The sequence below is a fragment of the Cyprinus carpio genome, chromosome B19 (assembly GCF_018340385.1).
Source record: "Cyprinus carpio isolate SPL01 chromosome B19, ASM1834038v1, whole genome shotgun sequence".
Lineage (NCBI taxonomy): Eukaryota > Metazoa > Chordata > Actinopteri > Cypriniformes > Cyprinidae > Cyprinus > Cyprinus carpio.
Genome location: NC_056615.1, coordinates 9490288 through 9634466, shown reverse-complemented (window position 1 = coordinate 9634466; position 144179 = coordinate 9490288). Strand labels below are relative to the sequence as shown.

At 36.1% G+C, this 144179-nt stretch overlaps 6 protein-coding genes across 8 annotated transcripts; 2 read left to right on the top strand and 4 right to left on the bottom strand.

Moving 5' to 3' along the window:
- Positions 1 to 49431: 49431 nt before the first annotated feature.
- LOC109065687 (homeobox protein MOX-2-like) lies at positions 49432 to 58507 on the bottom strand. The gene is made up of 3 exons (XM_042745643.1): positions 57445 to 58507; positions 53937 to 54109; positions 49432 to 50452 (listed from the first exon to the last, which is right to left on the bottom strand). The coding sequence occupies exons 1-3, from the start codon at positions 57932 to 57934 to the stop codon at positions 50231 to 50233; spliced, it is 885 nt and encodes a 294-aa protein (XP_042601577.1). The 5' UTR covers positions 57935 to 58507; the 3' UTR covers positions 49432 to 50230.
- Positions 58508 to 85686: 27179 nt separating this feature from the next.
- LOC109065712 (sclerostin domain-containing protein 1-like) lies at positions 85687 to 87051 on the bottom strand. The gene is made up of 2 exons (XM_019082719.2): positions 86764 to 87051; positions 85687 to 86533 (listed from the first exon to the last, which is right to left on the bottom strand). The coding sequence occupies exons 1-2, from the start codon at positions 87047 to 87049 to the stop codon at positions 86121 to 86123; spliced, it is 699 nt and encodes a 232-aa protein (XP_018938264.2). The 5' UTR covers positions 87050 to 87051; the 3' UTR covers positions 85687 to 86120.
- A 3013-nt stretch (positions 87052 to 90064) lies between these two features.
- LOC109066028 (ankyrin repeat and MYND domain-containing protein 2-like) lies at positions 90065 to 97366 on the bottom strand. The gene is made up of 10 exons (XM_042745756.1): positions 97148 to 97366; positions 96144 to 96208; positions 95301 to 95439; positions 94279 to 94377; positions 94042 to 94202; positions 92380 to 92592; positions 92161 to 92298; positions 91593 to 91721; positions 91073 to 91193; positions 90065 to 90598 (listed from the first exon to the last, which is right to left on the bottom strand). The coding sequence occupies exons 1-10, from the start codon at positions 97221 to 97223 to the stop codon at positions 90459 to 90461; spliced, it is 1281 nt and encodes a 426-aa protein (XP_042601690.1). The 5' UTR covers positions 97224 to 97366; the 3' UTR covers positions 90065 to 90458.
- A 207-nt stretch (positions 97367 to 97573) lies between these two features.
- On the top strand, positions 97574 to 113320 carry LOC109066060 (basic leucine zipper and W2 domain-containing protein 2-like). Of its 3 annotated transcripts, none has more exons than XM_019083044.2 (12): positions 97574 to 97659; positions 100808 to 100878; positions 103019 to 103195; positions 106695 to 106798; positions 109294 to 109359; positions 109490 to 109625; positions 109800 to 109909; positions 110405 to 110575; positions 111202 to 111348; positions 112519 to 112657; positions 112739 to 112861; positions 112948 to 113320. In XM_019083044.2, exons 2-12 carry the CDS (start codon positions 100815 to 100817, stop codon positions 112974 to 112976), a joined length of 1266 nt encoding a protein of 421 aa, XP_018938589.1. In that variant the 5' UTR covers positions 97574 to 97659; positions 100808 to 100814; the 3' UTR covers positions 112977 to 113320. The 3 variants fall into 3 exon arrangements, with proteins under 3 accessions (XP_018938589.1, XP_018938590.1, XP_042601074.1); XM_019083045.2 differs by lacking the exon at positions 97574 to 97659 and adding an exon at positions 100472 to 100622; XM_042745140.1 differs by lacking the exon at positions 97574 to 97659 and adding an exon at positions 100497 to 100668.
- Positions 113321 to 115009: 1689 nt separating this feature from the next.
- rbbp4 (retinoblastoma binding protein 4) lies at positions 115010 to 119732 on the top strand. The gene is made up of 12 exons (XM_042744861.1): positions 115010 to 115218; positions 115840 to 115987; positions 116707 to 116852; positions 116952 to 117125; positions 117447 to 117562; positions 117704 to 117864; positions 118006 to 118132; positions 118234 to 118311; positions 118397 to 118473; positions 118582 to 118639; positions 118741 to 118851; positions 119053 to 119732. The coding sequence occupies exons 1-12, from the start codon at positions 115203 to 115205 to the stop codon at positions 119113 to 119115; spliced, it is 1275 nt and encodes a 424-aa protein (XP_042600795.1). The 5' UTR covers positions 115010 to 115202; the 3' UTR covers positions 119116 to 119732.
- A 1096-nt stretch (positions 119733 to 120828) lies between these two features.
- On the bottom strand, positions 120829 to 126156 carry LOC109066062 (syncoilin-like). The gene is made up of 5 exons (XM_019083049.2): positions 125991 to 126156; positions 124236 to 124998; positions 122899 to 123318; positions 122705 to 122829; positions 120829 to 121216 (listed from the first exon to the last, which is right to left on the bottom strand). The coding sequence occupies exons 2-5, from the start codon at positions 124983 to 124985 to the stop codon at positions 121159 to 121161; spliced, it is 1353 nt and encodes a 450-aa protein (XP_018938594.1). The 5' UTR covers positions 124986 to 124998; positions 125991 to 126156; the 3' UTR covers positions 120829 to 121158.
- Between the last annotated feature and the right edge of the window lie 18023 nt (positions 126157 to 144179).

Genomic DNA, 144179 nt, shown 5'->3' with positions numbered 1-144179 from the left:
GCTTATTGCTTTAATCAACTTCTTTTCTTTTAATTAGACAACTTGTTCCATATTTCTTTTTGGAGCTGCTTGTTTATAGGCCTTATTAATCTAAGCTTATGCATTCATTAAAAATGATGTAAATTATCCACAAATAATACTTTTTTCATTCAAAAACTGAGGCGCGTAAGCTCAGATCAGTGAGGCCTACGACCATTCAGTTTTAAAAAGAAATACAAAACCTGTGCTAATTAAAAGAAAACAAGCTGACATACAAGATTTACTGATAATATAGCATGATGAGAGATTTATAAGATTTTTTTTTTTTAAAGAGCCATGCATTTTTGACCAGGAATACAAAAATTGGTAAAAAATTTTAGCATAGCATAAAGAAATATTTCTTTATTTAAATCAGTATCAATTAAAGGCAGTGAAACAAATTACACATAAATTACTCTATATTAAATACACAATTATTGTTTCCATAATACAGTACTGAACATGTTTTTCTTCATTATTTTAATGAGAGTTATACTATATGGCTAAAAAATGCAATAAAAAATGGTCTTGAAAAATTGGACTTGAATGTCAATTCTTATCTTTCATGATTTAAGGCTGAAATGTTTATGTTCAAGTCACACACATTTTCATGACAGGTTTTGTGAGATCCACCCAATAGTATCATTAGTAATTTATCAATTGAATTATTGCTCTGCACTAGTGAAGTGAGGTAGCCTTGCAAAACCCCTGCTAAAGACCCCCTCAGACACACATATAAGGGCAGAAGTAGTAAACAGGACAAGAGTTGGATGCACCAAGGCTCCTCCATAAATATCACACATAAAAAAAGGAATCCTTCATCTACAGGCTATTAATGGCAGGTTCCTCTTCCACGCCTGCTCCAAATCAGCAGCTCGTTAATCTTCAGATGAATACATCGCCCCGTTCTGTCCCCTCCGCCCGTGTCGCTCTAAGGGCCTTTTTTAGAGGAACGATACTCCATCATTTTCCTCATCTTTAATTTTGTCGCCTCGTTCTTCTCTATTTGTCCAATTAGATGTATTATACATTTCAGAATCGGAAGACGGAGGAAAAGTATTTGATTGTAATTTCCGGGAGTCTCTGTGCTTTTCTTTCATTAACTTCAAATAAAAGAGTGCATTGCTCACTAATATACTTACATGTGTGCTGTTTACATCCACACTTTCCTTCACAGGTACACAAGAACTGAGAGACACACAGCATGACGATGTTGTTTTAGCCCAAACTCACATAAACAATCAAATCGAGTTAATTCCATCACAGCCAATCTCAGCGTGATTACTGTCTCTCACATCACTATTTTCACAACTGTTTGATGAACACAGAGAGCAAGCGAGAGAAGATGATTGAAGATAATGCGTTGAAAAAACTCATTAAAGAAGAAGGCCGTGGCCTGTTATCACTTATCACAGCCGAGCCTGAGTCACCCATTATAGATCAAACAGAAGCTGCTGCATTTCAGCTTTCTTGTGCGCGTACAAAGCGAGACGGATCAGGTGAACGCCGTTTGAAGTGGAATGAAATCCTACACGCCGGGTGGCAGATTGAACCCCAATCCCAACCTCATTAGCTGTGATGCTTCAATTGGACACACATATGCAGCTATAGTTTTGACAATGTGTGACAAACACAATGAGTTTCTGGGGGGTCGGATTATTTAAAGGAATTTTACAAATATGCTAAATGAGTAAATGTAAGTTTGTAAATGCAAGCATAATAGCAATTATTTAAAAGAATATAACAAGAAAATGATGTTGTGTTTTTGATTTTTTTTTGTGATATGTAAATGTACACTAAAGTGATACATAATGACAGTAGTTGTCAAAAAGCAAGATAAACTCAATTCTCAGTGCATGATCTTGATTAGAAATTTCAAGAACTGTGCAGCTGTACTAGAATATTTTAAAACCGTTAATTAAATTAATAAATACCATTCAAAATGTTTTGAAAGGAGGTATGCTCACCAAGTCCTTATCAAAAAATATAATAAAAACTATATTATTTTGAAATATTATTATTGCTGTTTAAAACTACTGTTTTCTGTTTGAATATGTTGTCAAATGTAATTTATTCCTGTGATGCAAAGCTATATTTTCAGAATCATTACTCCAGTCTTTAGTGTCACATAATCTTTCAGAAATCATTCTGATTTGCTGCTCAATAAACATTTCTTATCATATTTTTAATGCCTTTTGAGAGTCTGACACTGACAAGCCCCAATAATCCTCTGCTTTATTTTTGGTCAGTGTCATCACATATAAAACTGTCCTATGTGTGTGATGACATAAAGGTTAGTCAAGATGACAGCAGAGATCTTCATGTCCCAGATTTACATGTCCTTTGTTTGACCTATGAACCTTAACCTTGTGAAATGCTGAATTATCAGAGGTGTCAGTGTGAGGAGTTGGGCGTGAGTAAGAAGTGTTGGAGGGAAAACAAAGTCACGGGTGACAGTATGGACAATACTTTCTGACAACATTGGCAGTGTTTTTCTCCAGCAGCCCACTGACCTGAGTCACTGAATCCCTCTACATTTGATGTGGAGATCTTTTCCCATCTCTTTCCAACAAGAATATATGAACATACAATCATCTCTGCAGCATGGAAGACATTTTTATGTCTCCACTGGAGCTGACTTTCTTAAATTGTAATTTATTTATTTATAACAAAAAAACAAAAAAAAGAAAAAAAAAGAAAATAAAGCTTCTCAAATGAATGTTTTCTTTTTTTTTTTTTTTTACTTTATGAAAGACAATGTTGTCACATCTAAAACTATTTTAAACAGACTGTTCTTAATTATAATTTTAGAATTAGTAGACAAGCAACTTTTAGGACTCTTGAAAAATTAATTTATCACACCATAGATAACTAATGAAATGTGTTAAATAAATACATATTTAAATAAATACACAAGCAAGTAAACATAAAATAAAATAATTAAAATTAATTGAGTTAGAAGAAAATAAATAATAAATGAATACACAAGTAAATAAATATGTAAAAAATATTCAAATAAATTAGTATATTAATATACAAATATGCATGCGTGAATGAACGAATAAATAAATTTGCAATGTGTAAATAAATGTAAAAGAGAATAATTAAAATAAATAAATAAAACTAGCAAGAAAATAAATAAATAAATACTCTAGGAAATAAAATGTAAAATAAATAAAATAAATTAGTAAATAAATATATAAATATAAGCAAGTATGAATGAATGAATAAAAAATAAAATAAGCAAGTATAAATACATAAATAAGATCTAAGAATGTATATATTCCCTTTCATATACTGTTAATTTGAACCCATGACACACTATCTCAACTATCCCTGACCTCAGAGTCATTGTTTAGCCATCACAATACACATTGGGATTTTCTCCAAACAACTAGACTAATTTTATCATTAGCATCACAATTAGAGAGAGTAGCATCAGAGCTCATATGTTTATGTTTGTGTTTGGTGTCAGTCTGTGCTAAGTCTTATAGCTGCTGTGGGGACACAATGGTCTATCAGGTGAGGGGAAGAACAGCTTGTTGAATGGAAGGAAGAGAGGCGTGGATACAGGAAGCCCACCAGCCTGAGGAAACACACTGAAACATTATCCCTCTCCACACACACAGCCCTCTGTCTCGACACTGAGAAAGAGACAGGAAACACAAATACAGAGAAAGAGAGAGTGAAACACAGTGAAAGAGCAAGATAAAGAAAGTCACAGAGTGTGAGAACGTTTTATGTTTTAATGTGCATGTGTGTGTGAACATGCTGTAAAGAAAAATCCTTTCAGAAACTCTAAAGACTGTCAATGTTTCCACAAAATAATAAGCAGCACAACTGTTTTCAATACTGATAATGATAGTTCATGTTTCTTGAGCAGCAAATCAGCATATTAGAATGATTTCTGAAAATTCAGCTTTTCATCACAGGAATAAATTACACATTTTAAAATATATTTGAATAGAAAATGGTTATTTTAAATTGCAATAATATTCCATAATATTACTATTTTACTGTATTTTTGATCAAATAAATGCAGCCTTGGCAGTTTTTTTTCTTTTCTTTTTTTAAAAATTCTAAAACGATTTGTTTCTATTTTGAATCATATTTTCAAATGATCTCAGACTTCTGGACCCCACTGTATACATTTCATTTACATCCACTGATTTAATAATCTGCATTCAATAACCCACAGTGTTTCTCTAATATTTACCTTTAGTAAAAACAAAAAAGCCCATCATACTTGAATAACACATTGCAGTCTGACATAACTTTCCCCAAATGTACCCTCTCGCAGGCACTAAACGTCTACTTTCACATTCAATTTTGTGAGAGGAGACACTGCATCCATATGCAGACAGACAGAAAACCCCTGCAGGTGCATTTGTGTTATACAACCATCCAGAATCAACGACGGCCAGCGCCAGCCTGTCATTTCCAAAGGCTTGCTTATGTGTGTGTCTGTGTGTGTGTGTGTGTGTGTGTGTGTGTGTGTGTGTGAGACTGACAAACCTTCCCTAGTTATACAGGAAAGCAAAATCTGTCCTTAAATATAACTCATCGGTTCAACAGGTAACCATTCAGCCAGGATACTAAAATTATGAATTTTGTGTTCTCAGGATGTTTTTGAGACGGGTATGTGGGTTTTTTTCGTCTGTTTGGTGCATGTTTATATGGGTGTGTCTGAGCGGTGCAGGGAAACTGAGGGTTGTTCTGTGCTGTCAGATCGAGTGTGTGTCTGCAGCTGCTTGAAATTATGTTTGTGAGTGTGTGCACATGTGCACAAGTGTGTATCATATGCATAAGTACAATAGACATGTCAGAGCAGTGAACGCCGACAGACAGACACACTGCAATCTCAGTACACAGCCTTTTGTGAAGGTTACTTGGAAAACACAGGCAGGGTACAAATGAGTTTAATCTCAATGGGCAGAAGCTACCAGACCCTTGTGCAAAAATAGAGTCACAGCTAGTCAGAATACACCAAATCTGAAAGATGACTTCCTTTAATTTATTAGTTAAATATGGACACCATGCAGGTGGTTAACAGCATAAATAATTAATTACACAATATAAATAGCATTAAAAATATATACAAACATATACATACACATGTCTTGAAAAAAAAAAAAAAAAAACTTTTTCCAAACAATTTGTATGTATGCGAATTGTATAATATCTAAGGTACACATTACTCGTAATTGTGCAGTTAATTCTCATAATGTATTTTCAGAATGTTTTGGAATATTTGTTTATATTGACCTATTAAGATTTAACTTACATTTACATTGTAAATATAATATATATTTTGCTATATACTGTATACAGTATATATATATATATATATATATATATATATATATATGTGTGTGTGTGTGTGTGTGTGTGTGTGTGTGTGTGTGTGTGTGTGTGTGTATCTACGTTTTAGGGTTTTATAATATAGTATAAGTTTAGAGATTAAGTTCCCTTTCAGTCGGTCACCTTCAACGTCACGTCGGTTACCAACAATTTGGGATATCATTTCGATAGACCAATCTACTTCATATGTAAACTAAATGAGCCAATGCACATTGGCATGCAATTATTGCATCCAGCTGCAGCTGTTCACAGCATGTGTATAAGAAGGCAGCAGGTGCAGTGCATACTAAGCTTTTTGCTTTGGAGCCGAGCGACAACATCGTTCTGCTCCATCCAGTGTCTTCAAGTAAGCTACGAGTTCAACGCGCTCTTGGAAGCTTCTGGTGTTGGCGGTACGGCGCTTCAGTGGTGGTAGTTCTGTGTCGAGCGGGTTGCGCACGTCAGGCTGCACTACCCCCTGTTGTGCTGCAAGCGGCCAATTCCCCTGTGTGGCTCAGCACTAAAAGAGCATTTCCCTAAAAGAGCCTATTTCTCTAAAAGAGCTTCACTTAGATAAAGACGACGGATCATCCTTATAAGGATGCTGTTTCACTTGTGCGCTTCTGGATGCGGTTATTACCTGGCCCTGGGTGATGGTCATGATCGTTGCCTCTTGTGTCTGGGCATTAAGCACACTGAGGTGGCTTTTTGTGGATGACTCATGTTCCCACTGCGGGAAGATGATCATCTCGGAGCTGCGGACCAGGCTTCACTACTTCCAGGGGGGCAGAGTTGTGTTGCCTCTGCTGCAATCTAAGGGTCGTCCTGGCAACTTCCGACAGAAGCATGGGTGGTCTGAGGGTCACCGTGTTGGCAAACCACTCAGGGAACCAGCCCTTGGGGGCCCACCACTCCTCTAGCACCTCCGATCCAGTTGGGCAGCCCGCGGAACACGCTGGGCCCTCTTCAAAGAGCGCACCAGCGGTATCCAACGGGGTCCCTCCCGATGACCGGATGTCAATCACTGCATCGGAGGGAGAGCTGTCTGAGAAAGATTTGGCTGCACTGCCGCCCTCCGGGATGGTGGCAATGCCTGAATCGGATCCAGGGATGCCAGCTATGCTTTCCCGGGCCGCCAAAAAGGTACGGCTCGAGTGGAAACCTCCACCTTGTCCCAAGCCTTCCAGGCTGGATGATTGGTTTCTCAGGGTGGCCCGCACTGGTTCTCAGTGCCCCGTCCCAGTGCCTTTCTTCTCGGAAGTGCATAAGGGGCTCACCAGGTCATGGATGGCACCTTTTACTGCCAGAAACCAGCCTGCTGGGTCCTCCTCCCTCACCACCCTCGATGGTGGTGCAGCGAAGGGGTATTCGGTGATCCCCGTGGTGGAGCGGTCGGTAGCGATGCAATTTTGTCCTAAGTCTGCCTCCTCCTGGCGGGGACACCCGTCACTCCCTTCCCGGGCCTGTAGGCATTCGTCTGGTCTAACCAGCAGTGCCTATATGGCTTGCAGGGAAGCTGCTTCCGCCTTACACGCTATGGCGTTACTGCACATGCACCAGGCCAAGGCACTTAAGGACCTGCAATGGGGTGGTCACGATCCGGATGTTCTGAAAGAACTCTGAACCACCACTGACCTTGCGCTCCGAGTGACAAAGGTCACCGTGAGTTCTCTGGGTCGTGCGATGTCCACGCTTGTGGTCCAGGAGCGCCATCTCTGGCTGTGTCTGACTGACATGAGGGACACCGACAAGGTACGGTTCCTCAATGCACCTGTGTCCCAGACTGGCCTCTTTAGCGACGCAGTCGAGAGCTTTGCCCAGCAGTTCTCAGCTGCACAGAGGCAGATAAGGACTATCCGACACATCCTGCCCCGGCGGGCAGCTGGCACCTCCACCTGTCCGCCAGCAGCAGCACCCCAGTCTGTTCATCGTCGAGGATGGCCAACTGCATCCGCCCCCGCTCCCACGCAGCATCAGCAGCAGGCTCGCACAGGACACTGGAAGGGGCAGCATCCATGGCGCTTTGGCAGGGATTACCAATTCATCGGTCACCCACTTGATGACGAGAGTGACCGACTGAAAGGGAACGTCTCGGTTACGTATGGTAACCCTCGTTCCCTGAAGGAGGGAACGGAGACGTCACGTCCTGTTGCCACAGCTGTTGTACCACCGCTAAGCAGCCGGGTCACTGGCTCGGCTCCTCTGCAAAAACCTGGTATGCATTGCACCTGCTGCCTTCTTATACTCACGTTGTGATCAGCTGCATCTGGATGCAATAATTGCATGCCAATGTGCATTGGCTTGTTTAGTTACACTCGAAGTAGATTTGTCTATCGAAGCGATATCCCAATTCATCGGTCACCTGAAGGAGGGAACGAGGGTTACCATACGTAACCGAGACGTTTATAATATACAGTAGTATAAGTTTTGAATAATTATGACTTTTGATGTTTTTGAAAGTGAAAGTGACGTGACATACAGCCAAGTATGGTGACCCATACTCAGAATTCGTGCTCTGCATTTAACCCATCCAAAGTGCACACACACAGCAGTGAACACACACCCAGAGCAGTGGGCAGCCATTTATGCTGCGGCGCCTGGGGAGCAGTTGGGGGTACGGTGCATTGCTCAAGGGCACCTAAGTCATGGTATTGCCGGCCCGAGACTCAAACCCACAACCTTAGGGTTAGGAGTCAAACTTTTCACATAAATAATTTTATCTATGTGAATAGTTGTATAAAACATATAATGAATAATTTTTAAAGTATAGATAAACGCACAATAAAATTTAGGCTTAACTAAAAAAACTATTAATCCTAAGGTCAGGTGGGTTACAAAAGATCAGTGCTCTACTGAACTGAGAATTGGGTATATATATGGCAATGTGAAATATTATCTTTTTAACAAATCATGGTTATTTTATAGCTAGTTCATAGTCTACCATAGAGATTTATCTTCATAAAGTGTGGTATGAAAACATACATTCAATAAGTGGGTCAAGGCTTGCTTAGTTCTTGTCCTATCAGCAGTTTCATGGAGAAGCTCCTTCTGTATTTCTGGCTCCTGTGGTAAGAATGCTTATGAATATCTCACTCTCTCTCCAGGCTATTAATAGCAATGACAGCAAGTGCTCTGCCCTGTGCTGTAAACCCAGATACCTGATACAGGGTTCAGACACACTTCCATCCCATAATGCAGTAGGTAAACCACACGCTGCATTAATAGCAGACCTCCAACTATCTGAAAATTGAGAGTTAAATTGAGCGTTAACATACATAATTTGATATGGCTTATCAAACGAGTGCACGCTTTGTTGTTTATTTCAAACATGTGATTCACTAAACACACATATTGTAAAACAGACATTTTTATCTTGAAATTATAATGAAAGTAAAACTAAGTAAAACCTAAAGTTGAGTTTCAAACTTCTTTCGCTATCTGTGTCAGCTCTGTGTAAAGATGAAGTGTTTCTACTGAGACACACAGAATGTTTGATATCAAACAGTGTGAGTCGAGGAGGTTTCGTGGAGCTGCATACTAACTGGGTTGCGGGGTGTTTACCAAAATCCCTCCAAGGAAATTTCTGCTGTGCCAAAGTGAGGTTGAGAGTGTGGATGGGAAAAGTCAGAGATGGAGGATGGATGAATCCTGTAACCCAAAGCGAGCAGATATCTGTTTGTGGAATCGTGCCTACTGCCAGACTTATCCATGATCTCATCCTCGGTATATGAGTGTATCTGCTGTGGCCCCCTGCCAGAAGAGGAATGAAGTGTGTGATGAAGCACTCATGCAGTTGCTCACGCATAATTGACTTAAACAATTTAAGTGCTCGGCATTTAGATAATTACCTCCAATCAAAGAAAATATCGCACATACTGGTGATAGTGAGCAACGGTAATGAAATGCAGAAAGATTGCAAAAACGGTGTTATCCAACATGCTTTAATGTTATGGCATATTAGTCACTGAACACTTTAATGCCAGCTGAAAAAAATCTGCCATTTAATGGAATAGTAATTCTTTCATCATTTACTCACTCTCATCACTCATCTTCTGTGCAACACAACTGATGCTGTTAGGAAAAGATCACGCTGCTCTTTTCCATACAGTGAAAGAGAAAGATGACCAAGGGCAGTTTCCTCTTGTAAAGTAGTGCTTAATGTGCACATTTCTCTCTCTTGATTCAGATGAGACAACATTTTTATCAGAGAAAGCAATATTATGAATAGAAGAGACTTTTAGAAGAGTAGATAGAAGAATAATGTTAAAATTTCCCCAAACCTGTTCCGATGAACAAACAAACTCCTCTACATCTTGGATGGCCTAGGGGTGAGTACATTTTCAGCAAGTCTGAACTATTCCTGTAACTAAAGTTAACAAACACAACCTTATTGTGAACTGTTACCAGCATTTCTCCATTTGTGTTTAATGGAAGAAAAACATCATACAGGTTTGTAGAGATTTTCAAATGAATAAATGTCAGAATTTTTTTTTTTAGTTGACCTATTCCTTATGTTTATAGCTGATATATGAAGCGAATATTGGAGAGATGATATTTGCTGATGATGGAGGAAAGCAGAAAACCAGCTACGTTTCTCTCTCTCATCACATCTTTCCTCTTCCTTATCTCCCTCTCAAAGACGTGTGGGACGCAGCTTTGGAAGTAGGTCAAATCTGTGCGGGAAAACAGTGATCTGAACAGAACAGGCTCAATAGTGTGGAGCGTGTGCCTTTTTACCTTCACGCCTTAAATAGAATAACAAAAGCAAAAAGCGTAAAGACGATCCCAAGTTTTTAGGCACTCAAATGTAAACACTCAGCAAATAATCAATTAAATGCTGTCAGGATGTAAATTATGAGCCACTGTATAAGTGATGCATTTTGCTGTGAGATATTGATAGTGTACAGATGGTACACTGGGAGATCTTGCTGTCATAGGTGTGTATAGCAATGAGCTAATATCTATCTGCTCTGCTAGAAAATCTGTGACTTCTCTTTTCTCTTTCCAACTCACATGTTAAACGCATCTGAAAGCGCACAAATGGGCCTTGACTTTATATGTGTGTGTGTGTTGGATACAGTAAGAACAGATGACCAGAGAAAGCACTGGCACGTCTCTGCATTCATGGTCCTCCTGAGTTGTCATGGAAACACTATCGCCGAGTGTGGCAGACCAGTCTTTGGCTTGTGTTTGTATTCTTGCGCTGTATTTAAACCAATCAGGGGATCGTGATCCAGTGATGTGATCACAGGAACATCCTTTCATCGTCCTTCATTATAATTAGTTCATTTTAAGTTACATTCACACACCTACTATACTTAAACCAGTATGTGAATGACTGATTTAGTAAAGATGTTTTTAAACTGCAGCTCTCTCCACGGTTTGAGAGTCATAGTAATTTAATTATAATAAAATTAAGCAATAATTACATAAGCAAAAGTGGTGTTGTACTGAATAATAACTTCAAATATTGCTAGTGGCTGAATCATGCTGGTGTTCAAAATCGACTAACAGCACAACTGTAACAGTAAATGGTGAAAATCTCCCAAAAGGGTGATAAAATAAACAGAATAAAAGACCATATGTCTAAAATGTAAGTCACCTACTATAAAAGCTCACCCAATTTTAAAGATAAACAGCTTGGTAGTTGTCATAGGTAGTTGTGCTTTGGGGCTCCGCCCACTTTGACATTGAAATCTTCATTAGTTCAATGCTATATAAATAAACATGATGTATAGCTTAGCTGGAGTGCCAAATTACAAAGCTGGTGCAAACATATACACATCCCTATGATCAGATGCTTTCTTAACAGCTTATTTCTCACTGCTGTCATATTTGTTATTGAGAGGAGAGCATGCAGCATATATTTAATAGTGTCACATAAAGCTCACAATCTATTGTACAGTATGTTGATCACAAGTCAAATCGATCATTTTTATGCTGCTTTTTGTTATTTTTGGAGGAGTGCTCAATGAATCATGAGGGTGAGTAAATAATGACAGAAATGCCCTTTTTGAGTGAAGTATCCCTTTAATATTGAGTAACTTGCATTTCAGGCACAATATGACCAGCTATTTTATGTTTGCTCTTTGAAAATAGTTTCAAAAGAACCCAAAGCATGATCAACGGTTATGTGTTGCCAAGCAACACACAGACTGACAGCCTGAAACGCAGTGAACACAGACTAGCGAAGTGATACGAATAGTAAAAAACGCCTGTGAAAATCAACCAATCAGATTCAAAGATCAGTAATAACTGTTGTATAATAGGTCCATTTCAATCCTTTGCTTGTTTTAATCACATGTTCAGCTGGTTATGATTCAAGCTTTGTAAAGAATAAGGGAAAGAAAAAAAGATGAGCTTTTGAGGAAAAGAAGTAACTGGAACATTGAAAGGAATTAATCTCTAAAAACTAAAAATAACACAAGGACAAAAGTTGAAGACCAAATCAAAGCAAAGACAGAAATAATAGACACACAGTGAGATCAAAGGAAAAGCATGCCCTTGTTTTATTGAAATAGTTCAGTCCTTGCTTGAGGCAGTGTCTGATCCTCGGCCAGAGAGATGTTTTTTTGTGCACCAGCAGGGACACTTGGGGTTGATGAACCTTTGTCTGAACATCTCGTTTTTTTAGGATGTACTATTACAAACAGGAAACCAAAGGATCGACATTTTTGTAGGGGTTGATCATGTTTCCATTCCGTAACCACGCAAATCTACTGTTCAGGTTAAAATCAACATGAAACATCTTAATACACTTTCCTGGTCTAATTCATGGTCTAGAAAGGTATAAGGCAGAATGCAACACTGAAAATAAAAAAAAAAAGTCTCTTTTGACTGAATTTGGATTGATATATCCATTTTCTCTAATTCTAAGCATACTTGAGCCAAACCACCTGCACAGGACAGTAGCCATAGTCTGAAACAGGGCTTCTCAAACATGGGTTTGTCAGGGAAACTGCAGGCGGTTTGTGAGTTCATGAAAAGCTAAATTAAATCATGATCATTTTAAAATAAATAAAACAATAATAAAATTCAATATTTGTTAACATGCAAATGTGTGAAATTACTGAAATATTACCTTAAAATCTCAGAGGAACTATTATTTTATATTTCAGGTCAAAGCTGACAAAAAAGTTTGGAAATCAAAGTACATCATCTAGTACATCATCAAAACATTGTTCATAGTGGAACTCCTAAAGTTCTGTCTACATATATATACATATATACATAGTAGTGCCCTATGATTTCTGCGATGTAAAAAACATGGACGGAATCATGGAATCCAGACATAAAAAAGGGAATTGACACTATAATATGGAATGTTACTGAATTTGCCAATTTCTGGATGGATGAATCAAAAGAAGGTCAGTACAGTTAAAGCAAAATGCAATATGCTCTGTCTGTGAATATTAAGCAGCAAAAAGACTACTTAAATATGAATCCTGAGCATCTCTAGATCTGCTCTGAGAGACACTTCATGAGCATTTTACCTTTTCCTTTGAGAAAAAAAATATAGACATATACAATCAGAAACTCAAAGGTCTTCACCGCAACCTGTTAAAATAAAAGTTCGGTTAACTTGAGGAAATTGTGACAAATATATTATTTAATGTAATGATAGCATACTACTACTAATTGTTATATATATATATATATATATATATATATATATATATATATATATATATATATATATTTTTTTTTTTTTTTTTTTTTTTTGAGTAATATTTACCAGAAAAAAAATATTTACCAGAATTTACTTATGAGAAAAATGTAGAAAATAATTTAATTAGAGATGCTTTTGATAATTACAATTTAATGAAACCATTAAAATGGAAAAATAATGGGAAACATTTTTGGAAAAATAAATAAATAAATAAATAAAACTGCATCTGAGAAAAAAAATTCTAAATAAAAACTAAAAATATATATTTTTATAACTTTTAATAAATTGCTGTTAAACTGTGTTAGTTTCATTTAATTTAGACATGATTTTTGATTAATAAAAATTTAATTTAATTGAACCATTAAAACAGAGACAAGAAAAAAATTAATTTGGTAAAAAATAAAATGGATTTCATAGGGCTTTATAGAAGGTATTTAAGTCCAGTTATATACTGGTATGTAATCAACACATTTTCATGGTCTTATCAATTCCCATTATAAAATCAAGTTCTAATTTACATGTGTACATGGGCTAATTTAATCCCTGGTTTGAAGAAAAATAATTAGATTTCTCCCATCATTCATCTAGTCAGATTTTAACTACAATTAGTGCTAAAGGTGCTACAGTTCAGGGTCTGTCTACAGCTGTAAAGTCGTTTACAGTCACTGTTAAATGTTAATGTGTGACTGTAGTGTTTTCGCCCATTAGTTTTTAAATCCTCTCACATGCAATCAAAAGTTTCAACTACAAAGTAGCAAGTTCTGTCCAAACCTTAATTCATGTAGTGAAACTGTGGTTTGTATGGATCAGTTATCAGTTAACACCCACAATCCACTTTAATTACATCATGATCTGCTAATAACCTTCAACAACGTAAAAAGTGAACGGTTTTTAGTTAAATCTCTTCAACTTAAAAGGGCCCTTGTAAATTGGATTTTCACATTGGCACCTTTTATAATCCAAAATGTCAAATACAGCAAAACATTTTGAAAGTATATACAGAATGATTAGAAGCAAGGACACGTGAAATGGCCATCATGTGTCTCTCCTCTCGCCACCTTTACGTGTATAAAGGCACTCTGTCCCGACCACAGGCTCTCATCGGTGCACGTAAAGTAAAGTGCCCTCTCATATTCTGTTTGCCAGGCCACCCACACTGGCTGCGGCTTTCCTGTATTACTTCCAGAACTGTAAAAGCAGTCACGATCTGCCGGGAAACCAACACGTCACGCTTGAGTCAGACTAAACCGCCGGGTTCTTGCTACCAGCACAGCCTGTTATGTGTTATAGGTTTACAGAGAAAACAGCACTTTCAGTTTTGCAACTTTGTGTACTGCATGGAAGGGCCAAAACTGTCTGTACAAAGTTCAAGATATAGCTCGACCACTGAAGTCAAAACACATGGAGAAAGCGGTCTGCTCCCTTTCCTTTCAATGCCACTTTAAGGATATGATTTAAAATCTGCAATCATTGCTCTAGTGTGCTGATTTGAGAATACAGTTGTTGTTTTTTTGACCTAGTCACCTGGGGCAAAGTTAGGCAAGTTCTTAAGAAAAATTCTAAGTGGAATTCTTGGAAAAAGTCTCAGATATTTTCTCTTAAGAATAAAATTATAGGCTTTGATGTTGTCTGACGGTATTGCACATTCCTACCCATGAGGTTGCCTTGCATTAATACAACAAATTCAAAACTTTAAACTGGAAAACCATATAGTGATATTTTTTGCAGTGTAACAAATAATGTGTAGCAGATAATGGTTATATGTGTGATTTAATTAGTAAGTATCTTTTAAACATCTTTGGAATGTAAAGTGTGTGAGATGTGTTTAATAACATTAAAAATTATTGGATTTTTCTACTTATCAGATATTAATAGTCCATTTTTTTTCATGGTTAGTTATGGCATGTACTGTAACAGCAGGGCAAGAAAAATCATGCAAACTAGCCAAACCTTGCAACCTGACAACCACATTAGCAGTTTTTGCATTTCATTCTCTTTATAAGACCATTTCGGCTGATATCTCACATACTTCATATAACATCTGTACAGATTGACTTGTACTTGAATCTTTCAGCTTCACAGTACTTGATTTCATTAAGTCAGTTTGAATTAGAGTGCCAAGAACAGTTGGAATGATTTTTAGTGTCGAGAAAAACAGACATGCCTCAGTCACTGGGTCTGATCTAAAATGGTACGGTTTAATGAGTATCTGCGTGCCAATCTGAGACAAAACAGTCATTATAAAGTTCAGAAGTGCTCTGTATAGTCTACAATCTCCTATTTGCCCACACACAGTCGCTTCTGCACATGTAATCAGCGTGAAAAGATTTGATATGGAAGCCCAGTTGCTCACCTCCCCTATCACACAACACTTGAGGAACATATACATCCAAAACATCCTGTGCACCAACACATAGATGAATCACTGAAGTGAAGCTCACTCAGGCCTGTTCATGCACCTTTGATGCTTTAAATCAAAACCATGCAAAACCATGTAAATATATGAGGTGATGAGTTTGTACAGACATGTTTGGGGATAAATACATGCAAAGACGTGCCAAATTATAGATATAAACTACAGTTCAAAAGTTTTTTCCACTGTCTTTTGAAAAAAGCCTCTTTGATCTTTGATCAAAAATACTGTAAAAACAGGGAGAGTTAAATATCATTACAATTTAAAATGACTACTTTCTATTTCAATTTTTTAAAATGCAAATTATTAATGTGATGCAAAGCTTAATTTTCAACATCAGCATCATCATTTTTATTTTAAATTTTTTTTATCATTAATAAAATGGAACACTGCTATATCCCAGCTGATTTAAAAAAAACATTCACTCGCTGTATCTGTGCTTTCAACTTTAAGAGCAATATGTTTCAGATGGTACAAGCTGTACAAATAGGAAATGGATGTTATTCCTCTGGACATTCCAGACATTTTCTTTTAAGGGATCTATAAAGTGTAACACTCTGTACACTAACATTCTTTTCTAAGATGAAAACAAATAGAGAGAAATTACTTCACGTCCTTATCGGTCTCAGGCACAAACAGCTCATTTAAAGTGTTTTATGGCTGCACGTTTGTACAGCAGCAGATACCTGGCATATTTACGGTCATAAGGTTAACTCCTTTTGAAGGTGTCAGAATGTATTTTCAACACGATCAGCTGCAGTGAAACATTTATCTGACCTCTGACCCCCAGTAATCTTTCTATAATCTGCAGCGCTCGCTACCGACAATCCCTGGTGTGTTTGCGGAGGAACAGGGTTTAAGGTTTCCGGGGGTGCACATGTGGCATTATCTCGACATCAAAAACTCTGAAAGCGATGAGGCTTACAGAGATTAGACGTGTCGAAAACAAGAAGAGGCCTTCTTCCCCCAGCGGAGTCCTCGAAACACGTCTCAAAACCTCTATTCTGGTGACAGATGTGGGAGTGTCTGTGTTTGTTTGGGTGCTGTATGTGGGTTTTGTGTTTCTTTTTTTTGTTTTTTTTGTAGTTTTTTAGTTCTTCTCTTCTACTGGGAGCAAACACGGAAAACACAAGCACGGATGGATGTTTATCTGTTTGCTCCCAGTCACGCAGCGCAGTGGAGCTTTAACACTGGATTTCCTTCAACTCTGAAGATGAGGAGAGCCCTGGAGACTTCATATGAAGCTTGGAAAGATCCCATGATGAGCTGATGTGCTCTGAATTTATTCTGCTCTCACTGCATTGCTGTTTTCTTCTTCACTGAGTCGTTCCCTGCTCTATAACACTCTTGAGTATTTCATGGAGCGTATATGATCTGTCCCGCCTTTCTGACACACATTGTTTTGGAAAACATCAAAACTGCCTGTTTCCTGCAGAAAAATAGGAGTAAAAAAAAAATCCTGAGTAACTTTCACTTCTCATGTGACGCTCATCTGGGCTCACCTTTTTCCACTTTGGTCTGGTTGTTCACAGCTCACACTGTAGAGTACATCCTGCTTTACACAACCTCAAAACACACAAACACAACCATAATAGGTTTAACATGTTAGGAAACGAGAAGTATAATATGGTTCTAATAAATGCTGTTTTTTCACATCTTTTTTTTTTTTTACTGCCTGTGATACATAGCACGTTTCATGTAACGGCTTTACATGTGCCAATGTTGATTTCTTATAGCATCCTCTTTTAGTGTTTCATCTTATTACATCTTCCATGTTTCCACCAATTCCACCAGAAGTAATACTGTACATATGCACTGAATGGTTTGATATAAGTCTTCTGAAAAGACACAATCACTTTATGTGATGAACAGGCTATTCACACACCCTCTCAACAGCAATTTTTGGAAGCATTTTTGGTTTTCCAAAGAACCTTTCAGTGAACAGCTCCTAAAATAACCATTTTTTCTTCTAAGTGTGAAGAATAAGTATCTAAAGGACCGTTTTGGCTTTAAATTTAAAATTTTAAATTATGTTTTGTCCAACAGAAAGGTTCCGTTCATCTTATAGGTTCTTCATGGCACCACAGATGACAATAAAGAATCTTTATTTTTAAGAGTGTACTGTATAAACATTGATCAACATGCATAGAGCACATATGGTAAAAATGGTAGCTCAAATGCACTTGTTGGATGCACAAGAAATCACCATTGGTTCTTGTGCTTTAAGCAAGTATGATTGAGCTTTCATTGTACCATATTTAATGAGCTCTACGCCTTTTTGTGTTGATCAGACTTTATATGTGAACTTGTGAACTATCCCTTTAAATAAGGCCACCATTCAGTAACTAGCAAGTTTGGGGGCAAAGGTGGATTTATAGTAGCTGAAGCTATATTTCCACTAAATTAAAGAAAGGATATTTATTTGGTCATACAGTAATGTTTGTAACAGAGTTAAATGTTCAAGTTTGACAAAACACCTTGTGTGCAAAATCATGTGGTAACAAAATGTGGGATACAGCTAAATTAAAATGTAATTAACTAATAATTAAAAGGAAATAGCTTGTTACTATAATCAGGGCCGTCCTTATGTGCAGCTGGTGCGGTCGCAACGGGCCCCGCGGCAATCAGACCAAGTGGGAAATATAAAATCCCAATGTTTAGTGGAGAAATTTAGATATTTGATGCATTTAAAACTAGCTATTTTCGCGAAGTCAATTTTTTGCTGTATAAAAGTTTATCTAAACTGTTCACTATTCGTGGGATGTGCCTGGTAACATCATCTCATTCATGCTTCTGGTAGCACTTCTCTCTAATGTATCTATGTCATCCCAGCCTCCATCCTACCTGACAAACCTGGCTTCGTGCTGGGATCCTTCATACATGCTCCAGATAAGTCAAAGAGCCTCAAGTACACAGACAGAAGAGGATGCAGAGAGGAAAAACAATAGAAGAACAAATGACCTCAGATTATGACTGCAAGTTAGTGTTCAACATTCAGTATGAATCTTTCTGTATTGAAACTATACATGATTCACAAACCTATAATAACGTTGATTTAACAAATTTTTCAACACTAACATGAGAAAAGCAGAAATACAAACACGAGATGACATTTAAGACTCGACAAAGAAACATTGGGCAGACCATATTAAATACACAACTTAACCAGGGACTAAATTGAACACACCTGAATCAAATAAACAAACACAGGTGGAGACTAATGAACTGAGAATGGAACCAAGAGGACAGGAACAACCAAATATGGGCATAAGGAAACACAAGCTTGAACTAAACACACACAAAACACCAAACAGAGTCTGATAATATGTACATACAGTTCATACAGTTCGTTTTTCAATATCAATACTGAAGCGCTCAAATCAGTTGAATTATTTACTCAGTTCATGACTAGATTCATGAACCCACTGTTTCTGTAGAGCTTTACTCCTACTGTGTTTGAATCCACACAGATCTCTGGAATTCCACTGAAATACAGCTATTTAGAGCATTGACCTCTAAAACAGAACTCAAGTAAAGAATTAGGTATCTGTGTGTGTTCTACTTAATATAACTCACTGCCTCCTCCAGCAACCAGTGTTCCGAACCTGATTTCCAGGGCATCTCTCCCTGTGTTCCTTCCAGAAAGCGCTTGCTTTCTCTCCCACACATACAGTATAAGCCCTGAGGTGATAACTCCATTTCATCCTAGTTCATTATTCTGTAGCGTCAGATAATAGGCTTGCGGAGACCGAGATGATTCAGTTTTAGCAGTTGTAGTGCTGTGCTGTACATGTCCAGTGAAGCAGCTTTAAACTGTTTTTGTTTTATATTTCCTCTCAGCCTTGACCCACAGCACTCAGAGCACTTAACTTCCCATGATTCTCAGGTCCAAAAACAACATGAACACAGTGTGCTTTTATACAGTTGAATAAAGAGACTTTGATTGCATAATTCAGTGAATATAATGGACTACATAGAGGAATTATTTGTAAAAGGAACAGACAGGCGATCAAATAAAAGCTCAGAAATGCCTTACGGACAAAGTTCTTTAAAGTGGCTTACTGGAAATAGCAGTACATGAAACCTAATAGGGAGATGACAAATTATTTAGTAGTTGAAATTTCAAGAATCAGCTGTCCAACTTTAAATTTTCCAGCAACTGGAATATTATAATTTTTTGGCTGTCATGGTTTAGATTACAACACCTCCACCTAGTGGCTCATCAGTTGTATTGGCAAACTCAGTTTGCCATTGTACTTGTATAACATAGTGTAAAAAGATCAGGCCATTACAGTTAAATTAGATGACACACAGGTTTGTAAAGGAGAATGCAAATATTTACATAATTTTATACTTAGCATATCTTGACTTTTTTTCCACATGCCTATTCCAGACAAGACCACATGATGGCGCTGTTAGCTTTGATTAAAGGCCACAATTCAATCAGAGAACACTGTCAGATAAAATCTATAACCTGGTCAACTGTTTATACAACAATACATTTTGAATTATTCCACCTGCACTATAAAAGTGGATATGAAAAAAGAAGCACAAAGAAAACCTAGTGCAGTTAAAGGCAAAAACCTAGAATTTTTATATTCATTACCATGCTTTACCCCTTAAAATTGTATTAAGCAATACAAAAATAGCTTTTAAGAACATGCAGATCAAAAAGGTATTAATTCGATACATATAAGTGCTGTCAAAAGATTAATTACATCCAAAATAAAAGTTTTTGTTTACATAATATATGTGTGTGTGTATATTTATTATGTATATATAAATACACACACATAAAAAATATACTGTTTATATATGAAATATATTAATATATAATATAAATTATATTAATTTAAATATACACATGTAAATACATGTACATATTTTCAAAATATATACTGTATGTGTCTTTATATATACATAAAAATATACACAGTACACAGACACATATAATATGTAAACAAAAACTTTTATTTAGGATGTGATAAATCACGATCTTTTTGATCTGCATGTACATAAAAGCTACTTTTTGTTAAAAGCTAATTTACTTTTTTTAGTATATATTTTTTTATATGTTCTTTTCTCAGCACAAAATGATCTGAAACCTCAAAAAAAAAAAAAAAAAAAAGGGGGAATGGATGGATGGGTTAATCATAACATAAATTTTATGGAAATTTGGCATGGCTCAATGCATTGCTGTCAGTGCTTGCAAACCATGACATCATCAGGCTACTCTGTAATGCGGAGACAAATCAATGACTGAGCGAGAGAGAAAGACTGAGAGAGGGGTGCGTTTGAGGAGAGACAGTGTGTGAAGTCATAGTCCTTTCTCTCTGATGCAGAGCAGTTTTCCTCTCTGGCTTTTATCAGTGAACTTTCCAAATTCTATCTCTCAAAATGCACACGGTACATTTAAATACAGTGGTCACGGGTATGAAGTGTTTTAAAGTGATTTGTCCCAGTGCGACAGAAGACGTGTTAGTGCTTTATGGTGGAACACAAATGATGAGAGACGAACATGATTCCAGAAGGTTGAATAAAGGAATCCTGTCGTTCTTTGCGGGTAAGAGAGTGATGTCGCCAGTGTGAGTGTGGAACTTGGCATGGTCCAAACATGAGCTGCATGACAGATGATGCTTGCCAGTCAGACATTAACTCATTTGATCAACCTGATTTACTGGAAGATCTGAACATGCAAGCCCTTCCAACTTTTGATTTCTAGTGGAAATTTGGCTCAGGGATGGTAGAAGGTTTTTGGATGCTATGCCTGTCTGTTGCTGGAGAAGAGCAGGAATCATTTCTGGCAATGCAATCATTTTCATCATTAACAAATGTGGGGCAATGATGTCTTTGAAAGCTAAGCGTTGTTTTATCTATGTTTGAAGAAACAGATGTTCAGGTTGCTTCGTCACGCTCAGAATCAAGCGGTCCCCTAAGTGAGATAAGCTTCATCCTGAGTGTCCAACTTTGGAATAATTTGACAAATTTTATGATGTATAGTATGTATCTGAATTTCACCTTGCTTATAGAACCAATTTAGTCATCTTCATGGGATTGTCTGTTTTACTACAGGTAGCATTGAGGAACTGACTTTTATCTCATGTTCATAGAGCTCTGAAACCGGGCACATTGGGTTTCATTTAGGCTCTCTGTAATAAAATAAAACAATACATGTGATAAAACTCATGAAGCTATAAAAAGCAAGGGAATTCAGAATAAACTATAAAAGTAACTGGAAAAAGTGGGTGATTCTTCGATTAATGAGACTTGAAATGGGTAACACGAAATATTAACTATCGTTTTACTACCTTAGAATTTTTTAAAAACACAAAGAATACATTATTTTCGAATTAATACTGACTATAATAATGATACCTGGTTTCAGATCAGGAGGTAAATACTGTGAAATTTGAATTTAGAATCAAATTTAATTTAGAATTTTATAAACACTATTTGCTATAAGTAGGCTACACATTATAAATAAATGAATATATAAATAAATAAATACATTTTTATCAAATATTTCTGATCCCTGCTGGATCACGTTCAGTGTGATGTGCACATGCCAAAGCAGCAAACTGACAGTTTGAAGATCAGAAATATTTTTATAAAAACATTTATTTTTAGAATGCTGTAGAAATTCTGCCTTTTGTTTGATGGAAGGAATATTTTAGGAAGTATCAAGACAAGTGGCAATTATGTGGCCAAGCGCTGAAATGGCACCATTTAGCAAGACCCAAAGAATATACAGAGGACATGATGCGCATTTGTTATGTTTAAACCAACAACCTTCCTCACCAGCCCAGACATTTAGCCACACAAATTCAAGTTAAAAAATTAAATAAATAAATAAAAATCAGACATTTTAAAAAGGTCTGCAGCTGTTACAATTAAAAATGAAATGAGGATATTTGGACCAATAGGTGGCGCTGTCATCAAACTTTACAGAGACAGTCTCATATGAATTTAATAATGACACATACTAAGTTTAATTTCAATATGACAGAGCATTGCCATGTTACTGAAAGTACTCACAGTCAATATGTATGTGCGTTAATAAAAGTTGTGAAAATCAAAAATCCATCTGGTTAGTTACGTGAGTTACGTGCAGCATAGATCCTGAAGTAGATCTTCAGGGCAAAATGTGCCGAGAACTGAATCAACTCTGTAGGAGGAGCAGCAAAAAAACAGCTTTCATCACACTTCAAGACGGCAGACAGCAGAAATTTCTGTGCATTATAATGATCAGATGAAGTGTTTAAGGTGGCACACAGCTCTCTGATGTGTGTGTGTGTGTGTGTGTGAGAGAGAGAGAGAGAAAGAGGGGTTAAGGAGGCGGCTGGGATCCGGAGGCTTGGAGCAGCTGTACTCGTGACTGAAATGAAAACAGGACTGAACGAGGCTGTCAGGCCTCTGATGTACGACTTGTAATGGGATGTTTCCAAACCTCCTTTCTCCATATGGCTGCCGACACAATCAGAAACACCCACCGCCTACAGAGCCAGGGACTCTCAGAGCACTACATCTGGTACACAGACACTCACACTTACACACATCTCAAACAAACACACTGATTCACTGTCTCCTATTGTGGTGACCTGCTTAAAACGTTCACCTTTAGTCAAAGGTCAGATGTTCACAGAGGAGCATTACAATGCAAACATTATCTGAATTCAAGTTCGGGTGACTCCGTGAGTCTTCAGGCCTCACCCACGCACTAAACCCATCATCCTCCCATCTGCATCAAACATGTCAGTCCCGCGGCCGTGTTCAGACATTTCATTCTTCCCACACTCACTGTTCACGGCTTAACTCAATCAAGTTCTCCTACATCTGTTTGTCTGTCAGCTCTCCAACCTTATGTGAAATCTCAGCCTGTCTGTTTTTGTTTGCTATGTCCTGTGTGGCGACTCAGAAGCGCTGCTCTAAGTAAATGTCAGTTTGAATTTATCAGAAGCTGAACTGTTATAAACACTTCCTGACTTTCTGAGACCTCAACGCTCTCACGAGTTGCGCTCATAGGAAACCACGGGAGAGACATCGCTGTGTCTCACGAGCTTGTCCAGGCCGGCCCATTAGCTCACATTATTTCGGCTGTGGAAAAGATTTTTTAGCACTAGCAGTGACCTCCATCCACACCTGAAAGCCCCACAACAGGAAGTGTCATCCGTTCACTCTCTGACCTCTTCTAAAGTGCTGGACACACTCGGCTGTCCATGACCACATCCTCTCAGGTGAACAGCCCTCACACTGAGACCCAAGAGCCCTTGATGACTGGAAACGAAAGTCTCCAGGCTGTTAGGTCAAGTGCGTGACATACACAGCTTGCTTGATTTATTGTGATAGGCTGAGATTCAACTGTAACAGAATGTAAATCTGAAGACTATTTGGATTTCAAATCTGCACCTTTCAGAATCAAAATCAAACATTAGATCAGTATATTTTACTTAAATGTCATGGGTCAGTGACCTGATGGTATTTTTTGTCCCAATCCAAATTGAGTTATCCAAATTATCTTTAATAATGCAATTAATGACTACGTCTCTGCTATAATAAATGTTTTTGATTTCTGAATTAAAGTTCATTCTTCTGGGGATAACAACTGTCCAGATATCATAATGTAGAAAAACCTCATTATATACATTAAATATACTAAAGTAGATTCATTCATTCTTTCATTCATTCATTCATTGAAAGTAATATTTTCACAAAACAGGAATTTATGTCATAGAGAGGACTATCAAGACTATTTTATGGTCAATAACTCTCTTAAAATATGTTTATCTGGGGGTGACACTTCCCAAAAAAGCAAAGATATTTATGAAATAATAATTTATGGTTTTTGTAAAAAATACATTTACCTTGAAAATCCAGCAATGTTTTAAAAAAATAATGGTTAGGATGTGTAAACTCATTTATTCAAACTATAAGCAAAATAGGGCACCATATAACATTTTACAACCTGATCTAACCCTGCCTTGACATATAAAGGTATAAACTTATATGATATTTTAATAGAGTTAAGGCCCGTTCACACCAAGGACGGTAACTATAAAGATAACGATAAAGATATAGATTAGACCTTTGTTCATCTTCGGAACACAAATGAAGATGTTTTTGATGCATTCTGAGAGCTGACCCTCCCATAGACAGCAATGGAGTTAACACGATCAATGTCCAGAAACATAGCAAGGAGAATGGTAAAATAATTCATGTGACATCAGGGGTTCAACCGTAATTTTACGAAGCTACGAGAATACTTTTTGTACGCAAAGAAAACAAAAATTACAATTTTATTCAACAATTGATCTCTTCCGTGTCACTCTAGCGCCATTTCGGAGAGTATCCACTGAACGCAAACAGCGTATGCTGTTCTGTGTCAGATGCGTCACACGGATACGCTTTCTACATTTATTTACACTTTGATTTGAATGAAAACAACGTATCTGTGTGGTGCGGCTGAAAACTGAACAAAGTGCATTCATCCACCATTTTAGTTATTTTAGTTTATAAAGTTTTAAATACGGATATTTTGCTTGCAAAAACTCATCAATTCACTTCAGAAGACCTTTATTAAATCCTTGGAGCTGCGTGGATTACTTTTATTATGGAGACACACACTTTTTGGGCTTCAAAATAGATCCCCTAGACCCCCCCCCCATTCCCCCATTCCCCCATTCCCTTCCCCAATTCATTTCGTTCAGTCATTTTCATTCATTTATTTTCTTTTTTTAGTTTTTCATCACAAAAAAAGCATTGTTCCTGTGGCTCAGTGGTAGAGTATTGTGTTAGCAGGGCAAAAGGTGGTGGGTTCAATTCCCAGAGAACACACATATTTGTAAAAAAAAATAATAATAATTATAGCCTGAATGCATTATAAGTCACTATGGAAAAAAGCATAAATATAAAATGTGCATTTTATTATCATAAATTAAAATGATTTTAATAGTATAGTTAATTTCAACATTAGACCAAACATGCTAGCAAAAGCATATCAAACACCCTGGTGACCACCCACAACACCCTAACACTACGACAGCGAGTTCTTCACGGGAGAGCAGCAGCACTCACATTTTCTTCAAAAAATGTGAAACCCTAATGGTTAAAGTAGCATTTTTTCATGCATGTAGTGCTGTCAAAGTGCACTTCATCATCTTCAAACAGGCTCAGAGGCCATTTCAAGTTTTAGCGAGTTAAATTACACCCTCTGATCAAAACTGTGCTGCCGTGAATAGAGCAGACGGCTGTAGCCAGATAGGGCGGCTCTGAAAATCAGAACCAGTTTCCTCACAATTATGGAGCAGTTCAGTATCCCAGTCAGACTGCGGACTGCCAGGCAGGTGGGTTTTTATTGGCTTTTGTCTGAAAAGGCTTCAAATGACTTCACTGGTGGGTCAGGGCCAGCCTCCATCAGTGCTAACGCAGAATAGGTAATTACTGAGGGAAATACCATGAACTGCCTTCAAAACCACCCAGCCAGGGCCAAGTGTTACATCATTAGAGCGCAAACACACACACACACACACACACATGCATTCCCCCTCTCTCATGCTCATGTGAAGGTAAAACCAGAGCATAGCAGAGCAGATGACCATCACCTACGTTTATGATCCAGGCCTGGTGGTATTTTAGAGAAAGAAAAAAAAAAAACCCTCCCCAGCCTGGCTATAGCGACACCACAGTCGTATATCACACAGGTCTGGCTTTAACACACTGCCTTTTCCATACACTCTTTAACTTACGCTCCTTCATAACCAGTGCAATTAAATGCTGTCCCACTCCGGCACTCTGAGTCCTTGGTCTTAGCCACAGTTAATCGACTGGCACGACTTCAAAACAGAATCCTTGAGAGTTGAGCCTTGGCCATTCACATCAAGAGACCTACCATTATATTGTTAACATATTATTTCAGTCAAAATAATGGGTTCCCACTGCTGTCGGCTAAAAATCATTAGTGCTGTGGAGGAGGAGGTGCGTTCGAGACAAGCCACTGACGTACCTAACAGGCAAAGTACTCATTAGATTCTAAGATTGAAGGAGAACATAAATGATGTTGCCTAAGCCCAACTAGCAACACCATATGGACCATCCATATAACATGTACTGACTTACACAGAACATGTAACAGATTCTATACACTGAAAAATCTGACAAACTCATGCTAATAAATGTATTACCTTATAGAAGCTCATAGATAATGTCCTAAAAGCCATCTGGATAATATTTCTAGCGTACAGTACGTTTTCATCCTAAAGAGTATTTTAATTTCAGTAATTATTATTATTATTTTTTTTTGCTTCATAAAAGCATATCGTTTTTTTTGAAGTGAAGATCTCAAAACCAGGTATGAGATGTAATAGTGATGTCCTATTCATAATGAATCCATCTTTGAGCTGCTTCGTTTCAATAAACATGCACATAAATTGCACTGAATTATTAATTTGAATGATTCATGCTGATGAAGTCCAATTTGTGATAAATCATTCGTTGGACTGATTCTTTTTTAAATAACCTGTTAAACTTATTTATAAATTGCTTTATCAGTATGAACCATTCAAATGAATAAAGTGATTTCCGATTCACAATGAATTATTTTTTGAGCTGATTCTTTTCAACAAACCTGTTAAATTCATTTATAAATGGCAAAGAATAATTAATCTGAATAATTTGTGTTGATAAAGTGATGTCTGATTTGTGGTGAATTCTTTTATAAATTGAATACAATGATTAATTTGAGTGATTCATTGATGTCTAATTCATGATTACTTATTTTTTGGGACAGATTATTTTCAATGTACTGTACCTGTTAAACTTCTTCATAAATTACAATGATTTATTTATTTGAATGATTCTGATAAAGTGATGTCTGAAAAATGATGAATCACTCTTTTGAGCTCATTATGCTCTATGAACCTGTTAAGCTAATTCGTAAATATTACTGAATTATTAATTTGAATAAATCAGTCTTATAAAGTTATGTCAGATTCATGATGAATCATTCTTTTAAGATGATTCTCTTCAATGAACCAGTTAAGATCATTCATAAATCACACTAAATGATTCATTTGAATCATTCTTTCTGATGAAGTAATGTCCAATCCATTATTAATAATTCTTTTGAGATAATTCAAATTGCAATGAATGATACATTCACACATTCGACTGATCTGATGGGTACAAGCTCAATACTATTTGTGTCTCCATAAATGAGACCATTCTCCTTAAATAGGTATTTCGAGCAGTAGGATGGTACATAATAAAATACAAAAAATAAACAAGTAATAATTTTCTCCTTATTGATCAGTACTTTCACTTTTGATACTTTGACACTTAACACATGACTTATATCATTGTTTACAATCAAATGGGCATCTGACACATTAAAAAATCTGGAATAATTGCTATATTATGCAGTCATTATTTCAAGCTGAAACTAATTTCAAGAAATACATGAAATTTTAACCTTAAATCTCTTAAATCTCTTTTATTTGTCCTGGATGGTTCATGAGGTTGTCTATCGAAAATATTGGCATCACTGTCAAAAAAACGGCCCATGAAGGGAGTCCCCAGTGGGATTTACCACCTCAGTCATAGCAAGCAACAGATGGGCCATAACAATATAAGATGCATCACTCACGTGTGAATCACATCAGCACGCTCTCTCTCATTACTACCAGACATGTCTAATTGATTCCAGATGCAGGATGGCAGGAGAGGAAGTCAAATAATGAGGGGTCGCCTGCGATCTGCCGCCTGGCCCGCCGCTGCCACACATCTTCACTGACGGACTGCAATTTTATGGTCAATTGGACCCTTCAGCTGGAGGGAAACATGGGAAACTTTAACAGACTTGCAGAGAAACAGCATATGTACGTGCAAAATAAGGTTCACTACACACACACACACACACACACAATGATATTTACCCCAAATTAAACACTTCTCTGTCCCTGAGGAGGAGTGCATTGTCATTCTTTAGTTTTGCCACAAAGCAGAAATAAGTCACACCAGACAGGCTCTTTCTTCCAGTTACTGTCTGGAAACAGCACTCTTATTTTCATACCTCCAAAGACTGTCTGCGCTTCAGCGTTCAATATACACTATGCTATTTGCAGTCTGAAGGACATCTCAGATAGTATGGAAACCAGTAATCTATAGCTGATAGCTCTCGCAAGCATTCCTCTGCTGCTTTAGCATTTTCTCTCCCTGTTAAGAAACACTGCCGAATGCCTTATTTAGAAAAGCTTGAATAACTTCAAAAGGAATAATAAATGCTACCAAGTATTAGAACATATATTCTTTTGAGTGTAAATGCATGGTGGTGATTTCAAGTTTAACCTGGATGACTACTAATTTTCAATGAACATGTCTCTGAAATCCAAACTTGTCAGGATTAACATTAAACTAAGACAATATATCATACATAATTGTACTTTTTGGGGCATCTGTGTTAATGTTTGAAACCTCCCAAGTGAGTCATTATGTTTCTGTGTCTTAAGGACACTGCACAGAGTAGAGGTATTGAATTAATCTGTTTTAGCTCAGTAAAGTTTAGATCACATATGATCACTATATATAACAGAGTTACATGTAAAAAGGTCTTTTTATTTACTGCAGTGCTCCCCTTTTGAAAAAAAAATAGCACATGCTGGTTGCATAACATCTGGTTTGAGCTGGTTTACACGGGTCCTGAGCTGGTTATAAACTGGTTATGAGCTGGTTTAAGCTGGTCATGTGCTAGTCCTAAGCAACTACATGCTCAGGACCAGCTCATAACCAGCTCAAGACCAGTTTAAACCAAATCACGATCAACTAAGGACCAGCTTAAACCAGCTCAAACCAGCTGTTATGCTTCAAAACATACCTAACCAGCAAATGCTATTTTTTTTTAAACAGGGTCTTCTGGTTTAAGCCATGGCTATACTTAACTCAATCCAAATACTTATGCAGAAACCTATATTCAGGACTGAGCAATACTAAACATGCTCTCCATTTCACTTCAAATCCATTTTCATTAGTGACAAATGTCTGTGTTGGGATAAGGAACATACCTGTTGGCCATGTTTGTGACCAATAAAACAATCCCTCATTAAGTTTAGTCAAAATAAATGTGACAGTTGAAATGCGATCGAATGTCATTCAACGCCAAATACGAGTCTTTTTCATTTGAAGAGGATTAGACTGGAAAATCACTTCAGCTCTTTCAACCAGACTTTGCCTCTTTTTCAATTACTTTAATGCTGTGACAGCGGAGAACTGCTGCTATGATGTCATGTAAATAATATAGGCGCAATTACTTTACATATGTATCTTTTCATAGCATGCTGCCACAAATCTTTAAGAATGTATAGTTTACGTCCAAGACCACCAAAAAGCATATGCAATCGTCATGCATCCTAAACCTAGATCCATTCTGACTGGAAAGCCCCAGTGATTGATGAATTTCTAAATCAGACAGGAAATAGGCAATGCTACCGCACAAATATTTTCCACAGACCACCAATTTATACTCCCAAGAGATTTGAGAGAATCCTTGATGCAAGAGAAAGGAAGCAATGCTAGCAGTATTAACAACATGGTAAAATACAAAAGATGTGGCTTTCTTGGAAACCACACAAAGAAGACATAAAGTTAAAGGACAAAACATCAATCCAACATAAAAGCGATGGGGCCATACAGTTACAAGACTGCAACAGTGTGCTGAAAATAGCCACAGAGGGCTCCAAAACGACCCATAATTAGGAATTTCAAACCTAAACCCAAAGAGATGAATGTAGATTTTTAATCTGCAGGCGTTCCAAAATCTTTAATGTTATTTGCCTGGTCATTTCTCTTTTTAAATCTTGCATAAAATGAAATAGCAAGACTTCTTCAGACTCAAGAGATCAGTTAAACTACAGAACTTACTCTTATTGATAACATTATAACTAAACAGCTCTGCCCCCAAATCAACGGGAAGTCATAAATTAAATGTAACAAACCCGCTTGGCTCCAGCAGTTATGATTATTTTGATGAAAAATATCCTGCGAGATAAACCCAGAGGTTGTAAATTTTAACTCATTCCCTGGGCCCTGAAGTAAACGGCAAAAGCAGACACTTAGAACACACACACACCCACTTTAAGTGAAAGAGTACACTTATGCAACCCCCAGTAACAATAAAGGCTTATTGTCTGGGTTTGAAGAGCAGACACAGGTCTGACTGTATCCCTGCGGTCATTAAGACTCCTTCAGAGCTCATAATAGGGATCTCAGCTCCTCTCTACGAAACTTAAGTCCTGTCTTGCTGAGGGCAGAATGTCTGCTGGACATCAGGCGCTTTATAACAGCTTGGATGGGATTTTCAACCCAAAGCAATAATTATTTTCTAAATATATCGCTTGACACTACGAAATCATCTGGAGGGGCCTCGCTTTTTTATATTTGGGTGCAAAAAGATCATTCTTTTGTGTTTGAGCCATTCACACTGACAAAACCGACAGACACCTGCACTATTAAAATGACTGTAATAAAATAAAGAATTAAATAATAAATGTTAGAGGTTTTTGTTTAAAGGGTCTTTAACAGAACATTGCCAGCTAACATATGTGAAAATATATGTTGTTACAGAGTTACAGTTACTAGTTATAATACATACTATAACAGAGAAACAAAGCGCAAGAAAAATACATACATAGTATGGTGTTAAACAAAATAACATTAACATTTAAATCAAATAGGCCTACCCTCTTGGTTCTACAACATAGGAAAGTTTTGCTTAAAGGTGAAGTGGAGTTTTTTGTGCCACTAGTAGCACCTAATGGAACTGCAAAATTAGCTGCGTCCCAAATATTACTATGCATTTGCATTATGCACTGTATTGTGCCTAGAGTGCATGAATTAGCATAATATTGTCTGAGATGGTACACGTAATATTCATTTACTACACAGAAGAATTTGCTGTTTAACAAAGGAAAGATCATTTTAAACACACTTGGTGCAACTACTGTAGCTTTAGTACTTTAAGGACAACATTTCATACACTAGTTTTTTCAGTTGACAAACTACATCATCCAGGTACTCATAATGCATGGCATTTTTTTTTTCAATGTAAACACACTACTCACACTACTTTTACTATGAATAGTGTAAAAGTATGTAAAATAGAACTCACCTCTTGACTTTTTTTCAGACAGAATTCCTGAATTTGCTATTGGTCAACCAACATATATCTCGCCCCACTGGTTAAACTAATGGGGAAAAAAACAAAATCACCTTCAAAATGTCTTCATATTCTAATATGATATTTAGATATTTTTTCTCTTATGTCTCTTATGCTCACCAAGACTGCATTTATTATGACACAATATATTTTACTGTATCTATACCATAAAAACAAGACAGGGATTTTTTTGTGTGTGTTTGTGCGTGTGTGTTCTTTCTTGATGCCCTGGTTAACACAGTGACACTGTGGTTGCTAGTCACAAACGAGTATAATATTACAAAATTAGCCTGATATTTCACACCAAATAAGAACTGAGTATTAATTTTGATTTCTTTATCATCAACCCACTTTCTTTGCGCAAACTCTTTGTGTATTATAGAGTTATTCCTTCTCATTAGCAGTACTGAGGAGCAGCATATGCACATTTGCACAGTCTAGTGAAGGTGAAGCTATGCTTGTATAAAGTGGCTGGTTTTATAGACTGTTTCTTATTTGGACTGAGTTTTATGGCCTTTTAGAATAATGGGATTATTGTCGAGCGAGCGTTATGCCTACAGCTGGGCCACAGACAGTCCATTGCACAAATTTAACTTCCTCTCTCATCACATGCTGTGAAAGATGCATTACCTTGGCATCTCATTATGTTCTTGGGACTAATTACATGCCTGTTAGGTTCAGTGGTCTGCAGACCTAATGGTGGACCACCCATCCTCTAAAGTCTAGGAGCTGCGGCCCACTGACCTACAGCGGCCACCACGAAGCAGGTCTACAGTTTCATCCACTACCACATACTCGGTAATCTGAATCAAAAAAAAAAAAAAGGAAGCCAACATGCCCACAAATAGGCTACAACTCTGCAAAATAATATTTAAAGCGTATGTCATAGGTATAACAATAATTTAAGTTCTGAAACAAAATATTTCACCATCGTTGCCAGCCACAAGACATAAGCCAAATGACTTACTCTCAAAAAACAGAAAGGAAAAACAAGAATATCAGAATGTTTCATGAAAAGGATCAATGTTGTGTGAGATAAACAACCCTCCGATGTGTTTACATCTGTTGGCAGGCACGAAATGTGCCAAAGGCCAAAACCCCAGGCGCTGTTATTATATTCTCTCATTGATCTATTGCCCTTTTTTAGTAGTTGGGCCATCATGGTACGTTTCAATCCATCATCCGGGCCTCAGAAATTAGTATTTTCAAACAGTTCCCCAAGTTAGCCAGCACTTATAAATAACACGGCCTCTGAGCTGCAAACATCAATGGCAGACAGCTGAGCCTATTGTTGATGCTCCACCGTGTTCCCCCGCCTCTCTGCGAGGGAATGTGGTGGAAGATTGATGCGAGATGTCACTGGAGGGAAGTAGGAGTGGCCAGGCTTCAGTGTACCACATGTCCCTGCTCTCCAGCGCAGCAGGCAGCTGCATAGTCTGGCGGCCAGCGCTCCTGCGTGCAGTCATGGAGGGATCGTGGGGAACGCAGCAGAAACCGTCCCACTGAATGCGGTATGCTGAGGCCTGCAGATCTGTATTACCCAGTTGGGGATGCTGGGCAAAGGCCACATCAAACAATGCAGAGGTCTAAAGAAGGGGGGTTTATCAGTAATTATACTATATAGAAGTGTCTCGAATCAACACTGCAGGTCCAAAAAAAAGGGGAAATGGTGAAGTACTGAAGCATGTAAAGAAAGTAGTCCCTGTGTAGCCACCAGTGGTGTGAAATGAGGCATTGATTTGCAATCTGCTGAGTAACAGGACGCCCTGTCAGTCAGGTTATCAATGGGGTGTAAAGGCTCTTGGTATTTGGCACAGAAGCCTCCTCACACTGGGTGCCAACTTAAACAGCAGTTTAAGACCCACGACGCAGGACAAACCATTCTCTGTCATCGCAATACTTCACGCTGTCTCCACTACTTCACTGCCAGAACTTCAGAACGAGCATTTTCTAGGCAAGTCTGAATGGTAAAAAAAAAAACGTGTTTTGGATCACAATGTTGCAGAGGGGGATTAACTTAGGTATAACAGCTCATTGAAAATGTTCATAATATAGATATTTGAAAATAAGCAAAGGCCAGCATTGGATATGAGGGAGCTATTTATGTTTATGGGAGAGCAAGCAACAAAAAGAAAGGCAGAGTCGGCAATTCACACAAATGTTTTGTATAACAAATAGTCAGTATCACATGCGGAAGAGCGCAGTTGTTCAGACCAGAAGCACGATTTCGATATTGTCTTTAGCATAATAAATAAGAAGTTAATATTGAGTAGCTTACATTTTACATTTACAGTTTCCTTGACTATTTTGCTCCATGAAGAAAAACAATCCAAACAGAGCCGCTGGAAATCACTGCTGCGTCTCCAATAACACACTGAATGAATAAGTATTTTTGAATAAATTGGTTGAGTAAATGTACTGATTTACTTACAAAGATTCATTTTGTTGTGGAACAAATGAGTATTTTTGAAGGAATAAATAAAATTCAATAATTCATGTCAAACTGATGTCTCCTTCTACTGTACTGATGTCAGTGTTTTTATTGTAAACTAAAACTACACTATATTGTAAACTAAAACTATCAGAAAATAGCCTGTGGTAATTGAAATAGCTAAAATTTAATTTAATAAAATTACATTTAAATATTAATTGAAAAACTTAAAATTAGAAACTATTTGCTATTTGCGTATAGATTAAAGATTAATAATGCACAGATTAACTATAATGAGGCTGGGCTGATTCAGTGAAACTGTGACCAGAAATGGTTCACAGTTCTGTTCTAACTGGACAGGGAAAATACTAAATTCAAATAATAAAAGCAACTAACTGTATAATTTTGCATATTATTAAAGTAAACTAATATACTGTAGGCAAAGGTCTCCTTTATTTTTTGTTATTTATGTTGATTGCTGTAAATCACACTTCTGTTGTCTATGCATTTACCAAATGGTCAGTTTTTTTTAATCAGTTGATGACGTTGATCATTTTGCATATTGTTGGACACATGCAGGATTGCCACTATGTCCAATGTTAAATGTGGGTCCTGAAGCAAAGCCAGTAAAGACCCACCGATCCACAGTGATGAGATTTTGATAAGTGATCTGGAGGAGCGTTAGACTGAGGCAGTACATGAGGAACGACCAGCGCATCTTGCCAAAGCCAGAGCCTGCAATCTGTTATCAATCTGAGAGCCAGCAATACATTACAAGCAGAGCAGTTTTATGTCTTTAAATAAAGTTTTATTTCTCTAAAAACTGTAGAATCCATAAAGGCATATCTAAATAATTTAACTACTGTCTTAATCTGCTTGTAGTACATTCAAATCTACATTCAAACTGGATGAGATTAAAGGAATATGATTACAATAATACATCATTTAAATGGAGTGATGCCGCTCCAGAAAGTCATTTTACACCAGAAGTGTGTGATTTCAAACCAAATGGAACTCCAAAACGAATGATTGTTTTCAAACAGGTTTCCAGAACGCTTCCCTGTCAGTCAAACAGTTAGTCCGGCCCACATTAAGTTGGAATAGGGATTTAATGTCATGTGTTCTACCATGTAGATCCAGAAAAATATTGTAACACACACAAACACATACATAGATGTCAGCTGACCCTTATGATCCTTTGCTGTGTACAGGGTCTGGGTCACTGTTGATGTTATTTCATGGACCCTCGGGCTTGACTGTAGAGCAGTCTCCCCACATCCTGAGTGCTCGGCTACTTTTGTCCTCCATCCAACCTGCACAGCTAGGGACTTCCAGTCAGAGTCCAGATTTATGAGGCCCTTCTCTACTGGGGACTCACCCCAATGCAGCCGCAACAGACCTGTTCTTCAAACAATAACATCCAACTGCGCGGGAAGGCTAGACCACTTTCCCTTTCTCTTACTCTTTCTTTCGTATCTTTACAATTTTGCACATTTTTTAGGTAAATCAGATGATCTTTTCTATCTACTTTTAAATAAATTTAAGTAAAAAACCTTGCAGCCTTTATTTCTTAAATTCGGATTACAGGATTATTGTAAATTTAACCACAAAAAATGGTTTTCCAGTTAACTTGAATGCTTTTCCAATTTCTTTTTCTGTTTTGACTAGTGTTGTTATAGCTAACTAAAGCTAAAGCTTTGTTAAATTAAAACTGAAATAAAATAAAACATAAAAAAACATATTTTTCAACTGTTGCCAAATCAACATTTCTCAGTTTGCCATGATGTATTAAAATAAACAAAACTGAAATAAAAGTCCAAAATAATATATATATATATATATATATATATATATAATATACTGTATACACAAACACACACACACACACTAAAAAAACAAAAAACAAATTTTAACCAAAATTATAATGAAAAGAGAAAATACAAAAATAAAAACTATCAAAGTAATAGTAGCCTAATGGTTTTGGCTGATCTCTTATAGCTCAAACAGTAGAGCTCGGCACTAGCAATGCCAAGGTCATAGGTTCAATTCCCAAAAAATACATAAACTCATAAAATGTATAGTGTGAATGTGTAAGTCGCTCTGGATAAAACCATATGCTAAAATGCATAAATATGTTTATGACTTATATTGACACCTTGTGGTGTGGATGCAGCATCATACAAATATTATCAGATACTGATGCCATGATTAATTTATATTGCGTGCAAATGTGTCCAATTTTACTGAGACAAAGTGTGTTGTATTCAGCTGGTCATGTGATTTTAACATGTCAGTTTTAACATGAGGTGATCCAATCTAAGTAAAATAATACCGCTTTGATATGCCTGAAGTCTTCATCTCATGTCAAATGATTTAATAGTTAAAAATACTATTCGTTTATTTGTCTAAAACTTTTTAATAAAATAAAAAATGCTGTTTAAGACAGACAGTTGTTTTGTGTGTTATAAAAGAGAGAGAGGGGTTTTTAAATATATATCACATATATATTACAGTATGTCATATAATAGAGAATGATGTGACTTTAGTGAGATAACATTTGTTCTTTTCCAGTAAGTGTTGGGGAAGATACAGTACTTTAAAACTGTAGTTTGCCAAACTTCCCATATTTTAAATTACATGAACTGCAATCATGCCCTTGACCCTACAGAAGATAAAGTGTGTGAAAAGTAGATAAATAGATGAATTATCTACAGTCATGCTAAATGAAAAAAGTTGGCTTAACAAGTGATTTAAAAAAATAAACAAATACAGTGAGGTGCAGGGAGTATTAAACTTGAACAGACATTTACACTAAATAAATAAATAAATAAATAAATAAATAAATTAATTAATAAATTAATATTACTGTCTACTACTCTTTATTAAATGTCTGTTCAGTGTTTTTGCCTGCCACAGTACAATGTTATTTTAGTATTATTTATATACTATTAAAGTAAATATTAAAATGTTTAATTAGCTTAAATTTTTATATGTTTCAGTTCAGTTTGCATTTAGTAATTTTGTTATGTACTTGTGTCATTTTTGTTAGTTTTCTATTTTTATTTATTTTATTTAAAGTTTCTATTTAATTAATTTATTTTTATTTCAGTTTTTAATAATTTTTACTAAAGTACTTCAACTTAAAGTTAATTCAGGTAATTTCAAAAACATCTTTTATTTATTTATTTACAATCACTAAAAACACTGCCACAGTAAATTAATGTATTTAAATTATCTTTAAAATGACTTTAAATAAAATTTTATGTCAGTAAATTATTTTAATTTGGGGGCTTTTCTCAAGGATTCATATGCAGTTAATAATGTAATTTGATTATTTTTATAAATGAATTTTAATAAGAAGGTCTAAAATGAAACACGTACAATCTAGTAGTGTTAGTAGCCTCGCTACTTTCAGTTACTTCCCAGAACTGTTTCCAATCAGTTTCAAGTTATGGATGAGGCAAGTAACGCTGGTTTCCTTATTTCTCACTCAGACTTTCCTCCCACTCTTCCTGGCCCGTTCTTAGTCTCCTTCTCCCACTTTCTCTGTCTTTCGTTCCGGACAGTTTAACACATGCCAGACCTCGGCAGAAATGTGTGGGGGAAGCGAGGGTGATGAAAGACCAGTCAAAATGCATGTGAGGAACTGCCATTAGCACATGTGGCTTTCGCATGAATCTAATAACACCAGCGGACGCCTCTGCGGGCATTTGTGGTGTATGAGGTTTGTTGATTTGTGTTATTTTTTGTGATGATTTGGATTGAAAAGAGAAGAGGCCCAGGTGTGGGGGCCCATGCTCTCACTTGGTTTGGGTGAGCTGAAAGCATTGGATGACGGCATGATTTGTTTCCACAAACCTCAGGTCTTGGGGTTAAGGGTCACTTGTCCTTTCACACAGGAAGACATGTTACAGGACTATTACAAGAGTGAATGAGAGCACTGTATGAGACACTGCCTGACCTTACACTCATGGGGCCAAAACTCTCTTGTGCTTGCTTTATCGCCACTTTTGCAAGGACAAAGTGTCAAGTGTTCTCAGCGGAGGGGAAAAGTGAATCACCTTTGTGTAAACTCTACGAGGGCAGAGGTTAGCTTATTTTCTACAGGTCGTTTGTGTCTCAACACAGTTTAATACCACTATCCGCTGAACAAAATGCATTAAACTGATATACTGTCAAAGCGCTTGTTTTTTATTTAAACACACACTGGACTGGAGGATTGGATTGTCTTCACCTTAAGGGCTCTTCTCACAATGGATGACAAATGAGGAGGTCTAGCAGCCACTCTTTGTCTCTGGTGGTCAGTTAGGAGCTGCAGGTGAAACAGCATGATGAAAGAGGTGGTCGCTCATGTTATATCTCCCATGGACTTAGTTTATAGCTTCATTTCACTATCCTACCATTATGTGTTTCTGGTGGGTCATAACCAAGGTTTAAACAAGGCCTGAATGATTCTTAACAGAGAACCATTTTTCTTTTGAATTTTATATTTGGAACTTTCTATTCATCAAAGAATCTATCACGTTTCCACAAAAATATTAAGCAGCAAAATGGTTTTTAACATTGATAATAGTAATAAGAAGTGTTTCTTGAGCAGCAAATCATCATATTATATCACAGGAATTAATTATATTTTAATATATATTAAAATAGAAAACAGTTGTTTAAAAATGTAATATAAATGTAATAAAAATAATATATATATCTGTTATACTGTTATAGATTACTGTTTTTACTGCATTTTTGGTCAAATAACTGCAGCTTTGGTGAGTAGAAGAGCCTTCTTTAAAAAAAAAAAAAAAAAAAAATCTTACTGACCCAAACATCTGAAACCTGGGTTATTTATCTTCAACCACCAGCTTGTAGGTCCAACACCAAAATTTTAATTTAAACCCTGGTCATGATGCTAAAATGGGTTGCAACATCTTTTATGTTTAATATAGAATAAATGTAAAGCGTAAAATGCAACTAAACATATTATCATGTATAATAAATATAATTGGTAACACTTCAGCACAGGGACCTATTCTCACTATTAACTAGTTGTTTATTAGCATATTGGCTGTTTATTACTACATATAAAGCACATATTCTGCATGACCATATTTCCTCATCCCTAATCCTACCCAATACCTTAACTAACAACTATCTTACTAACTATTAATAAACAGCAAATTAGGAGTTTACTGAGGCTAAAGTCATAGTTAATGGTTTGTTAATGGTGAGAATTGGATTTTAAAATAAAGTGTGACTACTGTATCTAATTGCTCATAATAAATGCTATTAATTTTTAAAAAAGATTTTTTTTAATCTCTTTTGTTACTGACATCAATGAACAGGTTGCGTGACATGCCCTCATACTTAAAACCCATCAACAAAACTACATGAGAAAAAAAAAACACGCCTCAGACTGCTTTAAATATGGGTTCATTTGCACTCAGGATAAACATGGTTTGTGCCGACCACAGTGTGTTTTGTGGGGTGAATTACTGGCTGCTGAGAGCATGAAACCATTGAAATTAAATTTTGTACTGTAAACAATTTTGATACTGTATTGGGTCGCCCCTTGAGTCCAATGTAAAATGTGGGTCCAGAATCACTGCTCTAATCCACTGTTTGTTGTATTTGTGCATTTGTGACCACACCTGCGGTCAGCCTTAAAAATTCCCCCTTCCCAGCTTTCTAGGCCTCTTTCATCAGTCCACTTCAGTTTAAATGTCTGTTTCCAGGTTGTTAAGCCTGCAGTAAATTCTTCAAGTCAACCTCCTGAAAAGTCTCATTACTGTAACTAGTAAGATATCTATTACTTGAAGTAGTATTTTTACCTGAGCACACTTGGAATATATTTGTGTGTCCATGCTTTTAGTTTAGTCTGTTGAGGAAATTATGTAAGTGAAGGATTGCGGCGACTCACCTAATTTCCAAAATTCTTAAATAAAGACTATTATTAAAAGGAAACCAGAGAACGAGGAGCACCCATTACCTTTTCCTATTTGCTGGTAGAAAGAGGCCCTCGTGACCTTTACTGACGTACAGTCAGAGTCCAAAGCTTGGAAAAAGCCAGATGGCCAAGGACACATTGTCAGTCAGCGTGGAGGAAATGAACAGGGCATAATGTATTGATGACTGAAAAGCTGAGCTGGAAAGAGAAACAAAGACTGTCAAAGAGAGAGAAAGAACCTGGACGATCCATGAATTTGATTTAGATATGTTTTCGTGACACTTCATGTCAGAATTTGGTGCAAATCATTTTCATTCAAAGACCCTTTTTCAAAAGAATGAAAGACATTTAACATAAAACACTAGAGAGACTGAAGTCAGGCACTATTTTTCAAACATATTTTCTGAAGCCTTTCAAGGAGAGAGACTGAGATTATAATTAGCCAGGGAACTGAATGCTGTATTCATTTCACAGCAATCCCCCATTAATATTTAATAGACGCTTCTCTAAGTACTTGCCAAGTAGCCATGGAATAAGAGGGATGATGTTCAATAGATGTGATCACATTAGCAAAATTTCAGTCAGTTTCACAGGAAAAGAGATCCATTGTTAAGTGTAGTGATGCATGAAGCACGGCTCTCATAGAAGACACTTTAACCAAGCAGATTTCTGTTTTTGTGTGACCAACTTAAACATGAGCAGGATCTGGTATGGTCACATTGTGAAATTTCAGAAAAAAATGAACTGACAAAAATGTACATTGTGTATTGTCAGCAGTGTAACAATGCATGAAGCAACTTGAAGCCTTTGCGAATTCTGTGTTGAGAAATTCTCAGTCGTGCATTGAAATGACTAGATTTCGACCACAAAATTTTGATGCGGAGTGGTAACATGACTGCACATTAATCTAGTCATCATCACACAAATACAATCTTTCAGGCTTGCAGCTGCAGTAACGTTTACTGTGTTAGAGTTTATTTTCCGATAAATATGGCTGAATGTACGCTGTATGTTTATATGCATTATACTACAATATAGCATTGGTTCGCTCTCAAAGCAAAAGAAGTTAAAGCATTTGTCACCAGCCCTCTCACTAAGCATGATGCACAACCCTGTGATATCACTCTACAAAATAAATCGAACTGTAATTGAATCTAAGAAGGAGTAATGGTCCTCTTATCAAACTGACAATAAGACTTGTCTAAGATAGACTGTATAAACATAAAGAAACATAACTTGGAGTTCACTTCAGTTCTTTGAGTGTTATTGTAACTTATCTTCATCCATGCTGTAAGAGCTATGTCTTCGGGTTTTCTTTCTTTGAGAGTGAAAAAATGGGGCTTTGCCGCCAAATTGGCCTCTACTGTACGTCCAAAACTGTAGCCCCTGAGAAACTAATAGAAGTCAACAGTGTTTCTGTTGGCACAGAGTTTTATAAAATACTAAGGCTACACTAAAAAGGTTTTTCAAAACTGGTAGCGTACTGTGCAGACGCTTTCTCAGGTATTTCTGTGCCGTCTCTGAACAACACATAAAAGGATTGTTCATCCTAAAATAAAAGCTCTCTCATTATTTACTCACTATCATATTTTGTTCTGACCATAGGCCTTATTTATTCTGTGGAACATAAAAGAAGAACATCATGGCAGCTCTTTTCAATGCAATGGATTGCATGAGGACAACATTTCAGAAATGTCCTTAACAATGTATATATGTATATATGTTTAATTTCAGACACTTCTGAAACAGGTTGGTACCAGTGATATTACCTGAGAAGTTAAAGTAAATATGCTAGAATACTGAATACTGACACTGAAATATCAAAAGCACTGAAAACACTGAAAAGCATATAAAACCTAAATATTTTACATGCATGTACAAATGCACTGTATGTAAAATGTACAAATATTTTTGAGTCTTTTAAGGCTAATTTCATACCGAATTCATTAAAAAAAATATATATTTTTGCATTTAATCATTGATATGAATTAAATACGTTCCACATTTCAAGCGTGCATCACTTTACTCAATCCTAAACCTTTCAGAATTAAAATGAAAGAAAATTCTGTCAAAACCATTACTTAACCATTTATGTATGTGTGTGAGAGAGACTTTAATGATTGTGTGTTAATTTAACACTGTTCATTGTAGATGCATGGAAAAGATTATCCTTCAAAATGGATCCTTTTGTGTTTCACAGATGAAAGAAACTCGAAACAATGAGGGTGAGTAAATGAAGTCGAACTAATCATGTAAAAGTGTACAGATACAGATGCTGCAGTGTCGTGAACTTCATTAGAGGACTCCAGCTGTCTAAAAGGCCCAAAAAAGGACACCCATAGCTGTCATATTAGGTCATTAATATATTGTCTTAAATTCCACTGTAACACAGTGGAGATGATGTATCACACACATAAAGTGTGGTCTGGTACATGTGCTTTATCCTCAAAGCTGAGCATATCTGACCCGCACTCTACAATAGATCAAAGAGGATATATATCTCTCACTTGCTGTTAGAGCCAGATGCTTGTAAGGATGGAGGGAAATGGATCTTACACGAAAGCCTTATTAAGCAACACATCACAGATCTGCTCTCTCTTAGAGTCTCCGAGGTTTCTCCCAATTCTCCACTGCAGGTGTTCCTGTCGGCGCAGAGCCCAGAACCTGAGCGGTTACCTACGGATCCTTCCGGACAAAGACCTATAAGCTGTGATGTTCCTTAACTCAGGTCCATAGAAATATCTTGGCACTCCTTTATCCCTTGGACCAAGAAAGAGTGTCATTGCCCAGTTGATCTCCAATTTGGAAAATTTGCAACCATGGGTCTTATTACCGCATCGGTGCGGCCAGCATGTGGATGTTTTTGTCTTTTGGGAGAGGGGGGAGTGTTTTGGATTGATGACCGTCCACGCACAACTTAAACCAGATCTTCCCTATCCACACAAATTTCCTCGCCTGCGGAGCGATGGGAGCTGGGCCTGTTGTTTTTTCTCATTGCATGGTAACTTATCTTTGCTGTAGTGTTCACAGTAGCCACAGCTGTTTGACTTGGACCCGGCCGGCAGGTTAAATGAACAGGGTTCAGAATAAGTGAAGATGTATCAGGTTCCCCTGCGCCGGTCTGATGCGAGGAAACGCAGGGTGGACCGACCTTTCATCACTGTGCGTGGGATCTCTGCCACACGATGACTGATTTAACGCTCTGATCCAAACTCTGGAGACTGACCTTAAATAACCTTTGACTGCATCATAAATCATAGCAATTGACTGAAAACTGCCAACTGTTTGATGCTTATAGCATACGAATGGTGAAACAATGTTGAATGTAAAATGTTAGTATTTTTAATAATTGTAAAATGAGAGCAATAAAAATAGATTTTATTTTTCCACACCTATGAATGATGGTCCACAACTACATGATGTAGGCTTCTATTTATATTTCCAGTGCAACTCGTGATGGAAAATATGCTTAAAGAAAGCGCTAGTTAAAAGTGAACTGTGTCATTTCTGCACCATACAAAATGGTACAAAATTATTTTAAACAGGTTGTCATGTTTTGAACATGATTTGACAGTGTCTTCCATCAGTTCATCAATGCCAACTCATTTATAGCCGTCTATGAATAATTTGGTAATACTTTAATATGAAATATACTTCTAATGCATTTCGCAATCTTAATGTTAATACCACTATTTACAAGTTTATTAAAAAAAATCAAAAGTTGTGTCTGTTGATATTATTTAATGGACTGGAGCTAACATGAACTAAAATAAACAGATGTATTTTTTATATTAACTAACATTACCAAAGATTAATCATTATTGTAACCAATGTATTCTTTATTGTTACTTTATATAAGCTCCAGTCCATTCAGTAATGAAATGCTTGTTTGCCACACATAAAATAAAGAACTGAAATGTTGACATGCATTTTTACGGTAAACTCTTGGCAAGCACAGATCCCAGATTTATTTATTTTTTTAACCATAAATGCATGATTTATTTCTGTATTTGTATTTATTTATTTTCCAGTGTGGCAGAGAATGTCCTAAATGAGCTGCAGAGGTTGACTGTAGCGTGTGCAGTAGTGCAGGTGGTCCTCCAGCAGAGGCAGGGAGTGTTTGGGAGCGCCATGGAATGACAGGAATCTCATGGAGTGTGTATACAGGTGGGCAGGGAGACAAGGCGAGATTGGATCAGACCGTTAATTGGGAAACCAAGTCCCTGACAGTAAACCAACAGCTGCACTTTGCATTCTGCTCTGAGGCTCAATCAGTGAGAACAGGCAGTAGAAGGTTCTGGAAACAATCTGCCTGGGTCTGTGTATCGCCATCGTTTGGACAAACTTGATAGCAATCATTTCCCCCTCAGTGTTGTACTGCAAACCTGCTGCCAAGGACTATTCTGGAGGTTGCTTTCTCCACTTCTAAAGATTAATGAGCACACTTCGCCACAAATACATGATGTAGACCTCTCAAGATAAATCAATAAAATTATGATAAGCTGTCCTCTTGAATCCCAAACATTAAACACTCAGCTGGTGCCAAACAGTTAAACTAATGCGCTATCACTTCTCACTTGCAAGTCTTGGATTGTGGTCCCGAATGGAAAAATCGCATTCGTGGTGCACATGTTTGTGTTTTCAGTCAAAAGGAACTTGCTGCCAACTTTGTGCATTATGTGAGAACTGCGAGAAGTGTGAAAAATATTAAATGAAATCAAATTAAATCAACATTCCCTCCTCAGTTTTGGTTAAATGCGTTTCTAATTTAATTTTAGAGTATGAGTCCTTAATGCCAAACATGGAGTTTTCTCTTTTAATAAGCAGAAAAGTGTTAACTGTGCTACATGATTTTAGCTCTACCACACCCATTTTCTTTGTGAGCACATGATGTATGTATGATTTATATTGAACAGATTATGCAGAATAAACCAGTAAAAAATATCCCAGTCTGGATCATTTTGGCAACCCAGGATTAACTAGTTTAAATGTTCAACTCAGCATGCTTCAAAACTACACCAAAACTCAAATATTGTTTAAAAATGTATATACTACTGGGTTAAATTTGTAAAATGAACCCAAAATGGACTGTAAATTAAAATGACTTTAACACACACAAAACCACTATATTTTATGTTTCGAGGAATTGGTTAAATGTATTTGGTATGAAGAAGCAACATTGTGTGACAGAGTGGATATGAATGCAGGGGAAGCAGCCTATACAGAATACCACAGTTATAATATGTCAGCTCAACTCAAGTCTATTATTATGTCTGTCTCTTACATTTTTAATATTTAGTGTTCTGGAAACTATAACAAAACTATAACAAATATTAAGATTTATAGAAATGAATGAATATCAAATTCACAGATACTATTTCAATAAAAAAGGCAAAAAGGATATGATTTTTTCAAGACATGTTTTTGTCATGTTTTTAACATTTTAGTCATGAGGTTCATTCTATGCTATTTTTTCCTCTCTTTTAACTGGCTTCATCTGATTTAGACTTGCATACATTATTAATGCAGTTTGTGCAAGTTTGGATTGTGTCAGTTCATGCCCTGTGAACCAGTACAATATTATGCAAAAAAAAACATAAAAAACAGTTATAAAGCACATTTATTGTTTTCCACGCAAGAATGTTCTTTGTAGATACATTTTTTGTACTTTTAATGTATATACCTTTATTAATTTTAATTTATTGATCATTTAATTCAGTTTTTGTGAATTGGTCATATTGTTGAGTGAATTAAATTTTACACAGGCATCATAACTGCTACTTTAGCGTTTTGATCTAAATGCCAGTGTGTATGTTTCACAGCAGTTATGAAAACAAGGAAAATCTTACTTTTCTGTTATAAAAATTTTTCTTACTTGTATTCTTAATTCCATAATAATTGGAGTTCTTCTCCAGACTGTTCTGAGGATTATATTCGTGACTTGTGGTTTTAATGCTCCAGGTGTGAAGTCACATTTTACGCTGTTAGTTTCAGTTCCTGGCCCAGATCTTCTGTAGTAAAAGTGACTGTTGTGCCAATAAATAAGATTCTAAATGGCTAAAACAGCCGTCAGTCAAGGTCCCCTGCCAGTTTATTGGAGGGTTTGAGGTTTCCTGCATTTCGTCATCCTGAATCGTCCGGCCATATTCTTAAGATTCAGAAGTTTCCTGAGCCCTAGCCGAATACTGAGTATGTGATATTATGATTAAACCACATTATTGGATTGCTCTGAACAGCTATTATTAAATCTGTCTCAATGCATAATCCTCACAATTCAAGCAGGTTCAAACACATGCAGTACAGTGGAATAAAAGAATGTGAAAGAACACAGAATGCATTTCTAATCGTTTATAAAGGTGTGTCATTTGAATAGATATTCCCAACATGGCAAGATTGTGAGCTTTTTATGCGATTTTAATTCAAAGTTGGGTCTAATTACTTAAATATACATGTAACAGTTGCGGATTTTTCACAGATGGCCTTTTTTAATGTGTCCCAGATGCGTCATGACCTGGCCTCGACCCAAACGGTTTGCAGAAACTGACAAATTCAGAGCAGGCGTGTCCATAGTCATTTTACTCTCTAGACATGTCTTTCACTGACGCAGAGAGCTGCAGTCTCTATAAAAATGCCAACGTTTCATTACCTGTGTAACCGGTGCTTTTGTTCCTCGATGAAAGACAAAGAAAAGATTGGGCTGGAAAATAACAACAGTCACGTGGTGTACAGGGTATCGTACATCAGTGAACATCATACATCAACACCTACAGTTGCGCTGAAAATTACCCTAAATCACTTTTTGGAAGGAGGCTGAGCAGACACTCAGGCCCTGTGTGGAAAACTCTTCAGTTGGCTGTGTTGTTCTTGGCATGGCATGGAGAAATGACAACATTACCCTTCCTGCTAAAGGAAAGTCGTTCCCTGTGGGGTCAAGGTAGAAGGTTCATTCAGGATCAAAAAGTAACATGGGCCAAAGGTACTCCAAAACAACTGTTTTATTTTTTGAAGGAAAAAAAAAAAACCTTCCTCTTGCAATGCACACACTGGCTGCGAAATTTCTAGATGCTCAGGAGAACAATATAAAGCTACATAATTACTTTAATGCAAGGAAGAAATGGTATTATTTTGCACTCTGTGCAAATAAAACTGTGCCAGAAGGGTTGTGCTTCAAGACAATTTCTCTGGGCAACATTTGTCTGTAACAAAAAGAACTAAATTTCTGAATTAAATGGCAGTTCATGAAAAAAATAAAATAAAATAAAAAAAATGTTCCAAAAGGAAAGTCATACAGGTTTGGAACAACATGAGGATGAGTACATATTTTGGGGGAACTGTCCTTTAAAGGGATAGTTCACCAAAAAAAAAAAAAAAAATAAAAATTTTGTCATTATTTACTCTCATGTCATTCCATATAATGTTCCATATAACATTCTTCAAATGTCTTCTTTTGTGTTCCACAGGTAAAAAAACAAACAAACAACAACAACAAAAAAAACCTTCATGGAGGTTTGGAATGACATGAGAGTGAATAAATACTAAAGGAATAGTTCACTCAAAATTGAAAACTCTGTCATTATTTAATCACCCTCATGTGCTTTCAAAATTGTGTTCATTTCTTTCTTGAAAAAATATGTAATATATATATATCTTTTTTATATATATAATGTTGTTGTTTTGGACTCCTTTCACTTTTATTAAAAAAGTTCAGAATAACTTTTGTTTTTCACATAAGAAAAAAAAACATTCATGTTTGGAACAACAAAAAAATCAATATTTTTAAACATAAAGGCATAGTTCTGAAGAATGTTCAGTCTTGCTTTGGAAGGACATGAGGGTGAATAAATATTGTTGGGTCAACTGTCCTATAAAGGGATAGCTCACCCAAAAATGACAATTCTGTCATCATTTACCTAACCATTGTTGTTCCAAACACATTAGAAGATATTTTGACAAATGTTGGTAATCAAACAGTTTTGGTTCCCATTGACTTCCATTATATTTTTATCCAATTAACGCAAGTCAGTGGGGGCTGCAACTGTTTGGCTGTCAACATTCTACAAAATATCTTCTTTTTGCTCCACAGAAGAAAGAAATCATACAAATTTGGAACAACATAAGGGTGAGTAAATATTTTTGGGTGGACCATCCCTTTTACGATCCCTCTTCTTTCCACAGTATTCAAAGTGGTTGGAGAGAAAGAAACATCATTCCAACAGCAAATCAACAAACCCGTACAAACGTTACATTTGTTTGGAAAGACAAACGTAAAAAAGTCTTGCTTGTTTACCTGTGTGTGTGTCCGTGCTCAGCTTTGTTTGTGATCTGTGGTGTATTTTTCATACCTAAGTCATGTTTGTCTTGATTTGTGTTTATTTGCTCGTGTTTTTATTGATTTGTCTGTTTGGGGCCGCTCCTGACGGGCCATATTCATCATGCGTTGTTTAGACACGGCTGTGATCAGTGCAGCTGGGTGCTTGGCAGGGTTTGAGGGGTCATAAATATATTTCCCATTCATTTTGTAAAGCCACGAATTGTTTCCCCAAGGGGATCGTTCTTCGTCTCACTTTGATCACAGTATATCATACACAAACATCTAAATCGGACGGCTAATCAAAAACGTCTTCCACAGAGGGAAAATGCATGGCTGGCTTTGACCACAACTGAAAACAAATCCACTTAGCCTGGGTTTTGCCTATGTGTCGAGGGAACGGCAAAGCCACAAATCAAAAGAGTCCAAACTTCTGGAGCTATCGAATCACCAGCTGCTCTCATATATGAGCAAAGACGTTCGAGAAGTTGGCCGACTCGATAAAGTGCCAGTCCAGAAATTAGAATGCTCACTCACGTGGTCTTCACATAAACGCCAAACCATAATATTAGTTCTTCAACATGGCTTTCCATAACATTTACATCACACAGTCCTCTTCAACCTTTGGTAAGATTTCCATTAAAAAGTTTTTTGTTGTTGTTGTTGTGAAATTCATTGAGCAGGTTTGTTGTGAAAAAAAAAAGTTGAAACTGAAATACCTAACATTTGTTTATTTACAATGTAAATAAAAGATACGAACTATATCGTAAACTTGAACAGGAAAAAAAAAAGCAAGAAAAATATGCCATATGTAATGTTGATATATAAATTATGAACACGTACACACAAAAGTTTGGGCTCAGTAAGATTTTTTTTTTATTTATTTTTATATATATATATATATACACATATATATATATATATATATAAATTCATACTTTTTCAATATTTAATTAAATTGATCACAAAAATGATAACTTTTATAATGTTACAAGAGATACTGAAAATTCAGCTTTGCCCACACAGGAATAAATTACATTTTAAAATATATTAAAATAAAAAACAGTATTTTAAATGGTAATAACATATCAAAATATTACCATCTTTTCTTTTTTAATCAAATAAATGCAAACTTGGTGAATATAAGAGACTTCTATTAAAACATTAACAAAAATCTTACCAAACCCAATTTTTTGAAGTGTAGGTTTTTAATAACTCAGATTATTTGCAGTCCTGAAGTACACAAGAAAAGATTCTTATAATAGTTAGATTTTTATTCTATTATCCTTTGAAATTAAATGTTTATCAGTATGTCATGTCATATTCAATCCGTTTCAATCCAAAGTACCCACATTGTAAAAAAATGAACAAAAAAATCATTATAATAATAATTCATCACTTAATCAAAAAATAAGCTGCAATTAACGGCATCCTTCGTTTCTTTACAAACAGACTAAGATAATACTTATTCTGTGCTGTCACAGATTATATCAATGTGTTTTTAATTAAAGGTACTTTTATCAAAATCTGTATGTAAATACAGTAGCAAACAGTTAGGGCAAAAATTAAAACAGTGCAAAAATCCTCTCAAAGGCACTCGTGTGGAATGTTTACAACATTCAAACTTACATTTAATTACAATGTCAAAATAGGATGAAATGCATAGTCTCTTGAAAACTGTGGCCACCTTGGACTTATTATTTAGACTACTCTTCAAAGTCCGGTGCCACTGGGGGCTGAGCTCTGGTTTGCAACCCTGTGAGCATCTGTTTCACAGACCAAAAACAAACCCTAACCACTCAGAATGAAATAACACAACACGGCCCAGTACTAGTTGTTAACAGCCTTCGGAGTACCAACATTGATTCCTGAGGAAACTGGCAGGTTCTGACTGGCTGGAGTGCGGGCATCATAAATGCGCATGCTCAGAGCTCTGGTCGCTGTCGTGACTGTCGTCCTCATTGCTGGGCGAACCCATGGCATGGTGCAGTCCGACCATTGGGGAGAATTCAGAAGGCAAGAGAGTTCCTTTCTTTACGTTCACCAGTTCTTTCTCCCGCGCAGCGGCTCCCTGCTGACCTCCCTTCACCCGCTTCCACTTCATCCGTCTGTTCTGGAACCACACCTTTACCTGCGTGCAAGAGAAATACTGTTAAAGTACTCATATAAAGTATATAGAAAGCAAACAGGATGAAGAATTTTATTTCAAATTTAAATTCAAGTAGAATCAAAATGGAATGAAAAAAAAATGCAACTGTTCTTAGTCTAATTTTAAATAGCACATTTTATTTCTTAATATTAATTGCCCAAAAACATTATCACAGAGTGTTATTTTGGTATCATTGATATACTATTATATATTTTGTTAATATTTTAAATTAGATTTTAATTTTAGTTAAAGTTTTTATTTAAAAAACTTTTTTAGTTCAAAGCAACTTTGTTGTGGTTTTTCTTTATAGTTTTTATTACATTTTTTATTTAGTTTTAGTTATTTTAGTACTTAAACTAAACGAAAATCATAAGTTATAAATAAATTAACCATTTCGTTAACTTGTGGGAAGAACTTAAGGAATGCTTTAATTCAATGTATTATTTAATTAAACTGAAGAATCATATTAAATACCATTTTATATATTTATATATTTTGATATTTATTTGCATTTATTTAATATGAAACATCTTTATTTTAATTTATTATCTGAAAACTGTGTAATGGACATATTTGTGTGGTTGTATGGCAAAATTAAAAAGTTCTGATTTGAACAATTACAGAAAAATGTCTAATTAGTTGAGGTAAAAAATTATTTTGCATATTTTACAGTAGGTAAAGAACTGAGTAATTTTGTTTTCCGCAACTTCAAGAGTCATTTCTTATATTTTGCTAAATTCTTCCCAACCCTGTATTATATAAAGTATACTTATAAGAATAATTATGAACAAATAAATATTGAATACCATCGATAATTCAAGAAAAACAAATGAATAAATAAGTGTTGTTTGCTCATTAGGAGACTAATTTTTGGCCAAGCTTTTATACAGTAGTCAATTACACACAATGTTTATGGGACTTTATTGGTCTCTTAGCAACACAGGCGTCCAAGATCTGCATCAGGGAAACTCAAAGCCACTTTGTGGGAGCGTGTGTTAGACGTGTGTTATGGCACTTTCCAGAAAGAGTTGTTTTGGCACGTAGACCCCCACTCTAAAACCACCATCACGCCCTCTGTATCAGAACCCCCTTCATACTGCGCGCGTGTATCAGATCGGATGAGCGACAGATTTAAAGCTTTCTCTCAATGACTTCTGCCAAGACAGCACTCAGATCCCACACATATAGACCACATACGTAAACCAAGTATATGTGCATGCTTTGTGGGTCCTTCATATCTGCTTTTAATCTTTAAAGGAACTGTGGATGGTGGACTCTTGTGTTTTTCTTCTGGAGCAGATTTCTGGGAAGTTTGGTGGATCAGCGATATGATTGGCTCTGTGGGGCCTAGCATTGGCTCTCTTTATTTCCACCTGGTCAGTTTTGTGCTGATGCAAAACTCCTGGTCGCCCGTTGGCCCACGTTCCAGGTCCTGACTTGACACTTTGCTCTGTATTTGTGTCTCCTCTGGGATGATCAAGCTGCTGCCTAAAACGGGTCGATCGGATCTGGACTAAGTGGCGGCACCTCACCCCCCGCCTCTGGCTTGACAGCGGGACTATTTCAGGCTGAGGGGGTTATTTTAGGAAGAGCAACGCAGGTATTTTAGAGAGAGCTCTTAAATGAGTCAGCAGATTTCCTTACATGACTAAAAACATTTAGATTAAGTGTGGGAAATTTTTTGCAACTCTTTACACTAATAACTATGGGATTCATGGAACTGTGCTACCATATTTAACAATTTATTATTTCAAAACAACATGTATTTTTATATGCATTCAAAAGTGTGTATGTTGAATAAATATAACTATAAATGCAATGGAGCAAAGGTGCACAGAAAGGGTTGATTTTCAGACTTTTTTTTTGTTAAAGATTTGAGATCAACCCACGTCCACAGATTTATTGGATCTGTGCTGAGAGTCATCGGATAGAAAGCAATTGTGTGGAGGAGTAGGAAGAGAAAGGGGAATAAAAGAAAAATGCAAATCCTAAGTGAGTTGCTGTACAGTAAAGCTTCTTTTTAGGTCAAGACTCATCTGGAATGATCCTGAACTCTGGAATGGCTGTGTGGGATGTGCGGGTCATTTTGAAGAAAGCACCAAGAATCAGTATCTACAGTAGATCTACAGTGAACTTCAACCATTGTCTAATTTTAAATATATTAGTAATATGCAAGACTTGGGGCTAGTTTTTACTCCAGTGAGTAAAAGTGAGTAAACGTAAGTTATAAAGCATTAAAAAGGTATATATATATATATATATATATATATATATATATATATATATATATATATATATATATATATATATATATATATATATATATACTAAAAAATATATAAGAGAATAAAAAATAAACTATAAAACATAATTATTCAAACCTTTTGTAACAATGTTCCCCAATAACAGGGCATGTTTTACAGTCTATTGAGGTACGTTGTCACATTGGGGCCTACAATTAAACAGCTACTATTTTCTTTGCAGTAAAGTAAACAGCCAAATTATGATAAAAATACACAAAACCAACAGACATGAAGTAATTAATAAATTTCTTTAAAATTTGGATAACACTTTATTTTAAGGACCGATTCTCCCTATTAACTAGCATGCAAATTACGAGCATATTGGCTGTTTATTAGTACTTATAAAGCACATATTAATGGCTTATTCTGCATGATCATATTTTAGATCGTTTAATCCTACTCCGTACCTAAACTTAACAACTAATTTACTAACTATTTATAAACAGCAAATTAGAAGTTTATTGACACAAAAGTCATAGTTAATAGTAAGTTAATAGTGAGAACTGGACCTTTAAAAAAGTGTGACGAAAATGGGTTAAAATGACTTTTTTTTACTCTAATTCTTATAGTAACTGAGATACGGTATACCTCTGTGACTACTAGCCCCTGTCTCCTTCATATGATTTTATTTTCACTATTTTGAAAGGTGTATATCATTGCAGTTAATTAGCAGATGGGAAAATTGGAGGCCTCTGAATTAACGTAATATTCAATAAAAATGTGCTCATGGGGACTCTGGATCATGTCCCGCTCCTGCTGTCCCATCACTTTCCCTCTGTCTTATCTAATAAAACTCATTCAAAAAATGTTCTAAAGAAAAAAAAAAAAGAGAATCCCTCCCTCAATCCTAACAAATAGACTGAACCTCTCGACACAGAGCCCTGTGTAAAACACGTCACTCACTTCTAACGTAAAACATATTTCTAGAGAACCTATACTGAAATATTTTGAGATTTATATCAGTAAATGAGGTCATATTATTTAATTTGTTGAAAATTACTAACATTAAGCATTGCGTTTATCACTTTATACAACTTAATCAGTTTAAGTGATGTCAGCATTTATGTATCGGCTTTTTTTACCCGTCAAGCAAAGAAATATTTTGAAGTGCCAGTGTTATGTCTGTTGGTAGCATGTGAAAACAGGCTCAGCATTGAACGTACTTGTCTCTCTGTGAGGTCAAGGTTGACAGCGATTTCGTAACGTCTGAGCCGTGTCAGATAGTTGTGGTGAGCGAATTCTGATTCCAGTTCTCGAATCTGTTCCTTGGTGAACGCTGTGCGCTCCTTCCTAGGTTTACTGCTCACGTCTGACTTATAGCTCCCATCCTGGGAATCTGAAATGAAAAACAGATCACTTTCCAGCCGCTGTAAATGCATAGAAAAAGAAAGAGAAAAAACGTTAAGGGAAAGCAAAAGGGTGAAAAAATAAGATGGTGTGATAAACTGCAGGGCTCTGAAATAAAATAAACGAACAAAAATAAAAATGAAAGCGGAACAATTTGGCCTGCCAATCACCCTCTATTATGGCGATATGGCTCTGGTGTTTTTAGCAGGCGGAGAAGGGCCAGAGAGCGGAGCACATGCTCTCAAATCTGGCTTCGTTCACACTCTCCAACAATCAGATCAATTTACTCTTTATTTTCCACACACGTCTCCTTTAACAGAATACATGAAGCTTTCCCAGGGAACATTTATGATTGGTCCAAAAATGATCAAATTCAACCCGTTATGTGTTGATTGAAGCTTGTTATGCAATATACAGTATATTTTTTTTATAATATTGTTGTGAAGATGTTTCTATATTACTGGGGGGAAAAAATCTGCAAAAACAGGAATATGCAGGGTATAAAACCAGAGTTTGATTCCCTCATTTATTAATTCATTAAATACTAAATTTAAAAAGAAGCATTAACTTTGTTGCTCCCTGAAGAGCTTCTTTAAAATCAATAATGAAACTGAATAGTATGGCAAAGTATGTAAATTCCAGGGCAAATAATTCATTGGGTTTTTATTTTATCAAGAATTATTTTTTTGCAATTGGTTAAAGCAATTATTAAAAAGAACTTTATTTGGTAGCATCTAAATGAACTGATTAAATCAAAAATATTATTTAATGTCACTAAATCAACGTAAATGCATTAGGTTTTTTTTCCAACAAAACTCAGCTCAAGGGATTGATCAGTTAGAAATATTTTTTTAAAGGTAATAAATCACAGGTCACCACAGTGTATCCATATGTGAACAGCAAGCAATAACATTCTCATGATTACACCACGCCTTATAATTTTAAATACATTTTCTTTTAATATTTATAAACTACTGTGAGTTTGAAATTAATATACAATCTTTTTCTTTTCTTTTGGTACCATACTAATTTTCCAATATCAAAATGTTTACTTTTATAATATTTAGAATGAACAGTGTAATTCGCTTAAACAGTGTAATGCAAAACAATCAGTTAAAATGCAGTTAATAGACAGAGAGACTTTGAAACAAGTCATTACAAAAAAAATCTTTAAAGGAAAATATGTTTCCAATGAATATCTTTTGGCTTGCCATTCAGGGACGGGTGTGATTTAGATATCCAATTTTTGGCTCATTTGAATTCATAAAAATACAACTGCTATAGAAATCCAAAGTTTTTATAGGACACAAGATTATGAGCTTTGAAACATATATTTCATATCCAGCATCATTTTTCAGAATAATCTCTAATCTGTTCAGCCTATTGCTGTAACATCTCGATATCTGACATGGCTCTAAATGGAAACCACACTGGCTTTGATAACTGCCAACAGACTGGAGGAAATTGGATTTGGTATAAAGGCACAGCAAGTGCCAACAGGAGCCTTCTGGAAATTTCTATCACCATTGGGTCTATCCATCAGTATGCCATCATGCCATAAATTACAGGCACCTGGATAATAAGCAACAACATTTAGACCCCCTTCATGGCATGTATAAGCTGGGGTTATTCAGTTCATCTACCGTAAAAGTGAAAAAAGTAAACTAAATCTTTTTTCACAGCAGTGACTTTTTTTTCCTGTAGACATTCGCTCTGTTCACAATTCCACTTTATACGGCAAGATCTGTGTATTCGTGCAAAACAACTAAATTGCTTTTTCTGCACCACAGTTTTAAAGACTGCATGTCAATGTCAAACCACTTAGATGACCAGGTGTGACATTTTCTATTGTTCTTGAATTTTAAGGTCATGTTTTATATAAAAATTCTCCAGCTGCAGCCCTAACTGTTTTACCCAGCCGTAAATGGTGCGTATGTGTTTGGGGTATCAAAAGCGCAGCTGCGGGCAATGTCAGCATTTAACGGCAGCTTTCACCTGTGGTCTATTAAAGACCTGAGGGTAAATGCCAAAGTGACTTACACCTCTGAGACTGATGAGAGAAAGAAACAGGGCAGCCCCACAGCTCCAGGCCCTGCCATTAAAACTCGACTGTGCCGTGTCCAGCCCAGTCTGGATTCTGGTCCTGTTTTTTGTTCAATCAACCTTTAATTTATTCCCATATCAGGAAGCATTCTCTCTTAAAACTAAGAAATATCAAGCTGCTTTTGACCATATTCATGGTCTAAAGCAAACTGCTTAGTTTGATTTATTTGTAAAGTTTGCACGCTCTTCTACATGGTTCATAGACGGATTAGAGAGGTTTGTGTGTGTGTGGATCTGACCTGAATGTAAGATGTGTAAAATTTAATCACACTTTTCTGCTTATGTCTTTTCTAGCAGACGACAGTTGTATTAAATTATTCTTAGTATGTAGTTAAATACATACTGAAAAAAATGGTGTAGGATTTACGCTGAAACGATTTCTATTCAGAAACTGCAAGTTAATTTAACAAATTCCAAACAAATGACAAGTAACACATTGAATTAAATGTGAAACTTTGAAGTAAAAAAAAAAAACAAAAAAACAGAGATAGTATTTTCTTGCAAATGTCGAAAAATATTTTTTTACAGTGCAGTACAAATAAGATCCATTTCGTACATATAGAATGATTTTTGTTTAAAAGTTTCTTGATATAGACTAAACTGTATAAATTAAAACTCTGCTATTTGAAAATTAAATTTTACTGCTATTTGAAATTTAAATTTCAGTTAAGTTCTTGAAATCTCTGATAATTCTTTTCCTATTTGAAATAATTTTATTTATGTAAAAATATAAAGGTACACAAATGTTTAATTCTTACTGAACATTGCAAAATAAACTATTAAAATAAAACTAAGCTATTTTCTAAACAATACATTACATTGATTAAACATATAATTTGGTGCATGGATGAATTTCACCTTACTATTTATTAAAACATTTTCAAAATTAAATTCCAATTCCAGTCCCAATGACAGAAAATAGACAAAACAACAAATATTACTTAAACCATTTTTTTGTTGTTGTTGTTTTTTTACTGATAAATAACACATAAATCGAATGCTATATTACTGAATAAAGCAAAAGACTTTTACTTGTGCTATACTGAATAAATCTGATGAGTAATAAAAGAAACAATATTCAGTTCTCGAGTCACGGAAAAAAATTAATTATTTACACTGTAATAACTAAACAAAAATCAAGATAAAAAATAAAATCAAATTCACAATGCCTTTTCTACTGAACGCATATGAACATGGAAGAAAAAGTTTTGAGCTGCGTACCTGAACTGTCACTCTTCCCTTTGCTATTCCGTCGCTCCGGCTCAACAGGTGACATGGTCTGTCTCCCGTATTCTCCGGACACACATGATGCCCGAGAAGGGTCACTTCCAGAGAGTGTTGGGTTACCTACACACAGGCCCTGCGAGCCCACTCCTCCTGCGCCGCACAGTTCTGGAGCCGCTGTGTCAGGGTGCGGCAGGCAGAGGCCATGGCGCTCGCCATCGATCGAGGGCATCTGCGGCACATGCCAGGATGGTTGATGCTGCGAGAGGTGTGGATGCTGGGGAGCGGGGTGAACTCTGTGATGGGGTCCTCCGAAGCCACCCTCCTCCCCCGCGTAGCTGCAGGGCGGCGAGGGTCCTGGGAGGTCAGGGTAGGATACGTGGTCGGAGCGTCCGTGCAGGGCCAGGGAGGATTGGGTGAATGCTGGGTGCAGGGCTTGGGATGGGGCATGCGGGCTCCGAAGGCATCCGAACAGAGAGTGATCCATGTCTCTTTAGTATCTACAAATCCACTTAACTCCGTGAGCAGGAAATCACACAGCCTCGCACCCGTGGCCACCGTAGTCCAGGCAAAAGGAAGAGGGAGCGGGCGGCGATGAAAGGCAAGGCCTCCGGTAATCCTGAGCATGCAGCCCCGTTGCCAGGCCGAAAAAGAGGGTAAACACACACAGCCTGCAAGAGGAAGCTCGGGTGACAGACGGGAGAGAGAGAGAAAGAGAGGGAGAGGGAAAGACTGAGCCGTCTGGGCCCGACTGGATGCAGTGCTTCTGGAGAAGTGGAGTTGGAGCGAGGGAATGAGGGAGGGGGGGTTGAACGGAGGTGCTGGAGGAATGGATGTTATATATATAGGGCGTAACATGAGAGGGAGGTTGGGTCACAGGCTCCTCGCTACTGACCACATGCATACGATCTTCCTCCAGAACAGCAAGGTACAATAAATCTGAGCCCAGCCAGCTAGTTCCGGGCTCACGAAAACTGGGGTACGATATTTTGGACCCGGGCTATCCGATCCCAGAGACACTTTTTCTAAGAAATGAGTTGCATAAGCAGCCAAAAAGTGAGCGTGGAATAGACCGAAGGGGTTATGGGGGTCTTAGGGGTGGGACAGGGAATGGGGTGAGGGGTTTTGGGGTGCTATCTGGTGTCTGCTTGTATGCACGTTTATCAACATTGCCAACATCATTCAGACTGTGAATAGGATCATTCTCCAATAAAATAACTGCTTAACTGCATAAAACACATTAGGTTTGCATTGCTTAAAATGGCTTAAATTTTGAATAAAATCTGTTAAAAGTACAATCATATTAATTTTGAATTAAATTCATTAATCAAATTCGATACTGACAGTCTGTCTACCCTGCAATATTTCAGAACTATATAACATACCAAAATGGCAAGCTGGACTTGCTGTTTCAGACACAAAACGAGAAGCAGATTTCTATAAATCTCTCTAGCAATAGTTACGCTGGAGTGTTGCTGGTCACTCGCATTAAAAATATCCTTGAGAACACAGATGCTGTTCATTCTCATGTGTATTTCTCAGATGGAAAACCGTAATTCTCTCCCAGAACGCTCCATGAAACTGAAGACTTGAAAGAGCGTTTTTGCCTGTCACAAATGTGTTTGGTTTTGAGGCATGAAAACTCATTTAATGACCTAAGCTGAAAGGACAGGAAAAGTATATATTTTAATGAACATGTTACTGAAAACAAAAACAATTTTATTGACATTTAACTCAGTTTTCATACTGCAAAAAAATCTGAACAATCAAATTAATGTTTTTGGTCAGAGGAGCAATTCCTTTTTTTTTTTTTTTTACCGTTTAATTTCACTTTATAGATTTCAACCACAATGAAATAACAACTCACAGCAACGCAGAGATCATAAAGGATCTCATTTTTTTATGTGGTGGAAACTTGCTGAAGAAACTGTTGCTCATGAATGCACTGTAATTACAAAAATGCGGGAAAAAATGTTTAATCTCCTTTCAATGTCTAATAAAGCTATTAAAATACAGTCTTGTGGCAAGTTCATTGTTTATCATTTCAGAGTCATTTTTTTGCAACTCGTGTCCATGATTACTTAGCTGTACATTTAATTAAACATAAAAGCCATTGGAATTTTTCAGTGGATAAAAATAATTCTTTTATCCCAGTTTTATTGAATCCAGAACTCGCTTGGACTGGTAATTTAACACTTTTGTGATCGGTGTAGCTCAGCTGGTGCAAAAATATAATAATAATAAATCAATAAAAAGTAGTTGTAGACTTTCCACCCAGCAGTATTAACTTAAACAACACAGACATGAGCAGTTCTGTTTTCAACCCCAACTTCGCGATTCAATAACTTACGTTTTCTTTACATTCGGCACTATCTCTACATTTAGATGACTGTGGCGAACCGAACACGCACATGAGCCTGAACCCAGAGAGGAAATTAGGTTCATTTTGAGGGGAAATGACTTTAGCAGACCACCAAAATCCGATGTGGGTGTTGCTGCTCGGCTCAGAGTGACTGCTATGTCCAGTGGTCCTGTATTAAGCTTCAAAAGAAAATATAGTGTTTATTTAACAAATTAGGCCAATTAGTCGTTATGTAAAGTAATCTCCGAGAATGGCCCCCGGGTGTGTATTAATGTTCATATGGTTTGGGTTTTGCCTCAGACCCTGCGCCATGTCATTGCCCCCAGGCCTCTGAGCGGTTATGTGAGTCTGCTGTCTTTCGTTCCTCGTTCTCTCCCTCTCTGCGGGTCCAAAGACTAAGCCTCCATAATAGCTAACTGCTAATTTGACAGTTCCCCGGGGAAAAGGGATTTTCTGCAGGTGACTCCTCTCACCTGGTGGCCAATTGTCGAATGTGTGTGTGACACAAGGTTGAGCTTGTCTGACAGGCTAATGCTTATTAGATTTTGTTGGATTTTGAAGAGGCCTCTCCAGTCTGTCGGAGTCAATCAGACATGTGCGAGAGGAAACCCAGACAGATGATTGTAGAATTGTAAAATAGAGCAACGATGCTTTCCGAGAATTCTTGTTGTTGTTGTTTTGGAAGATAATTGGGAGTTTGAGTGATATAATGTATGAAACTTAGTGATTTAGTGTCATGTGTTTTATTAAGGTATTTGTAGATTGCATCAGTTTGTTATTCTATACATGGTAATTTTTGTGTCACTCTGTTCGGTTCATTTTAAAACACTTTCTATTTTTAAAAGGCCCCGTGACGTTCATTAGCTGAGTGGAAAAGGAGCTCAGAGACGAAACCACTAACTCTGGTATCTGTAGATGCCAGACCTCAGACAGACATTTCCAATAGGATACTCTAAGCGGCTTTAGTGTATGTGCGCTGCTTTGTAATGAGAGGATGAAAGGAGTTGAAGGAGGATTAAGTGATGCATTTCATATTAACACACAAAGACTGAGAAACTATAGAGTCTTCAGAAGTCCCTGCTACGCTTGAGTCACTTTATAAGAGACTGTGTAGGAACTATACTGCTATTAAAAATAAAAAATGCTGTCATCTGATCCAACAATATCCATTCTTCAACACTTTGATATTCTTTCTAGTTATTATTGTATTTATTCAACATTTGTTTGTTTGTGTGTATGACCATAACTGAATGTCTAAAAATAAATACTGTTATGGATAAAAGATTATTAAATCCCTACATTCATAAACACAAAATTGATAAATTGGCCAAAAATTGCAAATGTTGGTTCGTAAAAGAAAAAAGAGAAATCTTGAAATAGATATCAAATACATATGCAAGTGAAATTTATTTTAAAATTTTCATTTAAATGAACATAAAAACACAATAAAACATGATAAAAAAAATGTGATATAATGATTTGAAAAATATTATGGAATATTTTAATTAACAATTAATGGAGAACTTTAAATAAACTTAATTAAAATGCATTTGTATTTTAAGTGTATTTACATGACAGAAAATGTGATTTCGTTTTATAACAGAACGGTATAAGGAATCAGATTTCTGTACATTTAAATACCATAAATATTTTGTAAATACGAATATTTTTACATTTAAAAATGTAAAAATAATTAAGGTATTTAAATGTACATACAGAGAAATATCAGTCGATCAAGATTCACTACTTTTAAGCAAGATTTCTTTCCTGACATTTATGTTATGTAACCTTTAATATTTTAATTTCTATCTGTTCTTTTATTTTTCTATACTATTTACACAATGAATAAATTCCAGCTGCTTCAACTTACATTTTTAAGAATAATTAAACTGGCAGTACAAGTTATTTCGATTTAAATTATGTAAGATTAGTTGAAAATAGTTGAAAAACTGAATTTTTTGAAAGTTGAATAACTTAAAAAATTAAGTTGAAATTCAACCAATTTGATAATTTAATGGAAAAAACAATTGTTGCCATTACTTATTACATCAATTTTTTTATTCCACCAACCCATTTATTAAATCATGAGTTTTGATTTACCATTTAGTTACCGAACCTGTTACTGATACATTTGCAATGGCCACTGTGCTACAAGAATTACGATCTGAAATGAAAATTAAACATGAAAAAAAAAAATAGGTATCCAATCAGAGTTGATCTGAAACTCACTGTGTTTTAAAGAGCCTGAAACACACATAACATGTGAGGGTATGTGTTTCCTCAGCCAGACTATCTGATTGAGCCTGTAGAGTCAATGGGTCTGTGCTCATGACACGAGCTGAGACTAATGCATTCCATGCAGAGCCTACACTTCTGCAATGCCTTTTAAAACTGAATTTGTTTCTGGTGGCCGCAGAGAAGGAATACTGGCATATGTTAGCATCTGAAAATGAAAAAATGAACTGACTATTCCAGCTTTGCTCTCTACCTCCCGTGCGACACGTTGTTCTAATATTAGAAATAATTCTGAAAAGTGAAGTTGACATCTCTATGATTTAATGGCTTCCCTTCTCCTATTAAATTCTTCATGCAATGGCCCAGATCCTAAACTAGATTTTACTTTACCTATGGGTTTTGTATCACTATAACATTTTTTTTCTTTTTCATCTCCAAACTTTTTAGTCACAGAACGGACTCTAATGATTTTCATACATATGACTTTAACAGGCACAATCTCAGAATTTTCCTTGCTGGGATTCTGCTACCACGGCATCAATCTCAATTCAAGGTTTTGTGCCTTGATCATTCTTGTTCATTACTAAAATCTAGCCACCAGGACTCCAGCAAACCATGAAGGACACATTACCTCACTGCTCTTCCACGGGGAGTTTTCCTTAGAGATTTACTGATTTAGGATTTGCTTGTTAAAAATACTGCTAACTGTGAAGGACAATCACTGTCACACTGCTGATTATTAGGCCTGGGGCTGTTATGAATATTTTTGTTACAATTTGACATTCAGTGAAAAATATTTAAAAGCACCTTTTTAGGTCCCTCAGCCAGTCTGGGGGATCTCTAGGCAGCATTTAAAGGTGCCACAAATAAAGAACTTCAATATATACACTACCAATCAAAAGTTTCCAGTCGGTAAAATTATTTTATTTTTGTATTTTTTATTTTTAAGTCTTCTATGCTCGCTAAGGCAGCATTTATTTAATCAATAATCCAGCAAAAACAGAAATATAGTGAAATATTATTACTATTTTTATTATTTACTATTACTACTATTCAGTTGTTTTCTATTTGAATATATTTGAATATGTAATTTATTCCTGTGACTGTAAAGCTGAATTTTCAGCATCATTACTCCAGTCTTCAGTATGGAAGTTTTCTGCCACTGAATAAAAAACAAAACAAGGTAATTGCGACTTTTTATCCCACAATTCTGACTTTTCTCGCAACTGTGAGTTCACAGATTGCATTTTTTTCCCTCCGAATTATGAGATAGTATGGAGCCCCACACATAGCATGCAGGGAAAAATAGTAGACTAAATCGTGCACACTAAATCGCGAGAACGAATTAGTAAATTGTGCGCACGATTGAGCAAATCAAGGGAACAAAATAGTAATCATGTGCACGTTTTAGTACATCGAGAGAACGAATTAGTTAATCGTGTGCACAATTTATTTATTTTTTCTTGCTTGTCATGTGCGGGGCTCGGTAAGATATAAACTTGCAATTGGGAGAAAAATTCAGAGTTGTGAGATTTAAACCTCGCAATTTTAAGAAATAAAGTCTGAGATATAAAGTACAATTGCGAGATATAAACTTGCAATTGCAAGTTATAAAGTCAGAATTGCTTGATATAAATTCACAACAAGAATTGTGAGACTTTCAAGAATTCTGACTTTATAACTGGCAATTATGAGTTTATATATCAAAATTCTAAGAAAAAAAGTCAAAATCGTGAGACAAAAAGTCGCAATTACCTCATTTTATTTTTTATTCCATGGCATAAACGAGCTTCCATACTTCAGTTTCACATGATCTCTCAGAAATCATTCCAATATACTTATTTGCTCAAGAAACATTTCTTCTTATTATCAATTTTGAAAGCAGTTGCGTTGGATAATATTTTGTAAACTCTGAAAACTGTGATACATTTCAGGATTCCTTGATGAATAGAAAGTTCAAAAGAACAACATTCATCTGAAACTGAAATGTTTATAATGTTGTTAACATTATAAATGTCTTCACTGCAACTTTTGATCATTTTCCATCCTTTGCTCAATAAAAATCAAATTCTTAAAAATAAAAAATATTTCTAGTGCCATAAATGTTTCCTTTATGATGGGGTAACTGAAGCACAAATTACAGGAAGCTCAAATGCAGCGTCAAGCATCTTTTCATTTTAACTGTGCGGACCGTGTAATTTACGGGGAAACACTTTGGTTGTTAGACCTTTTTGCAGTCTCAGAAAAACCTTCAGCCTAGCACAAATTTCTAGTCCAACTATTATTTATAAATATTTAACAAAAACAAACTGTGTTTAAATGTTCCAAACCAGAACAAAATGTCTTCCATGGAAATCGCTAATCTATTTGACACACTGACAAACTGAACATGTATCTCTAGTGAAAGAAACCTAGCAGAAGATACCGACAGATGCTTTCCTCATCCAGCAACAAGTGTTTACATGGTACAGTTTAGAAAATCATGCCTTTTCAAACAGCGTACCAACATAGGCTAAATGCTTCATTCGTCCAGCTAATGACTGCTTGCATTTTTTTACCACATGTTCAGTTGTTCTGTAATCAGCCCGTAATTTACTATTTTAGCCCTCTGAGCGCTAATTCTGTTGGAAGATTAAGTGTAAACATTATTTGCGGCTGGCACCATCCTGCTGCAGCGATGCTGGGGCCTGTAAATATGTGAGCTCTTAACAGAAAGCCACAATCACATTGCTCTGAATACACCATTTTCTTTGCTAATGAGCCGTGTCACACCACCATGCCATGTTTACGTGGAAAAGGGTTCACCTCTTGTGGTCGCTGATTAATCTGGAAGGAAAAAAAGAGGAAAGAGCAAACCACAAGTGTAACACACGCTCCATCTCTGTCTTTTTTATACTGTATACAAACAGTTTCTATCTGCCAATGCGTTCTCCATTCACTTTGTACGAATCTTTCAATGCATATACAATCAGTTACAGACACAAACACACATACATACACAGGATAAAGCTAGATTAACCTGATGATGTGTTTACATTACATAAATCTGAATAACTGAATAGGAGAAAATCTACATAATGTTTTTAACTGTTTAACTGTAAAATGTTTTTATATTTTTTTGTGTGTGTGTGTGTATATATACATATATATATATATATATATATATATATATATATATATATATATATATATATATATATAGTGTGTATATATATATATATATTTGTTTTTGTTTTTTTCAACAGAGAAAAAGCATCTAAATGGAAAATACAGAAATTGTAATCCAGAAAAGAATATCTCAATGCTTCAGAAACCCCTCGCTGGCCCCTCCATGTCAGAACATGTTTTTCATGCAGAGACTGAGGGCTAGATTTTATTACACATTTAATGAGACATTTGATTCATGTGCCGTGAGGGAAGTACAGTTGTCTTGAGCCTTGCTGTCTCAAATATTCCAAAAAATATGTTTATAATTATGAATAAGGTTTCCTTTAATATTATAATCCAAAACATCATAAATGTTCTGAATTGCTTGAGCTCTAGAATTGCACCCAGACTGCAGCTCTAGGTTGCACAGCACCACCAAAGCCATTCATTTTCCCAGACTGCAAGTATTAAATTCATGAATGACATGATGCCTTAATGATCCAGTGAGCCTCAACCACCAGAGCAACCAATCAAAAACACAACACAACAAACTGTTTTGTCACTGATAATGTGCGAGGAGAGCAACGACAAGGCAATGTAATTTTCCCCATAATCAAGTCCATGTCTACAAATAGATCTCAGTGCCTAAATGTATCAGGTTTATGCGACCACAATTCACCATGCTTTTTATTCTTGGTTAAATCCGAAGCATGGCTATGTAAGTTTGCTTAGTGGCAGACTTTCCAGTTAAGGATTTGACACTCAGGGCTGTATTTGTTGTGCAGTAGCTTTGTAAACTGTTAAATGCAGAACAAACATATAATTTGTTGAGCAAGTATATACAATTTGCACTGAATTTCATTCCATAGAGATATAATTAAAGCCATGAGGGATGTGATGAAAAACACTCAGACAAAGCTGTAAATTTTGGGTTTAGTATAACAGCCAATACTGCTTTACACTCATTTTTTTTTTTTTTTCACAGCTGGAGTGAATATCAGAACACACCAACTACTGGCCCCATGATGCATCCGCATTTCAGACTTACTCCTCCATCCCACAATCCCTCTTTCTGGTCTATGCATGGTGTTAGCAGTAAAAACCTGACTGCAGTTCTTGCTAAATACTGCTGCAGTGCTGTTATTTGTCTACAGAAACCCACAGTAAGTACGCTTTCAAAAAGTACTAATATGTACCATTTAGGGGTAAATCATTTAGCTTTTGTTCCTTTGTATCTTATACTGCTCTAGCTTTGTACATTTTTTCTGAGAGTGTAATTCTATTTAGTTTGTATGCATTTTTTTAATTTTGTTAAATATGTTATGCATATACACTAAATGTCATTATTTTAAAAAGAAACATTCCAATATAAAAATTTAATACTAAACCTAATCTAAGCCTATTAAGTAATGAGCTGAACCTGGGCAACAGCAGACAGCTGAGAGACTGTAATGTTAAACTGAAACCAGAGATCAGTTTCTCTGAGCGCCATCATGCAAGCGAGTGAACGTGCCAAACAAGTAACATAAACAAACCGATAATTTATCTGGCTTGCACAAACACAACAATGTCAAAGCATTTCTGTATAGGGCATTTATTCACATGCACTGTCTGTGTCTTCAAGCACCTGATTCACTAAAGGAATCTGGTAACACTTTGAACAGATCCTCAGTATACAGACTGTTCTAGATGCTCAGTTGAGGTGGATGCAGCAGACTACAAAATCTGTATCCTCTGATCACTTGTTCTGCAAACTTCAAACACAACCATTTGCACAAAAAGGAGGTGTGTTTGCACGGAAAAGAATCACAACTAAACCAGTGCAAACAAGCATATAGTTAAACTGTAAAGTCAGTGAATAAGACCAAGGTTTTGAGCTGAAATACTATGCTGTAGAGTGGCAAAAGAGTTTAGAGAATTTGCCCTACGACAGTTTACACTATAGCCCTGTAAGTTTGGAATACTTAAGATTTTAAAAAGTCTTATATGCTCACCAAGGCTGCTTTTTTCATTTATTTATTTATTAAAAAAAATACAGTAAATACTGAGAAACAAATTGCTGTTTTGGATTTAGATATTTTTAAAATGTAATTTATTGTGATGTCAAAACTGAATTTTAAGCATCATTACTCCAGTATTCAGTGATTTTTCAGAAATCATTCTAATATGATCAATAAGTTTCTTAAACCTCATTTATTTGAAATAGATTTTTTTTTGTAATATTATCAATGTCTTTCACTTTTGATTGAACTCATAAATTCATACACCAAACTTTTGATAGCGTACAACAGTTTCCATAAAAATATAAAGCTGCAAAACAGTTTTCAACATTGATAATAATAAGAAATGTTTCTTGAACAGCAAATCATCATATTAGAATGATTTCTGTAGGAGACCTCTTTCTTTGAATTATTTCCTATGGCCACCAGTGTAAATGGAAAAATGATTTTAGATTTTATTCTACTCATATACAGACCATTTGGTTTAGGGGCAGACGTGTTACAGAAGACCTTTTTTCCTGTGACATGATTAGAATAGATTCACACATGAAGACACGCACACACATGATACATTCCTTCTTTCCACCTACATGTCCTTAAATTTCTCAATAGCTTTCTCTCTTGGCTCCTCTCTCTCTTTCTCTCTGTCTATTTCTCACTTTTTATGCTGTGGTAAATCTGGGAGGCCTTAGGCCTACTAGACGCTTACTTATGTCCCTCAATGGGCCTCTTTACCCAGTCTGTAATTAGACCTGGCCATACACACACACACACACACACACACACACAGTGAAGCCAACTTCATATATCCAAATGTACCTCAAACCAGGATATGACATCAGTGTCGGTTAGAAAACATACCTCAACCAAGCAAAGCAATAGGCTGGCATTTCTGTGATGTAGACGAGAACTAATTTTGAGTCTATAGATCTACTGCACACTTCCCATCCCAGACATGTGTGGTGGAGCACACAGCCTTGACCAGCTGCCCATTGGCACCACAAGGTCAGCCTACCATTAATCAACAGTGCAGACCGGCAGTTAGACATCCATTACCAATAACATGGATCATAATCTAGAAGCTTGGTCAAGGTCAGTTTTGTGGGAGTTAACTAGTAATGTGATTCATTGTGAATTGGGTTAGAAAGGTGGACATGGAAAGCCGAAAAACAAGAAATAAAGGTGTTTTACAGCAGATCTGTCTACATTGTAACATCCTGTGGTAGTGAAATCTCACAGAAACACACTGTAATCTGCTCTCGGAGTGCAATTCATATTATGAGCTGCCTCAAAGCCATACAGATGATGTTGTGGATTTGCAGTATATTCTTATTAAATGAACTGCATTGGTGTTTGAGATTGAGGTGTTTTGGACTATTTTGTCTCATACTCCTCATTAGTGGAGTCAAATAAATAAAAATCCCACTTTACAGTCTGTCAGTAAATGCTAATATGCTAAATTTAATTTAGAATAAAATAATCTGAATTAAAATAAACAAATAAAATACAGAAAAAAACAGTAAACATTATTACAATTTCTTATATTTGTTTCCTATTTAAATATACTTTCAAATATAATTTATTTCTGTGACGCAGCGCTGAATTTTCATCAGCCATTATCCCAGTCTTCAGTTTCACATGATCCTTCAGAAATCATTCTAATACGCTGATTTAGTGTTTGAAACTGTTGTGCTGCTTAATTTTTATTTATTTATTTATTTATTATATTTTTTTTTTTGGAACCTGTGATACTTTTTCTTTGATTCTTTGACTAATAAAAAGTTAAAAGAACAGCATTTATTAAGTCTTTATAATCACATTTCTTTAAAAAAAAATTTTTTACACCAAACTTTTGAAAAGTAGTGTATATTGTACACAAATTTATATTTTGACTAAACACTTTTCTTTTTAACTTTTTATCAAAGAATCCTGAAAAAAGTATCACAATTCCCAAAAAATTAAGCTGCACAACTGTTTCCAACAATTAGTGCTGTCAAACGATTAATCGCATACAAAATAAAAGTTTTTGTTTCTATAATATTTGTGTGTATACTGTGTATATTTATTATGTATATATTAATACAAATACATGCATTTATATATTTAAGAAAATGTTTGTTCATATATTAAGTATATATTTATATATAATATAAAATATAAGAATATAAATATATAAATGTATATACATGTAAATATTTTAAAATATACACTGTATGTGTGTGTATTTATATATACATAATAAATATACACAGTACACATACATATATTATGTAAACAAAAACTTTTATTTTGGATGTGATTAATCATTTGACAGCACTACCAACAATGACTATAAATAAGTGAATTAGAATGATTTCTGAATAATCACATGACACTGAAGACTGGAGTAATGATGCTGAAAATTCAGCTCACATGAATAAATTATATTTTCAAAGTATATTTAACAAAATAGATACAGCCTTGATAAGCATGCGCTTGATAAGCATAAGAAATATTAAATATCTTACACAGTGTATATATATATATACACTTACAAATTATGACAAAAATGACACTGAAACAAATGCAATAAACTGCTTTAGATATTAAATGTTTAAATTTGCTCAGTTAATGACAAAGCAAATATATTTGTTGTTTCATTACCAAACTGTACTGTTTAACATATGAATATTTTCTAATTTAAGAGTTCATGTATTTAAATACATTTTAATGAAATACTTCATATTCATTCTGAACTGACAACATGAACCACACCATTTAAACATTTACAATTTCATACAAGCATATTTTTTTAACAAAACGACTGTGTAATTGATAAGTAAATGTGAATTACCTGGATTGTCTGGAACACGCTGAGCTGGAAAAAACTTTTTTTGTGTATGTTTAGATTGCCCCCTGCTGTTTAAACGGAGCACTGCACAAGGCTGAAATACATTGCAATAACTAAATATCGCGCCAGGTGTCACCCTTATGATATGACTCAAATTATTTGGGCCACTATTAAGGATTTGAACTGAAAACAGTGCAGTAAACTTGGAGAAGAAAAAAACATGGGGACAGCTGTGTCCTCATGGGCTTCAATCAGGCTTGCACCGTATCATGCCTACCCTAATTCAACAAAGACCCCCCAAAACAGTAAATAACATAAAAATGAGTTAGTGTGAACAATAATATGCATGCTGTCTTCTTCAAACAGGTGTGGAAATATTTACATTTTGAGTTTTTGCTCTGAAACTAATGAGGGTTTGAGTTCTTACTATTGCAGTTTACTGCCCTCTCATGCAGTGCATATCAACATATCCTGTTTGCCAACATCCAGAAATCTGTTGATTAAAATTCCTTAATGTGCTGCACTTTGTGGCCAGCCATTGGCTCAAACGACAAATTAACCTACATTCGCTCCATATTGCATAATCATTTGTTTGAAAGTTTTCCATTTTTAGAACCTCTGATGTTCATTAATAAACTGAAACCCAATCAGGGCTAATGTATTTGGGTCATTAAGCAGAAAAGGAGATAAAAATAAAATAAAATAAACAAACAAACCAAAAATATATTAAAATCGAAAATTATGACTAATCTCATGTGCTATATCTTATTAGTTTATCATATTAGTTTTTTTTTTTTTTTTTTTTTTTTTGAACATTTTAATAAAATTAATGATAATGTAGAACAACATCCAGCATTATATGTAATAAAATAAACACATTTTCTGGTTTGGTGTTGATCAAGGGGTGCTTGATCTTTTCTGATGGGCATGTGAGGAAGCACTGCACTAATGGTTTGCACTATTCACTTGTAAGAGATCATCATTTGTTTGGGTTATTATTAGACAAACCCACACTAAACTGTTCCAGGGAATTTAAATAGCCCTGGTAAACAACACTAAAACGCATCCGATAACTGCAGAAGCACCCAGTGTGCTCACCTGTTATTGCTCACACTTGTGAAATTATTCCAAATGTTTGTGCAAAATGGTCTTTAGTTGCTAGGAGACATGTATACCCAATTACATTAATTACATAGCAACGAACAATCTTTCCGCAGTTCTGCTTTGATATGACTGATTGTACATTTGAACATATCAGCACCGAATAGAAATATCAGACATATCATTTGTATGCCAATTAGGTTTGGCTTTCATTTATGTGCACATTTCAAATGGATGGGAAACTTTATAGGCTATGCTTTTTATCCATCTTTGACCCTTCAAACCAATGGAAAACTCCCCAGGGGCTTAAGTACTATCTAGTATTAATACAATAATACTAATCCTAAAGATTAAATAGTGATATTTAAGGGGGCTGCACAACATGTTCATGCTGCTAGAAATGTAAGGGAATGTTTATTAAATGGCTCCATCACACTTGAGGTGTTGACAGTAACCATGACGGTTTTAAGAGTCTGTCTGGCAATGATAACATTGCCTTCTTATTTTACATAGCCTTACATATAAGAATTGGAAGTGGATTTATATCTGACGCGACCTTTGATATTAGTGACTGAGGTTGGTCAGAGCTGGCATACTTTTTATTTTTGTGTCATTGTGTTTTTACACAGAATTCGGAGAAGTCACAGTCTTAACCCGGCTGTATAAAGAAACCCTGAGGTATAAACAAAGTGGGACAACCACACACAAACTCGCTGGGGTACATACGCACATTGCAAAACAATTATGTGCATTGCTTTGCCAGACCATTTTACCAATTTATGTTGGAGAGAGAGGGTATGCATTTCTTTTCAGCAAAACAATGGAAAACACAATCAACAATAATCAGCTGATTGGAGTAGATAAACAGAATTTAGCAATACATACACAAAATGTTCCACGCTATGAATACGGGAATGGACCTCACAAAACGGCAACAAGCTCTGAGCAAGTCTAGCAATTAAGAAACAATACACATCGCCATCGTTATCCTGACATCAGGACAGAGCAAGCTCAGAAAGCACTGACATATTCAATGGCTTTGAACTTCAAGCACACCGTGAAGATCTAAAAGACAGATAATTATAACATGCTCTGAATGGAAGGTTTTTAATGTCAGAGATTTTTTTTTTTTCCACTTACTGTATCTGAAAAGACACGGACTTGCTTGTTTCAAGTATGAGGTGTTATTGTACTCAATTTGATTGGGGGGAAAATGGTTTGAGTTGAAAAGGACTACCCAAATTATTGCATTAAACAACGAATACTATTAGATAAAACTAAATAAAGTGTAATTATTAGGGAATTATTATAATAGAACATATACTTGAGTGCAAACTGAATGTAATGTTATCAGATACTTACTTGCATGTTAAATGCAACTGAATGAAAATGTACTATATTATAAATTTATATCAAATGCAATTAGCTTTATATAATTCTTTATATAATTTCATAATTATTTCTATCGCCTGAAATACGGTTAAAATGTACTGGCGAATGTACTGACAAGCATTTATTTAAACCAAAATACACTTTAATTTCTGCTGAAACTTATGTGTCGTTTTTTATATATTATATTTGTAATAACACATTTGTGAAGAAGCTGCAATTTAGACCATTTAAAATATATTATTTAAATGTATTAATATTGAATAACACATTACAGTTAAAATTATGATCAAGTACTTTACATGTGCTTTAAGTATGTTAATTAACACATCAAAATAAGTGTACTTTTTAAAGCATGACAAAAGATTATTAAAACTGTGATTTTAAATGTACTTTAAAGTAAAACTTTCAATTAGACTTTTTTACAAAATGTACTTTTTAAATTGTATTTAATTGTGGTCATGAAAGTTTATTTTCTATTTAAGTACGCATATGTGGCTTTGTTTTATTTTATCAAAATATTTTATCTTCAAGTACAGTTTTTCAAAAATATACTTTTAAGATTTGAAGTCTATTGCAAGTGCACATTAAGTAAAATTAAGCATATTTCCTTTATTTTTCACCAAAGAAGGGCAACATTCAGCAAGCAGGTGTCTGGAAAAATCTAACAAAATAATTCTATGGAAAATTTTAAAATAACAATCAAAACAGTCAGATCATAACTGCCCATCCCCTTTTTTTGTATGAGTTGTTTTAACAAACATTATTGCTACCAGATGGTTGCCAAACTTTATTAAGCACTTCTGGAATGAATGCTCCTTGACATGAACATTTGAAAATGATCAATATGATTTACAATTTTTTAGTGCAAAGTGATTTAATGTTCTCGGAGAAACAGAGAAAAAAATCATCAATGAGATCACTGACACTTTAAGAAAATAAAAATGAAAAAAGATCAGCCAAAGTGTCCTTGCGAATCTCTTCTCATCTGCTTCCAGGAGAGCAGTGGACCAAGACACAGAAATCCTATCCATGACCTCTGTGGGTGGCCACAGAACTTGACAAGAGGAGATCCAGCCAGGTGATCACATAGTGGTCACAAAGTGTGCACCAAACATACACAAACACAGTCCCTACGAAATCAAACACATATTTGCAGACCTATCAGTTAACGATTTGTCTTCAAAATGATTCAGAATGCTTTCCCACGATTTCCAAATCTAAAATTTGGAAATTATACACATCCCAGCCCATAATATGTGCTGGGAGCATTTTCTATGCTTTTGTGGACTGTGTGTCATTGAAATCCTTCAAATAACATAGGCCAGATCTGATTCTATAGGACAATATATGGTCTTGCTTTGAAATAACACTTACTCTGGACCCTTAAATCCATTCCCAAACTTTATAAAACACTTTAATGAAGTGTTGAGCTTCACTGCTATGTAAACCACTGGAGAGGTCACTGTGGGCAGCTTTAGTCTCTGTCTGGGTCTTTTCAGTGTGGATAGCAAGGTTGGGTGAGGTGAGCGGGTCAGTTGACCTCAGATCTGTCTGTAACCAGAGACTCTTCTAACAGATCAGGTTTAAGGTCTTTTATCTTAACCATTTGACCAGCTGGAAGTGTCGGGCATGTAAACATCACAGCTTTTCACTTCACGGTTCAAAAAGTTCAATATCTCTTCAAAAAGACCTTGTTTACGCCTGTATATAGATCTGTGGTCAGCCAAAACACATCACTGTTTACACCTTTACACATGCATCTCCCGTGACCACTTGTGATCAAATTTCTAGAGGATGGTCTCTGAATTCTTGACTACATGCATCAGTCACTACACCAGTGTGTTATTTAAAAAGCAAGAAAGCAAATAGGAAAGCATAAAAAAATCAATGATTCCGAATTTGTGCCAAATTGATATTTTGAGCTGAATTCCTGACTATTTTTAAGTATCAAATAGAACTTTACAGTGACAGTCCGTTTAGTTTAATTGTGGGTATTTAATGTGATTCATGTCATTAAGAAACATAATGATTAATTTGTTTAATGATGAGTTAGAAACTATGGACATCACACTTAAGGTTTTTTGTGTGTGTGTGTGTGTGCGTTCAATAAGACAAGACACAGTTGTAAAAAAAAAGGGTAAAGAAGGTTTTTAAAAGGTGATAATCTTTTACTTGTCTTCACTTTAAAGGCATCTTAAAAACCCAGCTCTCATGCATTAAAATAAGGGAGATATGCAACAGCCAAAGACATTCTTCTAGTTAAGCACGTTAAAGGGTTACTTCATCCAAAAATGAAAATTACTCCATGATTTACTCACCCTCAAGCTATCCTAGGAGTATTTGACTTTCTTCTTTCAGACTAATACAATCATACAAATGGTGGTGCATCCATTCATCATAAAAAGTACTCCACGCGGCTCCAGTTCTTGCGAGATTAATACATTCTCACCAGAGCTCACGCTATGCCAATGTCGTACTTCATCTGCTGGAAAACCACTCTCTCGTAAACCCGTGTACAACAGTTTAGGCCTGTTCACACCTGGTCACTTCATGCATTTTTGCTGAATGGATATATATCTGATTTGTTAAAACATTTCTATTTACACTTAGCTACGTAAATGTGTCTTTGCTAAACAGATATAAATCCGATCTTCAATTCCCGCAAATTAACAGAGTTCAAGCAAAAGCAACTGAAAAGCACTGCATTTTATTCATTATAAGCTAATTTCAAGATCAAAGACTGCAATAGGAAAGAGTGCGGCATCAGCACTGGAAAGATAAGTTCAATCATGACAACTCTCAAAGGATTTTAGTATGGTAATGTTGACAATGTTAAAGTATTTGGTCTTGGCGGAATAGATCTGCTACGCTACTGCTGTCGGTTATTCCTGTAGTTGTAGATTATTGCTGCTGCTGCTGCTGCAAGAAAGTACAGGAACTTGCTACTGCCAGTGTATACGATGATACGGTGCTGTGAGTATTTAAAACATACTGCTTCTGCACAAATACTGTAGCATATATAATAACACGTAGCAGATCTATACAGGTGGAGCTGGGGAGGTGGAGGGTTTAGAGGAACTCTGAAACCGTGCTGCAAAATGCTCAAGTGGATGCAAACCAGCCATTTAAATGTAAAGCAGCAAGCTCACAGGCTGCATAAGCAACATGAACCAATCAGCTTGTGCCAAGTCGTTTAATGCTGAGAATATCATTGGTTACGTTAATACCCATCAGCCTGCACCTTATTTTAATATTTTGGGAGGAGTAAAATTTTCATATGCCGTTTCAACAACCAGATGCATTCACACATGTCCAGTTCCATCTGGAATGGAGCCAAGACCACCTCCTGATGTGGTTTGAAATCTGAAATGGATTTAAATCTGTCTTAAAAAGTGTTTAAGAGGGCATTTACACCTGGCCTTTTTACGATCAGATAGCTATCCAATTAGAGAAAATGCATGAAGTGACCAGGTGTAAACAGGTCCAAAGCATAAACTAGAGATTACAGTTTATAAAAGTTTTAAATATGGATATGTTCTTATAAAAATGCATCACTTCCCTTTAGAATGCCTCATTTTTGGGTGAATTATCCATTTAAGCACTGTAGATGGGCCATTCACAATAAAAACATGTTTCTGCATTTAAAAACGTGAGATGCAAAGCATTTGAATTAAAAAGAAAAAAGCCTAGAGCATTTTTTTAAAAGCTGAACTTTTTTTTAACTTGGTAAAATGTGGTGCTCAGATAAAAAATACTCAAGATGCTGTGTGATGGTCAAACTTATCCATTTAGCACATTTACATGTAAAAACAATAGAAAAGCAGAGCAGTAGAATGCAGTCGAAAAAAACAGTGTCTGTGTGAACACACTCTAAGCCAGACTTGTTTAAACTGCAGTAAACCCATTGTAAGCAATCAACAAATAAGAAAAGCACTTACCACAGGTAATCTTAAGTGAAAATTGCCATTTTTATGTGTTTTATACATTTGACAAAACACAGTCCTGAAGAACATCTCTTGTGCTGTTCATGCTCCAATTACATATGTGTTTATGTCTCTGGTCATATTACAGCATGCTAGAAGACTTTGGCAAAGACTGCAAGATTTCATCCAATACAAGAACAATCTGACTGGCTGAATAAATCTTAAAATCAGAAAATAAGATCATTTTTCCCCTCTATACAACACAATGTCTGCATATGGACAGAATCTGCAATAGAAAGTGATCTAAAATAGACTATATAGGTAAATCACTATGAACAAGAAAATAATTTACTGATTTATTCTGAGACCTGTTACATTAGCAAAAGGCATTGCTGGTCTTGAGAATGTTCTTGTAATGTTAGCTCACATTTTGTTATTTTGGGAAGCATTTCTTTTTAGGTTTATTTTGCATAACCATAAACTAACTTACCCAGAACATTTCCGTAAGATATTATTATAGCTACATAACAATAAATTATATATTTTTACTCCAAAATAAATGAAGTAATTTAATAACCCTTTATTTTTTCACTCACACTTAAGTATTATGCTTTGGCAGTTTGTGGCCTTTTAGGGCAACAGTAGCCTATGAGAAATTAAATGCTGTTTGGCATAAATGGATCCAGTCACCGGAAGCCCATGGTCTGGACAAATCAGCATGGATTGGCATAAACACTACAAATGCATGGTCTTGTGCATTTTCACAAAATATTTTGGACCCTGATCTTAATGCCAGGTGAAAAAGGGGGGAGTGACGGCCTGCCAAAGCCTTGCAATCATCACTACCAAATACTAAAATCACAACTGTCAAGCCACAGCACATCTTTACTGGCAGAGGGAAGAGTGACGGATTTCTCACACCTCTACAGAGCAAGTGTAACAAAGTTTTATACCCATTTTTACCAAAAAAAAGGGGGGGGAGAGAGAGAGAGAGAGAGAGAGAGAGAGAGAGAGAGAGAGAGAGAGATAGAAAAGAGCCACAGTCTCTTTGTGGTGTGATCCCATTCAGGCAGGTTTCAGAGTGTGATGCAATACAGAAAACCAAAGAAAGGCCTGGCTCCAAACATGAGGTCACAGGGTGAGGAACAGTGGTATCATGTGGTTCCATACACATAGAGCTGACACATAATACTTAATGAGGAACAAATAGTGCTGTTTTTTTAACTGCATTTCCTCTCTTCCTGGATCAAATGTTTCTACCAACAAAAACAGTCTCGTGCATTTGCCGTGATGAGTAGTCTCATCATTACCCAAGATACAGAGGATCAGTGGATCGGCACTTAAAAGAAGTCCCACAAAGCAGTCTATAGACTTCAGCAATCACCGTGGGGCACTGTGACTGTACTATGGGAAGAGTGCATTTTTTTTTTAAAGATGTGCTACATAATGCATGTTTTAGCTTCTTCTTCCAATAATCCATCTTTCACGATTTTGCATGAAAATGAATGTATGGCAACAGTCTCAGTGTGTCTCAGATTTACAGGATTATCATTTGAGGGTTTTCAGGATTTTTTTTTTTTTTTTTTTTTTTTTTTTTTTGTGATAACATCACATCTGTGCCATAGGTGTTATATTTAATTTTAGAGCTACAGTGGAGGTGAAGATTATGCAACAATATTCTCCTTAGAGCTGAAATAAAATGTCAGTAAAAAAAAAAAAAAAACAAAAAAAAATCATGTTTGGGTGAACTACTCCACGTGAAACTGACCATGCAAAACCTTGAAAAAAAAATTGTAAACATGTTTCATGCTCATTTCTTTCAATAGAAAGGTTTCATTTTTGGGTGTACCATCCTTAAGCTTTAAATTCTCATTTCATATTGCTATTGCAGTAAGTAAATTAAGAAACACCCACTACATGTTTTTTTTTTATTGTTGTGCAGCCATTGTCAAAAGAAGTTTAAATAGATATCATCTGTTTACCTTTTAATGGAATTTTTTTTAAATTGATTACACTGTGTACACCAAACAAAGCAAACCAATTGTTACAAAAGTAAACCATCAGACATTTGTCCAATTCTAGAACAGCACTGTCTTCAAAATACACATTTTAAGAAAAAGGTCATGATTGCTCATGCAGACATCAACTGATATGAACATTATACAAAAAAAAAAAAAAAAAAAATTTCCATGAAATTACGAGAAAGAGAAAGAAAAGAGAGAAAAAAGATGAAAAGAGTCCTGGAAGCTCTCTGTCTACAGATGTTGGCCTAGTCCGGCCCACCCACGTTGGCCCCAGTGATCTCTGATGGCGATGAATGATGATGTCACAAGAGCTCAGGCCAGAAGACAGGAGGAAAAAGCTTATCATCACTGATGCAACAAAGCGTAACATGAACACACACACACACACACTCATACTGTATATATGGGCATACATTGCCTACACAAACACACATGCACATACCCAACACCAACAAGTTAAGCTTTCTGCACAGGCAAAACTAGAAGATCCGTGAATTTTAAAATTAAACGAACCTTACATTTTTAGATGAAGGTCTTAAATATCAACTGAACAGAACGTTATTAGGATCTGAAGCAGTGTGCATGGCATAATTATGCAATTTTTTCTTTTGCATTTCATTAACATTACAACCATGGCATTTAAAGGTTAATGCACAAGCAGAAAAAACAATATAAATATTACTAAATATACAATAAAGATTTTTTTTTAAATGCATCACTATGAGGACTTGACTGCTTAAAGGGGTTAAGGAGACATGCTGAACCTTTCCTAATTGTGTTCTTAGCAAAATAATCATCTCCTGGCTGTTTTCAATATTTACATGGGTGGTCAAGTTTACCAGTTTATTTGTTCATTTTCTCTGCCTCAACTAAAATGTTTGCAATATGCTGTTGTATTTTAAACAACAACAACATTTGGATAACCTGCTTTGTCATTATGTCCCAAATTTGTAGTTTCCAAAATATAACATTAAAATTTCCCTCTCTGGTGGGAATTACCTCAGGAATGATTACACAGCATCAGAGATATGCAAACAAATATGGCACAAATATAACAGAGTTTTCCATAATGGGAGATTTTGCTTTGTTTATTTCTGCAATGATTTTTGGGGTAAAAATAAATAAATAAATATGAATGCTAATACTAATAGTAATAATAAATAATCTGATCTATGATGCAGGGTTATTTTGTCTAATAAATCCTGTGGCCACAGCTGAATCTGATATTCATTTGTTAACAGCTATGAGCGGCTTATAAATCCTTCTCTGGTGCCTTGCTTGGATCTTCACAAATGTTCCAGGAACGGCGTTTTCACTGCCAGTTGAAAGAAATACACAGCACCACCTCAAAATAGTCTCAAAGGAAAGCAATATATTCATGTGTCATTTCTGTTCCCTCAAAATGACTGCCAACTGCCATACAACATTGCATTCTGTATATCCCTCAATACTACTGCCAGCTGCCATACCAAACTCCAAGTCATATTTCTCAAATGAAGTGACAGAACCAACACGTCTTTTAATGACGGAAAAATACGGGATTTTGCCAGAAGACCCTAAATCTAGGCATCGAAGGAACTGATCATCAACTCTGCATTAATAACAAGGATTAAGTGCACGCACAGTCTCTGCTGTCATGAAGATGATGAATGAAATAGAAAAAGCAGTTGGGCAGAGAGTACAGTGATTATAGTGCCAGGTAGTACTAATATAAGACTTAAAATCTTAAGCTATAAGAAGCTTTAGCTGCCAGGTACAAAAAGTATGATTTTTTTTCTTATTGCATGTGTCAACACAGGCAAAGAAGAAACAGGCCTACATCAGAGGTGTCTTGAAAAAAAGGACTACATTTTAGCTATACACAAGCTATGTGTTTTATTATATTATTAGTAGTTATTATTCCTTAAGCAATAAAAAAAGTTTAAAAATAAATACATTTAATGATTTGACTCCATTGTCTTCATACATAGCAGGCTAAGATGTAATAGCCTATATTACCATTAGTTTCTTCATCTTGCTTGTTGATGGTTGAGGTAAATGTTTTTTAACAGCAAAACTTTTTTAAATATCAGATGTAACATGAATTTACAGCAGTCTAAAATAATCCAAACCCACAGAGAGGAAGAGTGTGAAAATGCTCACCAAACAAATACCTGGTTGAAATGATTTAAAAATCTTACCTGTGTATAATATTAAAGCTTCCGCAGAAAAATAGTCCATTACAGCATCCAGCCGAGCAAATGACGGACTGCAGTATATTTCAGGAATATTAACCATTAAGAGCTCTAAGCGATTTCCACTATAATCGATAACTGAGACACGTGTTTATATAAAACAACAGAATAAAGCAAATCCATGGTGTGACATGAGAGACTTTAAAGTAGCGCCGGTTTCTTTCTTCCGTATACAGCATTGCTAAGCACGAGGGCAAATATTAGGAAATATCAGACCGCTAAATGTGTGAATGACCAATCAGGATCAAGCATTCCACTGCGCCGTGTAATAAGTTTTCAAAGAGCCATTTAGTTCATCTAACCTAGTTATGATTAATCAGTATGTCATGTTATTAATGTGATTCAAATGTTTAATTGAATTATAGTCCTATAAATGACTAGATAAATCAGAAAAAAGAGTTTTGTTTTGTTGTAGGCTATGAAGCGGCTTCTGTTTTGCAGCTTCTAAAAAAAATCATCGATATGTATTAAATACATCCATAAAGATTAACTGTTTACTTAACATGTCACACAGCTCAGACATTAGCATTCAGCATGTTTGTTCATATCCTCATACTGCTCTCGGCTGAGACATGCCTGTGGAAATATAAACAGATCAATGTCAATAACATAATGAAAAGGGCAGGGAAAACACAGTGGAATGTAGCATCAATGCTTGCCAAATTAAATAAAATCATCATACACTAAACTAAATATTTAGTTCATGTTGTTCTTTCCTTAACAAGCTACCTGTATTGCCGTCTTAGCCATTCGTTACCAAACTGCACGCAGTGTTTTTAAGACCAGTCCTGTTTCCGGTTCATTGTTTACTCAGATTTCGCATCGGTGCTTAACATTCCAACTGTAATTTTTATTGCATTCTGTTTCTGCTCCTACGAAGCCCAAACAGTAACAGTTTCATAATTAGATGTATTAACATAGAAGCAAGGGGCCCCAGAAACACTGAGGGTCTTTGTTTTACAGAAGATGGGCTAGCTGGAGGATGAATGAATTTCTCAAGAGCATCTTGGTTGAATGAGAAACAGGTGTGACGGCATCCGGACGCTTTTTCTCTCGTGTCTGTGAGTGGATGGGCTAAGCTGCATCAGCTGCTCTTAAATATCATACAATGTAAGTGACATTCGTTGACCTCTACATGAAAAGCTTTGCAGATAGTGGTATAAATGTGATGTTACAAGGCTGCTATGGTTACAAGAAAGTGGGACGTATCCATAGTAAACACTGAACAGAAAAAGTCCTGACAATGGCCTTGAGACATATCAGAAAACTTTGTTTTGCTTTGTGCTCTAAAAGACATGAGGTAAAACCATCAACATCTCCAACTTTGGTAAAGACCTGTCATCGCAACTCATAGCCGTGGGCTATGCTGTAGCTTTGTGTTTTGATATTTTTAACGAAGCAAATGTGGTTGTCTTATTTAGTCCAGTTCTACAGTAGATTTTCTTACATTCGCACACAGTGCAAACGGACACTTTATTGGACCTCTTGTCTGGATGTTAGCGGGCTAGTTAAAGGAAGGATTAGTATTGTAGGTGAACTTTCCTCTCCGAGATCCTGCCTGGCCCTCTTCCTGGTTATAACTAGAGAGTTTATCATGATTAATTGTGCATCATTACTGTGAGAATTGTTACCACATGCATAGAGTCAGAGCTGAGAGGAAGAGTCAAATATACCCTCATTAGCCATTTCACAGGTGTCCTCTGCTGGGTTAAATCATGAAAATATCAACTTTGTGAGTATTTAATCTCACACACTATTCTGATTTAGCAACAATCAAAGTGACATTATGAAGTCTTGTGCACCTAAACATGTTTTCTTTGTCTATTTGTTACAATAAGTTAAAATGTATCATGGATGATCCATGATTTTGACTCCTGAAAAAAAAGATCATATACTACAGATCACATACTCAAGCCCTCAAGTCCATGTACAATGCATGAATAAATGTGGATTAAGGCCTGTTTTCACCAAGAACAATAACTATAACTATATAAAGTTTTAATCATGCTAATTTTATGAGAATAGTGAAATCCATATCACAGTTAGTGGAAACAACACAAAGCAACAGTATAGTTGAAATCACTTTCAAAAACTACTTTTTTCCTGATGGTGAATGATAAAGTCAATCAATATTGACATGACATTAAAGGAATAGTTCACCCAAAAATAATAAATAAATAAATTGCTTAAAATGTTAAGGTAGGTGAGTTTGTTTCTTCATTGGCTTTCAAGTTTCTGACGGACTGGAGTCATGTGGATTACTTGTGGATTATTGTGATGTTTTTATCAGCTGTTTGGACTCTCATTCTGACGGCACCCATTCACTGCAGAGGATCCATTATTGAATAACTTATGTAATGCTAATCTGTTCTGATGAAGAAACAAACTCATTTACATCTTGGATGGTCTACAGGGTGAGTACAAATGTTCATTTTTGGGTGAACTATTCTTTTAACGAGCAGCAGACCTGCAATGCTTGCTCACAATAAATAGAACATTATTGTGCCTTGGTTAGACAGACAAAATTCAATTCATGATTGTACAATACATGATGCAAAAGACACTATATGCTCAATATAGTAGTTGAAATTTTTGGTCCAACTATTTGTTCTGTTTAAACAACTTCTATTTCAAGTTGACACAAAGTAAAAATGTTAAGGCAGCACTGACACGTAAATTTAGTTTTAGCTTTTTTTGCAGGAAAGATGTGTGACTGTGAGGTTGCTGTGTTATTTATGGTAATGGTCCAAACCGTAGGTGAGGTGGAGTTATGAATATTTTGGCACATTGCACTGTGTTGACAGAGTGAGTTATACATCACTTGCTGCAGGAATTAGCTGAAGATAAGCGCTGCCCAGGACTGTATGGTATATGATTATAAATGTATGGTTTTAAACAATGACAGTTTGTTGAGAACGGACAATTGTTGTGAAATGATGCACAGCAACATAAAACTATATGGGGTGATGAAACCATGTGAGAAGAAACAAATTAAATGGTGTGCGAATTACTCACAGAGGATTTAGGTTTTTATCTTGAACTAGGAAAAAAAATAAACTGTTGAATTAAAAGAACCAATGAAATTTGTTCTTTCACGACAAGGGTATAAAAATTATTTATGCCAGTGTGTCATCATGTAAATTTATGGGATTTTCTTGGTCTACTATTCACAGCATAAATGTGAATGTTAAATAGCGTAAGGTTATTTGAAATACCAAGAACAGTGTTTCTCAAACTGGGTTACGTGAACATGAAAATGTGTTTTAGGTCAAACGAGTTTGACTGACAAAAATGTTTGGAAATCTGTGGTTTAGCCACAGAAAATTTATTAAAAACAGTAACAGCAACTGCTTGTACAGAAAAATGAGTGTAGATTTTGTAATCCATATTTATGCCCAAGTAATACATTTTGATCTTTTCACAGTAACTCTGTAACACACAGCTCTACTTGTGAATGTATTTTACTTAAACTATCTCTCAATACCCCTGAATAAAAGCCATGAAAATTCACCCCATCTGTTTTCTAAACACAGTTTATAGATATTATTGTGAACAACTCATCCATGATCTTGTTTCTTTTTCATTTTTTAATGTTTTGAGTTATGTTTAATTAAAGTGTCACTACTTGATCTTCTGGTGAAAAGACAGACTTGTCTCTAGTGATGTTTGCCATATTTTTTCCAATCATTTAGTCCAAGCTCACGTTCATTTGCCTTCACATCTTAAAATCCATTCAACAAACGATGCACAGAACCAAGTCCCCACCCTATACACAGCTAACCTCGCAAACTTTGGCAAAGCCAATGGAGTGTGTTCTGAGCTCAGAATCTTGAGTAAACAAATAGCACATTACCAAGGGATAGCGTGTGTTTGAATACCAGAGTATGTGGGAGTATGCCGAGTTTTGTGCATCAGTGCAACCCTCTCTTTAGGGAATGTATTTGGTAATAGAGCTTATAAATAACAGCAGGTGGTCTCCGCACCTCAAACTCTCTGGAGGTGAATCTGTTGTCAGGAATAATTACAGAGATGGAGAATCAGTACAGACAAAAGCACCCGTTTCTGAGTGCACCTGTCAACACACCAGAGACATCAGACAGACGTCTTCCGTTAGACTCATGAAATTACCTGCCTTAGTTTCTCAACCTCATTTTATCTCAGACAGCACACCCAGGACCGCCCATAGTCCGTTTGCTGACCTTCTGATGCATCTCGCTTACAAAACTGGAAAGCATTTTCTTGACTACCCAAAGTTTCTTTTATTGCAGTTTCTACAGGATCCACAAAGTATCTCATCTTCCAGTGACTTGCAGTGTAACCTGTGCAGTGTCACCTTCTTCTGGATTCCTGGATTCACAACACAAGGAATCTGATTCATAACATGGGAATATAACCTCAGGCACAGTAACACCACTTTCAGAATGCCATAGTGAAAAGATACGGGATTCAATGAAGCAGCTTTAACATGTTGCCGCCAAAAAAGTAGCCGATGTGCCTGCAGGTGAGGGCAGCCCTTCACAACAATGCAGCATAGAGTTACGAACACAGTGAGAAAGAACTCGCTTCTTGAACTAATTCCTCATTTGTTACATAGTTTCTGTTGGTTCGTGAAATTCTACAACCTTGCCTTTAGCTACAGTCAGTGGAACAAAATGATACAAACCAGCATAAGTAAACTACTTAATTTATTGTATAAATGGGTATTCAACTGTGTAAATGACAACTTGAAATTTTCATAAAACAGTTCTATAAAAATATATGGATGTAATTCTATTCAAAAACGACTGTATATGAAATGCAAATATTTACATAGCTGTAGTAATGAGTCCGTTTTTAAAGGAATTATTCTCCCAAAATGAAAATTGTGTTATTATTAACTCACCCTTAAGTTGTGCCAAACGTTTTCTTCTGTTGAACACAAAAGAAGATATTTAGAAGAATGTTGGTAACCAAACAGTTGCCGGTAACCATTGGCTTCCATAGTATTTTTTATTTTTTTTCCCATACTATGGAAGTCAATGACTACCGGCAAATGTTTGGTTACCTACATTCTTCCTCGTACAGGTTTGGATCAATGAGGGTGATTAAACAATGACATTATTTTCCTGTTTGGAAGAACTATCCTATAACTTTTGTCTGTCATTTAAAATAGTATACATAATTGCTTTATGTAATTAGGTTATTTATATATATATATATATATAAAAAAACATTACACTCAAAAAGTGCAAATACTCTCACACATACACAGTTATACAAGAATTCACATCTGAAAATATAAAGGAAAAACAACTGTCATCTTGTTACAGTCCAAGTCAGAGTCATTGCAGTTCAAAGTCACTTTCCTTCCATGGGCAGGTCAAATCTGTGTTGGTCAAATCTGCACCAGTATGGCTCATCCTCAACAAACCAGAGGCTCTAATATTTATTCATTTTTAGAATTAAGCTTTGAGTTTTTATTTTTGCTTTTTTTCTTCTTGGGGTTCTGCAGTGGTTGATCCTTTGAGGTACTCGGAGGTGCATGAGAGGACTCGTTGTTTTGGCGCGTGTATCTCTTGCAGGTGCAGGATGTGACGGCGGTGATCTTGTAGGTGCGTGTGCTGCCGTCCTGGCACTGGAGTTTAATGCGCTGGATGCGTGTGCGTTCGGTGACGCAGCGCCACTCCTGGGCGTCCCGTCTGCTCCAGTAGTGACCTCCACCGATCCAGTTGGGCAGCAGGTGGGTGGGTAGACATTCTCCAGCACACACTAACTCCTTGACGGGATTTAGGCTGGTGCATTGGCCGTCAGATATATATTTAGTGGACCTCAGCTCCCTGCAGCCGACCTGGTGCTGTTCTGCAAAAGGAAAGTTCATGCTTTAAAAATCAGTGAATGGAGAAGGAAATATACGATGCATTCACTGCACTTGAAGTTACTTCTACAGTAGGCTATTACAATAGCCTGCAAATTTAAATCAGTTTTAAAGGCTTTAAGTTTTAAGGTTAAAATGACACGAACGGTCAGACTGATTCGGATGATTTTAATTTTGTAATATTATTAAAGATAACGCAAGAGTAAATACGCACCGGTTTGGTCTCGGCTCTCAGTTCGTCTTCCTCCGTTGCGCGCTCGATTTAAAGAGGCATTATTTGGAGGCTGGTGAGATGATGCGACCATGTGCCCATAAAACTCTTCAGTGGCATCATTTTTGAAAGCATGACAGCTTTTTATCAGAAAGCAGAGCAGAAACAGCAGCTGGTATTCGCATGTGTTGAGGGGCATTGCAAAAGAGTTCGGTTCGGTGTCTCTTTGAAAACTCAAGAGAATGATTATACCTACCTGTTTCTCATCCATGTTTATATACCCGCCCATTCCAGAACAGCAGAAGTGAGTGGAACGATGAAGTGTGCTGGAAATGGGCGTGTCCTCGTGATGTAGTACACGCCCACCTACAGCTACAGTATTTTGCACAGTGAAAAAATGTCTGGAAATGGGAAAGTTATACTGATTTGAGCTAATCGTCGCAGAAACCTGCATGACATGAAATCTGACAAAAACATAAATATATTGTAACCAGACGATTACATTTATTATATGTATAGCCTATTTATATGATTATTAAAACCAATAAAAATACGTTTATAAATTTAATTTGGTGTAAAACTGCAACATTAATAGAGAAACATACCAAAACGCACTTGCTGTGAAAAATGTGTAGTTTTTAATTTTACTCTGACCATTTATGCAGTCTGCCTGACTTTTAAATGTTACTTTCATTCTAATATAATCGTATAATTATTATTATTATTATTACTATTAACTTTACCATAATTGAATTTTATATATATATATTTAAAATAATAATCCAGTACATTTTTTAAGTTGTCTAAAAGAAAACAAAACATTCAGACATTCATTCCACAAAATGAAATCTGAATGACATTTTTCTAAACAAAGATCATTTTTTTTGTCACAATCATTTTAATAATACTTTCTTATATTCTCATGGCCCTACAGAGGACAATCAGTTTGGAGAATGGATGGATCATGGATTCTTGAATTCCATTTTGTTGAATTGTCATATTTTGCAGTTGGATTTATTTTATTCTCCATTTTTTTAAATAAAGAATTAGCAGCATGCTATTTTATTTTTTACTAATGCAAACAAACTTTCACTATTATTGTATTGCTGATCTTAAGCAGGAAACACCTATTGTGCAGCTCAGTTGATACATGTAAGCAAACAGTGCATTGCAACACTATCAAACAGAGACACTGTGCTGAGGATGTTGCGCTCTCAGGTGTGAATGAGTTTTTTTTTAAGCATATTTAGATCCTCTACATGTGAACCTGATGCATTGAACTCTAGGTGACAAAACCTATGAAACGGGATAGCCCTGGATTATTTTACCCCAAAATTATCCAAACAGGTGCCTCCGATGAGCTCACCAAATGAATGTGCATAACACAAACGACATGGAGGAAACACAAAAGCCCAATGCTCATTTTCTTTCACCGAAAATGTGTGGCTCCCCCAAAAAGTTTCTAGTTTCACTCACTCCTCTGGCATTTACGATTAATTCATTCCGCTTGCCCCCAGGTACATGAAAAAACACTTTAATATTGTGCTGTTTTTTTCCCATTTTTAAAAAAAAAAATGTATTTCAAAAGCCACTGCTGTCAAAATGATCTCTTATTACCTAAAAAGCACTGTTAGTCATATTGGTAAAGGGGGGTTTATTGGGGATCACTGAATATGCAACCTCAGGGCTTGAAAGAGGAATATCAAAGTCATGCGATACGATGCGGCATTCGCTAATTTCTGCATCTGAAAACCGGATATTTGAGATAGTCCTTTCATGCATCTGTAATGACCGTGACATGCTCGTAGATGGAGACAGGAGAGGGATGAATCTCAGGGGAAACAGAGAGGTTACGGCACTGAGTTATGGGAATATTGACATGCGACGTGACAACCATGTGCTAAATAGACCCTCGTTTGGCCCACAGGGTGAGAGAGTCCCTTGGGATGAGGGGATGTGGAGACTGGGAACAAAGCGCTCAGGAACAGACAGAGCCGTCTATAGAATTCTGAGCGAGTGCCTTAGGATGTGTGCAACAGGACCAAGTGTGGGAAAGTCCACGGAGGAGATCCCTGCTCTCTTAAAACTCACTGTATGTCAATGCAGCTTAAACTGGACATTTTTCAAACATTTTTTGAGAATGTGTTTGTATATATTGATTGATGATTATGATGATGATGCATATTAATTTAAAAATGATTATCTTTTTTTAAACTTTAAATTTTAAATAAACATCATTAGGTGCCTGTTTCATTAGATGATCATTATTGCGATCAAAATTTCACCTGAAAGAGATTTATGTTTGTAATAAACACTGATTCTGATCAATTAAAGCAGGTATGCTATTCATTCTAAGAAGTAAACAGTACACAGCCTGCTGATGCCAAATTTAAGATCACACTTGATCTTCAGAGGATGGACGCTGCCCTCTAGCGGAAAACTACTGAATTAAAATGTATGTATTACATCAATTTCTTTATTTGATCAAGAAAAAAAAAGTTTAGATAAAATTAATCCTTCAATATGAACTCTTTTAGAGGTTCTACTTTAAAAGCAAATTATGTGAAAAGCAAAAAGCAGAAAAAAAATATGAAACAAGCAAAAACAGAAGCACTAAGGTTGAAAAGGTACAACTTAAACAAAAGCACATAAAGGAATAGTTCACCCAAAGATGAAAATTTGCTGGCCTCAGGCCATCCAAGATGTAGATGAGTTTGTTTCTTCATTGAAACACATTTGGAAAAATTTAGCTTTACATCACTTGATCACCAGTGGATCCTCTGCAGTGAATGGGTGCTGTCAGCATAACAAACAGCTGATGAAAACATCACAGTAATCTACAAGTAATTCACATGACTCCAGTCCATCAGTTAACATCTTGTGAAGCGAAAAGCTGCATGTTTGTATAAAAACAAATCCATCATTAAGATGTTTTTTAAGATGTCATTTCTGAGTCTATAATCCTCCAGTGAATAAGTCCATCCAAAATCCACCAACATATATGTTTAGTACTTTTCACTTGTAAACGATGCTTGATCTGTGTATATTTCTCTCCTGATTCAGATGAGATGACTTTTTCACTGGAGAAAACAATATTATGGAGAGAGGACTTTAATGGAAACAATTTTGAAAACGTCTTAATGATAGACACACTGCTTTTCGCTTCACAAGATGTTAATTAGTGGACTGTAGTCACATGGATTACTTGTGAATTATTGTGATGTTTTTATCAGCTGTTTGGACTCATTCTGACGGCACCCAATCACTGCAGAGGATCCACTGGTGAGCAAATGATGTAATGCTAAATTTCTCGAAATCTGTTCAAGCAAAAAAAACAAATGCATCTACTTCGAAGATGACCTGAGGGTGAACACATTTTTAGCAGATTTTCATTTCTTGGGTGAATGATTCCTTTAAAGTAGAGGAAATCCACAAAGTTTTTCTTTCTGTCTCTGGAGTATCAAACAGTTGCCCACAGTCAAAATAGTAAGTCCTTTGGTTAGCAGTTTGTCATGTGCTCTGCATGTCCTGTACTTACACAGCTTAGAATAAGTATACAATCCAGCACTTCAGTATCATTGTTTACTGTTTCCTAAAAGATGCAGAGCACCAATCACAGCACAGCACGCTGAGGATGAACTGGATGCCCAGCGGACTTCACCTGGCCAAAGAAACAAGAGCCAATATCTTTCTGCTCCTCAGTCCTTTCCAGCACAATGAGGATCTTCAGAGGTTTCACTGTGGTCATCAGAGGGACTGTTCTGAAGTGCACACTTTGACAACCCCAGACACAGAGCCAGCATGGAGCTGGCAGCGTTCACTACATCATTGTCATCAACTGATAGGAAACAGAAAACAAACAAATGAAATAAGCATTATACTTCACTTCTAAAAAAATGACAAGAACAAAGCTTCTGTAGAAAAGAACCTTGGTTTTATCATCACCCTTACCAAAAAGTAGTATACTTCAAGTTTATTTTATTAAGTATACTTAAGTATAGTTCAGGTATATTTAGACTTTTTGTAAGTATAAGTCAAGTATACTTAAATGTCATTTTAAGTATATATCTTAGAAGTACAAAAAGCCCATTTCTGAGAAGTACATAAAAAGTAAACTAAAAGCATACTTTCCTATTTTTAGTTTAAAAGAAGTATACTAATAGCACACTTGAATAAACTTCTTTTTCTTCCTTAGTCAGTCAGTGTCATGATGATCAAATACACTGGTAAGATCCAGTAAGATCAAATTCAAGCAAACCAAGCATTTCTTAACTAACCACTGATGTGCTAATATGCTAACACTTCACAGTACCATGGCTAGAGAGTTCTCTCAGTTTGGGTTGGCGGTTGCCTCTCTGTGGCACAGGAGTCTTGCACTGCCTCTTATGGGTGAACCAGTGCAGCCTCTGACACGTCGGCCCACAGTACACCACCTGCAAAGAGATCAGAGCATTATGGGAAAACAGAGTGTTTCAGCAACATGTGAAACTCCAACATAATGACGAGAGCTTACTTAATACAAAACAATAATCTTTGTATAATGTAACTCAACAGTGCACTTTAAATGCAGTTTTGAAGTTAGATATCTTTTAATTTGAATGTTCTTGCATTTCTGACAAAATCTGGGCTTCTTAATTAAAATGTTGTAGATTCAGGATGAAAGAGAACGCACATGCTAAATAGCAACTTAAAGTCAGCGTACTTTGCAGATGGTCATTATGTGTGATTAACTGTACAACATTTGTAAGTTTGGCTACAAAATGATCAAAAATGTCAGTATTAATGGAATGAATGTTGATGGCAAGCTAAGGAAAAAAGGAAACACATTATACCATTTTACAGAAGGAGCACCTCTTGTCAGCACCCTTCTCCCCACATGTAGCACAGTACTCTGTGTCCATGAGCACCATCTGGCCTGTCAGTGCCTGGGTCAGAACCGAGAAGGCTGTGGGGTCATTCCCCTGGAAACAAGAGAGTGGTTGTGACATCAGTCAGCAAGTTATGAACATCTACACTAGCATTCAAAAGTTTGTTTAGTAAATTAGTAAAACAAAGTAATGTTGTGAAATATTATTACAGTTTAAAATAACTGTATTTGATTTGAATATTTTGTCAAATGTAATTTATTCCTGTGATGCAAATGTAGTGTCTAAACAGTTATATTTAACTTATAACTTATAAAATAACTTATAATCTAACTTTTAAAATAGTCATTATTATTTAATATTAACTATTAAAGATATTAATTAAATATTAAACAATATTAAATTAAAAATCTAATTTATTATATTATTTATCTAAATATTATTAAAAAATAATTCCACATTATACGACCCTTTAAACTTATAAGAATTATAAAAATTATAAGGTGTCCGTTTTATATTTTCAAAATGTACTGACAATTTCCACAGGTGCTATACTTCGGACCAGCTGTTGCAGCAGGGTTGTCTCACAATAAGGAAACTTCCGAATACAATCACGAATGAATTTTTCCTGGTACTGAGGGAAGCCATCAACGTCTCTTCCTTTCAGAAGCTTGGGAAGAAGAAAAATATATGTTTTTGGGACTCCATTTGCAAGACTGTCTGAGATAGAAGGGCTGTAATGATGATGTCACCTCTTCAACAGGGCATCCAGGTTGTCATCACGTTCCTGCAGGAAGGCCAGACACTTCTGCAGCACACAGCTGATGTAGTGCATCTTCATGGCCAGTACCTCATTCATTTCCTGCTGTTTCACACACTGCTCACAGAGCAGATCCATCACACGGTAGCACTTCTCCAGGGCAACCACATCCACCAATAAGGGGTCCTCCTTCACCAGCATCACCATCTGAAAACGCATGATGGAAAAAATGTGCCCCAGAATATGAGAAGTGAATATAGCAGAGAGACACAAGCCTTACTTACAATGCAAGTTTCGTGGGGGAAACATGTTCTCACGCTACATGATTCTGTTAACTGATCCCTGCTGAGTATGGCGCTGAGACACCTTACTCATCAGAAATCACTGAACGTGAGACAGCTGAGATAGCGCACACAGATGCCATCCGAGTTCCACCACAAAGCACACACGCAAGTCTATACTAGAGCAACTGTGTATTAAATTACTAACACACACCTTTGATTTGACACTCATAGGCCCGCATTTGGAAAAAAAAAAATTCTGCTGATTTGCCAAAAAGCCTAATATTACCTATTTTGATGATGCTGAGTTTAAAAATATCAACAATAAAAAAAAACTCTCATCACATACAGTTGTGTTCACAAAATGAAAAAGTAGAATTTTTAAATTATATATGCAATGTGTATCAGCTTTAATGTATTTATCAGAATAACAAAAGCAGTCAAAAGTCAAATGCCAAACACATACTCTATTGTTAAAGAACTTTACATAAACACAAGATTATTTGAAAAAATTAAATTTGAACAATTTGCTTCTGTTGCTGTTTGGATTTACTACATCCAAACAGCAAGCAAACTTTCAAATAGACGTTATCTTAATTAACAAACCGTGTATTTGAAGTACATCCTCGCTTAAAAAACTCTTATATTCTGTGACACAAAAACAGTATTATTTATAAAATTATAGTGGATTTGGGCGTCCGCCACGACACTCGCTGTGAGAAATACCACAAGCAGAGTGATACAAATGATGAAGCAGTTGGAGTTCTGTTATCACTAGAATATTGCACTCCTCTCAGCCAATCAGATTCGAGGATCAGAAAGAACTGTTTTTTAAGGGATAATACAACTTCTTCACCTTACAAACGGCTGTCGAAAGCAGAAATGTTACAAACTGTGTCTTATTTTGTGAGAAAGTGTGACTATTTTTGGCACTATTTGTGGAATCAGCACCCCAACATTAGTAAGAAACAAGTACTGGATTTCATTCAGCAAATATTATGCAAGGTGGTGTTATTTATGAAGTTCATTGCAATGTCACATGCAAATGTTATTCCATTTTTCATATGTTATGCAATGAAGGCTGTTTATCAGAGCTGTAGTTATAATAGAAGTCCGAACCTGTGTTGAAATGCAGGCCGTGTTGTTGCTCTGTAATATCACGAGGATATATTTAGATGGAATAAAAGCAGGAGGGGTGTTGGTTAGTGCAAACTGATGCTTCCTCCAGTCATGTGACCTTGTATGGTATTCTTATGGGTCCATGTTATAAAAGCATAGGTTGCTGTGTTTCACTCACATTGTTTGGTTTGTGTGAGCATGGTGCCTTACTGCTGCTTGAAATCTGAGTTATATAAACACACTTGGCAGTTCTTACCTTGACAGGATTGAGGTTAGTAGTCATGATGATTTTGTGTAGGGGTCCTGCTAGTTTGGGGGGTAGTTTAGGTTCAATCTCTGAGCCCTGGGGTCTGGTGTAGTATTCCAGTCTCGCACGAGAAAAGAAATTGTTGATCATTGTCACACAGTCATGCTGACCTGTACAGGGCAGAAAGATTAAGATTATTTATTCATTAGTAAGTAGTAAATGTGTGTATGTATATGAATCACTCACCCACAAAGGCAGCCATCTGAGCAGCAGTCCGTCCCACGGAGTTGACCAGATCTGTCTCTGCTCCAGCATCTAAGATCATCTCTGTTATTTCTGCATTACCTGCGGGATTATTCAGATTAGATGAGCTGGGAAAACTTCAGATGCCATTTTCAGATTATCTACACTATATACAATACTGTTCAAAAGTTTGGGGTGAGTAGTTTTATTTTTTTTAGAAATTATTTATTTAGTAAAAATGCATTAAATTGACCAAAGTGAAGACATTTAAAATGTTACAATATTTCTTTTTATATAAATGCAGTTCTTTTGAACTTTCTATTCATCAAAGAAAAAGGCAATATTGCAATTAAACTTTTCTCATGTAAACACAATACTTCAATCAAATTGATGTGATTAAGCTCATAATCATCAAACATAATCATAGTAAAATATGTGCCATATACAGATTGCAATCACAATTAACATATACAGTATGTAAACATATTACTGCGATTAAATCCTTACACTGATTATTGGAAATAATGTAATATTTTTGATCAAATAAATGCAATCTTGGAGAGCTTAGGAGACTGCTAAAAAAACTAGCCTACTGCTTTATTGCTTTAAAACTGGATCATTTTATTGTTATTTTATAAACAGCTGATAAGAAAGAAATCACCAATACATGCACATGCATTTTACTATATATTTTATGATATTATTCCATTTTTACACACTTTTCTGACCGACTTGTGAGTTTCTGTGATGATTGTGCTGTATGTGCAAGCCAATGCAAGGTCGTCTCTTGAAATTCATTCATAAATGACCTTGCAAAAGCTGTTACTGAGGCAGTGCACTTTCAAAAGGAACTAAAGTATGTTCACTTTAGGTAGTAATGTGCCTTTAGGTACTAATACAAACCTTTTAGGGGTAAATAAGATACAAAGAAGTACCTTTTGAAAAGGTACCAACTCAGTGAAGCTTTTGTACCTTTAAATGTTAGATAAACTGAAACTTGGTAGAGTATATGGACATGAGTTTACCTGAGAGGCCAGCGAACATGAGGGCAGTATAACCATACTCATGCTCATTAGAGTTGACATCAGCTCCGTGCTGCAGCAGCAGTCTGCACAAGTCTGCTTTGCCCTTACAGGCTGCATGCATGAGAGGGGTCATGCCATACTAAAACCACATGAAAGAAAATACTTTAGAAATGTCTTTTCATCTGCACGACTCAAAGGCAAATTACATTTAGCCTTGTTCAATTGTGAAAATCCAGGAAATGTGTCTGCAGGATGGAGATTCTGACAAAACACTGGCACTTGTTGAGCTGGGTGAGTCATAATCTCTGTCACTCCTTGAAAGAAGTCGAAAGATTGCGTTGGTGGCACAGCGAACGAGCTGCACATCTGATTCTGGCAGGTGGGATACACTTATCAACTGCTGTTTCTAATCATTCTGGCCCCAAAAGGACCTCAAGTAGTCTGTAGGTTACATCTAGTGGCATGTTGCCATTATCACACCTTTAAGGACCACATCCGCTACTCAAGAGTCTCTGCCATATGCCTGAATAACAATGTGGAACATATGTTGTCACCTCACCAGCCCACCAGCCACTCCACTTGTTTACATAAAGGCTGATCGTCAGAAAACAACTAAATAATACCACTGTTTACTGTGTAAGGCCTGTGTCTATGTAGTTAGGCTGCAGTAAAATAGATAAACATTAATAAAAGTAGCAATAAGTATGGGTTGTTTTTGGCAAGCAGCCCTACGTCTGATTTTATGTTTTGTTGTGTTTCAGCTTGGTGAACCCCAATGAGCCATAACTGGTGCTTAAATGGCCTGTAAATTACTACCCATATTCATCATCTTTATGTTCTTACCTCATCCAGACAGTTAACGCGCACATTTGGATTGCTGAGCAGCTGGGTGGCCTCTTGCACATCACCTTTTGAGAAAACATAGTCTAGAGTTTAAAAACTAAACATTAGGATCATGGAAAACTCATGATGAGCCACCATCTTATTTCTTTGGATGGTCTACAAACTCAACTGCACTTTGTATAAAGACACAAAGTATACTGAGGGTATTTTTAAGATATTATCTACCTTTTTCAAATTATGCAAGGATTCATTAAAATACTGTTCTAAGATAAACAGAAAGTTTATGTGAACAAATCTTACATATAATATCAAAGTCTGTATAATGTGAAACAGACACTGTGTATATACTACTGTTCAAAAGTTTGGGATTATTTTTATTTTTAATGTTTTGAAAGTAGTCCCTTACACTCAGCAAGGCTGAATTTATTTGATCAAAAATACAGTAAAACAGTAATATTATGAAATATTACAATTTAAAATATCTGTTTTCTATTTGAATATACTGTAAAATGTAGTTTATTCCTGTGACGCAAAGCTGAATTTTCAGCATCATACTCCAGTGTTCAGTGTCACGTGATCTTTCAGAAATTATTTTAATATGCTGCTTTGCTACTCAAGAGACATTTCATATTATCATCATCGTTGGAAGCATTTATGCTGCATAATATTTTTCTGGAAACTGTTTTTCCCTTCCCCCAGGATTCTTTGATTAATAAAGTTGTTAAAAACAGCATTCATTTGAAGTAGAAATATTTTTTTCTAAATTTATTCACTGTCATCAATGTAATGTGTTTTGCTTAATAAAAGTATTCTTTTTTTTCCATAAAAAAAGAAAAGAAAAAGAAAAGAAAGAAACTTTGAAAAATAAACTTTTCATAGTGTCAGAAAGGTAGTGTAAATAGTCACACAAGAGAACAAATAAATAAACCTCCAACCAATTCGATAGGCTAATTAATATAAATAATATATAAGCAGGGAGTTTAAAAAAAAGTGCTTTCCAGTACCTGCAGCAGCTACCTGTAGCATCACTCTCTCTTCAGATGTCAGATCACCTTTCCTTGCAGGGGTCATGCTCGTCATATTGACACCAGTCACTTATTATTATTGTTAAGGATAAATAGTATATGTGAAATTGCTTCCTCAGAATACCGACCTTTTAATACAAAACTCAAAGTAAAAAAAGAGAACGTCATTGGTTTATACCACTTTGGAAATTGAAAGGAGGGGAAGGTGGATCTACGAGTCACACGATGTGAAAAAGCCGTAATGAATATTTAAGGATGTCAACATTTATTTTATTAAAAATTATATTTTATAAATACAGGTTATTACTTTTTTATTCAAGAGGATTTAATTATTAATAGCAGTAGTAATTCATGTCGTGCGAAGTAGGCTACCCCTCTCGAGAGTCGTTCAGTCCAGCTGTACTTAACTTGCCTGCTCAAACTGTGTCGCGTGAGATACTGTGCGCGGAGCGAAGCTCGAGATCATCACAGACAGGCAGAATCACAGACAGGTAACGCTAAAGACAATCACATGATGGCATGTCATGATGCGCAATGTTATTATTATTATTAGCTTGATTCGTGTCTGATTCTCTCGTGCTTCTGAGCTTTTACGAGTTTTATTAATATATATATATTAATAACAGCATTCTGAAATAACGGACTATTTCTGAAATAGCTGACTGTTGAATGTGCAATGCTGAATGTAAAAGATAAAAAAATATATAATACAAAATATCTTTTAAAATATGAATGTCATTGAACTAATGAATTAATGATGCATTTATAAAGCGCTTTATTGTGTATTGATGTACACCCAGAGTGCTTTACAATCATGTGGGGGGTCTCTCCTCAAACCACCACCACCATGCATGAACTATAGTGTAATATAGTTATTTATACTATGTATAATATTTATATCCTGTCAAAGCTTCCGTCCTGTGTTGTGTCCCAGCACCTCATTCCTACTTTGAAACCAGGTTGCATTCTCTTCCAGCAATGCCATAGCCTGTGTGTTATTCTTGGCACAGAAGCACTTTTAAATTGGGACCGGAGAAACTAGCTAGAATATAAACCTACAACTATACAGCAGCACACAGCAGCCTGCAAAAACATATTCTTGTGGTTGCCAAGTGCAGTGTGATGTTTGTCCTTGTCTAATTGGTTTTATGACAAGGAATGTCACTTCTACACTGAGAGAAAGTGGTGAAATCAAAGAGCTGTGTTGAATAAGCAGTGAGGTACACTAACTGGAGGGTGATTGGGAGTGATTTTGATAGTTTGTGCCCCACTCACTCCTCGGGGATTGTTGTAATCTAATTAAAGGGGTCCTATTATGCTCTCTTACAAAGTCTTGATTTTGTTTTGGGGGTGTACTAGAACATGCTCTGATGCTTGGTGGTTCGAAAAACACATTATTTTTCACATTATTAAATTTTACTGAATAAGTTTATCACATATTTTTCACATAACTTATTTTTCACATAACATTATTAAAATACATTTCTCCTCAGCCTGGCACAAACGGCTTGAATAGTTCCGGGTTTAATGAAGGCACGCCTTCTGAAAAACAAAATGTGTTGTGATTGGTTAGCTGTCACAGTGCATTGTGATTGGTGAACAGCTTAGATGGTGTTTCAGTACTGCCCCACCCCTTGCCAAAGCAGCAAGTTCCGTCTGCTCCGGTATAGATAAAGATGGCGTTGATATTGCTATATAATTTTTGAGCTGGATTCAAACGCCGAGAATATTGAACAAGAGGATTGCGCAGAACCTTTGCATGCACGGAAATGGATGGACATGGTGAAAAATTGACACTACGGGAGCTCTTCTTCTTCTTCGTCGTTGTCTTGTCTGATGCACTCAACCAAGCGTTCTAACCACGACCTCGCCCCTCCCCACCCCCCAACCATTTGAATTTCCGTAGGTGGGAATTATTTTAATGATATTCTACTGGGCCGCTTTGTCACATCACAAACCCCGGAAAACAACGCTGTAGTCCAAACGAGCCGTTCATTGTAGTTCTTGAAAAGGGTTTTTTTTTTAAACTAAATATCTCCTTTGGGAGTGGACTTTAAAATTTGTAACTTTGTAGATATTTTTTATGTCCAAACATAAACACTACACACTGACTAAAATTCAAAAAGTGAAAAAGCATAGGCCTAATAAGACCCCTTTAAGACCCGACTCTGACATCTGACTCTCCAGAGTTTCTGGTTTTCCGGTACTAACTGGTCCTGTGAGATGTTGTGCTCTGGACATCCTCCACTTGAGCTGATCTGAGGGCTGATTACTGCATTGTTGTAATGGATTAAGGTTTAGTGACAAACAATCAGCTAAATCATCCCCTTTGTGGGCTCATCCCTGGTGAATGTGGTTGTTGATATCATTTATAAATCACACGGGACTTGCATGAGTACATATTGTTCAGAGCTGCGTGAAAGGACTCAATGTTAGAAAAACACTGAGCCATGATGTAGAATGCTGTTTAAAAACAATTGTTCTGATTTCAGTGAATTATCACTCTGAGTCGTGAGTTCATGTAGCTTTGAGGGCAAATCAAGGGTATTCTTTGTGTGGTATGAAATATGTTATCTGTTATTTGTATTTATTTATTTAGTGAAAGAAGTGTCTTTTGGGATTTTGCTCACCAAGGCTGAATTTATTTGGTATTCAGAAAACATTTCATATTTTTATTAATGTTGAAATTCTTTGATCTGCTTTGAACATGACTGATTTTTTTTTTTTCAGGATTCTATGAAAAATATGATTTGAAATCATTTTAAATGTTTTGCAATATTGTGGTTAGTTTTTACTGTTACCTTAACTAGTATTTAAATGAGTTAAATCAATTTACTAATTATTATATAATATTACATTTATTATATTAAACCAATTGTAACTCGTGTTTCCATAACAAATCATTCTCACACCTCTGACCTCAACTTCACTTTGGTTACATATTATACCACAGTGAAACATTCATATATAAATTTAATGCAACATAAAGGAATAAAGGACATCAAGGAACATTTTTTTTGTTTTGCTGGTTATGCAGAGCTCATAACAACTGCCTTTATTTACCCCATACACTCTGTCACTCTGGGCATCAATAAGTTGTTGAGGCAGCTGATGGAAAATGTTGATTTTGTTTGTGTATATATTTGCACATGTGCATACTTTGTGAGTTTGCTTGTATATATACACACACACACAAACACACACACAGAGGGCTGTAAGCTGTGATCAGACATGTCCTTGCTGTAATACGACACGTGTCCCAGACCTGGGTGACTGAAGTTTACACTATCAGGGATGAGCCCCTCTATATTTAGCACAGGGCAGCGAAAGGCTTGCCGGAGCACTGGCTTTCTGCTGGAGCACTCACTGCGTGCTGGAGAGGACCTCTCAGCTGATGAGCTTTTAGAGCGAAAGCTTTTTTTTCCTCCTAGTACAGTGTGCTATTATAAACGAGGTGTGTGAGAGTGGGGTGTAGTGTTGGGGAAAGCACAGATTACTAGGTCAGGAGTTGTTTCATGTTTTTGTCTTGTGGGGCATCTGGCTTATTCAATAATGGATCTGTCATAGAACAAAAATGGGTCATCTATGTTTTTGTTGCTGATTTGAATATATTTTATGTCTGTTTCTTTGCATGTGAAGGACTTTTATGAATACCGGTAAGCCACAGAAGCCAGTGCTTACAGGCCAGCGGTTTAAGACCAGGAAAAGGGGTGAGTCATTTTTTTATCTCGATATTTCCTATTCTACCTCATAGAAACTAATTGTGAGCTTTATAAAGGATTTAACTTATAACTTGCATTGACAGTTAAATGGCAAATGTACAGTGATTGTTCTTAATATTTGTTCACATCCAGAAACACACACACACCTTAGATGTGCACACATGTTGCAGACACTCACTCAGCAATGCAGTGGCAAGGGTCTTAATTCATGTTCCATTAATAACTTGTTTGTGTGCTACTGTGTACTTCATGTCCTACACAATACTGGTACCAGTGCAGACCCTCTGCCGTTCTGATCTTTTATCTTATTAGTCCTGCAGTCTCAGAGCCACAGAAGTTATCCTACAGCAATAGCTGCAGCATTAGTTCCAGAATCAGAATGTTTAGTGGGTGTTCACACAGAAAGCGTTTTTCTGTTCTACAGTGCTACTTTTCCATTGTTTCTTTATGTAAATGTGCTAGATGGACATTGTTGACCACTGCACTCGCGTCTTACACATGACACGGTGTTCTAAAAATGCAGTGCTCTAGTTAAAAGAAGTTAAAAAATTTAAATTTAAATAAAATTTCGTGTTATATATTTTTCCCCATCCTACTTCCTGTGTCAAAGCAAAAAACACAATTTTGTGTGAATGGCCCCTTATCTTTTTTGTTTATTATATATTTTTTTAAATATAAAGGTTCTCATTTATGCATCTCAAGTCACAAAATTATAGGAATGATGATGATGATAATGATGATGATTATTATTATTACATATTGCTTTTATTGTTGTGGTGTACTGATAATTATGGTATTATCAGACATTGATTTTGAAACAAAGGCTAAATAAAAGCTATAAAAATCAGTTCACGTTTATTCTCGGACATGTTTAAATACACTACTGTTCAAAAGTTTGGGTTTGGAAATGTTTTTAAAGAGTGCTATGGCTTCATTTTTTTTTTTTTTTTTTTTTTTTTTTTTTTTAGTACAGTAAAAACAGTAATATAGTGTAATATTATTAAAATAAGTTTAAGAAAAGGATTCAACTTAAATCTTTTTTATTTATATAAAAGTTTATATTCTATATTTATATAAAAGTGATTTATTCCTGTGATGGCGAAGTAGAATTTTATGCATGATCCTTCAGAAATCATTCTAATTTTCTGATTTGCTCAAAAAATATTTCTTATTAGTATCAATGTTGAAAACAGTTGTGTTGTTTTATTTTTATTTATTTATTTTTGTAGAAAATGTAATTTTTTTTTTTCTTAAAACAATGGAAAGTTGAAAAATAAATCTTTTTAACACTTTGTCTTTACAGAAGCACATTACTTCTGTAGTCCACTTTAGATATTCTACTGACCCTAATCCTAAACAGTCTACTAATACTCTAATGAGAGTTAGCTGACATGTAGTTTCAAAGTTACTAATAGTTAGTAGAATGTCTAAAGTGGAGTAAGTAAAGTGTAACCATTTTAACTTTGACTTTTGATCAACTTAATGCATCCATGCTGAGTAAAATTATTAATTTAATGATACAAAAAATCTCACTGACCCCAATCGTTTGACTGGTAGTGTATGTTTAAACAATATAGGTCAATCTTAAATATGCAAACAATGAATTATTTTATATTGAAAGACGTCATGCAGTATCTGCCATACAGTTCTAATTTGAATCGTCCATGTAGGTGTATGATACGGGTTAAAGGTGAACACCGTTAGACATTACAGACAGCTTTGGAACGTTACTTAATAGCTTTTGACTGTGACAAATGTGGGGGCGTTTTCAACAGGGCATTAGAGTTATGCTTCACTGGCTTGTGTGGTAGGTGTGACTGGCTCTTCAAATGTGAGATCTCACAGGAAGACACTCAACATGCTCTTTAGCGTGTGCTATAATCAGAATTCCCAGCCAGCAGCGAGGCGAGGGAACTCATTTACATAATAGTAGGTATAAGTGCGGCTTGCATATTTCTGTGTGCGACCACCTGCTTTGTTATCAAGCATTCTACACAGATGGATACAAATCAAGGATCAAATCTAAATAATTTAAAGCATTATATTCTACATCATAAGCGGCTAATGTGAATCCTGAATCTCTGTTGCGGTAACCTTGACTGAGAGTCTTGTGTTTCCTCTCTCACAGATGAAAAGGAGAAGTTTGAGCCTACGGTTTTCCGAGACACTATTGTTCAAGGCCTCAACGAAGCAGGTGGTGATCTTGATGCTGTAGCCAAGTTTCTGGATGTCACTGGGTCGAGACTAGACTACCGCCGCTATGCCGACACCCTGTTTGACATCCTCATGGCTGGAAGCATGCTTGGTGAGAAGGTCCAAAACCTTGTGCATAATTTGGGAAATCGTCTTAATACTGCTTTAATTATTGCTTTGTAGATTCAATTTCATGCACTTGCATTCCTGTTGCCCTGTAAAACCAGGCCTGAAGGGATTGTTAAATTTGAGGGTCTTTGGCATCAAATAGTTTACGAAACAACATCTGTGGATAGCGCATTCCCTCCCGCTCTCACACAAGACATTTAAGTGCAAGCGACTTTATCAATAAACAGCATTAATAAAATGTCAATTCAAGCTGCTGATACACAAGTAATTCAAATTCAACACGCTCACTCTTCAATAACTGCATAGCAATGGCTCACTCACTAGAGCAGAGTTCTCTCGCTGTAGTGGACACTTGCAGTCAGTCGGTGAAGGACTGGAAAAGGTAGAGTAATAAAAGTGAAATTTCCAAAATTATAACAAAGAATCACGAGTTTTGCACAACAGAATGAGACACCATGAAATGGGATGCTAATATGACCAAGGGTATACCAAGGGAATATATGCAATTATTGATCCTTAGAAGTTGTAATACATAAACAACCCCGGGCAAAAAGTAAGCATATGGCGTATACATGGCCCACACTACACCACTGGTCACAGTCTTGCAGATGTATATCTTACAGTTTGACATAAAAAAAAAAAAACAGCTGTTGCTGCCTTTTACCCGAGATGTCATTGGGGCTATACTGTACAATCTGACAAGCAACATTCGTAATGGACTGTTAGTAAACAGAATTAGAGGTCATTAGCTCACTCTGACACTCGCAGCACATCTCTGGATCAAAGTGTTTAGTGCAGTACCTCCAGGCCAGCAACTTACAAATCCCATTGATGGTTAAAGATGAGGACAGCAGGAAATACACAACATGATTTTAGCCTGTCTTAGTTGTGTCCTAGAAGCTGTCACAGCCGGTTGGAAATCTTCAGATCTTTTGCACATAAGCAGGCTGAGAGAGTGAGTGGGCGGCTTCACTGTGGGACAGAAGCAGAGTGTTGAATTTGGTTGGAGCAGATATGGGAAGCCAGAGTAGAGAACAGCATATTAAAAGGGTTTTTGGAGTTGAATATGCATTTTGTGAGTTTAAAATGATATGCATGTAAAGGGTTGTGAAGCACATGTGCTGTATTTGTGTACTGAGCCATGTTACTCGCATAACGTTACATCATATAGTGCATTCAAACTAATATACTATAGAAATGTGACATATGAATATATTGTTCAAAAAAGTATGCGTTAATAAAAATTATTAATAAAAAAATAATAATATGCAGATGAAAATGAGCCTCTGGCTAAATCTGGTACAATGCATTAAACTGAATTTTTTTTGTTAATTGTATGTTGTTTCTTTGAATGAGTTTCAAATAATTGCTGTTCACTTGAAAATTATATTCATCAAAGAATTCCGAAATAATGTATCATGGTTTACACAAAAATATTAAACAGCACATCTGTTTTCAACATTGAAATAATAATAATAATAATAATAATAATGATTTCTGAACGATCGTGTGACACTGAAGACTGGAGTAATGATGCTGAAAATTCAGCTTTGATCACAGAAATAAATTACATTTTAAAATATATTTAAATAGAAAACAGTTTGTAAAAAATGAAATAATATTTAAAGATTTTACTGTTGTACTGCAAGCATAAGATACTTGTTATAATATAATAATATAATGTAATAATCATTGTTATTTTATTAAACAAATTATTAAGTGCAATCCTACCAATACTATATACTGTAATAGCTTGACATAGGTGTAGTTTTTTTTTTTTTTTTACTCCTGCTATTTCTTTTTTTCTTTACTCCTGCTGATTAGCTAGTAAGTTTATATCGTTCCTCTCACATGCTACATTTTGTTCAATCTGTGTGGAATGAGTTCAGTTTCAAGAATTGGTAGAGATGTCTTTAGGATGGGACGGTCTCTGTCAACCCAATTAGAGCTAAAAGGTTTACTCTATATAAAGCCCAAATAGCTGTGAGAGCACATGAGAGAGGAAGAACAGCAGCCTGGTCAAACATCCAGTCAGCAGTCAGATTACTCCAGCTAGGATATAGAGCCCTCATAAGAAGAAGACTGCCGTTAACTCTGTAAAATAGAGATTAAGTCCAAATCTTCTGACCTTTGCCCTTATTAGTCCGGTTTCCCTGAACTCTGTGAAAATAGACTGGGATCTATTACACAATTGTGATGAAAGCACTACATTCATGTTAACATGAAAGCATTACACGAAAATAAACTCAGTTTACTTTCTTAATGCATATTTTTGGTCTTATAATGAACTATTTATTTGTAGACATTAATTTTTCTTCACAGTTTTCACCAAAATAATTTGCTAATGTCTTAAAATTTAAATTTTTACATGATTCAATCAGTTCTTCATTAATCAAATTAGTCTTGATCTACTGTATTTATTTAGACTTTTTAAATGATTGAATATATACTGTCAATTCAGAAATATGTCACATGAAGTCAAATTTGATAAAATATTTGAAAATGTTTTTGCATAGTAATTTGATGAAAAAGAAGAATAACAGAAAATTTCTGATGACCTGATAAAGAAAACTTTGATTTCATTAAAATATTTTGAATATTTTTGCCTGAATAATACAAAGTCTCTAAAGGAACACATTGGAAAGTTATGTTTCTTTTGTGTTCACTTGCAAAACTTTCGCCCTGAGAAAGTTTGTATATGCATGAGAGAAAGCAAAAGTTTGGCTAGGGAATACACAATTTTGCAAGGGAACACAAGTTTCAAGTTTGCAGGTTTCTCTGGAAAACCTAAAAGTTTTGCGAGCAGATGCAAAATTGCTGATGGAAATAATATGAGGTGGGAAGAAAAACAAATTTTTCTTCCAATAGTATATTTTTTCCATCATCATGCCCTCTTAGCTGCTCTGTAGAAAAGCCAGTTTAGTGTTTTATGAAATGGTAAGATGGGAAGCATTACATTGACCAATCAGTGGATCAGTGGCTCAACACTGTAATCCGGGGATCTGAAGTTAACTGTGTGTATGGTATTAACCCGGACACCTGTGGATTAGTCCATGAGGCATTGCATTGTTATGTGTGCAGAGCACATTGAGAAACCGTGTCCTATTTTGGGGTGGAAGCAATGCTGTAATTCAATTTCTTTCCTTATTTGATTAAATGCTTTGGAAATGCATCTACTCTGTAGTACAGAGGCTAATGCTTTTTTAAATTGACCTACACTACATCACTTCTCTTATACATAAAGCTGTACAGCATAGTACTGCACATTATGCATTATGCATAAATAAAACTGTAAAGATTACAAACACCGCATATGATACAGGGAATGAAGTATTCTGGTATAACTGCTGTGTTGTTGCATAGCTGGTTGCTTTGACGTCAGTAGACACAGTGACATTTTCTCAGTAGGGGTTAACAGTGACAGCACAGTGCTCTCAAAGGATTTACAGCATTAACCTGTAACCTCACTTTCCCTCTCTCAGCTCCCGGGGGAACACGCATTGACGATGGGGACAAGACCAAGGTGACGGAGCACTGTATGTTCAGGACGGAGGAAAACCACCCTGCTGTCCGCAGCTATGCTCAGGTGAACACCCCACTTCAGCCCGTTCAATGAGATGCTTTTTTTCCATTTTTGTATATAAAAAATGAGCAGCTGAAACCAAGGTGGTAGGAAGGCAGGGGAATCCTGTTTCAAAATTGCATTAGATGTACTTAGCCCCCAAATCCTCTGGGTAGAACCAGTATGCCACTCATACTGTGTCATTTTGAAATAATTCCTGGATTACATTGTCTCTCCATCAGTGAGTTTAAAAGTGTGTTCTAGTGTCCAGAATTTTTGTCATAAGCAATCAAATTTGATTTGATTTTTGGTTTTAGAAGAGTTTGATGTATTTGATGTTTGATGTATTAAGGATCTAAAAAAAATCTAAAATTAATAATAATACAAATCTAAATGAATAATAATAATAATAATAGCATGAAAGTGTAATATATAAAATATCACATTATTATTATTATGATAAAAGGTGCATTTTCTGCTCTTAAGGTCTCATTCACCAAGATACCTACTCCTTTACCCCCACTCTTGAATTTATACATTTACTTTACCGATGAATAAAGTCAAGTCCCGCCCTTTAATTTTTCACATTCTAAAACCTGTTTGCTAAGCAAAGCAAGACACTAATTGTTAATCAAAAATCAAAATGGCAAGATGCAATAGAGGTTTGCTTTTGTTACATTTAAATGGACACTGAGTTTTTCTAGTTGTAAAGGTAAAAACAATGTTAAGATACTAATAAATAATAGAGTTTCATGATACTTGAGTTCGACTCGGCCCATTTTGGACTTGGACTTGTCTTGGACTTGATTGGTTAAAGACTCGGACTCGACTTGGACTCAACTTAGGTGGACTCGAACCCAACACTAATGATTACTCATTCATAAAGACATTCACTTGCTTCATTCCTGAATGATTCTGCCGTTCGAACGAATCAGTTGAATAAATGATTCAGTGATAAAATCAGTGACTTGCCGCTACCTGCTGGTGGATTTAGTTTCATTTTTAGCATATAATTTGTCAATATTTCTGTATTCAAAATTTTTGTATTTAAAACAATAATCTTCACATGAATTTATGAATTTAATTGCACTCCTGCCCCCTCTGAGCCTTAATTGAACATCTGATAATGTACCTACAAGCCACTTTTGTTCTTCTGTGCCACCTCTGTAATACAAATTAGTTTATTATTACTAATTTCATATGATTGGTAACTTATCCCCGAAAGAAAACTGCTACTGCATTCTATTTATGATGTATTGACACAAATTTCTAATGATTTTCAATGGTCACTTTGTCATGTCCAGTGTAGACAGACTTTAGCTGTTGCAGTGCAGTATTTAGATATGTCCATGAGGTCTTAAAGAGTCAGCAGCCTAAATAAACCTGCTGCTCTCTTTCATTATACAGTGAAGACTTTCCAGTGTTATTTTACAGTTGAATAGATTATACTTAGACCTAACTGAAAAAAAAATAAAAAATTAAAGTGCTGTTAATTTAATTTGTGTCTTTTTATTGTTTGTCATTAATTTATTTGTTCTTATTTTATTATTTACTATTTACTTTAGTAAAAAAAAAACAATTCTCGTGATTCTTGGGTGGGGAGGGGGCGTGGCCCACCAGAAATTGTCCTGCCACCATAGCTAGAAAAAATCCTAGATGAAATTAGAAAAATGCACTTACAAATGTAAAAAGAAAATGCCCCTGTTAAATCAGAGTTAAATGTCACCTCATGTTAGGAAGGCTAATTTTTTATCAGAATTTTTTATTATTGATTAAAAAGTGCTCCTAAATGTTTTAAATTAGGAGGACAAGTGCTCCTTATTACAAGAAGAAAACACTGCTCTTAAACTGGGTGTGTGACAGAGGTGGCTGAGGAATGGGGTTTGGCTGGGAAAAAAATTTAGTCAAAAGATTTTTTTGGTGTTTTGTTAACCCCTGATAATAGTAGTAGTAATAATATCTAACAAATAATATAATGTATAATATCACATATATTGTATATTATTAAACAGATAATAAAATATAATAATAATAATTATTTTATATAATATTGTATGTTTTATATGTATATATACATATTTTATTAAATGCAATATTTTATATATTTTATTGCATTATTATTATTATTATTAGCATCATCTAAAAATGCTATAATATAATAATGATAATATTTAAAAATAATATTATATATATATATATATATATATATATATATATATATATATATATATATATATATATATATATATATATATATATATATATATATTATATGAACTCTTTATTGTTCATTATTATATCATATTTTGTTTTGTTTGGATATTTTAATATATCTAAAAAATAATATAAATAAAATCTATCAAATATCTAAAATTTGATAATATATAATATTACATAAAAATATTATTATTATTATTATTATTATGCAAAATGTATATGACTCCTTCATTTTTAAAGTTTTTTTTTTTCACTTTTATTCTCCTTAATGCTGTGACTAACAGATGATTGTCTATATACAGGTTTTCAATAAACTTATCAGAAGGTACAAATATCTGGAGAAGGCCTTTGAGGAGGAAATCAAAAAGGTAACTAATATGCATAATATCATGTTCTTGCTATTATCAGTGATGATAATGATAATGTACTTTGGAGAATGTTCCACATATGTTCCACATATACCGTATGTTTTGATCCATATGTTTTCTCCCCACATAGCTTCTTCTCTTCCTGAAGGCCTTCACTGAATCTGAGCAGACCAAACTAGCCATGCTAACAGGTATCCTGTTAGCCAACGGCACTCTGCTGCCACCTATCCTCACCAGCCTCTTCAGCGATAACCTTGTCAAAGAAGGTTTGTGCTTTGTCTTCTTCCTCTTGAAGGAGAGAGAAAAAATAAATATTGAATGAATTATTTGCTTGAGAGATTTATTTATGATTTATTTTTTGCATTGGCAGTGAATTCTTCACTTGACTATTTTAGATATTTATTAGAGTATGTGCTGTTTTCCCCACTGTCTGCTTGTAGGAATATCAGCCTCTTTTGCAGTGAAGATGTTTAAAGCTTGGATAGCAGAGAAGGACGCCAATGCGGTGACATCTTCCCTTAGAAAAGCCAACCTGGATAAGAAGCTCCTGGTATAATAGTTGATGTTCATCTGTTCTGTGTTGGCTTACACACGAGATCAATTCTGATACTGAATTCATTAGATAAGAGATAATGAACCATTTTGCAGATAATTTATGTTTCCATGGAGATATTCATCACCTGGCAGATGTGTCTTAACACGCCTAAACTCACTCATGACCTTCTTGCACACAGTGCATCCATGCAGATTCTATAACAAAAATAAAGGTTTTGATATTCAGTCACCGGTTATAAATAATTGAAAACAGTTTGGTCACAATTATGAACTGGACTGACCTGTAGTTATAAACTACATCAGGATTGGCGATGGCGATTTTTTTTATGTTTAGACAAATGTGTCTTATACTCACTAAGGCTGATGAGAAATGAGAAAGTATTTCAACATGGGACTACTGACACACTTCACCTTCTTAGTCTTAAAGGTTAAAGGTTCTTCCGAGTTCCTCCTGTAGTTAATCTGATTGTGTAATCTGCCGTGACTTCAGGAACTCTTCCCTGCCAATAAGCAGAATGTGGAGCACTTCTCAAAGTACTTCACTGATGCAGGACTGAAGGAGCTGTCAGACTTCCTGCACACGCAGCAGTCTCTGGGCACACGCAAGGAGCTTCAGAAAGAGCTGCAGGAGCGCCTGTCGCAGCAGTGTCCCATCAGAGAGGTGAAGCATGCACTCATGTTAAACACTGCTTCAAGCTCTTGCTTCAAGACCAATTTTATGTTGGTCATTAAGGATTGTCACGTTAGTCCTTAAAGGGATACTCCATCCCAAAATGAAAATGTTGTCATTAATCACTTACCCCCATGTCATTACAAACCCGTAAAAGTTCGTTCGGAACACAATTTTAGATATTTTGGATGAAAACCGGGAGGCTTGTCCCATAGACTGCCAAGTAAATAACAGTGTCAAGGTCCAGGAAAGTATGAAAAGCATCGTCAGAATAGTCCATCTGCCGTTGTTATATTTGTTTTCTTCGTGTACGAAATGTATTCTCGTCGCTTCATAACATTATGGTTGAATCACTGATGGCAGATGGACTATTCTGACGATGCTTTTCATACTTTCCTGGAGCTTGACACCTTGTTATTTACTTGGCAGTCTATGGGACAGTCTCAAGCCTCCCGGTTTTCATCCAAAATATCTTAAATTGTGTTCCGAAGACGAACTTTTACAGGTTTGGAACGACATGGGGGTAAGTGAATAATGACAAAAATTTTCATTTTGGGAAGGAGTATCCCTTTAAGTCCTTAAAATGTTCCATATGTGCCGGTGTGAATTGTGCTCAGATCGTGGTGTATGTGAAAGAGGAGATGAAGAAGAATGATCTTCAGGAGCAGGCTGTGATTGGCTTACTGTGGAGCTGCCTCATGAATGCTGTTGAATGGAATAAGAAAGAGGAGCTGGTCACCGAACAGGCCCTCAAACACCTGAAGGCACAGTATCAACACCTAGACTTTAAAATCTCACATTGATATTTGTAATGCTCATATCTATATTCTCATATCTAAAGGATCTTGGAGACATTGCCACAGTTCTTCTGGATTGAGTCTGTCTCAGTCTGTTCTGTTTCTTCATGTCATTCCAGACAGACTGGATGATGATCAGATCAGAACTCTGTGTGGAGCACTGGCTGCTGTCAGACAAAAAATCTCACTGGAATATTATAATTAATTGCAAAATTAATGTTTGGTGTTTGGAAATGTAAACTGATTTTCCTACTGACACACTACAGCAAAATATGGAAATAATTGACTTAAAACCAATTTTCTAGCTTGTGAGAATACTAGTGTTCAAATAATTGTTTGTAATATATAGTTTATTTTTTTATTTTCAACAAATTTAATTTGTTATATATTTTGCTTCAGACTGTTACGTCAAAGTCAGGTTATGTTTTTCTTTCCTAAATAATTTTTATGATGATTATTTTGTTAAATTAGTGTCATATTTTAAAATAACCCTTGCAAAAATAGTTAAATTAGAGTCAAGTCAAATTTATTTGTATGGTGCTTTTCCCAATACACATTGTTTCGAAGCAGCTTTGCAAAAAATAATGATGTTAATGTTTACAATATTACAAATCATTAAGATCATCAAGCCTTATAGTCGTATTTAGCAGATTAGAACGGGACAATAATCTATCTATCTATCTATCTATCTATCTATATAAATATATATCAGTGACAATAGAGCTACATTTTGCAACAAAATAAAAAAGCAGAGATTTGACCTAAGATTTGTGATGTATTATATATCACTTTATGTGAGCATATGGATAAACTGGATATACTTATATCTCCAACTTTATATGTAAAGCTGTATGATAATATCAATTTACAAAAATCGATGATACAACAATCAAGTACTTAAGATTCTTTTCTTTTGTTCTTTTATTATATAAAATACAGTTTCAACTACTGTATGTCAGTTTAAAAAATCAGTTTTTGAACTTATTTTATTTCCAGGTTTCTGCAGCTGATTGGTCCATGAAAGAACTTGATTGTTGTATCAGATGATTATGTAGGCAGCCTCGCATCACAACAAGACATGTGTTTCCAGTGTAGACCTGTGTAAGAGAGAGATAATGGTGATTGTTTGTCCTGTAGCACTATGCACCTCTCCTGGCTGTGTTCAGTACTCAGGGCCAATCAGAGCTGGTCTTACTGCTCAAGATTCAGGAGTACTGCTACGACAACATCCACTTCATGAAATCCTTCTCCAAAATAGTGGTGCTCTTCTACAAAGGTACCCATGTCTCACCTGATCAGTGTTTTAAGGATAAATTAGAGGCGAGATAAGATACGATGTGTGTTTCTCATTCCACAGCTGATGTCCTTAGTGAGGAGGCCATTCTGAAATGGTACAAAGACGCCCATGCTGCCAAAGGAAAAAGTGTATTTCTGGAGCAAATGAAGAAATTTGTGGAGTGGCTTCACAATGCGGAGGAAGGTGAGGAATTTTATTAGATAAAAATACCCTCTGCCAAACAAAATGTAAATCTCAAGCACATTGTTTCTGAATTCTGTCTCCCACAGAGTCTGAGTCAGAGACGGAAGATGACTAATAATTTCGAGGATCCTGAAGATTTTCTGGGTTTTACACTGTCAGCTCTCTGTGACCGGCGTTTTAGTGCATATCTAGGCTCTTTGTCATTACATTTGTGTCCAGAGGGGCGAGTCACATACACTGAGGCCCAATCCAGGGAAAACCTTCCGAGCTCTATATAAAGAGTGGAGGAAGCTATATAGACAGCCTTTAATAGCAAACACTTTAACATGGATTTTATATTAATGCCGTTCAGGTACTGCGTTTCCTGCAACTGATTTTCATTTGAACAAACACGTGTATATGTCGTATGGGACTGCTTTGAATCTTTTTATGAATAAAAGGTGTTTTATATGTACTCTAGTTCAAGAATTTGCCTCTTTTATTACTTTGTGTGACTCATTTATCTCCTCATTTTTAAGTCACTTTGGAAGGCATCTGCCAATTGAATAAATGTTGATTGGGATTATATTAAAGGCTTTTAGTTCTGCAGATTATGCCAAAATCCTTTACTGTCTCATTCACATATTGATTAATGTGTTTTAAACATTGACATGAAGAGAAGAATTTTGAATTCCGTTATAGAGTTGGCTCATTATCATTCAGAGTAGATAATTAATTGGCTTTATAAATGAAACATTAGTTGTCTCAAAATTCATTACTTTTTAAGGTCTCTGGATTTTTTTATACCAAACTTTGTATAAGGATGATTCTCAATAAAGGATAACAGAATGGTTAAATATACCATTTTGCTCTATCAATATATGTGTAAAATTTCCATAAACTGGTTTTCCCATTAAACACAATCTTACACTCTATCTAATTTGCATATTAAAGTGCTGTTGGGACAGCATGCTGAAAAAAGAAGTGTAATAATGTGAGTAATAATTGGCCAGATTTTCATAATATATCTTAAGAATATTGATTTATAATTTATTGATTTATAATTTATTGATTTATTATTTATTTTCCTATTCAATTGTTCAAATTCAAATTTTGGGGTTGTTTCTCCCAAAATGTGTAACAAACATGCCTTTAGTCGCAGTGTCCTCTACAGTGGACATGAAATGATGACCTGTTTCATAACAGGAAGTCATATTTTGATTTGAAACCCCATAACATTTCCTGTGATGTTGATTCATGACAAACAATTTGAAAAGTAATCAGAATTAAATGATAATTTAATTTCCATAAGGATGTACGATTTTATCACTAAATTAATGCCGCCATTTTTAAAGACCAAGGAGAGGGAGTGGTCACGGTGAAACATCCAAATGTTTGGTATCTCTGAGTGCAGACATAAAACTGTGAAATGTAGCATGCAGTGAGCCCGGTGCACTTCTCCCTCATGAATAATCTCCATCTCTATCTCTGTCTCTATCTTGCCACTTACTGAGCCGAAACCACCAAACTCTGTGAACAAACAGAGAATCAGGTGTGACAACATGAGACAAGCACACAGGTGGAGACATATATAGTGCGTATATATTGTTTGTCTGACTTTTGCATCGAGGTCAGGTTGTATTATTTTTTTTCCCTTAATTTATTTAGTATTTTTTTGTAAAATTAGTCTAATATTTCAATATAAAAATAGTAGTGTTGTCAAATGATTAATCACGATTAATCACATCCAAAATAAAAGTTTTTGTTTACATAATATATGCGTGTATGCTGTGTATATTTATTATGTATATATAATTACAAACACATGCATGTATACATTTAAGAAAAATATGTTATGTTTATATATTAAATATATTTATATATAATATAAAAATATAAGAATATAAATATATAAATGTATATACATGTAAATATTTTCAAAATATTTACTGTATGTGTATGTATTTATATAAACATAATAAATATACACAGTACACATACATATAGTATGTAAACAAAAACTTTTATTTTGGATGTGATTAATCGCGATTAATCATTTGACAGCACTAAAAAATAGTCAAATTAAACTAAATTAAGGTCAACTTTATTTATATAGCCTATAGGTGGCGTATTGTCAGCAGAGGGCAGTGCAGAGGCTGTAGTGTGTGATCCTGCTCCTCCGCAGAAGAAGCGCTTCTTCTCCTCTCCGCTCATTGGCGGCGCGTGCTCTGCTGTGTCTGTCGGAGTTGGCGCGAACGTGCACGCCGGCGCGAGACAAAGAGCATCCTGTACTCCCGAGGAAACTACACCGGTATCCTGTTATCGGTCAGGTTTACGAGTGATAGCTGTCTGTCGAGGCGTTATGGCTGATAAAGAAGGTCGGTATGGTTCCGGGGTTCTCTCTTTTAGCGGCGGTGGTTAAATGAAGCCGGCAGCGGCTGCAGAGGTGTTTGTTGGTATGAATTCAGCGCAGGCCGAATCCCGCCATAACTACAGCAGTACAGTTCAGCTTGTTATGAGCACACATTAGCAGATTTTCGGCGTAATGTGTTGTTATTATGATGGGGACGTGTTAGGAAGTATCTAAATTATTAAGATTTTTAGTTAAATTAGCGTCGAGTTTGGCTTTTAAGTTGAAGTGTGTGAACGTGGGATGCGTCGCTTCATTTCAGGAAGCTTTGAGTACTGTTTTGGGGTTTTTGTGTGTGTTGCTAACTGATAAGTGAAAAATATTCTGGCAATGTGCACTTAATGTTAAGTCGTTTTTCAGAGAGTTGGTTTATGACAGATTGAACAATATTGGTTGCATCTTCTTCTTCCGGTAGATTTACATATAACGTTAGATTAGACGGAAAGTCATTTATTGTCGTACAGTACGTTAATTGTGGGAAAAAAACTTTGATCTTACATATTCAAGTTGCTCTAAAAAAAAAAAAAGTATGGGTGTTGAAGTCGTTTTGACAGATCTCATCTTGTTTTCCCGCCCCTTTTTGTTACAGCTGCATTTGATGACGCGGTGGAGGAGAGGGTGATAAATGAAGAATATAAAATATGGAAGAAAAACACTCCGTTTCTTTACGATCTGGTGATGACCCACGCGCTGGAGTGGCCCAGTCTTACTGCTCAGTGGTTGCCAGATGTCACCAGGTAACACATTCATACCTACTGACATTACCTTCGAAACAGGAAAGAAACTAATGATTATTTTGGTAATCAGTTAATTGGAAGAAAAATCCAAAATTATTTATTAAATGTACTTTGGAATGAATACATTATTAACAAAATTGATGATGTTCCACATTCTGCCGGGTGTTGTATCAAATAAAGATACTGTAAGGATGCTGTTAAAAAAACGGCACAGCAATCTGTCAAAACACATGACAAGGCAAGCTGTGTAAAACTATAAATGCTTTTGTTTGAGTCACTAAATATGATGCATTACTATGTTTAGGGCAAATTGGGTCCTCCAGTTTTCCTGCCGCAGCTGACTCTGTCATTTGCTGTTTTCCAGATTTGTTTTGTCCCTGAAATGTTTTATTCACTGCTGTAAAGTAATGTGATGAATGTGATTAATCGATAAACAAACTCATTGTTGATTATTCCCATTATTTTTGATTAGTTGGAGCCTTTCTTTAAAATATTTAATTTATTGATTGAGTAGGTGTGGCTCCAAGTGATGTTTGGTGGGCTCTTTCACCCTCTTTTCAACTTTTTTTTTTGTGATGTCACGATGATAGTGGTCTTTCAGGCTCACTGCTTTATGAATGTGGTAATGAATATTGAATGCCCAGTGTTTCTATTTCATCACAGTTGTACATTTTTATTAAAGTTGGTGTAAATAAGCACACTTGTCATCTGTTTCACAGACCTGAAGGGAAGGATTTTAGCGTGCACCGCCTGGTTCTCGGCACACATACCTCTGATGAGCAGAATCACCTGGTTATTGCCAGTGTCCAGCTGCCCAATGATGACGCCCAGTTTGATGCCTCACATTATGACAGTGAAAAAGGAGGTGAGTGATTTATATGTGATGTTTAGATCATAAACTAAATTGGGACTGCATCATCTCCACCTGTGTGCTTTTCTCATGTGATTCTCTGTTTGTTCACAGAGTTTGGTGGTTTTGGCTCAGTGAGTGGCAAGATAGAGATTGAGATCAAGATTAATCACGAGGGAGAAGTGAACAGGGCTCGCTACATGCCACAGAACCCCTGCATCATTGCCACCAAGACCCCCACTAGTGATGTGCTGGTCTTTGACTACACCAAACACCCCTCCAAACCTGGTATGAGCAATTCTGGAAAAGTTATGTCACTTTTAACTCAACATATCTAACAGCATTGCTTAAAAATAAAAAAAATCAGTATTTTAACACATAGCACACTGTTTAATGCCACTGCACTAAAAATAAATTCTAGATGTGTAACCACACAAATCAATTAGTTGGTCAATGTGGTTACGACCATGCCTTATTTGGTAGGGAGACTTCACTTTTTATTTCCAAGCTACTTCTCAACTCAGTGTTTGTGTGTAGGTGTCATATGTCAGTATTAAGTATTCCCTCTAAATTTGTGCTCTTTGTGTTCCCTTCCTGTGCTTCTGGAAGACCCCTCAGGAGAGTGCACTCCTGACCTGCGTCTCAGGGGACATCAGAAAGAAGGATATGGTCTGTCCTGGAACCCCAACCTGAGTGGCTGTCTACTGAGTGCATCTGATGATCACGTAAGACATTTGTACAATTGTATGGTGACCACAACTGTACATCTGCAAACATGCTAAGGTTTCAGATGTTACCTTTTGTACCCTTCATTTGTTTTTAAATTCAGCCAACACTAAAAATTCAAGTTTTGTTTTTTTCTGCAGACTATCTGTCTGTGGGACATCAGTACAGTGCCAAAGGAGGGAAAAATAGTGGACGCTAAGACCATTTTCACTGGTCACACGGCTGTAGTGGAGGACGTGTCTTGGCATCTGCTGCACGAGTCTCTCTTTGGGTCTGTAGCAGATGACCAGAAGCTTATGATGTAAGTTCTTTGTCTTCCTGTGTGTTTCTGTACTCTGAATGACTTTTAGCACATTGTGTAATTTACAAAGGTATGTAACTGCTCGAACGGTGGTTATGTAATGCAAGCAGTATTTTAGTCTGATTTCTCCTCTTTCTTTAGCTGGGACACGCGCTCCAATAACACATCCAAACCCAGTCATGCAGTAGATGCCCACACTGCAGAGGTCAACTGTTTGTCCTTCAACCCCTACAGCGAGTTCATCCTGGCCACCGGTTCTGCTGACAAAGTGAGAGCTACATTGAGAAACTGGTTCCGTCACACCTGTGAACACTTATTAAATGTGCTTCTATATTTAGACCTCTGACTAGTGCTTTTTGTCTCTCACAGACTGTTGCATTGTGGGATCTGCGAAACCTGAAGCTGAAACTTCACTCATTTGAATCGCACAAAGATGAAATCTTTCAGGTATCAAATCCCTTCCTGCCATGATTGCGGATGAAATTAAAGATAAGTGAGTGCGATAACATAAACTCTTCAAATGTGTCCACAGGTTCAGTGGTCACCACATAATGAGACCATCCTGGCCTCTAGTGGAACAGACAGGCGACTCAATGTTTGGGACCTCAGGTGGGTTGTCTCATTTTCATTTTACTCACTACTACCGCGGAAATGGAAAATGCCTTATTATTAACATCTTTCTACATTGTTAATGAGAATTCGTTGTTTTTCTTGTAGTAAAATCGGTGAGGAACAGTCCCCAGAAGATGCAGAGGATGGACCTCCAGAGCTACTGGTGAGTAGCAATGTTGTATGTACATGTATATATTTAGATAAAGTCATTGTGCATTTCTTCAGAGGTCATGTTGTTCACATTTTATTTTCTAAAAAATTTAGTTCATCCATGGAGGCCATACAGCCAAGATTTCTGACTTCTCCTGGAATCCAAATGAACCGTGGGTGATTTGCTCCGTGTCTGAGGACAACATCATGCAAGTCTGGCAGATGGTAAGGACACTATCAGCTTTTAACCCCTATTTGTTACAACTTTGAGTTTTCTGTCAACTAAATAAACATCAGCTCAAGTGTATGCCACCCCTAAATGTGGATGTTGGAGTAAAAGGTTGTTTGTGCAAGAGTTTTAGCATAACTTTTCTAGTTTTATCTTATAGCTCTGTTTTATATGCATATTTCTCTGTATTTCTTTAGGCAGAGAACATCTACAATGACGAGGACCCAGAGGGAGCAGCAGACACTGAGGTTCAGGGATAAAACCGCTCTTTACACCACCCCACTCTCAGCATAAGACAAAACTCTTCTAAAAACTGTCTGTCTACACACAAGTGAAGAACTCCCCTAAGTAATGGAAAAGGAATAATTGACTATTTCCCCACCAGGCATTTTCTACTACTATGTTAATAGAGTATTTTTCTAAGAAAAATGTCAGTTGATCATTGGTCAATATCAGAATGAGACAAATGAACCTTCTCATCCCTTCGTCTCATGAAGATTTCCTTGCAGTTTAAGTATACTTAAAGTATTACTTAATATCAGAAACGTGTATACAGGTGTGTAGTATATTGTGACCAGAGTGCAGTGGTACAATGTTGATGCTCAGTAGAATTTTTTTTTTTTTTTAACTTGTCCTACAAATGCATTTTCCCATTTAAGTATCCATTTAATTACTGGCTAGATGTATTGATAACTTAAGCTCTTGTGTGCTTTATTATTATTATTATTATTATTATTATTCTTTTTATACTTTGAGCTTCTTGTATCAGTCAGGTGGTGTTTAATGTCTTTTTAATATTGTGACTTTTCAATGTTTTTCTCCTGTATGTCCATACCGTTGTACAGAACATTAAGAATAAACTTGTTGATAAAATTTATTTTAGATGTTGTTGGTGACACAGCTTTTGTAAGATTTCTGTTAAGTGCATTGTATATCTCTTACGTAAATTACCAAGTACAAAAATATGAGAGCTTGTGCGTGAACCAGGTAGCAGAATATGATTACCATTGTTAACCAATCAGAGAAGTTATAGGCGACTGCGTGCCAATGGCGTGAGTTAGGGGCGGGGCTACCTGTCTGGTGGCTCGAGCTTCACTGCAGATTCGGGGGCGCGCCGAGACTGAAAGGAATGGCGCGGTTTTTGAGGTAGGACGGGTTTGTTTTTTTTTGTAGCTTTTGGCCGATTATGGGATTTTTAATAAAGGGATTTAAATCAATAATGTAGTATTATAGTAAACATAAAGTTGACTAGAGATAAAAAGCAGGTAGTGTTTCGTACTGTTTACTTATTTAGTTCATTGGTAACGTACAGGTATGTAATTAGTATCGTACTTGTAAGAGTAATTTGTCTTTTTTGTTGTTGTTGTTGTTGTTTTTTTACGTGGGAGTCAATATATTTGCAAACAGCAGAGCTCACAGGATAAAATATAGCTGGCACTCATGAACAGGCCTATCACAGACCCTTCCTCCCTCATGTCCAGAATTTCCCCCTGTTCCCTCTCTCTCTCTCATAAGTGACCACTAAAAGATTTATTTGAGATTGATATTACAACAAGATGAAAAGGACGATCTGTCTTGCCTGCCTGACCACTTGTAATTGTTTAACAAATGAAAGCCAAAAAAAGAGACTGAACAAAACCCAGTGTTCCTCAACAAATGCCTTTTATTTTTGTAATTACCCAGATTCAAATTGTCTACATTTTAGTAACTAAAATGTCTTGAAATAACAACTTATTCAGTTAAAAAACAAAAACAAACAAACAAAAACTATTCACAACTAGGCAGGAGTCATTTAAACAATATCTTGTTCTTACTTATTTCATCTTATTAACAAGACACATCAAATCAACCAAGCACTTAATTCATCTTCTCTTAGTCCTTCATCTAAACGTTCTCACCATCGTGCTGTCGGCATGTTTGTAGAGCTCTCCTACAGTGCCCAAATAAGTCCTTGTTTTGCCCTCTTACAAGAGAAAGCACTTTCACAGGCACCACTTATATATGAGCTTTATGCCCTCACACACACACACACACAACAAAACTGTGTTTTAAGAACATTCGTGTAACTTGTCAGATGAAGATCTGGCTATCTGACACAACTGGAGTGCTTTTTTTTAAATCAAATTTGACCTTTGCAGAAAACACTGTTGTGCGTCTTCAGTAAACTGGGTTTACTGTTTTGGTGATTGGCTATTAATTATACTATTAATAAGAGAAGAGAGGCAGCTTCGATTAAACTATGAAAACAATATATCAAACGCATTTTACTTAACTAATTAGATAATAACACAAACTTTAGTTCATTAGGTTTTTTCCACCGCCACACTGTTCTCTTGCTTGCAGGTGCCCTCTACATGCTCTCTGTAAAACAATAAAGGCATAAAATATAGATGTGCCATCTGTCCTAACCAGTGTGGTTTTATAGGGTACATTTACACGACAACGAGGTACTAAAAAAGGAAAATGCAATTTTTTGCATTTTTGAAAAACTTTGTATACAGACAACAACGTTGTCAAAAGTATCCCAAATTACACGGATCTGTGAAAATGTCTGAAAATGCTGTGTTATACATTCCAGGCCAGTAGTAGGCGATGTCACTTTGTAAAAAAAACTACGCACTTGCGCACATATGTGTTCTTCTACAGAGCTGTGAATATCAACATTGTTGGTTTTGGTTGCCAATTACTCACGCATGCCAATAGACTGAACACATTATACATATGCAAATGATGTCACTTTGTTCAGAAATTTCTCGTTTTGTAATTTACACAGAGATAATAACGGTAGCGTTTTCAAAAACGTACACTTTCAAACCTTTTTTCAAAAGTTTGTGTTTTCAGGCCTGCAAAACACTGTTGTCGTGTAAATGATCAGCCAAAACCCATACAAAGTTTTCAGCTTTTAGCTGAAAACAGTGACATGTACACACCCCTTAAATTGTAACATATGTTTAGAAAAGTGTAGCATGTACAGATTGATGATGCATCAGCCAGTGTGTTATTAAGGGAAATAAACTGAAACATTTGCAAATTAGTTGTCTAAATGTATTAATGACGTTTGATAGCATTCTTATTAATATTTATATATTTGTGTATATTTACATCAGTAAGTGGCATTGATGTAAATCAGCTATTCTATTTAAAATTGTGTTTTGGCACTTTAGTAAATAATTGAACAAGTGATGACAGGTAAAGCAGCATCAGACTAAAAGAGATTCATCTGAAAGTTCGTTATTTTATACAGGCTTATACAGGCATATGGGGTAACACTATTTTAAGGTGTCCTTGTTACACGTTACATGTACTTACTATTATAATAACAATAAATCATGCATGATTACATGCAAGTAACCCTTAAACCAAACCTTAATCCTAACCCTAACCATATAATAAGTACATGTAGTTAGTTAATATTACTCAGTACTTAAATGTATAATTACACTGTAGCAAGGACACCTTAAAATTAAGTGTAGCCTATGGATATTTTCATATTTAATTGTCTATATTTTAATTAAAGATATGTCATAGCTTGATTTGACTGAATTAGCTTATAGGTTTTAATGAAAAGTGAAGATGTACGTCTAATTCATGGAATTACTGAATTATAACATTATAAGTTATAGTAAATAATAAATTTAAAATTGGGGTCATTATGCCCCGGGGGAATCTTATCAAGAGTGAGCTCTTGGACCAGTGACATATCACTGTGGGCGGAGTTTAGTGTGACAGAGCTAGAAATCTTGCATCTGTCTTTTTATCACTTAATACATATGCATGGTGTATTAGTGTTTTCCTCTTAAATTACTTTGCAGTTTTAAAAAACCTCTTTGAAAAAGTGTCTGCACTTGCCTGTAGAAGAACAGCTCTCTGGCCGTGTTGTTCTTCAGCATATTCAGTTCTTCTGTCTTCTTTACCTGGATCTTGAGCTCAGTTTTCAGTTCTCTGATGTTCTCCTCTAAGGCATCAACTGTGTCCTGAATGAAGAACATTAAACATTCAATAACTAAAATGACAATAATCTAAAATCTGTGAAAATTACTCACCCGATATTGTTCCACATTTTCCCTCCTCTGTCTCTCCATTAGTTGGATCCTCTCCTCCAGACAAGTTCTCTGGAGTCTCAGCATCTGCTCCTCTCCTCTCAGTGGTCCTAACTGGGACCTCAGCTCCAGGCATTGCTCTTTAGCCTTACTGAGGGCATCCATGGTGGCCTCCCGTCTCTTCAGCAGGGACACTAACCGGGGCTCGTAGAACTCCTCTAGAGCTTTTATCCCACCATGCAGGTACTGCTGGAGGTCACAAGAGGCCCGTCGTCCTTGAGTTACATAAGAGCGATTTTTCTTCTTGCTGGATTCCTGAGTGGTGTTCAGTTGCTTTTGTAGTTCCTGCAGGTGGCTTTGGTGATCTGAGTGAATCTTGGTGATCTCCTCAGCCAGCTTAACAGCAAGGGCCTTCAGCTCCTCCTGAGCCAGAGGGTTTTGAATACAGTTAGAGTGAATTTAACACCCATTTATCACAACAACAGGGACTGAGTAACTTAAACCAGGGGTCTCCAACCTTTTTTATACCATGGACCGTTTTTTTTTTGTTTTGACAATATTCTTGCAGACAGGAAATCATCAAATTATGTCTTTATATCAACTGCATGCAACATCAAACTAAAACAAAACATTAAAACTCACCATAACAATCAGTGGGAGGACTGAGCTTGTTTCCCTGCAATAATAAGATCTCAGCGAGGAGGGATGGGTGACAGTGAGCGTCTAGAACTAAACTAAACTAAAGAAACTTTCGAGAGATGTTTGTTTCCCATTGATGATAATATTAGCTGAATCTTAAAGGATGTTCTGAAATCACGCCATATGCAAATTTGGATATTAGCTATCAAAAGGGAAACACACAATAAATAATACAATGGCATAGCATATAGCCTAGAGTCATTTTGTGTACTTGCCGCCCAACAGCAGCTGTTTCACCGCCTGGTGTTGGGGACCTCTGACTTGAACCATATGATTTTTTATGACATTTAGTCATGACGTTTTATTGGTTGGAACTTGTCAGCTACTTAAAACAATCTGGTTAACACATTTTGCAAGAAAGAAATTCAATTAATTCAAAATAACCAAATTTTTGTTTTGGGGGCACTGAAAATGTTAACAGAGCAAATCTGTTAACTACAGGCCTGACTAGGAAAGCAGAAAAAAATACCTTGTACAGTTCCTGGTGTCCTTTTGCTATACAGTTCTAAACAACATTTGTAAATCCTCCTACTCAATATAAAAATCTTGCTTAAGTTAAATATTACAAAAAAAAAAAAAAAACTTGAGCAAGATTTTAAACCTTTTGTGTTTCAATCTTGTATTAGTTCACTTAACACTACCTGAGCTTGGTTGAGCTGCTCCACCTCTTTTCGTTGTAATTCAAGCTGCACTTGTCTCTGTGCACAGTCTCGGGCCGCTATGAAGAGGCGTCTCTTGGTCTTTTGAGTGTCCTCATGCAGGCTCAGTCTTTCCAGTCTGACTTTGGACAGGAGGCTTTGTTCTTTCCTCAGAGCCTCCCTCACAGTCTGCAGCTCTTGGGCCATTGGCTCCTCCAACTCCAGAAGCTCCTGAACCAACTCATCCCTTCTGCGCTCCAGCTGGCCCACCTCCTCAATACAGCTCTCAAATGCTTCTCTGAGCTTTTGTATTTCCATGGTGGCAGTCAACTCAGGCCTTGCCTCGACAGGGTTGAAAACAGTATTATCTTCAACCTCCAACACAGTTTGCTCTTTCTCAGGAATGCACGTCTCTCCGAACTTGATTGTTTTTGTGAATCCATTCTTGTCCATTTTGTTCACTGTTTCTGAATATAACTCCAGTGGTGCAGTAGTTGGATGGGCTGCATCAAAAACATCTAACTGTGCCAACATCTGTTGCATAAGTCCATTAAACTCAGCTTGCAAAGCTTCTCTGCATTTTTTTGAATAAGGCATGGACTCTCCAGGAAGAGTTAGAGCAGCCTCAATCTCTTCCAAGCAGTCTTCAAAGTAGTCTTCATCTTCCTCCTCAATGAATAAGGGTTCAAACGTTTTGTCTGTCTCCGATAGAGACCCATAAGCTTGCTCAAAGTTAATTTCTTGACCCTCCATTTTATATGTTGACCTATGAGGTGAATATTATGGGAATGCCAGTTAAATTAACTACGGCATGTAGTTTGTATTACTTTCACAATCACCAAATGCACTGATCACTATATTAACACATCTTGTGGTTAGCCATCAAGTTCATTTTATAGTTTAAGTATGTACAGTGTGCTGTGTGAACTGTGATTCCTGAGTGATCAAAGGATGGTGAGAAGAAATCTGAAGCCAATGCGTCATTGAAGAACAGCTGCATAAACTTGTCGAACAGCTGACTGATCATAAACAGATAGATTTACATCTGCGAGTGGACTTTTGGTCAGTTGTATATGTACACATTGGTACAGTACACATATGCTTTTGGATGTGGCAAACATGAAGTGAATATAATGGTAACGTTTCTACAGATCTCTACAGATGAATCTTCTGGATCTTTATCAAGATGCTTTCAATCACCAAAAAGAGGAAACAATAATTTTTTTACACATAAACTTTGCCCAAATTCTATGATTTAATTATCTAGAAATACCCATCCACTGTCTTCCTGTTATAAGGGGCTGGTATTTCTTATGCCAGTCTCGATGGGACACAGAGCAGCTGCTGAAACTGGCAGCAAGAACAGACAGAGAACATTCCACCAGTGCCAATGATCCTAAAATCCCCAGCATGAACAACTGTTCATTCCTTCGACATGTTTACTCAAGCATACTAAATGACATATCAGCAGTTTTACATGTTGTTTTAAAGTAACTAATAACTCTAATCGAGTGAAAATAGATGTACATTTGTCTTCAATAAATTCATTTCCTCCAACTTTCCAGACTTTTGAAACCATCGCCAAGAATAGAAACAAAGTGTGAAAGAAAAACCATGAAAACACTGTGCAGTGACTGAGTAGGTAGTGATATAACAAGTCTAAAGATGTAGCTAGAGCTACAGGATACTGTGCCAGTGTAAATATTCTAAAATCAAAACCCTTTAAGGAAAAAAATATATATAAATGCATAAACTCACCTCAACTCAGATAACGAGTTTCCAGGACAATAACCATGAAGTGAACCCAAAGTGAAGAGCTGATTGCCAGCTGAACATGAAAATAGGACAGCAGAAGTCTGGCCTCTCTCTGACCGAGTTTAAACATATGCCACTGGTCTCTCAGGCAACGTTTTATCTGTTTACATTTATTAATAAACAGAAGGGGGAAGAAATATGAGCTTATACAGCATAGGCTCCAACTTGAGCTAATCAGGAATCATGAGCTCCTCTGGGAGGCGACCTCCTCACTGGAACCAATAGGATAGCAAAGAGCAAATTTTATGCAAATAACTATAATCAGTATCCAATGGGTGGGAAGTGTAGGGTCCGCACATGGACATGACACAGCAAAAGAATCCAAGAGGGGTGGCCGCACAAAAGTGACATGCTGCAGTCACCAATAGGGGCCACGGAGAGATGCTCGTGAAAAGTTGTCTTCACTTTTATGGTTTCCTAAACAGCACTGACCTACATTCAGGAATGACCTGAAGGCCGGGCTCTCATAAAGCATGGATAGGATTGAAATCAAGTGGGAACTGAAAGCCCCAATAGAGTGATTATAGACAGTGAGATATGAGGAGTGATCGTTTGTTTAGAAGAGCCAACGGCGCCAAATTCCCACCATGCCTGCTTATTTCCTCAGCTGCTTTTAATAGACATCACAGAACTTAATCAGTAAAGCTGATACAAGATAGATATTTTGAGGCAGCTAGTTTCAACAAATTAATAATTTGGTGCTGTGATAAGGCCTAACAAAATATTTCAACCAAGATAAGATGGCAAAATAAAATTTGTAATAATAATAATAATGACATGGTGGAAGTAGGCTATTTCTAAATCCGTGAGAAATCAGTGTGCTATTTCTAAATCCTTCTTTAGTAAGAATTGTCATGTTTGTTCCAAATAATCTAGTTAAAAATGAGGTAGCCCTTTAGAATACTGTTCTGTTATTAATAACTACACAGGAACAAATGACTAATGCACTGTTAAACTTCTAGTAACTACTATTAACTAAAAGATAACTCTGATTAATGAGTTAGTAAGCGCTCAGTTGAAAGTAGTAGGTCACTAGTAGCTAACTACTGTTTTATATTATTTTATTTTTTTCATATTTCCCAGAGAACTTTAACAAACTACTGTATTTAGGTTCTTAATTAATGTGAATAATGCAAAAAGGATAATTACTTCAAAAGTTATGGTCATGGTAACCCACTATAATGACTCAAGTATTACCAAATCTTTCAGAAGGGATTACTAATTATTTTGATCGGTATTGGAATTAAAAACTCAGAGTTAGGAATATTGTGAAAGCCCCTGACACAAAAGAAAAGGAGAAATCTTGGATTGGTGAAAAAGACTTCTGTAGTGACTGACTGGTCCGCTTTGTTAAATGGGATGCAGCCATTGCAGGGTAGACATGTCTAGGGGCTTTCCTGTAATTGAACTCCTACATCTTCACAGCTGTGTTCCACTTAGAACCACATGGAGGCGCTATACAACCTCTTTTACTAAGGTGACAGATACATAGGTGCATTTGCAGTTTCTTTATGAATGTTGTCTTGATGGAATTACCCATCTGATTGGAACCTAAAAATAAAATTTCTAAACATTACATCTTGAAGCTTTTTACTACAAGCTTTTTCTAACTATTTTGATGCCCAACAGTTCAAGGCTCTCTCTCTTACAGAAAGACAGGGTAATAATAATAGGACCCCTCTGAGGAATGCAGAGGCTCTTGAGCTGCGCAATAAAGCAGTGTTGAGTGATGCCTGAGCTGACCGAACTTGGTAATGACCATTCAAAATAGTGCTCAACACAACAGCTTCATTCACTCTGATTATATAAGCTTAAGTTTATTTGTTAAAAAAAGTACAGCACTTTTTTGGAATATGCATTTTTTTCTTCATAATACAGTGCATCACTGTAACAGTACAATTGTGAATCATAATAATGAAGCTAGCCTTAGCAAACACTGCTAATATTTCCATATAGTGTAAAAAATAATCCCATGCTTTTCCCTGTTATCGCCTTGAATTACAGGTTTGCTCAGTATATAAGTGAATACATTAACTTACATAGATACACAGATGAAAAAAAAAACTTAACCAATTGTTTTCCTAAACTCTGTATGATTTTGATTGTATTGTGCAACTGTGTCAGGGACTACTCACCATTTTTCCATTAATAATTAGCATTTTTTCTATTTTTATGTAACCGCAAAGGATGGCTGTAAGCCTCTGGTCTAGAGGTGCTCTGGAAAGTTAAATATTTTGGTATGCCGCTTCACATCCAGTGTTTGACTAAAAGCTCACTGCTGCTCTACAGAGCTTTGCTGCATCAATATGTCTAACTAAGTACATACAGTGGGGTTCAAAAGTCTGACACCAAACAAAAGTACAAGTACACATGGTCAATGTCTCCAGTTTGGACAAATAGTTAGAGACCTAGAAATAAATCATTTCTTTTGGACTTTTAGAAGTGTTGTTTCATACCTCTGAATAAACACTGGGAAGATCTCTTCACAGTTTTACAAAATAGATCCAACTTTAAAGGTGCTGTATGTAAGTTTTTGACTCTGCTAAAGCATAAAAACACCATAATATGTTTGCAGATAGTTAAGAAACATGCTAAGTTAACATATTAGTTTATCTGAAAAACAATGCTACAGTCAGTTATTCTTTTTTGAAAATGTGCGTTCCGGGCCGGAATGTCGATCTTTGTTTTGGTTTGTGAAACCAGCCCACTGCCAGTTTACCTAATTGTATTTCGGCACCCCAGGTTACCAGTTGGTGGAAAACACAACGTATTTAATTTCATTCATCGTCAAGTGTGCTCGTTCCTGTTTGTGTTGTCAATCTGGCAACCTGCGTGTGCATCAAGTCTGAGGAGGAGGAGCAGGTGAGAAAAACTGTCTCCAATATTTTGAATGTGGACTGCAATACCTAGTTCAACCACTCGGTGTCAATCCTACATACAGCACCTTTAAAGGATTAGTTCACTTTCAAATTAAAATTTCCTGATAATTTACTCACCCCCATGTCGTCCAAGATGTTTATGTATTATTTCTTTCTTCAGTCGAAAAGAAATGAAGGTTTTTGATGAAAACATTCCAGGATTTTTTTCCATATAATGTACTTCAGTGGACTCCAAATGGTTGAAGGTCAAAATTACAGTTTCAGTGCAGCTTCAAATGGCTATAAACGATACCAAACGATGAATAAGGGTCTTATCTAGCAAAACGATTGGTCATTAAAAAAAATTAAAAATGTATATGCTTTATAAACACTTTTCTCTCACTTCTGCCGACTGTCAAAACCGGAAGTCGTTCAGGCGTATTAAATTTTAATTTGAAAGTGAACTAATCCTTTAAAGGATTCCTTCATGTTGAGAAGAAATGGATGGAAAACTTAATCCCAAAGATTTTTGATTTGAATTTTGGTCTGTATCTACAGGGGATCTTTGAAATATTGTTTTAAAACTTGGATACTACTTTTATTTTGCATTTCTACTTTTTCTGCTGTTCACATTACAGCTCAGGATATTCAACACATGTATTTGTATAATACAAATATTCATGTAAATATGCTTGGGACCACTAGTGTTATGTTACAATGAACTAATCAGTGTTGTCATGACATCATCTTCATTGAGCAACTCCCGTTACATCAAAATCTCAAAAGTCTAGTCCAGTAAAAGGCGGAAAGCACACTAAAACAAAAAACATAACTTGTTGATATTTTAGATGTTTGTGCTTACCTGGTGAACAATGCAATATTAGCATAAATTAACATCTCTGACTTATTTTGAATTGCAGCCTAAACATTCTGTGCATGCCATTTCAATTTTTGGTCAGAGTTATATTATCATAAATGTCTTTGGAGAGCTATAACTCTCTGATAACTGAGCATTGTGGTCTTTCATTTATTGCTGGCTGTCAGATTTTTCTTAGATTGTGTTGTCAATAGAAACTCTACATGTGTTCTAAGAAAAAGACAGTCTTGAAGAAAGTATCTGCTTACCTCAAAGAACATTTTAAGAATGACTGACACTGTGTGATAAAAACATGCTTTTCACAAGCACATGTATCACTCTGTGGCTCTTCAAAACAATGTTGAAGCATTAGTATCACATGAAAAGGAAAGATTGTCATGATAAACAACCTTCCCTGTCTGAAAGTAACAGCCATAACTGCCACGACAACATTCTCAAACATCAGATAACTCTCTCATGATATTGTTTTGTGTGGGATACAACTGAAGCAAATCCAAGTAAATGGCACTCCATAGTGTTCCTTTTAAGTTTCACATATCATTTTTGATCTAAAAAAAAACCCACGTAAATTTCTCACAAAACTTACACCTGCAAGAGCACTGGGTTGTATGATGATGATTTTTTAAATGAAAGACTATAGTGCATTAAATGCAGACATATCATTTAAAATGAAATACTTTGGGTACTAGTAATAGAAACACATGGCACAGGCTAAAAAGCTCAGCTGGTAAGTTAACCATAAATGGACATAGAGTTTTTGGAAGTCAAAGAATGCTGGAGATGAGTAGATCAATGTGATCTGGAGAGATTTATGTTCTCTGTCTCTGCTTTCAGCTGGTCTTCTCAATTTATTTCAGTGGATGTGGATGAGGTCAGCTCTCCTGGCGGTCAGCTATGATCAAAAACTATCTGCTGGGATTTTACTGGAGCTGTTTTCATTGCCGTAATAAAATGGGTCATGACAGTTGATGTTTTTTTTTTTTTTTTTTTGCCATAGTGAGGGAATTCTGGAGGATGGGTCAGTGGGATCAGCCCCTGACACCTGAATCAGAAAAAGGAGTATAAGATTAGATTGAAGATTTAAACTAAAATGAAAAGAGAGATTAGAGTTGATGGCATTTTTAAAAACAGCAGACACTTAACATTCCACATACTTGATATGAAAGATGTTGTGTTGATAATGGTGTGTTTTTGACTTTGAAATTCTCAAACAGGAGTATATTAAACACATTTGTACTGTGGCAGCTGTATGTGTAAATGTGAAATATACTCCTTATCAGTGTGTAGGGAGAGTTAGCTGGGCAAGTTTAAAGAATTTGGAGTATTGTACACACTGCAGTCCATTTGTGAGAAATACGCACAGCATCTAAGGTCAAACAAATAGCTCCTCTGACTTGGATGGCAATCAAAAAATAGACTGACTGAACAAATAAAAACCCAGTAGCTGGTTAGACTCCTGTTCATATGTTGACAGTTTTTTTGCATTGCATGGAAAATGTGATAAATGCAATTCTGGAGTCTAAAAAACCTCTTTCATGCTCCAAAACAATAGACTCAAGTCCATTTCAGTTCATTATGTGGCTACAAATACAGCTGATGTTCAAATACTTAAAATTAAATGAAAATGTATTGCTCCTTCAAAGGTTTAGACATTAACAGTGTGACTGTTGCCTCATTCTCTGACAAGTATATATACACACTGAAGGATGTCCACTAACAAGAGGGTTTAGACTACAAAAGTGGTCTTTCATTTTGTGTTGTAACCTGCTGTTAAGGTAATAGCAGAAACACGGGATTAGCAAACCCAGTAGATTGCAAACTACTGCAAAGCAAACTGTCCTTTCAGACTGCTGACCTCAGAATTGATATGATGCGTAACACTCAAAGATTGGGTAACTGTACTGCAAATTTGTCCTCAAGATCAAATCTAACTGTTGTTGTTCTTTTTTTAACCATGTGCTCATGACTGTATAAAATGGTTTTAAAAACACTTTACACACCATTAATGTAATACTAACTAATCCATAGAAAAAGACCATACATTGTTTAAATGACACCTTCAACTAAAAACATAAAACTTTTTATCTGTTTTGGCCATTCATTTACACGACAGCTCTGTTTGGGAGCCTTCAAAGTGCAAGTTTTTGAAAACGATACTGTTATCGTCTCGAATTTGTGAAAATGGTGACGTTATATGCATGCATATAACGTGTGCAGTAGTGATTCTTTACAAAGTAACATCGCCAACTACTGGCCTGACATGCAGCGTTTAAAAATCAGTGTTTTTTGTTGTTTTTGTGGAGATGTGTGACCGGGAATTCTCTTTATGATATTATACACAAAACTTTTCAAATCGCAAAGGAAAAACTTGATTGTGTAAATCATTGTCATGTAAACGTATGCTTTTTTAATTTTCTGTGGTATTCATCTTGTTGAAAGACCTAGAAGATAAAATAATTGCAATTAATTAAAATCAGGATTTCATGACGTAAGTGGAGATTGTGTGCAGTCATTATCACAAAATAAACCAAATCATGGAATCATTTCAGGGAAGCAGCATGTAAATATGGATCCAGCAAAGCATAAATGAAAAACAGAATGGAAAGTGTGACAAACAAAAGTGTTCATGTGTTTACTGGGATGCTCAACCACATAATGCCCAGAGGAGCACTGAAAAGCCAAAGATCCAAAGCCTGGGAATATTCTGTCCACTTTATCCCCAGGTTTTGTGCCTCTGAATACTGCCAACTCCAAGCTGAGTTCTCATAGACCTCCAGTGTTTAAAAGAACCTATTGTGTGTTCAGGATTCTTTAGTGTAGGCCACAATTAAACTCTGCAAAATCTCTGTACATTTTTCCAGACTGTCTGAGAAGAAAAACTTACATAAAAACAATGATTTCTATCTTTTCTTCTACTTTTTTTGTTGTGCATATGGAGCAAAGTCCAGGAATTTCAGGACATTTGGCCTCTCAGCGTGTCTCTTAAATAGAGTAGGAAAAAAGAGAGAGACCAAACATCATGCCTGGATCTGTGCCTGTGTGTGAACAGAGCGAACAGGATGAAAGGGTAATGAATCAGCTTGTCTGACCTCTCTCAAAGACCGTAAACTCAGCAAAGAATGACAGGCGAGAAAGAAAAAGACAAACAAATACTTATTGTCAATAATATTGTAACAGTATCAAGGCTGAATGTGTCTGTGCAGTTCCAGCTTTTTTGTCTTTAGTAAACAGTGATTTCAGCCACATCTGTCTGATTGTCTGTCTGTGGCAGATGTTATGAATAGGGTGGGTTTATGAAGCTCTTTTGTCTCCTGCCTCCAAGCAGTGGTTTCTTGTCAGAGCCATATTTCTGTGAGTCATTGGTTTGGCTCTGTAGGCATATACAGCCTCAGACTCAGAGCATCCAGCCAGATGTGCTCCTCCAACCTGGAAGTGGTCAGATGGCTTGAAATCTTGCTTGCACATTCTTGTGAACATGGAATTTGTTCCCAATATGGTTTGCAGATCATTATCCTATTACAATTCTGGCCCAATTAATTCATTTTGCTATAGCTTGCAGTGAAATTATACGCCTTTTGACAAAAGTATCAGTCATTAGGGACTTTTGAGTATCACAAAAGTTGGAATATTTGATGTTAATTTCCCAATTCAGGGTTTAAGGGGGCATGTTAAAAGCCACTATAGAGGATTTTGTCCACCAACAGAATACTAAACACCTTGGACAACAAAAATAAATGTTTTGTCTGTTCAAAAATATATTTATATTATTATGATGTATTCTCAGCAATCAAAATGCAATTGTCTATTAGCAGGTTGTTGTTGTTGTGTTTTTAGTATAAAAGCATCTGCTAAATGCATAAATGTAAGATAGCAGGCTTATTGGCTAGCATAAAGTCAACATACACCATTTTTTTCACAGACATGTCCTGGGTGGGATTTCTAAATTGCCTTAAATGTCCAGGTTTTGGATCTGTGCTATTGAAACACTCTCTATGGTTCTCTTACATACATGTATTTGCGTTGATCCTGTAGATCCCACCTTTTTTGCGTGCCACGATTTTTGATTATGCACAATGGCTGCACTCTATTGGTCAAACTATTTTTCAGTTATTACTTTCAGCAAGTATGACAACAATAGGAAAACAAAGCCAAAACCCACAAATTTTAAGCAATGTAGAAATCACAGCTGGACATGCAAGGAAAAAGAACATGTATGGTCATCCTATGGTAGCAGTGTGCTAAAATAACAGGCTAATCAGTTACTTATATGCTAAGCCGGCAGGCTAATCGGCTAGCAGTGTGCAAACTAGTCAGCTATCTTGTTAGCTTGCAGGCTAACTACAAATGTTTTACTTAAAAGCTTGCATTATATAATGTGGTAACTGTCATTGTACACACAGTACATATTTACAGATCCATAGTTTTTACTAGCCGATCAAACTATTAATACTTGCATAATTCCACTAGGTTGACATGCAGACATTGTACGTAATCGACCAGTCTTAGTGCGTGAGAAGTTGGAATCTACAGAGAACGGTCAAAGCGATGCAAATACATGTACATATTAGTGTTGGACTTGAAGCAGCACTGAGCATACCGATCAGTGTATGACATCAAAGTACTTTCACGGTACTTTGTCATACAACAATTGGTCTGCGCAGCACAAACAAAGCCAAAACCTGGATATTTTAGGCAATATAGAAATCCTGGCCAGGACGTGTCCTGGGAAAATGGCACATTTGGTCACCCTAAATTCCAAAAAAATGACACACTTCTGCTTTAATAAGGATGGAGCTGGACTGTTTGGGAAACAGTCTGTGGACCTGATTTGACCAGCCACTGGAAGACTGGTGAATTAATTGAGTGCTAATATTAAAGTGTTAAATCTGTGATGCTCTGGGAGCTTGGCACGTCAGTGCCTTATTACAGACAGAGGCATGAAGGCACAGAAGCCTCTAAATCAAAGTGTTCATCACAGGCCAGAATGTCTAATTGAAACTCTCCATGCGTTTCATTCTGGAGCTCTGGCTTGATGAAGGAGATAAAAAAAAATGGGGATGCTTGCCAAGATGTACTTTTTCCATGATTCTTGTGACAGAGAAATGAGTGTGCACTGAAACTATGTGAGTCTCATTAGGGCTAAAGCTGTGGTGCTAGAGCACCCGTCTGGTGCCTGCTGGGGTTTGGCTGGACTGCATATGTGCAACCAAAGATCACAATGTATTATCGTTGACTGTTTTACTGTCTGTACCTTTAATGAAGGTTATATCTTCAAGGGATAGTTCACCCAATAATTAAAATTCTTCATTGCAACTCTATTTTCTCAGTGGAACAACAAAAAATAAAAGTGTTTGATCACTATTATTTTTCTGTATGGATAAGGGCAGCGTTAACATTCTTCAAAATATATCATTTTGTGTTCTGCAGAAGAAAGGAAATTTTGGAGCAATATAAAGGTGAGTAAATAACACTTTTCATTTTTTTCATGAATGATCTCATTGTTATTTTACAGCTTTTGTGTGAATTGTGTGTTTGTATTTTGTGTCCTCTGCTCATATGTGACTGGTTTGTGTGATTGTGTGTATTTGTGATTGTGTCACTGGCTGTGAAGTTCAGTGGTACAGAAGGAAATCCAGTCTGCAGAGGACAAAGAGAGGGAGAGAGTGATAATACAATGCTGGGAGAGGAGGGCTTAACCCAGTGGACAGGCGGGATTTCCTGGCTGTTGCCTCAGCTCCCATCCATGAGAGTTGTGGGAGATTTACAGAAAGCACCTGTGTAAAGGGGGCTTGTTATTGAGTTGATATTGCTTATGTGCTACAGGGATTTACAGAGAAAATTACAATAGAACCTGGTTGCCAAATAGGAGTTTTATGGTTTTAAGAACTTATTTTGACTTGTTTTTTTGATTAGCTAAAAACAGCCAACTGTTGGCTAGTTTAAATTTAAAGGGATAGTTCACCCAAAAAAGAAAATTCTGTCATTAATTACTCACCCTGATATCGTTCCAAACCCGTAAGATCTTCGTTCCTCTTCAGAACACAAATTAAGATATTTTTAATGCATTCTGAGAGCTCTCTGACCCTCCCATAGACAGCAAGGATCCTTACATGATCAAAGCTCGTGCAAGCATAGCAAACATAGTAAGGAGATTGTTAAAATAATCCATGTGACATCAGTGGTTCAACCGTAATGTTATAAAGCTATGAGAATACCTCTTGTGTGCAAAGGAAACAAAAATAATAACTTTATTCAACAATTCGTCTCCTCCATATCACCCTATAGCACCATTTTTTATCATACAATGTATGCAATGTATGTACGCGGATACGTTGTTTACGTTTAGATCAAAGTGTAAACAGTGTATCCGTATATAGTGCTGCTGACACAGAACAGCATACGTTGTTTACATATGTGATACTCTCCAAAATGGCACTATAGAGTGATGCGGAGGAGATGAATTGTTGAATAAAGTCATTATTTTTGTTTTCTTTGCACACAAAAAGTATTCTCGTAGTTTTATAACATTACTTTATAACATAACATTACAATTACTGTTACATGTGAAGCTCATATTTTTTCAAAGCATTTACATGAATTCTTAAGCAAAATATTTGATTATTGACCTGTAAATGTCAAGGTCAAGGTCAGTTTATTTATATAGCACATTTAAAAAGTGCTGCGTTTGACACCATAGATCACGACATACTCATAGATAGATTACAAAACTATACAGGTATCCAAGGGCAGGCTTTAAGATGGTTTAGATCCTACCTGTCCGATCGCTACCACTTTGTTTATCTAAATGGGGAGTCATCTCATTTATCACCAGTAAAATATGGAGTGCCACAAGGATCTGTCCTAGGTCCTCTGCTATTTTCAATATACATGTTGCCCCTTGGTAATATCATTAGAATATACGGGATTAGTTTCCACTGTTATGCTGATGATACTCAACTATATATCTCAACAAGACCAGGTGAAACTTCTAAATTATCTAACCTAACAGAGTGTGTTAAAAATGTAAAAGATTGGATGACCAATAATTTTCTCCTATTAAATTCAGATAAGACAGAGATATTACTTATTGGACCAAAAACATTACACAGAATCTCGTAGATTACAATTTGCAACTAGACGGATGTACTGTTACTTCCTCTGCTGTCAAAAATCTGGGTGTTATATTAGACAGTAACTTGTCTTTTGAAAATCATATTTCCCATGTTACAAAAACAGCATTCTTCCATCTTAGAAACATTGCCAAGCTACGAAACATGTTACCTGTTTCTGATGCAGAAAAGCTAGTTCATGTATTCATGACCTCTAGACTGGACTATTGTAATGCACTGCTAGGTGGTTGTCCTGCATCCTCAATAAACAAGCTGCAGGTAGTCCAAAATGCAGCGGCTAGAGTCCTTACTAGGTCAAGAAAATATGATCATATTACCCCAATACTACAGTCTCTGCACTGGCTACCTATTAAGTTCCGTATTAGTTACAAAATATTATTACTTAATTATAAGGCACTTAATGGCTTAGCTCCTGCGTACCTAACTAGTCTTCTACCACGCTACAACCCATCACGCTCCCTAAGGTCACAAAACGCTGGACTTTTGATAGTACCTAGGATAGCAAAGTCCACTAAAGGAGGTAGAGCTTTTTTTCGCATTTGGCTCCCAAACTCTGGAATAGCCTTCCTGATAATGTTCGGGGCTCAGACACACTCTCTCTGTTTAAATCTAGATTAAAAACACACCTCTTTGGCCAAGCATTCAAATAATGCATCTCATAATTTTGGACTGCAGTTATATCTGATCAAATGTGCATTATTATTCTTTAGCTTGGGTTAAACGAATTAATTTTACTTGGCTGGAACAGCAGCTTCGCTAATTATGTCTCTATTTGTTTTCTCTGCTTTGCCACGGGATTTACATCCCGTGGTAACTAGGATTTACACAAGCTCCAGTCTGGATCCAGAACACCTGAGAAGAGATGATGCCAGCCCCTCAGAGGACCTCAGATGATGCTAACCCAGAGACAACATACAGAACTACCACATTTTGCTATAAGTTTGATTGCATAATGGCTGTTAATAGTGTTAATCGTCTGTTTGTTTACATCTTTTTATTGATTTTTCTGAACATTTCTGCTATATGCACATGAACTGACAGTCACCACTGATAAGCTACTGCTAAATATTGTAGAAACTTAATTTTCTGTAAAGTTGCTTTGTAATGATTTGTATCGTAAAAAGCGCTATACAAATAAACTTGAATTGAATTGAATTGAATTAAAAACAGCTAGTGTATGCCAAAGTGCTGTACATACACAAATGAAGTAAATATAGAGATTAAGAGAATAAAAAGAAATGACTCAAAACACAATCAATACAAAAACACATTAACACACACAAACATACATTTCATTCAAATGCCAAGGAATACAGATAAGTCTTCAGGCAGGATTTAAAAACAGGAAGGGAAGGCGCAGATCTAATGTCCAGCGGTATGCTGTTCCAAAGTCTAGGACCGGCTACAGAAAAAGCCAGAGAGCGAGGTATATGCAAGAAAAGTTTATCAGAGGATCTGAGAGAGCGAGAGGATTGCTGATAGCTGAGAAGTTCGGACAAGTATGATGGGGCTAGATCATTTAATGCTTTATACACAAATAATAAAATACAAACAAAATAAGACAGGCCTCAAGAGGGACCCCTGAGGTACCCCATAAGGAAGCGGTGCAGAAGGAGAGGACGAGTGTCCAATCATCACCTTAACTGATCTATCGGAGAGATATGATGAGAACCAATTCAGTGCCGTGCTCCTAATGCCAACTTCGTAAATGCCAATGTGAAGCTGTATAAATCCTCTACCGATTGTCTGACAAATTTTTCAGGTCGATAAACATTTAAATGTGTGCTACCAAAATATTTTTGTGGGTGGAGTTTGCTTTGTCACATCTCTTAAAACCTAGATGACCTGAACACAGGGGTGTTTCTAGCCTTTCATCAGTAGCCTACTGTGGCACAGGATGACCAGCAATAAAGTCTGCCCATATTTTAAAACTGTTTTTTAATAGTGTTTTGGATATAAATTAATAAGTTGCCTTTACCTGCAGTGCAGAATCATCCACAATCTGCACATGCAATAAAGAGCCGCTTTGTCGTTGAAAAACAATTAGCAAGTTTTGTTGTTAAATGTCCACCTCATCCGGTGCTCTGTTTTCTGTCTAATAAAATTTGTTGTTACTATTTTTGGTAAAAAACCACTGCAAATGGTCCAGTGTGTGAGTGAACTGACCTAAATAACTGTAAATGGCGAATAGTGAATCGTAAACAATTTCAGATCTTTTTGCAAATTCATTTGACCAATTAGATCAAAAGAGTGATTCATTCCCACATCTGGTGTGCCTCACTCGTCCTGAAAAGTGAAGCTGTGGGCTCTTTGATCGCCCCCTGGTGGCTGGCTGCAGTACAGGTCATAAACCCCGCCCTCTCCATGTAAACGAATAGGACTTGAGTCAAAAAAAAATAAATAAATCTTTTTTACACTTCCAATACAATTTTCCCAAAGATGGTTTTAATTATTTAAGATAGTTTTTATCACGCTGATATATGTTCAATTGTTCATTTTTGTGATAAGTTTGATTTTAGCTAATAATTTGATGCTATAAAAACGGGGCATGTCATTATTGTTAATTGGGTCTGCGGGAGTTTGATACCGTGGCTCCACCTCACAACTCTACTGTGCTGACTCTGGCTCGAAACGTATCTCTACTGTGCAGACTCTGGCTCCAAATGACATCATTTACTCAAGACAGCAGCGGCCATACTGTGATGCTTTGGCTTTACTTTTCTATAGTGAAAGGAAGTGGAGACGCGTCGTCCATCTTTTTTTTACAGTCTACAGTATGTCACTACTCCTGATTCTAATGGCTTGTGCACACCAAAAGCAAATTTCATTATTCACACCATTAGATTACATACAAAGTCAATGCGAAGATGCAAATAGATGAGAATTCGTGCTAGGCTCAATCGCGTCTTCAGCGCAAGTTGAAAAATGTAAACTTGAGTGGAAAATACACACAATGCGTTGTTGCACAAGCCAATCAGAGAAGAGCTTATTTACACGTCTGGTTGTATCAGAAAATAAAGGAGAGCATTAGGCGATGTTTTTATTTGTGCGAATGACACAAACAAACATCCCGTGAGTAATCTATAGTGCTAAGGCGATATGAATATTCGCTTCGCTTTTGGTGTGCACACACCATAAACAGCTGAAAACACATGGCTTTAGTCCCCATTTAGTTTTAGTACTTCTGCAGAAACTTTTACAGCTTTGAAATATATTATACTACGAGAAGTCTTAAGGTAAAGCAACTTCACAGCCAGAGAAGACACGGAATGAGGAAGGAGGAGAATGACTAAAAGTCTTTGAAATTCTATCACAACCACAAATGCTGGTTGGTTGGCAGACAGCATAGACCATCTGTGCTATACCTGTTGGGATATTCATCACAGATTGTTCAACAACTTACTGCAGCCAAAACAGGAACCCAAGGGTAGTGTTTGATTCTCAGTTAAACCAAAATGCTAATATCTTAACACAGTCTTATACGCAATTTATAACAGTTTTACATTTTTGGAAAATTGTTGTCTAATTTATATGAACTCTTATAATTCCTGCTGGTTATGTTTAGGGGTACACTTTCTTGCATTCTTATTTTTTCATGTTGCAAAATTGCAACCTCATAAAATAGTTTTCCCATGAGATCAGATTGAATAGCTTGACCTTCACTCTCTGTTCCCTGTTCTTGGTAAAACAAGCTTTCTTGGATTATGACATGGAACTGAACTGAACTAACTCCTGTACTGTATCATTAATATGCATATATTCAATACACTTGTTCATTTGTTAAAATACCTATTTCAGGCCCAGATTGGTACATGGTTTGGAACGGTCTTTGAAAGCGTCTTCTTTTTAATTTAGCTGCACCGCAAAACTAACAACACAACAAAACTAACTCATCCGTACTAACATTATCTTAATGATAAATTGCTTGTGCTTTCCTCATTTGTAAATCACTTTGGTTAAAACTAAAAATAAATGTTTTTCACAAGCAATTCTTTAGTAACCTTGAGAAAGGCTTGATTTATCTAGCTGGAAATGAGGAAATGTTAAATTTTCCCAATGCAATCCAATGATCAAAGGATTTGGCAAGGTTGAGTTTCTTCTAGTGGTAAATGATTGTGTACAGTAGTACTCAAAATATACCCGCAGATTGAGCTCCATACTTTCACAACAAAACACTGAGGCTTTTGTGAAGGGAGAGAATGACTGTTTTCTTCATAGTTGCTACAGCAACATTTAAACATTTCAATGTGTTCATAGGGACTGAGTTTAAGTCTGACTCACAGTAACCCCACCCAATCCCCCACAAGTTTTCTTTCTCTCTATACAATACAGAGGTTGCTGACAGAACATCCATGACATATTTTAACCTTCTTTGAAGCAACACATGAACTCTGTGGTCCTGCAATGGTTAATGATCATGTCTGAGGGTTGTGGTTGGCTGAAGAAAATTGTGTGCATGCATCTTCACTCCGTGACCCTAGAAAACAGATTCAGATTGTGATCCCTAGATAGTGCTGATTTACTGGATCATAGATGGTCCAGCCCAGTGCGAGGAAGGAGGCCAGGGCCCGAGGTTCTCCATCTGTGCTTTTCAAAGCAGAAAGAAAGTCAAACAAGCTCTTAAAATAAGCAGGCTTGTGTTTACAGAACATATTGAGTCATCCTGGGTACATATCCTGACACACATGTCTCCCTTATCTCTGTTTACAGGCACTAAATTTTCCTGTAAATGGCCATGGCATGGTGGAAAATACATCGACAACACATTAAACATAATTCCTGAAGGGTTGCACCAGACAACAAGGCTTTATTTCTTTGCAGAGGCTGAAATAATACTGTCATTTTAGAGATACTCATAGTTTGTTGTCTCTCTTTAGGATTCTGATATAATGAACTCAGAAATCAGATTGTTTGTGAGACTGTAGAGTAAACATTGACAGACCGCTTTGACACATCTCTGAAAAATCCCACAGGACAAATCAAGAGCCCCACAGTTTCATAGTAACATACTATATGAATGAATGAGGTGGCAGAGCACATTTCTATCATGACAAGATTGAAAAAAACTTTACAATATTAATGTATTTGGTCTTGGCAGAATAGATCCGCTACACTGCTGCTGTTGGTTATTACTGTTGTTGTAGATTATTGCTGCTGCTACTGCTGCTGCTGCAAGCAAGAATTTGCTACTGCCAGTACATATTGCCGGTACAGTGCTGCGAGTATTTTTGACATACTGCTGCTGCACAAGTAGCATATATAATAACCCATAGCAGATCTATACAGGTGGAGCTGGGGAGGTGGAGGGTTTCAGAGGAACTCTGAAAGCTCACTGCAAAACGCTGTAGTGGAGGCTAACCAGCCATTTAAATGTAAAGCAGTAAGCTCATTGGCTGTGTATGCTGTGTATCCCACGAACAATTTGTGAATATTATAAGTGAAAACAGTAATATTGTGATTAAAAATAAACCTTTTTTGTTTTAATGTTTTAAAGTGTAATTTACTCCAGTAATGGCAAATCCTTCAGAATTCATTCTTATGTCCTGATTTACTGCTCAAGAAGCATTTATTACTATTATCAGTTGTTGAAAACTGTTGTGCTGCATTATATTTTTTTGGAAACTGTTACACATATTTGTTTTGCAGGATTCTTTGATGAAATTTAAAAGAACAGAATTTATCTGAAATAGAAATCTTTTGTAACATTATGAAGGGCTTTAATGTCACTTGATCATTTTAATGCATCATTGCTAAATAAAAATATGAATCTCTTAATTTACAAAAAAATAAAAAATCTGAACAGAATACACATTTTTATTTGTTTGAGACTAATATATATCCTCAAACATTAAGATAACAGGTTAATAAATAGGCTGCCATAGTCCATACTACCCTTAGCCTGTACAATGAACATGAAACCATTTACAACAGACAGAAAATGTCATCTCAGAGGATATTGTCAGAGTGGCAACATTAACATCTTTGAGTTAGCTCACCGTCAGACAGGATTTAAAAGGAAACCAGATGAGTCGGGTAACAGATCCCTTGCCACCGATTCCCACGGGACATGACATCACTATTAGCTCCGCTATTCTTAGCCTGCTTTCTGTGGCTTCTCTGTGCTGCTTAAGAGCAAAAATAGCGAATTCACAGCAACCAAGCCCTCAAAGTTCAAGAGAAAATTCCCTGGAGGGTGAATCACCATCAGAGGTTAAAGAGCTACTCGATACATTAAGGAGACAAGTCCCTGCACATACCCCCCTTTAACCGTTTCCACTGGTTACCAGACCTCATTAAGGCAGACAGTGGCCCCAAATGTATTTGGACACTTAAGCCACTCTTTAAAATGTATGGCTGTCACTTTACTAGATACAAAAATATATTAAAGTAGCCTATAAGATACAAAATATAAAGTAGCATCTGCAAACAATTGGTCATAGACAGTTTCTCACAGCTGACCTTACTTTTAACCAGCTGGTCTCAAGGAGATGGTGATTTTAATGGATTTATGAAGTCAGTTCCCTTCAAGTTCACACAAGTATCCTATCAGAGCAACCCGGTGTAAGCTTAGTATCAGTGATGTACTATAATAGTTTCTATTATGTGAATTCGAATTAGATTTTTTTTTTTTTTTCATTTTCATTTTAGATAAAGTTGTAATTATTTTGTTTTGTCATTTCTTTTTTTATTTATATATTTTTATTTAACTTTTTTTTTAATGTAGTTCTTATACATTTTTATGTCAGTTTGAGCTATTTTAGTACTTCAAGTTAAAGAAAGAAAATGAGAAGTGAAGCTTTGGCAGTTAGTTGAATTAAATCATTTCAGTTAACATTTATTTTATTTCAAATAAGGAAAAGGTGTTCTGTTTTAATTTAAGCTGTAGTTAACGTAATAACCCTAACCTCAGGTGTCATTCATCATATTAATTATGAACATGATCCAGTAGCATTTCACAACTGCAAAGTGCCCAGACACCTGTCTTCTTTTTGAACGGGATATCTATTGTTTGATCATTTAAAAAAACTTTCTTTTGTCTGTTTTGCTTGTCCTGTCTGTCTTTACAATAAATAGCATTTTATTTGATGTTCTGCTGTCTGATATAATAAAAACCATGTGGCTGAATTCTCCAAATACTTTTAGGAGCCAAAAAGAGGACATTTTTCCATGTTTTGGTTTATTCCTTTGTTTTTAGCCTCACTCTCATAGCTAGTAGAGTCTACAAGCCTCTAAGCTTGTCAGTCATGTCCAAAGACATGCTACATCT

Coding starts and splice junctions, on each gene's coding strand:
- LOC109065687 (XM_042745643.1), bottom strand. CDS start 57,934: ATGGATCACTCTCTGTTCGGATGCCTTCGGAGCCCGCATGCCCCATCC. Junction 54,110..57,444: donor AGGGAAGAGTGACAGTTCAG/GTACGCAGCTCA, acceptor TTTTCATTTCAG/ATTCCCAGGATGGGAGCTAT. Junction 50,453..53,936: donor TTGACCTCACAGAGAGACAA/GTACGTTCAATG, acceptor TCTTGCACGCAG/GTAAAGGTGTGGTTCCAGAA.
- LOC109065712 (XM_019082719.2), bottom strand. CDS start 87,049: ATGGGCGGGTATATAAACATGGATGAGAAACAGGTAGGTATAATCATT. Junction 86,534..86,763: donor TGAGAGCCGAGACCAAACCG/GTGCGTATTTAC, acceptor TTCCTTTTGCAG/AACAGCACCAGGTCGGCTGC.
- LOC109066028 (XM_042745756.1), bottom strand. CDS start 97,223: ATGACGAGCATGACCCCTGCAAGGAAAGGTGATCTGACATCTGAAGAG. Junction 94,203..94,278: donor TCAGATGGCTGCCTTTGTGG/GTGAGTGATTCA, acceptor TGCCCTGTACAG/GTCAGCATGACTGTGTGACA. Junction 92,593..94,041: donor CTAACCTCAATCCTGTCAAG/GTAAGAACTGCC, acceptor ATGCGTTTTCAG/ATGGTGATGCTGGTGAAGGA.
- LOC109066060 (XM_019083044.2), top strand. CDS start 100,815: ATGAATACCGGTAAGCCACAGAAGCCAGTGCTTACAGGCCAGCGGTTT. Junction 111,349..112,518: donor AGGCCCTCAAACACCTGAAG/GCACAGTATCAA, acceptor TTTGTCCTGTAG/CACTATGCACCTCTCCTGGC. Junction 112,862..112,947: donor GCTTCACAATGCGGAGGAAG/GTGAGGAATTTT, acceptor TGTCTCCCACAG/AGTCTGAGTCAGAGACGGAA.
- rbbp4 (XM_042744861.1), top strand. Junction 117,865..118,005: donor GATGACCAGAAGCTTATGAT/GTAAGTTCTTTG, acceptor CTCTTTCTTTAG/CTGGGACACGCGCTCCAATA. Junction 118,852..119,052: donor TCATGCAAGTCTGGCAGATG/GTAAGGACACTA, acceptor GTATTTCTTTAG/GCAGAGAACATCTACAATGA.
- LOC109066062 (XM_019083049.2), bottom strand. CDS start 124,985: ATGGAGGGTCAAGAAATTAACTTTGAGCAAGCTTATGGGTCTCTATCG. Junction 122,830..122,898: donor AAAATGTGGAACAATATCGG/GTGAGTAATTTT, acceptor TTCTTCATTCAG/GACACAGTTGATGCCTTAGA. Junction 121,217..122,704: donor AGAGAGCTGTTCTTCTACAG/GCAAGTGCAGAC, acceptor ATTGTTTTACAG/AGAGCATGTAGAGGGCACCT.